This window comes from Melospiza georgiana, chromosome 16 (genome assembly GCF_028018845.1).
Source record: "Melospiza georgiana isolate bMelGeo1 chromosome 16, bMelGeo1.pri, whole genome shotgun sequence".
Lineage (NCBI taxonomy): Eukaryota > Metazoa > Chordata > Aves > Passeriformes > Passerellidae > Melospiza > Melospiza georgiana.
In genome coordinates this window covers 6802871-6924766 of record NC_080445.1, presented here as the reverse complement: position 1 = coordinate 6924766, position 121896 = coordinate 6802871, and the positions used below count along the sequence as shown (strand labels likewise).

General features: G+C 41.8%; 5 protein-coding genes across 5 annotated transcripts; 3 read left to right on the top strand and 2 right to left on the bottom strand.

Annotated features, from left to right (window-relative positions):
• The first annotated feature begins 634 nt into the window (after nucleotides 1-634).
• LMTK2 (lemur tyrosine kinase 2) lies at nucleotides 635-42100 on the top strand. The gene is made up of 14 exons (XM_058035815.1): nucleotides 635-788; nucleotides 14931-15055; nucleotides 15864-16008; nucleotides 17758-17831; nucleotides 18331-18449; nucleotides 19154-19241; nucleotides 25765-25898; nucleotides 29003-29087; nucleotides 29736-29857; nucleotides 31344-31493; nucleotides 31742-34649; nucleotides 36206-36341; nucleotides 36755-37003; nucleotides 38129-42100. The coding sequence occupies exons 1-14, from the start codon at nucleotides 635-637 to the stop codon at nucleotides 38155-38157; spliced, it is 4518 nt and encodes a 1505-aa protein (XP_057891798.1). The 3' UTR covers nucleotides 38158-42100.
• Nucleotides 42101-45180: 3080 nt separating this feature from the next.
• Nucleotides 45181-46073, top strand: BHLHA15 (basic helix-loop-helix family member a15). The gene has a single exon (XM_058035763.1). The coding sequence runs from the start codon at nucleotides 45486-45488 to the stop codon at nucleotides 45984-45986; it is 501 nt and encodes a 166-aa protein (XP_057891746.1). The 5' UTR covers nucleotides 45181-45485; the 3' UTR covers nucleotides 45987-46073.
• A 2794-nt stretch (nucleotides 46074-48867) lies between these two features.
• Nucleotides 48868-73020, bottom strand: TECPR1 (tectonin beta-propeller repeat containing 1). Its single transcript, XM_058035630.1, has 25 exons — nucleotides 72953-73020; nucleotides 69793-70025; nucleotides 67933-68115; nucleotides 67316-67438; nucleotides 66521-66646; nucleotides 64849-65023; nucleotides 64655-64755; nucleotides 63201-63302; nucleotides 62623-62768; nucleotides 61292-61800; nucleotides 60389-60534; nucleotides 59311-59466; nucleotides 58662-58811; nucleotides 57873-58030; nucleotides 57095-57222; nucleotides 56908-57010; nucleotides 56130-56226; nucleotides 55671-55750; nucleotides 55312-55368; nucleotides 53701-53875; nucleotides 52681-52816; nucleotides 52282-52374; nucleotides 51547-51653; nucleotides 50965-51084; nucleotides 48868-50295 (listed from the first exon to the last, which is right to left on the bottom strand). Exons 2-25 carry the CDS (start codon nucleotides 70021-70023, stop codon nucleotides 50098-50100), a joined length of 3600 nt encoding a protein of 1199 aa, XP_057891613.1. The 5' UTR covers nucleotides 70024-70025; nucleotides 72953-73020; the 3' UTR covers nucleotides 48868-50097.
• Nucleotides 73021-75436: 2416 nt separating this feature from the next.
• BRI3 (brain protein I3) lies at nucleotides 75437-84945 on the top strand. Its single transcript, XM_058035771.1, has 3 exons — nucleotides 75437-75654; nucleotides 77151-77265; nucleotides 84557-84945. Exons 1-3 carry the CDS (start codon nucleotides 75486-75488, stop codon nucleotides 84687-84689), a joined length of 417 nt encoding a protein of 138 aa, XP_057891754.1. The 5' UTR covers nucleotides 75437-75485; the 3' UTR covers nucleotides 84690-84945.
• Nucleotides 84946-86036: 1091 nt separating this feature from the next.
• BAIAP2L1 (BAR/IMD domain containing adaptor protein 2 like 1) lies at nucleotides 86037-118867 on the bottom strand. Its single transcript, XM_058035599.1, has 14 exons — nucleotides 118742-118867; nucleotides 110562-110637; nucleotides 107795-107881; nucleotides 95436-95497; nucleotides 95269-95340; nucleotides 94804-94941; nucleotides 93583-93735; nucleotides 92992-93159; nucleotides 92168-92315; nucleotides 90909-91116; nucleotides 90544-90621; nucleotides 90036-90201; nucleotides 87158-87198; nucleotides 86037-86627 (listed from the first exon to the last, which is right to left on the bottom strand). The coding sequence occupies exons 1-14, from the start codon at nucleotides 118790-118792 to the stop codon at nucleotides 86552-86554; spliced, it is 1524 nt and encodes a 507-aa protein (XP_057891582.1). The 5' UTR covers nucleotides 118793-118867; the 3' UTR covers nucleotides 86037-86551.
• Nucleotides 118868-121896: the final 3029 nt, after the last annotated feature.

The window sequence follows — 121896 nt, the reverse complement described above, 5'->3', positions numbered from 1 at the left end:
CGCAGGGCTGATCCCAAGGGCTGCCCGGGCTCTCTGCTCCCGCAGGGCCGGTCCCGGGGCAGTTCTGAGGGGCTCCACGCCCTCCCCGGCCCTGAGGGGACACTCAGCCGCCAGGGGGAGCCGCTCCCGCCGCGCCCTCGAGTCCTGCGCGCGGGCTCGGCCAAGCCCCTCCTTCCCCGCCCCGCCCCGCCAGCGGGTTGGCGGAGGGAGACGTCAATCCGAGAGACGCCCCGCCCTCCTCCAACTGTTCCGAGCGCGGCTTGATTGGCAACCGCGCGCCGCTGCTCTCGCGCCGCAGCCTTCCCCCGCCCTAGCTCGTCCTGTGCAGATCGATTGGCTGATGTGGTTGTCAATCACGGATTAGCCCGTTCCCAACCAGTGGAGCCGCCTCCTGAGAGCGAAGCGCGGTTTGATTGGTGCTTCGGGCTGTCAATCAGCGGCGCGCCCCGCCCCGTCGCGGTCAGGTAGCCCGGAAGATGGCGGCGGCGGCGGCCGGTGGGGCTCTGTGAGAGGAGCGGCGGCGGGGCCGATGCCGCGGAGTCGGGGGGCGGCGGCTGCCGCGGGGGCTCCCCGGAGTCGCTGAGAACCTCGAGCCCCTCGTTCGGCGCCGGGCCTCGGTCCGGGAGCGGACGGCATGCGGCAGCGCGGGGGGCTCGGCGGGAGCGCCGGGCGGCGGGGGGGCGGTGGCCCGCGGCTCCTCGGCCCGCGACACCTGCTCGGGCTCGTCCTTCTGCTGTGGCCGCTCGCGGGGAGCGGCGAGGCGGCTCCGCTGCCGCCAGCAGGTGCAGGTGAGCGCGGGGGAGCGGGGCCGGGGGCGCGGCTCCGCGGCGGGGCCCGGGAGCGGCGGCACTGCGGGTTTCCGAGCCCCCGTCCCTCCCCCGTGCTGCGGGCACGGCTCCGCCGAAGCGTCGGGAAGGGCACGGCGGGCGGATGGGGCTCCCCGGCTGTAGGTCACGGCTGTGCCGCTGGCAGCGGGCGAAATCCCGCTGTGGATCGCTCCGAGCCTGACACTGAGCTGCGGGATTGTTCTGTCTGTGTTTACCGCAGACCTTCTGCCCGTAGTGCTGCTGCTTTCACCTGCTCTGAGCTCGGCGGGGTTTTTCTGTTTTCTGCTTCTGCCCGTGAATCACCGGGACTCCCGTTCCTGGGTGGAGGCTCCTCGGGGCAGACGGCACTTCCCTGTTTTCCGGTCAGATTAGTCGGATTCCCCCCCGGCCCCCCCGGGCCCGGCTCTCTAAATAGTCCCGTAGTTCACATTTATTTCTCTCGTATGTCAGGTAACGCTGAGTTCCTTCGATTTCCCTGCCTATTTTCCTGTTTGTCTTAAAGGCACAAACTAAACAGTATGTCCTCGCAGTCGTAGGGACTGACTGATCAGAGGTTTATTAGGATTCACAGGTACCAACTATGTGTTTGATTAATTTTTATTGTTGGTGTTTCATTGGGGCTTGGAAACGTAACATTGTATTGAGACTGAATTTTGTTAGGGCTGGGTTGGTTGCAGTGTGTGCTGAGATTCCCTTCTAGCCGTGAGGAGTTGTACAGCTTAACTAGACAAGATGTTGAGGGAGGAGCAGGAGCAGTGGGAGGGAGAGATACGAAGCACAAAGATTAGGTAATTTGGCTGCTCTTCCACACCAAGTATCAGAACTGGGAGTGGAACCCATACTTCCTTTATTTTTGGACCTGTGTCTCTTTCCCAGTTTTTCCTTCCCAGAACATTTATGAATTGTTCATAAGTAATTCCCTCCATCAGCTGGCTTTGAGCTCTTTCATGCTTTGTGTAGAAGTGAATTTCTGAAAAAGAGAAAACTGTCAGTCAAATCTTTATTTCCTTTGATCATACATGATAATTTTTTTATTTATAAAATACTTGAGATTTATCCAAATAATATTAATTTAGAAATAATATTAATAAGGGAAGACAGCAGAATCAGTTCTGTATGAAGGTTTTTATAATGTCTTTCCTAGGTCTTACTTTCTTTGAAATGCAGTTAATTTTCCTATTTAAAGGGAAATGTCAAATGTCAATTTTTTTTAATACAATTTTCTCTTTTCTATGAGGACTATGCATGTACCTTACAAAGATGGGAGAACAAAGCATAATTTCCACGGCAGTGGTAAAAAGCTTTATTCTCAAAATGAAAAGCTAATTGGACAAATTGCAGGACATAGTATTAAAGTGTTGTTGTTGTTTTTTTTTAATTCTATAATTTAAAAGGTGTGCTAACTGCAGGACTGCTAAGAGAAATATTTCTGATGCTGTGATATTGGGCTCATACAACATGAATGAGACCCTGTAATTTTATCCCTAGGTTTTGGTTATATTTAGGCCACAGCATGTATACATGGGATGTTAGCTCAGGTTCAGCCAGCTGTCCAGATGCTGTCATGGGAAACCCAGCGAGCTCCAGGAAATGAAGCTGCTGCTTTCTCCTGTGTCTTTGCCATGTAAGAGACAATGTATTTGGGTTATTTTATTGATGGATATTTAGGATTGAAACTTTAGGGCCTCGTTAGGTGCCTTTTCCAGTTTCACTGGCATCACTTCTGCTGGGAGGACTTCCTCCTGCCTGAGACAATGTGTGCCTGGTGGGTTTGAGTGCAACAGGTTCTTAGGCTGCAGCATGTCCTGTGTCATCACCTGTGTGAGCAGCAGGAGCTGGGGGAAAGCTACAACAAAAGCTTTTGTTTTTCTTCCTTCCTGTGAATATCTGCCCAGTGGATGACAATGAGACTGGTTCAGCTTGAACCTTCTCTGTCTGTCATTCTGGGCAGGTTTGAAACCTGTCTGAAGACAAACCTGTGACGTTATTTTGCAGGGTTAGGAGTCATGGGTTGTGTTTAGAAACAATTCAGCCACATTGTGAATGTCTCCCTTGTGTGCCATGACAGGCTGCTTTGATTTCCTCTGCTGGGGCTGGCAGGGGGTGGTGGGCTCCATTCTGGACCTTGGCAGTTCTTGCAGTTGACTGTAACACTTGGTCTGATACACAGGGATTGGAAACTTGAGAGGAAATTCATGGGCTTTTCATAGAATGATTGCTAACTGGTTTCAAAATTACTTTAGAGTCCCACAGTTCTTCACCTAGCAAGAATGGTTGCTTTTTTGGCAATGGAGAAACATTTTTATGTGTGTTGCTTGTGATAGGAAAGATGGGATCCACAGAAAAGGGAGGAAAGTGCCTGTAGTTATTGTAAGGAATTTTATAGAATCTTTCATGAAGTATACGTGTAATAAATTCTCCTTTGGGGAGGAAGCTGGAATGCTGGAAGTGATGATGGGCAGGTTCTAGCAAGACTAGATTGGATTCCTTGAGCAAAACTGCTCCAATTTGTGGGCATGCAGTGGAAGTTTGCCAGCCTGGGTGGCTGGGGAGCTGTCAGGTGCCAGGGCCCTGATGGAGAGGAATGATGCTGCTCTTCTCAAGTGTGGCTTCAAATTGCTTCCATTGACAAGGTGTTCTGTAATTTTTTTTTAATCCAACAATAAGGAGAGGAGGTAAAGGAAATCAAGCTTGGACTGTTTCCTTGGTAAGGTTCATAGCAATTGTTATAGGAAATGTGAAAAACAAGCTGTTGAAGATGCTACTGCCTAAAAATACTTTACCCAACTTAGATTTAATTTATTCTGTGAGTGGAAAAAAAGGATACTGATAGGTACTGTGTTAGTTCTGAACTTAGGGTTTGACCTTATACTGGAGGTAAGAGCTGGGGCAGTTGTGCTGGAAAGGAGTTTCAAGGCTGAGGTGTTGAAGTTGTCTTTCACCTGCAGAGTATTGGGGATTTTCCCCAAGTGCCTCAGCCTAACATGACTCCCAGTCCCAGCTGTGTGGCTGGAGGAAGGACATTTGGGCACTGCTTTCCTGCAGCAAAGTTTAGCAGCCAAACTGCATCACAAACTGCCATGGCTGCTTTACTGTGCTAAAGCTGCACATGTACATTCAGGCTCCCAGTTGTGACTTGGATTTCCATACTTGACCTTAATTCCACTGAGCATCTGAATCAAGTGTGTGTGTAATGTCAGACAAAGTGTTTTCATCATCTCTGTGCTCTATGAAGTCTTTGCAAATACAAAGAAGAGGGACTCAAAAATACTTTTATTATCCTGTAAAACTTGAATAGGTGGTAGCATTTTTAACAGGTGTGCTCAGTTTCACACTTGTGATGACTGCACAGACTGATCAGTTGAGTGAGGAGCTGGAATTGATGCCTCCATCATTGCTTTTTGAGAGCCTTGGCACTGAGTGGCCCAGCTGGGTGTCAGTGGCAGGGACCCTCTGCTGATGGACTTGGTCATGTAGGATCCAGGAGGAGATTATTAGAATTTGGTGTGTAATATCCAGAGATGTTCATCTGGAGTATCTAAATATTCATGCACCTGTACGAATCTGAAGTATCCAAATATTCAGTCAGCTGGCCTCGGGTGACAAGTTAAAACTTTGAGATGAAGTCACTTTTTTTTTGTTTTTGCATGAAGATGAGCTCTGTAGTACATACATACTCCTGGGAAAATTGTTGCTTTTGGGTTGCTTTGGCTTGATGTTTTACTTGGAGTTCTGTCAGACTGGGGCCAAGTTGCAGTTGTGGCCTGTGGTTTGGTACCATGTAAAATGTCTGTGACTTGCACATAATGAGAAAAGCCATTTTCTAAGTGTATGCAAGTTAGCAACTCGAATCACTGGAAGTTAAGAAAAATCTTGCTTTTACAGTGGGGATTTTAATTGTGGTCTGTGCCTTTCATGGGAATGGTCTATCCTTCCTCCCCTTTCAAGCTGAACTTGTTTACTTGGCCCTGTATTTCATTTTATAGTTTCTGTCCCAGGAACTAAATAATCATAAAACTAAACAAATTGAACTGGAAATTTTTCTTTTCTCTTTCATTTGTATCTGTGAGTTTGAGGTAAGAAGCCAGCCCTGACTCTGGCCTGCAGGGATGTTCCACGCAGAGCTTTGTTCACAGCCTTGCTTTGCTTTCTCTGCCTGTGGCTGTAAAGTGTCTGGACTTTGCTACAACTAAAGGAGTCCTCATAGCACGAGGTCACTTTCTGAAGCAATTTCTCATGTCTTGAACTCTTGGGTGTATTTAATAATTCCCCAGGTATCATTGCAGCATATTAAGATAGCACTGATCAGAGAGTGTTTGAAGGTTTGTTGGCACAGCATCAGGTGCTGGGCATTGGTTTGCAAGGACCCATTGCTGGGTGCTGCTTGTGCCCCTGCATGAAAATAAAAAGATTTTGTGAGACCCAACATTCTCATAGGTAAATATGAGGTAGGATAGGTAAATATGATTGGGAGTAATTTTCTGGGTGCTTGCTGTAGTCTGGTTTCACTGTTCACACACATTTTATCTGCGTGGGATAAAGGGACCTCAGGCTGTGTAATGCCAGAGCTGCAAAAATCCCAGTTCTGTCTCAGCACTAACACTGCAGCTCTGCAGCAGAAGGACAGCACATGGAGTACTGGAGTCCTCCTTAGGTTTTATTTTGGGGCTGCCTTCCTGTTTGGTCTGGGCACTTAATGTCTGGAGCTTGATACAGTTCTGGATACAATTTACAAAAGCTTCAATGCTTTTGTTGCTCTGTATGAGCTCTTTGTTTTCATTGTACTGCTGTTATGAAAGGTCTTGAGCAACGTCTAGATACAAGAAACATTTTGTCAGCTTTTATAAGCAGAAATGTACAAAATGTGTCAGGATAGTCCTTTCAGTCTGCATGTGTGCCTTAAGTGCAGTCTGTAGCAAGGTGTTGTGCCATATACAGCTTAGGCAAGGTAGTGGTAGGGAGCACATTGTCAGGAAATTGTCTTCTGAGTGATTTTCAGTATGAAATGCTGTGCCAAGTAACACCTTGTCCAACACTGCTGCACTTACAAAAGTTTCCTTCCTGATAAGAAAACATCTCTGTAGTGACTTAACAGTGACATGACTCTTCTGGGACTACCACTGCAGCGTGGTATGAAAGATGTGTAGAAAATAGTAACAGGAGATTTTTTTTAGTGCTGACTTTTAAGCTTTCAGCCTGTAGAGCAGATCCAGTTCTCTCCAAAATCAATCACTTTTCTCCATGGCCTGGGATCCTTTAGCAATGAATAGGGATGAGAAATAGATCTAATAAGCTCTTTTTACAAAATGCTGCTGTTTCCTTTCTCTCCTGCATTTCTTAACTCAGCTGTACTTGGAGTTGCAAAGGCATCAGCTATAAAATCAAGATTCTGGAAAATCCCATCACATGAAAGTTGCATTTATGGATTTCTTTCCCATGGACTGAAATTAGTCTCTTCAAAGGCATTGTATCTTAATGGCTTGTGTTGCTGTCACATGGTAGGAGAAAGAGATACTGTCCTTTTGGTTTCCATGCTGCAGATAATGCTTTTCTGGTGCTTGGAGGAACCATGATGTGTGATCATCTCATGCTACTTTGAATTATTATGGTCTATCCTGTGTTAAAAAAACCCCAAACTGCAACTCCTGTGCCTCATTGTATAGCAGATGAAAAAAAAAAAGTACTTGAGAAGGAATTGTCAAAACCAACATCTAGCAGTACAGAATAAAGTGTGCTCAGCAGAATTTTGTGAGTGTATGTACATGTATGCACATACATGCAATTAAGAGTCAGTGATACATTTGCAAGAGGATAATGCTACCCAGATTTTCCAGAAACACTGCCATGAAGGCATAAGGCACATAATTATTTTAACATGGATATTTTTTGCCTTGTCTTAAGATGCCTTTGTGCAAACATGAGATTCTAGCACTGAAACTTCAAACAGATCTCACTCTGTAAACACTTGAAGTAGCAGCCTATATTTAGTGCTTATTAAAATTGAGCAGTGTGCTGTTATGTGAGTAATTCTCTGACATTACTGGGAAGACTTGTAGGATAATAGAATAAGGTCAGTAATGTAAAACTAATCCCAGCTCAGAGTTGTGCTGGTTACTGACTGTTCAGCCAATATGCAGGCCAGGACAAGTGCTCAGGAGCAGGAGGAGCAGAGCAGGGCTGTTCTGGGATGCTGTGCTCCAGGAGAGTCCAGCATTGCCCTGGATATTCTTGCCTTAGGATATGGAGCATGTGCCACCCTAACACACTGAGTAGATTTAAGCACATGCATAAGAAACTCATCTGAACCACATTGTAAAAGCATTTAGGGGAACATGGGATAAAGTAGTTTGAAAAAAATATTGGCTTATACTGCAGGATATACTCCTGTTCTTTTTAAGGACAAAAGGACAGAAATAATTTGCCAAGAATTCTTGACGTAGAATTACACATCCAATTGTGATATGAAGTAGCTAAGATTTCTTCTTGAAAATATTGTAACTTATTGCATAGGACAGTGATATTTCAGGGTCATGTGTCCACAAAACACATTTAACTGTGCAACTGTCTTTTGGCACTATAGAAATATATCCAGAACTCAGGATAGGTTGGAGGAGTGTCAGAGGCGTTTTTATTGTTTCATGGGGAACACTCTGTAAGGAATGGCCTTGTTGCTGTCTTTGTTACTCTTTTTTCTGATGGTTAATTGTTGTAAAGAAGAAAAGCTGCTGGCTGTTCAGGAGAATTGTCTCTGCATGTGTCTTGGCCTTTCATCCCACCCACCTGCCCCATGAGGGTCCTAGTGGAGTTCCAGGGTAAGGGAGGGATTGTAATGGACAAATTGAGTGGAGGGATGAAATGTCTCCATTTCTGTCTAGAGGAATATGGGAACAGACTTGTATTTGACTTGATTTTTTCCCCACACTACTGCTGAAGTCTTGTCATTGTACTTGTCTCTTTCCAAGTGCCAGACTTTGATTTGGGCCATGTGGCACAATTCAGGTTTAGCCAGGAAATTGTTTTATTGACAAGCTGTTGGTTACGGCTTCTTGTTTTCAGAGAGGAAGTACAATTGTGCACAAGTAACTTGGATAGCTGTAGCTATAAGTGCCTAAGAGTTTTTTTTTTCCCCTTCAGACTATATCTAGAAGTAGAATTTTTCATAGAAGAATAAAATCAGGTGATAAAGTGCTTTTGCAAAAGGGTACATAATAGTGAGGGTTATTCTTATTAGTAATGCATTAGACATTTGCATTATCCAGTGTAAGGGTGGCAAAAATGTCATGGGAAGACAGACTTCTGAAACAACTCTTCAGTTAATAATATTTTCAACAGTTTATTCTAGGTTATTGTTGTAAGATAGTAAACATTTGTGCTTTAGGTGAGTGTCTTAAGTACTGAGAATCTGAATGCTGAAAATTCCAGGTGTAGACTGAGAAATGTTAAAGGTCCTTTAGCAGTGTTGTGTGTCTGTTCTTAGAGATTTGCTCAATGAAGGAACATTTCCAGTCTCTTCCTGAAATACTCTGGGCATTTGGAACCATTTCAGATTTCACTAAGGTGCTGCCATGGTGTTGAGGACAGTGAAGATCTCTGAGATCTTGGGAATGTTTCTTCCTGTAATACTGGTACTGTACTGGTAATGGCCATTCAAAGCAAAGGGCTGATTGGAATTTGGAGTGTCTTTCTCACACTAAAATTCTCTTCATTTTATTTTCAAAAGAATGTCTGAAATGCAAATACCACTCCTTCAAAACTTCTGTTTGCTTGTGTTGTATCTCAGCTGAAGGTTGGTGATTTAAATGCCCTTCTAATATGTTTTAAAGCCCATTGTCCTACAGCATTGCACAACTGAATAATGGTACTGCACCCATTTCTTCTGAAACTTAATCTTGAAAATGATTTTTTTTTTGGCTCAGTTGTTAAATGGAGCATAGCAGGAAAAAATTGAGATTACAGGAATGTGGTAAGGAATGGAATGTGCTTGAGTTTGGTTGGGGTGTTTTTTTGTTGTGAAATGGAGGAGTTGCAGTGTCTGTTGTGCTTTACCTTGTCATACAAATCAGGCATTACACAATAGATGTGTCTAAAATAATTTTGAATAGAGGTTTGGCTTAGTATTCTGCCTGTTACCTGCAGGCCATCTGAATTTATAAGCCTGGTTCTGTCTGTATGGTTTTGTGCTTATTAGTAGCAAACCTCTGAAGACTTCAGGGTGTAAATAAATGCAGGAGAAACTCTTTATGAGGGAAAGATAATGATCTGCATCTGACTTGTGGAGAGCTGGGTAGGAGTTGATAGCACTTTCCCACTTAATTGCTGGCGTAGAACAGAATGACAGCATTATTTAGCAAAGTTGGGATAGCTTTTAAAATCACATTTGTCAAAACCACTATAAATTAGGGTGATATTACACTTTTAAATGTGGTTACTTTAATATTTGTTAAAAGCAGAGTAAGTAAACTGACAAAGTTTATGAAAGATGCCCTGGGTTCAGCTAGGGAACAGAATTAGATTTGGTCATTCATTAGTATTTTAAAGACTGTGCTGTTCTGACTTGGTGTCATAAAGCAGCATCTTAGTTCATGATCATATAATTTGAGTGTGTCCAAGAGACAGTTTAAGTGACTGCTGTCATGCTGGATTTGTGCTGGAAATAGTTCTAGCTATTAGTGCCAGTTATATAGCTGCTCTTGAAAGGAAATGGGCTCTTGCTTATGCAGTGGGACTGTTGTTGCATAGCAACTACTGTGCTGAAAGCTTAAAATCAGATGCTCCCTTGAAGTTCACAGTGCCCCAATAATGCTTAATTTATCTGTGCCTGACGCTGCCTTTGTGGCAGTGGGGAACGCCTTTGTGAGGGCACTGCTCATGTCTGCCATGTGCATTTACTGCTCTTTCTCCCTGTGCTTACAACTCTGGAATCATGCATTTTTTAGCCCAGTTTTCTGAAGGTGGAGACCTTAATAATGTGATTACTCACATTGAACCAAAATCAAGAGTTCAGGCATCCTGGCCTTTCCTACTCTGTAGAAGAAAGGCAAGCCCAGCATCCCTCATGCATGGGCAGCTCCCCCTGGCCCTGTGTTGTCCTGAGTGGAGGCTGTTGCTTGACAAGTAACAATAGATGGAATATTTGGCTAGTTGGCACACTCATTACTTGTAATTAATGATACCAAAGGATGCCACAGGTGGATGACATGAGGGTATTGAGTATTGGAGGCAGACTGGGAAATGGGATAGAGAAGGAAAACAATCATGAAAAAAGAACCTGGTTTTGCTTATGTGTTGCATTTGGTGGTTGGAGATCTGTCTTGTGAAGAATGGAGATGTAAAAGAAAGTCAGGAAGGTATAGGGAATCCTGACCTTTGTATGAAAATAACATTTTCTAGCCCTTGAAATGTTGTAATAAACACTGCTGGGTGTGTTCTCAGGTCTGTACTTGATCCTGAGAATGCCTGCACAGTTCATCATCTCTGTTTCCTCAGTGAGCCTCTTGGTGTGCTTGCCTGTGTGCTGCCTTTGACTTCTCATGTGCAGTGCTCAAATTCAGGCTTTAGTGAAGAGCTTGCTTAGGAAATGGCATCTTCAGAGGTGCTGAGGATTGAGCTTCAGTAGCTGCTAATTAAATATCTGCCTCAGCCAGGGCTTTCACTCATTTATGATACTGTGTACTTCTAAAAAGTGGGTAACTAACATAAATACATTTATTTAATCCTGTATAGCTTTGAAAGAACACCTGATTTTCTGTGCTGATGATTCAGGACCATCCAGGTGCCATTTTGGGATGGAACACGTGCTGGCACAGCTTTGTGAAGCATTCTGGTGTGCTCACCTTGCAGTAACACAGTGACGCAGCTGCATCATCTCCTGCTTATTTTAATACAGGGCTGATATAATCCAGGCCTCTTCCTCTGCCTTAAGTGGTTTGGATATAGCAAAGCAAACCAGTCTAGACTGTTTGTATTAGCTGACTGGAAGCCTTTTACTGTTGGCATGTTAGAGAGAGTATTTTTTAATCTGTTTTGTGGTTCCTTTCCTAAAGAACAGATTCTCACTTCTGGGTGGATATTAAGATGCCTTAAGTTGTTACTGCATAGGGTTACAGTAAATATGGCAGGGTTTTAAACTACTGTGCTAAGTAAATCTATTAACTTCTCCAGAATATGTGATATTAAGAGTCTTAACTTCTGCAATAATTATGAAATTAAGTGTTTATTGGAGTTTATCCAGGTTTATATTAAAGTTATTTCAATTTACAATGTTTTTTAACAGGTTTTTTAATTTAGGAAAATTCCTGTGTGATGACTTTATAAAATGGTCCCCTGCATTCATTAGAATGGATTTCTTGCTGGTTGCTTTTTTTCAGTCAGGACCATAAAATAAATTTCATTGCTTCATACTTCCACAATTTACAAACAAAAGGGTGTATTAAACATCTTCTAGTTCCAAGTCATTTTACTAAACTCCAGTGAATTAATCATTGGATGGAAATAGTTGAAAAATGCAAATGAGGTTATACTGCAGCAGATTTTCAGCACTTTGTCACAAAGACCAGTTCCAATACTTAATCAGTAACTTCTGTCACTGAATATGTATTCATGCAAGCTATTAAAATAGCTTCACTTAAAATAAATTTTAGCCCAATTACAGGTTGCTATAATTTAATACTTAACTTTACATTAATTTAAAAAAAACCCCTGCAAATTAAAAATATTACTTATTAATTACTATGTAAGAAACTTCAAAGTTTATCCAAACAGAGATGGGTTCTGTAATTCCTAGTAAATGGCTTTTACTTGTGTGAGTCATCAGGAATGCTGTTCTGTAATTGTTGCAGAAACTTGCCCAGGATAATTGGCATTTTTCTTGTATTAAAGCTTCTGTTCATAATTTTCTATGTGAAAATTGCCTTGTGCTTTTGGAAGTTTAGATGACTTCCATCTTAACAGACCATTAATGAATTAATGATTAGCTCCCTTTTCAAAGGTGATCTTTGCTTTAAAAAAAAAATAAAATCATTACTTTCTCCAGTTAATTGCTGCTCCTTCACACAGTTTCATTTCTAGGGAATTATGAAAGGTTAGGAGGTAGCATAATGAATATTTTTCTTTTCTGTATTCTTTCCAGGACACTTAAAAGAGATGGTTACATGATGGGGAACAGTGTAACTTGCATGAAAGGCTTGGACTTTAGACTTGATAAATGTGTAGTTTCCTTCACAGAAGGAATTCCAGCAAAAAAATCTTTATCTTTTTCATATACAGTGTCTGAATACATGTGCAGTGTATCTAACATGTGCAATAAATGCAGCTTGTGATTGATAGTGCTCATTATGTCTCACTTGGAGTTAAATAAATGTCTCACTTTATTGTACATAGGATCATCAGGAGCTTGAATCCTGCTAGCTGGATTTGCTGTGATAACTTGTAACTGCTGGGGGTCAGAAGTGGGGATCCATGGGACTGAGCATGGCAATATTTATGTTAATTCCATCTGTGGTTGTGCTGCTGTAGCTGGGATAGAGCAGGGCTGAGGGTTTGTGGGTGGAGGGACCATCATGAGCAGCTGATGAACTTCTGGGAACACAAACCCCTGGCCAGATCTTGAACACAAACAGTAGAATTGAGGGAAAGAAAGCAGCTTGAAGGGCTGCTTCAGGTTTTGGTAGGGGCTGCTCAGAAAGGCCACCTGGAAGGTGACATGGTGTTTGGAGCAGAAGGTTCTGCTGAGAAGGGAAATGTCCCCTCAGTTTGTGTGGGGAGCAGGAAGTCACTGTAAAATTCATGTTATCCAAAAGAGTGACTGGAACCCCAAAATAAAGTTGGATAGCATTTTTTAGTGTTTTATACACTTGGCAGTTGAGGTGCTTTACACCTGCTCTCAAGGAGCTGCTCTGAGGGCCTCAAACAGCAGGAATGCTTTGTGTGAGTAGTGACAGAGCTTGTGAGCCTGAGTTCAGTGTGCAGGGACTGCCTGGGCCAATCTGCCAGTGCATGAAACATTTGAGGGGCTTCAGGAGTCTTGATCTTTACTGGGAGGAGTATATTGGGATTGTGGTGATGTTAGGGGAAATCTGCATCTGTTCATTAGGTAGTCTGAGGTGAACTGACTTCTCGTTTCAGTGAAATTGCTGGTGAGGAAAGGTGAGGAAGTTGTTTGGAAATAAAGTGTGATGGGTTTGGAAAAATGTCTGAAAAATTAATTCTAATTTGTAATAGCTGGTAATGTAATTTTTGTTGGTGGTGTTTTTTGGTCTTTTTTGTAGTAAAGCTACCTTTTGTTATTTGGTTTCAATTAGGAGTTTAAAAGAATTCCTTAAATTTTATCTGCAGCTATATTACCCGTGTCTGTTTGTTACAGTAATTTAGGTAATTAATGACTTCACAGAATGTTTATATTTGCAGTTCAGGTAATTTTTAGTCTCCTAATTAAGGCTACTGAACACCTGGAGGAAGTAAACACATGTCAGTTGTTATCTCCCCTTTTTTCTTGTTGATGCTTAGAAATGGGAAAATATCCATTGTGTTACATAGAAGACTTGATTTAAATGGATATAAATTGTTCAATTGAGAGCCCTCTTCTGAGATACTCTGTTCTGTTCAGAATTGTGACTAAAAGCTGGTGAGTGGCCTCACATTGTTGTTGATCTGTGTTTGAACAATGCTCAATATCTGCAGTGAAGTATTCCCAGTCCCTAATGGGGTTAGAATGCCAAAACTATTGTGGGAACTAGAAACAGAAACACTTGTTTGAAAACCTCCCATTTTTGCTAACTTTTATTTGTTGTATAGGTAATAGTCCTAATTGTACAGAAAATGTGATCTTCTGAAAGTGTGCTGACACACTTTAAAGCAGGATTTTCATTATGTCAGTTCAGTTTTTGCATGTAATTAAAATAAGTAAAAATCCTGTAAGTGTTCAGTGAAACATGATGAAAAGCTTTTTCTACAAATCTCTCATTTTTTTGAGTTTTTTAAAGGTTTAAGAGGTAGGTGACCAAGTTTGTGTCCCTTGACAAGTGATCAATTTCTGCTTTTCTTATTTTTGAGGCTTCATTTACACCCTGTCCTGTTGCCAGACGTTCCCAGTGATACTCAAATGCTCTCCTGAAATCCAGTCAGTCCAGGTCACCTGACATTGTTACACTCTGGCAGTGATGTAATAGCTAAATGCATTTTAATCAGATGTGGTCCAACTGCTCCTCTGATCCTTGTGGCAGTACCTGTTTGATAAGAAACAGCAACAGCAAAAACAACTCCTCCAGATGTGTGCTCTGGTCTCCTAGGGAACCACATGTCTTTGTTCTCTACTGAAGATGAAAACAGGGATCAAAATAGGTTTAATACCCCTGGCAATAACTTAAGATTTTCCTAAAATGCCATTTGAGGCTTTTGATCCTGTGAGTAATAACCTGGCTTAATATCAGGAAATGTGTTGTAGAATGTTTATATATAAAATTTTGGGAAATTATTTGAAGTGTTTGTAAAACAGCTGGAAATCTAAAGTTCCTGAAATGAAGACAATCACCTGGTGAATGACAAAGAACAGAAGTGGTGTGGAGCTGATTCCATCCATTGCACTTGTGACAGCAGCTTGTGTGTTTGGCAGGCTGTCACAAATGCATTTATTGAAAGAGAGAATACTGTCCTGTAGTGATATATGTTACATTTTGTGCAGTTTAAGTGAGGATTTCTTCTAGCTGCCTGTTCTTCTAGGTCATGTGTTTTAGCTCTTGGGAAATATCTTCCAAAAGACCAGATTTCTACTGTGTGTGTTTGGATATTTGTATTAATTTATTGACGTAAACATAATCCCCAGGCTTGGTGCTATCACTGTTCATCATAAACTCCAGTAAATCACTTTGGCTGAGGCCTCTTAGCTGGGAACAATTAAGCCCAGAATGGTGCAGGAGGTGGTGAAGCACAAATCTATTTTGCCAGTTTGTCCTCTCTGTTCAGTTTTTTCTTAGCTTTGATCATATCCATATGATTAAATGTCCAGACTCCCATTTTTAAATAAATGCAGGTGGATAATATGTTTTGAAGGAACTTGTTGGGGTGCTAAACATATTTATATAATACTGTATGCATGTTTATTTCTAGGAGAAGGAGCTACAGCAGAAGTTCCTTCATCTTTTGTGATTCTGTCTCTGTGCACTCTGGTAGTCCTGGTCATTCTGCTGGCAAACTGTGTCTCCTGCTGTAAAGACCCTGAGATAGATTTCAAGGTAAGACCTGAAGTGATCAGTGTGTGTACAGGTGATGTTCTCAGCTGCATCCTGCTACCCAGAACACTTGGTGAGTGCTCTCTCACTCTGCAGTGTCCCTGTGCATCCTCTCTCCTGGAACAGCCAGTGTCTGTGTCCCTACAGCCTGTGGGTCCTGGAGCAGCTGTTTATTTTAACTAACTGCTCCCTGCTGCAGTAAGGATCTTTAATGCCTTTTCAAAATAATAACTAGCTATCAGAATTAGTAATAAAAGTTACACCTTTGAGACAATCTGCTGTAAATAACCTTTTTGTTGTCTTTCTGTTTTGTTTTTTCTTAGTCTGCAGATGGGGTCTGTCAAATAAGAATATTGAAATGCATATCCACTGTAGCAAAACTCTTGAGAAATTGTCATCAGAGAATTGTTACTTTTGGAACATCTGTAATCAGTGTTCCTAAAACTGAGTTTTGCTCTCATTACTAAATGGAGAATATTTGGCCTCAGCAGTTCATGGTAATTCATCCAAAGCCAGGGCTAGCATTTAAAGTGAAAACAAAACAAAGCAAAAAAACCAACACCAACAAAACCCAAACCACCAAACCCACAAAAACCCAACTAAACAAAAACCCCTTGATTATTAAAAACATTGCTTTAATCTTTTTAAGACAGCAATTAATGGAAAGTAAGGAATAGAACACTAAATATCTGTCACTATTCTTGGAAAAAAGCTAAACTTCCTTAGCAGTGCTCCTTCAAACTGAAAGAAATGTATTAGTGCTTATTTAAAGGCAAAGATCAGCTTGTTTACTTAAACTTCTTTTGTTTAGGAATTTGAAGATAACTTTGATGATGAAATAGATTTTACACCTCCAGCAGAAGATACTCCATCTGTGCAGTCTCCAGCAGAAGTGTTTACTCTTTCAGTTCCCAATATTGCTTTACCAACTCCCTCCCAGTTTCCATCTCGTACAGGTAAAATTCTGGTTTGCAGTGAAAAAACAAAAGTAGGCATTTCAGTGTCTAAAATGGGGTGTGGCTGTTTGACTTCACTGTAATAAATAACTTGTTACAAATTTCCATAAACTGAGCCAATATATTTGTAGGGTAAATGATATAAGGGACATATTAGTTGTAAGATCTTAACCTGTGGCAGGGTAAGAGAGCTTAAGAGAACAGAACTGCCTTAAAAGCCTCTCTCTAGATTGCTGTCATTTTATCTCTATGTACCTAAGGGGTTTGAGGTACCTTGGGACATTAGTGACTTCTCTTTAGTGGTTTTCTTCATGGCTAAGTTGTCATTGGATTTTAACCACCACCCTTAAATAGAAATAAGAGTGAATCCTTTACTTGACAGCAGTGCTGCTGCTCAGCTGCATCCCTTCCTGGATATCACTGTAGGCTATTTGTGCAGTAAATGTGATCTGGGTAAGACAGAGCATTAGGTTTCATCCCCTGTGTGGAAGGGGTTTTGGAATGTATTCTTTAAAATACAATTTTTGTAAAAGGAAACTTAAGCATCTTATCATATTATAAGCAGAGTTTAGCCTAAAGTACTTACTCTCATTTTGTGCTATTTCACATCATTTTACATACTGCTTGGGTTGCTTGATCATTACATGTCCAGGGAAGCTTCCAGTAAAATTCCTGTACAAATTTCAAGAAACGGTGTGCCTTTAATACAAATGACACAGTTGTACAAATGACTCAGTATTCAAAGAGCTGGGGAAAATTGAGTGAAAAATTTTGTCAGCTCTTCTGTATAGCCATAATTGTTACAATGAAGCTGTCACAATAAGTGTTTTGCCAGAAGGAAGGCAATGTGCCTGAGTACTTGGATAAAATGTGGTTGCACTGCTGGGGCCTTCACCATGCTTAGGAGCACATTTCCAGTGATTTATACAGCTCTGCTCTCCCAGTACCACAATTCTGCTCTAAATGGAGTTTATGGAAATAAATTGTGGGCTAGAGTTCTCAGACAAGAAAAGGTTTTTTTAAAATCAATTAGTGCTCCTCACCAATTGCCAGCAGAGGGATCAACACTGCTGAATCTTTTCTGGTGAATGAGCTCTGCCATTGTTACTGCCCATCCTCTGCCAAGATCTGGTTTTCTTTTCTGTCCTCCTCTCTGGGCTCTTATGTGAAGTATTTTTAGTTGAAAAATGTCCTCCTTCCAGATGGCAGCTACAAATAGGGCAGTTGGGCTGAAGAATAAAGCAGGCAAACCATTTCTCTTGAAATGGAACTCTATATAACTGTAATTGTTAAGGTGTACAAACTATGAGTTTTGTCTTGATTTTCTATTTTATTTACATAGGAGACTTTTGTAGTAGGTTATTTTCTCTACCCAGATACAGGCAATAATACACTTTTATATTGGAAGCAAAACTTGGCCTTTTACTTTCTTGCTGAGTATGTTAAAAACCTAAATTCATGTTAAAAACATGTAAGTTGACATTTCATCAGGACAGTTGCTGTGCTTTTGTTGGGGGTGTGCTCTGGTGGAGTTTAGAAGCTGGACCTGAGAAAAGTTTCACTTGGGTGCTGTTGTCACAACATTACCTTCCTATTTTATGTACATCTGAGTAGGGTTTGGTGCTTGTGCTGAATGTGTGCTCCCAGCTGGGTATAAATCCTGCAGAAGCTTGCACTGTTTCCTCAGCAGTTGCCAACTTTGCCCATCTGAGTGTTTGACAGTGTTACCTTTGTTTCCTTGTGTGACAGATGGAACAAAGTCTCAAGTTGCACGTCAGAGTCTAAACTACATCCAGGAAATTGGAAATGGCTGGTTTGGAAAGGTGAGGAGTTATCTCTTCATATTGCACAGATTGAGCCTTATTCTCAGGTGACTAGGCCTCTGTATTTACTTTAAAATGCTACTCAAGAAGGAATAAAACATAAAAAATTTTAGTTGAAATTTAGATATTTCCTTGCATGCATTTTTTAGCTGTAATCACAGCACTAATCTGTGCTTTTTAAATTTACCTGTAGATTCTTACTAGACAGTAGTTAGACATTTCACTTCCATGGATTTGATTTAATACACTCCTGTTTTTACCAATTCTTTTTAGGAAAAAAAAAGTAAATAAGTGGTCTTTACTAGAAAATGTTTTCTGAAAGCTGACTTGTAGATTAGCTGTCAAGATTAAAGTCTGTGTATTTAATTATCAAAGCTGTGTTTGTGTTTATAAAAAAGCCAGGAAATCTTTCCTGCAACATGTTTTTAGCTCTTGTTTTTCTTTGCAGGAAGAGCACAAATGTTTTTTTCCCTCTGATTTAAGATAAAATCTCTTTCAGGTTCTCCTTGGAGAGATCTACACAGGCACTAGTGTAGCAAGGGTGATAGTGAAGGAGTTAAAGGCAAGTGCAGGTCCCAAGGAGCAAGAACAATTCTTAAGAAATGGAGAACCATATTAGTAAGTAATGTTTCACAGCTTTTTTCTGCTGCAGATAAATTATGGATATTGCTTTTGTTAGTGTTATTGTCTCTCCTTGCCCTCCCATATAACTGTAATGTTTTTATTTAAAATGTGAAATGCACTCAACCCAAGGTGATCAAAAGTTGTGTTCATGTAACTCTGTGTGCTTTACCTTGCCTGGGTGTGCTGTAAAGGCTTGGTCAGTGAGGAGCTTTCTCTTCTTGGTGCTTTCTAACATCCTGGCTGTATTTGCATTTAGACTTAGGCTGTTGGCATTTGTCAGGAGAAACTTCATGCCTTCTGCTGCATTGGCACAAGGGGTTTTGGAGCAATTTTGGAAAAGTTACTGATCTGGCTGGGAACTAAGCTGGCTAAAAGGTTTATCTTGTAGCCAGCTCTGTACCTTGGTAGTTCATGAGTTGCATGCTTTTATTTTTGGTATGAGGGGTTGTGGGAGGATGAGTGTGACTCTCATGTGGCAATCCTGGCTTTTGTGGGATTGAGATCCTGTGAGTTTTGGCTGCTGTCAGTGATACACTTCAGCAATACCAAGGTACAAATGGGATCTGTGCCTTTGGTACTTGCACCTTCTGTTCCTGCCACCCCCCTCCAATGTAATGTGTTGAAACTTCTGGTAGAGATTTCAGTGTGTTGCATTCTGCTGTGATCTTCCTGGCTTTAACTGTATTTTTTCCCTCCAGCATTCTTCAGCATCCAAATGTTCTCCAGTGTATTGGGCAGTGTGTGGAAGCCATTCCTTATCTCCTAGTTTTTGAGTTCTGTGACTTGGTAAGTGCACTTCCATGAGATGCTGCAGTTGTTTTTCCACTGGTGTAAACTGTGTGTGGTATATTTACTGCCCTTTGCTCATGAAATTATTCTTTTGCTTTCTTGTTTTTTGATTAACCAGAATTTTAAAAGTCTTTTGTTTATTTTTTTAGAGGAACCACAATTACAATTTTTTGTTTGTACTCTTTTCAGTTCATCATGTATGTTCTAAGTGCTTGTGGAGGCAAATAGCTGTTCTTTGATAATGGAGTTACCAGTGTCTGTCTGCCTTCAGCAAGGAGCTTGGAGGGCAGAGGGGTCATAGCAGGGAGCTTTTTATCACAGTCCAGTATCACATGCACATCCAAAATATTTGCTGTCTGCAGTCTTAATGTGCTTTTATTACCATTTCTGTGAAAATGTTAATTTAGGAAAATGGAAGGATTTCTTCCCTTCTGCCTTCTCCCCCATCTCCAGAGTGCCCAAATTTTACCCATGCTCTGCTGCTTTGTGCTAAAATGCAGTGGAGGGCTCACTTCTGATATCAGTCATGGATTCTAATAGCTGGAATTTTCAGTTTCAGTCTTCATTCTCTTCCTGATCTTTTCTCTTATAATACTCTATTTTCCCTACATTCTTATCCTTTTATTTCCTTTCTCATGCCCTTTTTACCCCCCAAGCAGCTGCCTTGTGCCTCCAGGGCACCAAAAGAAAAGCCAGGAGCACACTGAGGGGTGGTGCCACTGCTGTCAGTGCCACATGGTCCCTGCAGTGGGAGGGACAGCTCAAAGCCTTGCTCAGCCACTGCAGTCCTTGGAATGTTCCTGAATGTTGGGAGGAAGGAGGAGCATGTACAGAGCCTTTGAACTGTGCCCAGAGTGCAGAGCCATGAGAGATGAAAATTTGGATCCATGGGCTGGAAAGACTTGAATTGTTTTCTTGTGGCATAACATATCACTAAAACCAAACAAACCCCAGAGCCCAAGTGGCTGTCTAAACATTGGCTCAGTGGCTGCTTTTAAGGTTTGGTGTGTAGATGTCACCCAAAACAGAGTTCCTTGGGAAATGTCAAGACAGAAATGATGTCAGAAGTGCACAGGTGTTAGCAAGGAATGAGTCTTTCAGAAATGAGACAGTTTGCATTTATAAATTTCAGCAAGATCTTTTTTAGCAGTTTCCCTACTGCAGAATTTCCCTTTAAACTCAGGTGCAAAAATCTGTTTCTAGTTGCCTCAGGCAATTTAAATTACTTAGCATGAACTTGAGTTTTTGGAGAAATATCAATTAATCTGTTACCTTAAATAACTATATTTTTCCATGCTGCTCTTTTGCTAAATGTATTAGCTGTGGTAAATTAATGAGGCAGAAGTGCTGATAAAATCCTTCTTTTCCAAGTGGAAGAAATGTCTGAACTTTTTAAGGGTCTGATCAAAGTGAAATATTCTGGGTTTGCTAACAATTAAAAACTCTCTGCCTAAGGTTAACAGATTTTCATAGTTTTTCAATGTAGGAATAGAATACTACTTGCTGGTTTTTAAACTTGCTATTCAAATTGGAATTTCTTTAAAAGGATCCTGGAAAGTAAGTTGCATTTTATACGGTCTATCAGATATACATCCAAATCAGATTTCATTGCTGCCATGTTTTCAAATAGTTATGTGATTTAATCCAACTTTAAATTTGAAGATGGAGTAGCTTTTAAAGATTGCCCTACTTTAGGTGTACAGGAAAAAATAATATCCTTGTTTGATTCTTCATTTTTTATGCCAGAAGTTGTCATGATCCTGCAGAGTAATCTGGAAAAGATTTTATTTAAGGGGATAAAATAGATTTTCACTTTAACTGGGGGCAGTAAGCTTGACAGTTAAAGTGGTAGTTTTACAAATTTGAGTGTAGTTAGGTAATTTCTGTGGAATGGAAAATAAATGTCCATGTTCATTATTCTATTCCAAGTGAACTAAAACTTGGTTTTAGAAAATTATATATTACAGTCAGTTAAACATAACTTTGATATTAAAGTCTGGCTCACTTAAATAATTCTTACTTGGTAGAGCTGAGTATCTCCTAGACATGATGGAGTTTCTTTGTGCACACAAATGCTCAGGGGCTGGGCAGACAGGACAATGCTCCCTTTGCAGCTTGGTGCAGAGCCTGGGCCCAGTAAGCAGCTCAGTACCCCTGTCCATCTCTAATTCTTGGTGTGGGCCAGGGCTGGGAGGGGGCAATGTTGGAGTAAGTGCAGAGAAGAGACAGGAAGGAAGGGATGTAAGGGAAGCATGATGGAATAGATGTGGCTAAATAGGAGTTTTTAGTAAAAAGGTTTTTAGGGGAGTGTCAGGAAGCTTTTTATCACTGCAGTTGGAATGGCAATTATTTTGGTTTTTTGAACTTCTAGAAATTGATCTCAAAGCTCTGTTTGTATTTTTTCCCCTGAAATTGGGTCAGTTGGGGTGCATGGAGGTACTTCCAAAACACACAGGAGTGGTTCTTCAGCAGAAAAAGCATAAGGGCAGGTGGAACTGAAGGGGTGGACTAAAGGTTCCAGTGGCTGTGGTGACTGTTGTTCAGGTGGGGAGGATGAGAACCATGGTCCTGTTCAGCTGCCAGTGGTTTAATGCTCAGCTAAAGCTCTTTCCTGTATGTTTGGGTGGTGTCTATGTAGATCCAGCAAAGTCAGCTTGTTTTAATCCCCTGTGTATTTAAGAATTCAGTAGTTCTGAAAAAACATGGCAAGAAGATGAGCTGTGTTGGATAGGGAGTTTCAATATCTTCAGGTGTAAGTTCTTGTGAGGCTCACGTGGCAGTGTTGACCTTGTTTAGCAAATTTGGCATACTAAGTAACAAAAATGTGGCTGTTCTGCTGACCAACTCAGTCTGGAGGGTACAGAGGTTGTTTTATTCACACTCCTTCAAACTCATAGCTTATCACAGTGTCCTCCTATTGCTGCTTCTCTTGCTTGGATTTGTAGCCTTTTTAGGGCCAGCTGACCTTGTCTGGCTGCTCAGGCAGCCCTGTTGGATTATCAGTTCCCAGACTCCTTGGCATTGGAAGGTTTTGATCAGAGGCACTGGAAACTGTAGTGCAGAGACACCACAGCTGTCAGGGTGGCAATGCTGAATGTCAGGCAGGCTGGCTGGCTTGTTTTCTTGGCCACAGAAACTCCTGATCCATTTCTGTTACACAAGATTGCTGGTTGCATGTGCAAGAACTGTTTTGGCTACCATTAAGTCTATTTTATAATGTAACCCAAGTTGCTCTGTATCCCTTGCTTTGCAGAGCTGGGAAGGAAACAAGAGAAGTCAGTTGCACATAAGTGATTTAAGCTGTTAAATTCTATGCTTTGCCTGTGTTAAAATTATTTAGAAAATAGTAAATATAAAAAGAAATGCTCAAAAAGGTCTAACAGCCCCTTTGCCCATATTAGTTGTGTTGTATATTGGTGCAGCCTGCTATGAATAGTTAACTGTTCACTGTTAAACATTGCAGAATGATGCCAGGTTAAAAATAGTGATTGCTGTCTTATTAACTTTAATATATTACTCAGCCCTGAGTGTGGCCAGCATTTTGTCAGCACAGCAAATCCTCTAATGGATTGACATAATTTATGAGTAAAAGGAAAGTTATTCAAATGTGGAAGTTGCATGTATGTTGTGAGGCTGATTTGCCTATCAAATTCTTACAGAAATTCTTCAAGACTTGCAATTCCCTGGGCAGATGAGATCAGCAGGATGCAGTATTTGCCTGGAATGCTCTGTAGCTTACTTTAGGGATGTTGCTGTTAGGGGAAGGTGTCTGTTTGCAGTGATTGGTTTTGTTTTTTTTTAATTACTGCCCCTTGAAAGCATGTTCTAATCAAAAAAGAATCTTTGCAATGAAAACATCATAATCAGAGAGTTCAGGGAATCTATTTAATGATCATGGCCAATATGGCTATGAGCCAAAGAGCAGATTTATCAGTGGTGTGTGGTTTAACAATAAAGGGGGGATGTGTCAGTTTATGACAATATGGTAGAATGTGTTCAGTAGATGTAGTTTGGTAACTGCTTCACATTTTTAAAACCATCAGTTTTAAAACTGTCAGTGCCTTCTGGTTAGAAAGTCATGTCAGCCATTTGAGGGTTCACATGAACCCAGTATGGAATTTGCACAAACAAAAAGCTGCCAGAAAGCACTGACTGTAAGTGTGCCCCAGCTGTTACAGAGAAAAAGTGTATTAAATTTACAAAAATGGCTGAACAGAGAAGGATGGGAAGAAAGGCAAAATTTAGTTCTTCATGGAATCCCAGGAAAGGAGGGGAAAGGCAGAGTGGCAGAGGAGGTTGGAGAGAAAGTAGAGCCTTCCTCAAGCATGATTATTGAGTTTTTTATATTTAGACATCTCTGCAGTGAATTTTGCAGAACTGCATTTATTCAGATATATATAACCTTTGATATTTACTGTGTTAAAAAGTCTGTCAATAAAGGGCCATTTTGTGGCTCTCAAAATAGTGCAGGGATAATGTTGCTGTTTTGCTACTGTCTGCTTTTAGCAGGGAAGCATCATAGGATAATTCAGGCTAGCAAGGAGCTCAGGAGGTCTCCAGCCTCCTCCTCAAAGCAATATCATCCTGAGGTCAGACTGGATTTCTCTGACTTTGTCCAGCTGAATCCTGGAAATATCCAGGGATGGAAACTGCGTGTTCTTTCTGGGCAGCCTGCACTTCTGTTCATGTCCTTATGTGAAAAATTCTTTTCTTTACACTCAGTCTGAGCTGTCCATGTTTCAGCTCATGGCTGTTCTCTCATCCTCCATCCAGGGAGGAGCCTGGCTTAGACTTTAATAACTTCTACTGGGCAGTCATTGTGCTGAAGTCTTTCTCCATGAGTGAGCCTGGTTCCCTCAGCCTCTCCTGATGGGGAAATGCTCTGATCCCTGACTGTCCTGGTGGCTCTTTCTGAACCTGCTCCTGTTTGTCTGTTTTGGGGCAGCCAGCTCTGAGCACAGGCTGTGTGTGATCTGAGGAGGTGCTGAGAGCTGCCCTGGGCCTGGCCCTGCCTGTGCAGCCCAGGAGCTGCTCCCAGGGCACTCAGGGCTCTTTGGAGCTCCCAGGTCCCTTCCTGCAGAGCTGCTGCCCATCTGTCACTGCTCACTGTGGCAGTTCAGCCCCTGAGTGTGAGCATTGGTTCACCCCAGTTTGGTACAAGCAATGCTCTTTTAGAGCAATACCAAAAGTTCCTATTTTATATTTTTAACCTTGATTGTAGCCTTAATTAGACCAGAATGGGAACAAAGAACCAGTATGTTTCAAGGTGCTGGATTTAATAAAAGTCCATTTTCCTACAAAAATATGTGCCTACATGAATAATTTACTAAATAAGGGATGTCACACAGCACTGCTGTTGCTAATGTATTTAAAAATTAAAAAGTAATTCCTGGGTGCATTTCAGGCATCCTAGGAACTTAATCCACCTGGGACAAGCCCTAAGCAAGCAGTTGCTGTTTTAATGAATGACAATTTCAGAGTCTGACTTTCTTCAGGCTCTTGCTGCCACCTACAGTCAGCTCAGCAGGGAGTTCAGGGCTTGTGTTCCTTGGGTCTGTCATTTGGAACCCGTGTGTGTTACAAACACTGTTCCTCTCCTGATTGTTTGGAACCCTGCTCTGGCAAGAGCTTCCTGGCCCAGGATTTGGGAAAACAATGGGCATGGACAAAACTCAGGATGTTATGCTGGTGAAACAAGCTGTGATATACACTGTGCAGTCTCAATACAGAAATGTCTTTAAAATAATTTGCTAACCTTTCAGAAAGTCTATATTTTAAATAACAAAAATACAGGACTGGTGGATTGGAGATCAAACTGTGAGAAAATGAACAACATTGGCATCAGAAATTTGTTTTTTCCCTTGCTTGGATTCTCTTACTACATAAGTCTTCCATTTCCTGAATGTTTGGACAGTATTCAATTATTTTCCTCTATTTCAAAGCTTTTTTTTTTTTTTAGTAATTTATGGAGTGCTTCTGTGGGCTCATTAATTACATATCTATTGCTCAGCATTGCCTGGCTTCAGTAGAAGTGCTGCCATCATCAGAATTCTCTGACTGGAATGGGCTCTATTACCATGCTTTTTATACAGAAAGCTGGTGAGCTGGCAATGTCTGAAACTCTCTTCTCTAGTCTCTCCCTTCCAGCCCCTTACAAATTTCCAGACAGACAGCTTTGCTGATTTGGAGCACTTGAAAACTCATCTCATTTAAAAGCAGAGGCTCATCAAACTCTGTTTTTTTTAATGGAAGTTATTAATGCATGACAGGTTTTATGTGGCAGTCTGATTTAGGGTGTTAATTACTAAATGATTAGATTAAAAACCCTTCAGGACAATACCAAATGCCTTAGATGACTTTTGTAAGATCCTTTATGGAGACTGGAAACTTGAGGAGCTTTATTTTATTGAGCATAAATGTGGTAAATAAGTAAGGTGGTCAGTTGGATCTTTATTAAAAATAATTTTTTTGGATTCAACCAATATATAAGGCTAATAAATATCTTCAACTTCTTTTACAGGGTGACCTGAAAACTTACATCTGCAATGAGCAGGAGCACATTAGGGGAGAGTCTCAGATAATGCTGCTGCAGAGGATGGCGTGTGAGATTGCTGCTGGCCTTGCTGTAATGCACAAACACAACTTCGTGCACAGGTGGGCTCAGAGAAATTCCAGTCTGTCCAATGCACTCTGAAACTCACCTGGCTGTTTTCTTTAAATCCTGGGGTGCTGAAGGCTGTGTTTGCACAAACGTGTGAAATAGCCTGAGGCACGAGGTGTGATGCTAATGAAGGTGCTAACTGAGCTGCAGGGCGGTGGTGTTCAGCTCCACCTGCCTGAAAGCTGATCAGCTGCTCTTTGGGTTTGCAGCCCATGAACACAACCTGGTGCCAAGCCAGTCCTCATGGAGTTGTTTGATTAATTCTTGGCCAAGTCAAATTAATTTCGTTTATTGTGAAAGGAGGGATGTTAAAATTCAGTTACAGTGAATCGTATGGGCTGTGAATTTTTATTAGATTGTAGAAATTTAGAACTTCTTTGGTAATGTTACCTGTATGACTAAAAATGGAAAAAAACCCCTTTCTAACGCAGTAAGGAGGAAGTTGAGTTCAGAAGGAAAATCTGACTGAAAGGGGAATTCTCTCACTGATGTTGTTCATGTAACATTTAAAGCTTCACTAAAGGAAGTAGGCACATTTCAAAGTAATCATGCTAGGAGAAAAATCTTGTTCCCATCAGGGGAAATGCTAGATTTATTTTTAATTAATATAATTATTTTTAATTAAAGTTAATGTAGTGAATACTGAAAGAATGGTAGCAGTTGCAAAAGGCTGGGAAAATTCACTCATGGAACAAGTTGCCCAAAAAAATACAAAATTTTTTTTTTTGCTTTAAATGTAAAGGTATTAAGGAACTGGAAGTTATTAACCTCTGAGATGACTAAAATATCAAAGAATATTTGTTCTCCAAATGTGGTTTTATGGTGAAACCTTGGATGCCACAAGACAGTTACCTTGTCAGTCTGTTCTCTGCTGTGAACCAGCACTTGCATCATCCTTTCAGCAAGGCAGGAGCTTGTGTTGGAGCTTATTAATGAGCCTCTTGCTGCTTAGGGAAGGCAGAGGTCTTGTGTTCAGGGAGAAATGAACTCTCAAACCTAAGTCCTAAAAGGTGCAGGTTTAAAACAGCAGCAAAACCCTGAAAAAGCCCCAAAGCCTGGACTCAGCTGGTGGCTGATGAACAGAACTCTTCTTTTAACCTATTTAACAATTTCAAATGACTTGAAGGTAATACCAGTTGTACCTGTCTAACAGAGGGATCAGTTTCTTGTCTTGCAGCACCATGGCTCTGTAGGTATTCAATTTAACAGTACATTCTTAGTGAAATACAGATAAACTTGGTAAATAATTAATCTGTGGATCTGCAAGATTCTCATTGTAATGTTTACTTCTAGCAACACTATCCTGATGCTGTCAGAGTAAGTGGTAAAGCTCCAGCATCAGTGATTTTGTTGTTAGTGGTAAATTCAAGCAGCCAACAATTTTTCTCTTCCAGGATATTTGTTTAAATAGTATAAAACAATTTGGCAAGCTCTGGGACATACTTGAAGGTTATAGATGTGTTTCTGACCTGTGTAGTTCAATGACTCTGGAAAGGAAAACATCATCATCTGTCTTTGTAGCAGACAGGCTGTGGTTTTCAGACCATTTGTACCTCAGAGACTTTTTTTAAGCCAACAGAAGGAAAGGTAGAGTTCTTCCAGGGAACTTAATTGCCTAGTCCCCTCTGTGAAACTGAAAAGTGAAATATTTGAGCAATTAGTCTGCTGAGCTCTTTGCTGTTGCAGCCACAGTTCCAGCTTCATTAAACTTGCATAAATTTCTGAGTTTGCATGATGGGTTTCCTAAAACTGTCTCTTTGTATTATTACAGCAGCAGTGCTGGTTCATGAGTTTTTGTGATCTGGTTTATGGTAGAAGCTGGAAGCAAATTCTGTGTCTATTCAAGAGCTTTGTTTATTGGAGGACTTCTATGAAATATATTATTTTTTCTGTTGGTCTTTTTCAAAGACTGACTGTAGTTCTGGCTCACATGTAATGTATGGGTTTGTTACTTGAGGAACTTAACTGCAGATGTAAGATATTACTGGTTGCTCAGTATGATACTGTAATTATTATTTCATCTGGGTTGCTGATAGATTTTGCTTATGGCAGTTAAAATGCAAGCCATGCAGTGCTAGGGGGTGACATCACTGGAGCATGTGAACAGCCCACGTAATCTCCAGGAGAGGATTGTGAGCAGAATGCAATAACTGCATGGAAATGCTCTGTGTAGTTTGAATGCTTAAGAGTCTACACCACTGCTCTAGAGAAGTGACTGCAGCTTGAACTTTTTTATACAGGACAGCACAACAGTCCAGGGTTTTTGTATGAAAGCTTTAAATGGGATTGCCTTGTCACTGTGTTTAGCTTTCTTTGGGTTCCAGAATGCAGAGTGGCTCTGTGGCTCTAAACTGATTCTGCTTTGAAGCAGTGGGAGTGCCCAAGGGAAATCACAGCCTTCTGACCAGAAAAGAAATCTTGTCCAATACATCCTCTCTAAGGAGAAACCCTATCAGTGTTTGTTTTTTCTGGAGGTGATGAGTGTTTGTATAGGACTGTAGTGACCACAGTATTCCAGTGAGATAGGGAATCAATTGTTGGCATGTGTAGGTTCTAAAACTTAATAAAAATGTAAGCAACAAAAAAACTGTCTTGATGTTTGGTTTAGATCACAGTTGTACTTTAGAAATTCCTTTCCCCAGTTCCTGTGCTTGGGTTTGCACTGCATGTGAGTTGGTTTTTCAGAGTGCAGGGACTGGTTTCATTTGCTCAGAAGAGGATCAGGGAGCTGCAGGAGCTCCAGGAGCACACCTTGCTTGCACCCAGCTTGCCTCAGCCTCCAGCAGGGTTTGGGTCTATGGGATCAGCCTGTAGCTCATGCACAGAGATTGCTGAACTGTATCTAGAGTGGATGCTGAGTGCTCAGCACTGTCTGTGTTACTGATCTGCTCCTGCTACTTGCAGCTCTAACCTGTAACTCTGCATAAGTCCTTGACTTTTAGAATCTAAGTCTCTAAAAAATAATTTTTGTGGTTTTTCATTTGATACTTCAAACTGTGACCTGACTGTTCTAAGAATTGAAACTTGTGTTAACCCATTTGAATTTGCATTGGAGACCTCCTGGTTTGTCTCACTGGTTGTTTGTTTGCATTTGCAGTGACTTGGCCCTACGGAATTGCTTCCTCACATCCGACTTAAATGTCAAAGTAGGAGATTATGGTATAGGATTCAGTAGGTATAAGGTGAGTTAATCTTGTCATGGACCACTTTTTTAAAGGATTCAGGGGCCAAGGTTACAGCAAGTGTGCTTGAAAGTTGTGGACTGATACCAGATTGTCCTTTATTTGAATAATGAACTTTCACAATATTACTGTCAAATAACTGTAGTGAGTTCATGTATCAGAATAGGTAACTTTATAGAGATGAGTAGAGTTTTTGCTTCTGGAATCTTCTGCTAAATCTACCCTTTTTTGGTCCTATTTCCAGTGGTCCTACAATAGGAACAAACTAATTTTAATGTGTTTTAAGGACACATTTGAAAGAAAAGTTAATGTTAAAGTTAATGTTTCTTAATGAAAATATTCAAAATATTAAAGTATATCAATAAAGTGAAAAATTAAGGACATTATGTAAAACATTTTGTAAGTACCAAACCTTAAACAATAAATTGGCATTCAGTGTTCTGCTATGCAGTGACCAGTGAATGGCTTTCCTCCATAGCATTATTCTCTGCTACATGGGGAAAACAGGATTATTTTTTTTAATTATAATTTTTTACATAGGCATCACTGAAAAACGTATTAAGGAAAGGACTAACACTGTCTGGAAGTTGATCCAATATATGTTCAGCCTTTTTATGTTTTTTTTCTTCATTTTCATCCATAATTTAGGAAGATTATATTGAGACAGATGAGAAGAAACTTGTTCCTCTACGATGGACTGCACCTGAGTTAGTAACAAGTTTTCAAGACAGACTGTTATCAGCAGAGCAAAATAAATACAGTAACATATGGTATGTAGAAGGCTTTAAGAAATTTCAATGAGACATCTGTGAACAGGTTTTCAAATGCTACAGGAAGGAGTAAATAATATTTGAATTAGCCTGATGCATCAGATGTACAGTAGGTTAATCACTGTAAACCTGCAACTATATCCTGCTTTGGAAAGATGCTTAGAAATCTGTTGAGAGAAAGTTGGAGCAAGCAAAAATGTTTAGCAGAATAATAGGTGTTTATAGTAATAAACAAAAGCATTTTGTATTAATTAAAAAACATAACTTGTAATTATATTAATTAATTGTTATTAATTAATAAACATTTTCTATTAATGAAAAATAACTTCAGATATTTATAAAGAAATGGTAACTTATTTTTCCAAGAATAAGTAGCTCTGAGTGACATAAAAAGATAATCCCTACTAGAGCCTGATGAAGTTCAATTGGTAGAACAGTGGCATTTTAATTAAAATGCTGTGTTCTTGCTGGAGCATTTGAGAGCAGCAATTAACTGATGGCTTCTGCTGCCAAAGAGCTGACAGACAATGGCTGGTGAACTCTTGAGGATGAACATTTTTGCAATAGCCAAGTTCCACTTCAGTTCTCAAGCCCCAAGAAATTTGGATAGTGGAAATTGTGGATTAGGCTAACCTTTCTGAAAGCATTGTAGTTAATTCCTGCTTTATATTTGAAGGATGTTAAATAGTAAACTTGGGTTTGTTTGGTGTTTTAAAAGTAGAGTTGCAGAAAGCAAGTGGGGTATATAGAAATGATATAAAAACTTCCTCTGCTCATACTGTTCATCTGGACTGCAAGCAGCCAGGGCCTTTAGGTTTCCAGTTTGTATTTCAGTGCCTCTTATGCAGAGCTGCTTTGAGCAGGTTTGAACTCTGATTCCAGACCCCCCTTCCAATCTAAGTTATTCTATGTGCAGAGTCAGTTACTTTGCATTTTGAGCCCAGAAGGATTCCCCAAAGATTAGCATTGACTGTACTCAGTGAAAATGTGATTAGTGTTGGATACAGTATACAGAGGCAGCTTTTGACCACTGCAGCTTGACAATAAAGAATTCCATGAACTCTGGAAGAAAGATGAGTTTTCTAGCAGTTTGACTTATAACTGCAATTTCTCATGAAAGCTTTTTCTCTTCTATTGGACTAATTGTAAGGTTTTTAATCTCATTTCTATACACTATAGTAAAAAAAAATATATATTTTTTATTTTTAAATTGTTGAAAAGGTAATGTTTTATTATATGTAGGCATTTTCCATGATCAAATAATTTGAGACCTTCTACATCTTGTCTTCATTGTTGTTGCTTTCAAGCAACTTTATTCTTCAGGGTTTTAGCATTCTGTCAAAATGAAATAAGTTCTGAAGTTATTCTAGAGACAATGGGGAGTAGTATTTTTTTCTCCTTGCCAGTTATGCTTTGCATATCCTTTCTGAGAAAAGCCACTCTACAGTAGTTCTGAGAGTGCCCATCCTGTGCTGCTCTTTTGCAGGTCCCTGGGCGTGACGCTGTGGGAGCTGTTTGAGAACGGTGCTTGGCCTTACTCAGACTTCTCTGACAGGGAGGTCCTGACCCATGTCATCAAGGAGAAGCAGGTTAAACCCTTCAAGCCACGGCTGGAGCAGCCATACTCTGATAGATGGTAAACTTTGAGTGTTTCTATTTATTCTTAAAGCTGCTGAAGAAGTTTCTGAAATGGCTCAGTTCTCTTAAACATTGAAATGGCTACATGGAAACTCAGCAAACAAACCCTAGGTAAAGGGAGTAAGGGGATGTGCTGGAGATGGAAGTTCTTCCAGTGATACTGGTACTCTGAGGCATGTTAGGTATCTGAATTCTAGAAATTCCTTTTCAGTGGGAAACCTATTGAAAATGTTTTTATTTGTGTAGGTATGAAGTTCTGCAGTTCTGTTGGCTGCCCCCAGAAAAGAGACCGACGGCAGAAGAAGTGCACAGACTCTTAACTTACCTCCGCATGCAGAGCCAGAGGGACTCAGAGATTGATTTTGAGCAGCAATGGAATGCTCTGAAACCAAACACCTCAAACAGAGAAGCAAGTAATTCTGCATTCCCAATCTTGGATCACTTCACAGGTGATAGACTTGGCCACGAGCTGGAGGAGGTTCTGACAGTAACTGAAACAAGCCATGGGCTGAGCTTTGAGTACATCTGGGAGGCAGCTAAACATGATCACTTTGATGAATGTGGTCATGTGAATCCTGATGAAGCCATGAACTACACAAGTATTTTCTATCCAGTGGAGGTTTTTGAGAGGTCACTTTCAGAGCAAGGACCAGGAGCACAGGATGGAAGTGGTCAAGAGGCATCACTTGCTGTCCCTGGGGTGTTACCTGTGTTTGATGCACACAAACTTTCTGTTGGAAATGACTACTATATCCAGTTAGAGGAGAAAGGAAGTGGCTGCAGCATGAATTTTGATAACCAATCAGTTGTATTAACCACAGAAGTTGATCATCAAGAAGCTGTACAAGAAAAAAGTTCTCATTTCACGGTTCTCAGGGATCTTGATGTTGAAGAATCTAGTACTGATGGGGACTTCTTCCACTACAATACAGATCCTAAAGAGGAATTTTTGACTGCTGCCAATAGTCCAGAAAGTCCTTTCCAGAGTATATTTAATGATATTGATAGAGCAGAAGAATTGACAAATAGAAAAATACTTGGGTTTGCTGAAACAAGTGATTCTCCTAAAGACTTTAAACCAGCTGTTTTGAACTCTAACGCAGATGCTAGAAAGGCAGTAGGCTCTTCTGAGAAGGAGCATTCTAATCATACTTCTGAAAATGAAACTGTTTCCTTATGTGAAAATATCTCTAACCAGTCAGAGCTGGTAACTTTAGAAGAACTGTCTGATAACTTCTTATTTCTTCAAGAGAAAAACTTATTAACAGGGTTATTGCCTAAAAAAGACAGCAGTGACTTTGGGCAGTACTCAGAAGATGTTCTAAGAAATATATTAGAAACCTCAAAAAGAAACTCTGTAGAGCCTGACCCTGTGCTGGCTGAAAATGCACAGGTCTTTTCTTTAATACACGAAAGTCTTAGAACAGTGAAAGATGAAAATTTTAACCCAGTGACAATGAGTAAAGATCCCAGTTCCCAGTCTCAGACTCCTGTAAAAATGCAGGCATCCTCTAGTCCACCCACAGCACATAATTCATCTGATAGCTGTGCAAATCTTCCTATTTTGAAGGATGAGGAGACATTTCTAAATGTAGAAGTGAATGAAGTCATGTCCTGTAACACCGATGTTCTCTGTCAGGAAGAGCTGTCTTATAATGCCAAAAATAATAATGTTGGAAACAGTCCATACAGTGTTGCTATTGAAACAGATGAGTGTGATGCACAGATGAAACAGGCAATGCTTTTCAAGTCTGATGAAACAACATATAACAAAGAAAAATGTAGTGATCAGGAAGATAGGAAAAGAAATGTGCAAGATAGTTCTCCCATAATTAAAAAAAATGAATGTTTATTGGAGGAAATACAAGAAACATCAAATCATTTTGAGAACTGTAAGGATGTTCCAGAAGAGGTGACCTCAATTTCTGTTGCTGCTTCAGATTGTACCAGTCAGGATAGTCTTTTGGAGGACAGCCCATCTCCTATACAAACTGTAGAACAAGCCTTAGAGACTCCTGATTCTTTGGATTCTTTAGATGTAAATGAGGTTTTAGAATCTTTACAGGCTCAAAGTCCTCAGAAACTTTTGCCACCAGATAAACCTGCTGACAGTGGCTATGAAACAGAAAACCTGGAATCTCCAGAATGGACTTCCCATGTTCCTGTTGAGGACACTTCCAATGTGGAAACTGCTCTGTGTGCGAATGAGAGCAGTGTCAGTGCTTTGCCTTCTAATCCAGTCATCATTGTGTCAGAAGCAGCAGCTTGTTTGGATGCAGTGAACAGCAATTTAGAAATAACCCCAGTGGGTTTTCTGAGTGGAAATCAAAACTCTTATAGAGACTCAGCCTATTTCTCTGATAATGATTCTGAGCCAGATAAAAAGCCAGAGGAGTCTGTAAATCTGTCCAGAGAGACTGTGTGTGTTATTTCCTCCAACAGAGGAGACAATCACACTGAAGAGGTTTCTGGTTTTGAAGAGAGACAGCAAGCGTGTGATGTGAGGAATTACCAGGGTGATGATAATCAAAACTCAAAACTGGAACTAAACCACAATTTAGAGATCCAAGAGATGGATGAAAGGATGCAGGGGTGCCCTGATGAGTGGGCTGAGGCAGCTCTGACTTCCCTGGAAATAGTGATGGAAGGTAACCTGAGGGATGAAATAAAACTATCTGAGACTTCCCATAAAAGTGTCTCTTGTGTTGGCACGAACACTTCAGAGCTCCTTTCACACAGAGACTTAAAGCCTGTGCACAACATGGCTTTAGATCTGAGTAACAGTGAGAAGTCCTTCTATCACATGGAAGGACAAAAGCTGAAAGAGCCAGATATTGAAGGAAAATACCTCGGCAAACTCAGCGTGGCTGGGATGCTGGATTTAGAAGATGGTGATGATGCAGATGAGGAAGATGAAAACAGTGATTCTGAGGATGACATGAGGACTTTTCATATGCATAGTCTGAGTTCTGACAGTGAAGATGAAACTGTTCATCAAGTACCTGAGATAGTTACTGAAAAAGATGATGGAAAACATTTGAGAAGCTTGTTGAAACTTCCAAAACCTCTTAATGAAAGGCAGCCTGAACTTTGGAAAGATGAGAAAAAGGCTGTAACATTCTTTGATGATGTGACAGTCTATTTGTTTGATCAGGTACCTTTCTTTTTAATTACTAAGTAAAATTTTTGTTGTCTTGCCTTTTTTTTTTTTTTTTTGTTTAAACAAGGAGGAATTGAATAAATTGCTTAATATTTGGAAAACCTTGTTACAAAAGCACCTTTCTTGTTCTTGTTTTGGCAGGGTTACAGCTTGTTCATGATGTAGGTTATTTTTTCTTAATATATAAAGGCTTTGTAAGAATTTATGTATGTAAAAGAATGATATTTATATATAAAGAAAAGAGAACTTTGTGACTTGGCTAGGTACAGTTTAGTGCTGCTAAACTGTAGAATAGCTGCACTAATCTGAATTGAAGCTGGATTTAGCTTTGGTTTCCAAATCATGAGTCTCCTTTGCTGTTGGACCCTTGACTGCATGTGCTGAATGAAACAAATTTTAGTGATGTTTTTCTGCTGTTTATAACATGTATTTAATTTGAATATGCAAGACAGCATTGCTATGGACAATATTTAATTATCTTATTTTGACAGAATATTGTTGCAGCTTTATAAAAACAGCTTATCTGTTTAATGAGTTTGAAGTCTTTAAGATGCTTTATAGAAGAAAGGAAGAAAGAAAAAAGTCAATAATTAAATTTAAAAAAACAACCCCAAAACTCAAACTGAAACCTAACTCTGAATCTTGTTAGTTAGCACTAAGGTAAATTTATCTAAGATCATGATCAAAGATAAGAACAGTATTTAGATGGTAATGCTAATTTTTATTAATCCTGTGGAGTTCATGTTCAGTGACACAGTGATCTGCTTATAAAATTCAAGGTTACTTTTGTTTCCCTATCAGCTTTATCAATTTTTAACTTCTGTAACTGGATACAGAGGGGATTGCATTTTAGCATTATGGCAACTGAACTAGTCCAGTGAGTTTAAAAGAAAAGTCACATTGTCAAGCTTGGGAAATGTTGCTTATGATGACGCACTTTAATATTATAGTTAACTGTGTTTTGGAATAGAAAACATAGGTGATTTATTTGTGTTTAGGCAGCCTGTGGAATAGTAATCCTTTTGTCAGAGGGGAAGGAAAAATCAGCTGTGTTTAAACTGTTCTTGATTGTTGAACTCTTTACTTTTTATTACAATAACTGATAAAATGTTGGCTGCTTCCAATACCGGCTGTACAAAGTCTGGCTCTTTATCCTGAACATGATTAGGGGATTAAAAAAAAATTAAATGTTGGGATAAGGCTTTATTAAAGAGTGAAAAAAACCCCTACCCACATTAAGCTGATATGGGAACTGTTTTCAGCTGGAAGGTATTTGTTCCTACAAATATGAAACCATTTTATATAGTAAATAATATTTAAATAGTAGTTTCCTGTGTGCATTTTAGCATAGATTTGATGCAGCTTTCTTTAGAAGTACTTGCATGTGCTAATCTGGAACTCAAAGTCTTGTTGAGTTGTTGTAGCAGTTTACAGACCTTTTAATTCCATTTGATGGCAGGATGGGGAAGTGTATTTGTGGGTGCTGGCATCTGAAGGCATGGAGACATTGTGTGTAAAAAGAGTTCAAAAAATGGCTTTGTTTGCCTTAGGAAACACCAACGAAAGAGCTGGGAAGCCATGGGATAGACGTGAACGGGGAAGGTGCTGGCAGCTCTCCTGTTCCATCTTCCAGCCCTGGTTACTTAAACAGATTTGCAAATTCAGAAAGCTCAACAGATGAAGAAGGTACATGAATATATTTATACACAGCAGGGGCTGAGACTGTTTGATGCAGAGCCTTTTATGAGAAGTCATTAAACTGTGTGATCTGTAAATTCACTGGACCATGTTGGCTTCAATCTTGCATCCTAAGCACACATTGCAGCTGGCTCAGTCCCTTGGTCCTGAGGAGCAAAGCTGGGATGTGATACTGGTTCTTTATGTATTGATGTGTCCAGGGTTGCCTGAGAGGCAGCCAAACTGGGTGACAAATCTTTGTGATTCCCTGGGCTAGAGCCCTGCCCAGGGACACAGGTTTTGTTTGGGGTTAATGCAATCTTCCAGTCTCCTTGTACAACTCTGGGTGACCTTACATGACATTACTGTAATGCTGCTTTTTTTCTTCTTTCTTACTTTTTTTTTTTCTTCCCCTCCTCAAGGTGGAGGTTTTGAGTGGGATGATGACTTCTCTTCTCCAGAGCCATCCTTTATCTCCAAGGCAGCTAACAGTCTCATTGGTTCTAAAGCACCCCTGCAGCCATCAAAGTACTTCTCTCCACCTCCACCATCCCGGACTCTCGATCAGAACTGGTCACATTCATCCCCTTATTCCAGATTCTCCATCTCTCCTGCAAACATGGCAAGCTTTTCTCTTACACATCTTACAGATTCAGATATAGAGCAAGGAGGTAAGTGATTTAGTCATAATAATTACTTTAAAGATAGAAATTAAAATCGGTATGTAAAGATAAAGGAATAGATACAACAAGTTTTGTTCTATTTAAATACCAAATGTAGAAGTACATTTTTAACACTACGAAAGTTCATGTCTGGTCTTGTGTTTCAGTTAAGACCTAGTTTTCTATGGAGATTGAGATTATTTGTGTCCAAGTTGGTATAAAATTGTGGTAGAACATTTACAGAACAAGCTCTCAGTTTTTGTGTTAAAAACCCAAGAGCTGTATTTGGATGAATGAACCCTCTGCAGTCCTGCAGCACTGCTGTTGCACCTGCCACACTATGGTAGTTATTAATTCTGGTTATTGCACTGTCTTAAGTCACAATTGTGTTTTCATTGCACAGGATGAGGATGCCAGGAACATAATGTTTCTGCTATTATTGTGTAAGCTTATTTTACAGTTTAGTTTTCTTTTCATATTGCTTTTTAGAGATTGCATTCTTGATATTTTCTCAAGAACTGCAGCATGTTTTCTAGAGCCGTGAATAGGATAGCTTTTGTTAGGAGACCCAAACAATCCATTCAGAGCAATATTGAGTACTAGCAGTGTTTATTAACAAGCCTTCTTGTCAATAACCAAAAACTTTTTTAACCTTTGATATGTTTTTGAGGGTTAAGAGAAGCAAAAATAACCACACTTGAATTGGTCTGGCATATTATTAATCTTGATAACACATTGCATTATTAAAAATAAATATTACTGATAGCAGAGCCTTGCTTATGGTCAATGTCTATAAATATGTAATCAGTGTTATATAGAGTTGTATTGTTCTTGTATTGTGCTTATTGATTAGATAATATTTGCTGCTTAGTAACTTACAGATAAGAGAGAGTATTTTGGAGATCCTACGTTGCCTTATGTGTCCTAAGAAGTGACATTGAACTGTGTGATTGAGGCAGATGTCTATGAATAAATGAACCAAATGTTTACAGTAGTTGAAAGTGTAGGGAAAAATTAACCAAAACTTGGAAGGGCAAAACAGCAGAATGCCAAGTTCTAGCAAGAGTCTTACAAAGAAGTGAGGGTTGTGCAGAAGAATCTCACTGTATCTTATGACCTCTCTTTTACTAATAGGAAGCAGTGAAGATGGAGAAAAAGATTAAATCCATTTAAATGTGCTTGGACTCCATACATAAAACACATAGACTTTGTGTTTGAGACTTGTTTATCTAAACTCTGGATCCTCCTGGAGTAACACAGGTAATCAAGAAGTACTGAGAAATGGAAGTAAACACTGAAAGCAATGTTAAATCAGGACATTAATTTGAATGTGTATTTAACTTTGTAATGTATTTTTAAATCAGTGCAATTTTGCTTTTCATTGAAAGATGATTCTGCCGCTGTTTTCAAGTACTTGAAGTATTTTTCAGATAACTTAAACAAGTAAAGCAATTACACTACAGTCTGGTTTATGTATGAGATTGTATAATATTCTTTTTATATTTTTCCATGTAGTTCATTATCTATTTGAACATACACCTGTTGTAGAATTGTGTATACCTGTCCTGTGCAACAGGTGGCTGTGTTGATGGAACTGTTTGAATGATAGTTGATCAGTAGTGAGCCATATTTATTCAAAAAGATATCACTACATATTACTTTGCTTATTACAATTGCACTATGGATTATTCTTCCTTTATTTCCTGATGATGTACAGAATCAAAATCTTAAATCTTTCAAGGAAAACAAGACAAGTTGAATTGGCCCAGTTATCCAGTTTAATTTGTCCTTTTTGTAGCCTTTTGCTATGCACGGTACTCGTAAAACGTACATAACTTCTGAGTATTATGTTAGACTTGCTGAAATCTCATATTCAGTACCATTTCTAAAATGATAATGGTTATAGAATGGTTGTTAGTGTTCATGTTTTATAGGAAACTGGAAAAGAATATATGATATACTCTGGAATTTTTAGATGAAAGAGATAATGTCTCTTAATTCCTACATATGATCCTACTGACTGCTTAAACTGTAATAGCATCTGACTATATCAAAGTTAAGGGCCTTCCAGTTTTTACTACAATTTCTGCCTCGGAGAAAGAAGAGGGAAAATTGGTTGTACAAAACTCTGGGATTTATCAGTCTTACATAAAGACTAATTTCAATAGACTGGATTTGGGTACACTTGGCCCTTTAGTTGTACATTCTGTGAATTTTGAAGCTCATTCTTCTGCTGACTGCAGATCTGGGCTCCATTCAGAGGCCTGTGGTAAATCTACCTCTTGGTGATGTTATGACAATTTTGATTAATGGTTAATGCCCAGTTCTGCACCCGTTATCGGGCCAGATCCATTTTAAGATGTCCAGAGCAGAGCTCCATGGTACATCTTGAAATGCATTCTGAACAAAGGCTGCAGTACAGTAGGTTTGCTCTGAAGCCTGTAGGGAAGGGAAGACAGTGGGGGGCTTAACCTTCCTGCTGTACCATGCATTTAGATGATTTAATCCTCTAAACTGCTTGGAAAAAGATATCCTTGATTATTACTCCAAAGTGAGTTCAGTTGAGAAACAAATCCGTGACTTCTTGGAATGCCTTATGCAGTTCAGATCTGTAGGAAGCACTGATAGAAGCAGTTTACCTGGCTTTGTATTTGTTTACTTGTACTAAAATACAAATGCACTGAAATCTGAAGTACTTTGTATTTTAGTGGCTGTTTTGGCAGGGCTTGAGATTATGGTGGTCCAAGTGTTCTGTGTCCAGATCCAGTCACCAGAGAATTTTCATCATATGGAGATGGGAGGACTAGATATTTTCAGATGTTTTCTTTTTTTGTATACCTCTGTGTTAATTTTGATTTTTAAGTATGTTTAAAAATGACAAGAATATGTTAACTAGTTTTTTTCCAGTGCTATTTAGCCTTTAAACCAGAATGGCTTCCATACTGATTAAAAGGGAATGATTTAGTTAATAATGTTGTTTGAAGTTGCCAATGAATTGAGATATCTTTTTCTGATGAGGCACTCAGGCTCAGAGTTAGTCAGAACTGTTCTTCAGTATGAAGTGAGGAACTGAATTTTCCTATGGACCTTTCCCAAAACATTATTTAGAAGGCAAAGTCAAGTAGTTCTTAATACAGGCTTACAGTATATACTGTAGAGGGTTTAAGGAAGCTGTGCGCTACTGGAAATATTTTAAAATGTTGGTAACAGACCTTGTGCACAAACTATTGCTTAGGAACTCCATAATTCCAGCATTACACTCCTTGATACGGCTAGATTTAGGGTACCTTATCTGTCTTTAAATTTTCACCATAGTAAGAATGAAACTCCATAATGGTCTGCAGGGGACACGTGGGCTTGTCTGCCTTACGTGGTGAAAAACTTGTCAGACCTGGAGTTCAGCCTTAATTTTGAATCATTTTATTTAAAAAATAATTCTGGGTTAAATAAAAGCTTATGCGCCAGAATGTTGTCATTTGGTTGTGCATTTTGTTCCTTGTAATTCTGGAAAATCAGATGTTTATCTTGCACATCAGGAATTTCCTTTGCTTGATGGAAATCTAAGATTTTTATTCTTTACCCGGGTTTAAAGAAAAGCTTACACAGGAAGTAAAAGTTTACTCCTTTGTCCAAATGGACTCATTGCTAATGAATTGCCAAAGGAGCATTTTTTCCAAAACAAGATGTGTATGATATTAAGCAAGGTAATGTCCTTTTTAGCTGTATAATGAAGAGAAAGAAGTATTTAAACTTAACTCAGATCACTTAAAAATAAATTTTAATTTCAGTAATCCAGTAGGCTGGATTGCAATAATATAAACTATCTTTTGGGGTAAAAAAATAACACTTAAAGATCTGATCAACTACTAGCAATACTTAAATATCTGCCTGGCAGTTAAGTGGCACAATGAAGATGAATCAGTAATTCCAACATGTTACATTATAATGAGGGGATTTGTTCCAAATCATTCATTACATTCTATGTAATTTCTTGCACTAGCTACTTAAGCCTGGTCTCCATTGTAGAAGTACATGTATCTATTTTCAATGGTTTATTATGAGGACTGGTTACAGCTTAATTCCTTCTCTAGTAGAATACCTGGATTGTTTGAATAATGAAGGCATTGTCTCAATTTGGCTACTAAAGGTATTTAAAAGATCTGGTTTTTCCCACCTAAAGAGATTTATTTGAACATCAGGATCTGTAGTGAGAAGCCAAGAGAGCAACAAGTGTGTTCAGTTTCAGTGGGAACACCTGTACTCTCCCAAATGCCCCAGCTGCAGATACACTGTGTATAACTGCATTTATGGAAATGAACAGATTTAAATGTTTTTTCATATCCTTGTTGATGCACTACTGAAAGCCATTTAAGCCTCATTCTTTTTATCAGTATTTTTAGCAGATTTTTATGTAATGCTCAATCTTTCATGAGGAGGCTGGTTGGTAGAAAGAGGTTTTTTTCACAATTAAGCACTATCCTAAAATGTCAGCATTGTCAGGTGTCAGTGACTTGGCTATTTGTGTTGGAGTTGGTGAAAGGTGGAATTCAAGTATATTAGCCTTATAAGAAATAGCCTTAAATAAGAATGGAGTTACTTCAAAAAAATTATTTCAGCTTTAAGTCATACATGTTAATGGTTTTGGTACAAAATGGGAAGAAATCTAGAGGAGAGTCAAACATCATATAAACTTATTGAAAATAAGTATTTGTAATACCAGCAGCCTGTTTTTCAGAAACTTGAATATGACTTACAGTTAGTTTTGTTTATGAAATTGTTTGAACTTGCACAGATGTAGGTGTAACTTAAATGATAAATGGTACTGATGTGTGTGTATATATAATGTTCAATTCTATTTGTAAATGAGAAACTATGTAACAAAATCATAGGTATGAGGTTTTCCTATTGTAATTTAATACAGGTATGAGGTTTATGGCAATATATCATAGTTAATGAAATTTCAGGTCAAAATGTCTTTAAATTGTGTACATTTTTAAATTGTAATTTCTACTGTATATTGATTATCATGCATAGTGTGATTCAAGAAACTGCTTGTAATTTAAAAATATTTAATATTAAAAATAAAATACAGTTATATATTTATAATCTCTTTGTCTGTTTGTTCATTTTTAAACAGATGCCAGCAGTGTAGTTCTACTGTAAGATATATTTATTAGTCTCCTGAGGTTGAGAAAGTTCCAAAAGTTCAAAGCCACAGTCCCAGCAGATGATCCCGTGCTAAATAGCGTAGTCACCTTTAAAGTCTTCCAGTATCATCACCCTTGTGAGAATTTCAGGTAAAGTGTGTACACAGTCAGTAGAGAAGCAATAATTAAAACAGAAACAGTGTCATTCTGAATACTGAATTTTGCTTTCAATCATGGAATTAGAAATCTGTAGAAAGAATGGGAATTTTTGAAATTTATAACTTCAGAAAACAGGTTAATGATGTTTTCTCAGTGTTCACTGAATTTCTTCCTAGAAGAGTTGCTTGGTTTTTCTATCTAAGTGCATGTGCCGAATGGACCAAAAATCACCAGGTAAATAAATGAAGTGCTGGTGTTCCCTGGGAGCTGCTTGGGCTGTTCTGGGCTGGACAGGGGAGTGCTGGTGTTCCCTGCTCTCGGGGAGGAGGGGGCAGCCCTGGCAGTGTGGATGGAGGCTCTTGTGGAAGCCCCCACCTCTCACGGCAGCTGTTGAGTGCTGGCACCTGTTGTGACCTGGGAATGAGAAACTGATATCAAGATGACTTAACTTCATTAGGTAAAATATAACTACTGGGCTGAAATTTGACCAAGGCAGTGGCCATTAATGAGAACAGATGCAAAAGATCCCATGGCACTAAATTGGTCACCTTATATAGAACTTATTATCAAAGAATTTGAGAACTTGCAATCTTTGTGAGCAGCGAGTTCTCAAAGAGATGGCAGTGCTGTGTCTGTGGGGCTGTGTCACACGGGTGCTGTGACAGCATGCAGAACAGAGCTGGGACAGACCTTGTCCTGCGGCCGGGGACACCCCACCTGCTGAGGAGGCGCTGGGCCGGCGCTCCCGCGGTGACAGCGCTGTGCCTGCCCCAGTGTGGGTGACACCCCCGCCGCCTCCTCATGCCGTGTGTCCCCCGTCCCTGTGTGCCCCGTGTCACCGCCGGCGCTGTCGCACCCCGAGCACGGGCTGGAGCCGTGAGCGGGGCGCTGCGGCCGTGCCCGGCCCCTCGGCGCGGTGTGCGGGTCCCTGCCCGCCGAGGCACCGGAGCTCCCGCCCGCCGGGCCCGCCCCCGCCGCTAAAGCGACGTGTCCGGGACAGCGCCGGCCGAGCTGCGGCTGCCTCCGCCTGCGGGGCTCGGGCAGCGCTGCCCGGGGCTCCTCGGGCCGGGGCCGGGCTGGGCCCCTCGCACGCTGCTGCTGACAGAGCCTGCCTCGCTCAGAGCGCACGCCGCGTTCCCTCCCTGCTGTCCCCGCAGCCCTTGCTGCTGTTCCTGGCTTCCCCTGGGTCTCTGCCGCGTTGCCCTTTGGGCCCCAGGCACCTTCTCAGCAGCGGGTGGAGTGGTAAGTCACAGAAGAGGGATGCCAGCCTTGTGGATGGCTGCACAGGGTGTTAAATGTGTTGTTATTTGGCTGCTCTCTTTGGTTTGGTTTCTCTTGACCACTCCAGTCTGTTGCTCCTGATCCCCTCACAATCTCTTTGCTCCTTGCACACTCTGATAACACCTTCCTGGGACTCCCAGCAGCTGAGCTGGGGCTCTTTAAGGTTACTTCTCCAGATTACAGCAGTCTAAGAACAAGCCTATCAGCTAGGTACCTTGTTATCCCATTATTCCCCATTTGCTTTTGCCCAGCCTGTAGTTTTCAAGACTACTTTACTCTCGCAGTTTGCTGAAGCTTCCCTTCTCTTGGATCTTCTTCCAGTTTTCTCTCCTGGCTGTGTCCATGAGCCCCCTCTTCACCAAGTCCTGTGGGCTGTTTTCTTCCAAACAGCAGCACTCCCCAGCAGTGCTTCTTGTACTTGGGCAGGGAAGCTCCCACTCCTCTGTGCTCTTCTGTAGCTACACAGAGGGTGCAGAACAAACCTAGTGCTTGCCTTTGGACCTGTTTCCTCTCTGAAGATACCTGTGTGTCTCCAGTGTTTTTTAGGCTCCGACAACACAAGCTGCTTGGTGCTATCTTAGAGCTGTCATCACCTGGGTGCTACCCTAACCCAGCTGCTTTGTGAATTCCTGTCCTGTTTGGTAAAGTTGCCTCTTTGGTAGTAAGGAACCTGGGGATGGCCAGGATGTCCTCCCAGGCAGAGAACTGAGTCAGTGTGCAAGGCCAGCAGGTGAACATGGCTTTCAAGAAATGAGAAACGAGACAGGAGGGGGTGTTTACCACAGCACAGCCAGGACCTGCCGACACAGCACCACCTGCTCCAGCTAAGGTTGAGGTTGTACTGGGACAGTCTCACATCTGGGGCTAGCGTTTTTGTTCCTCTTTTTCCTTCATTTTTTATTGGCTCACCAACTCTCAAACTGCTCCTACACAATAGTATCGGCATAAAAATGTATTTTGTTTACAGCAAACCTTTGACTACATGAACTGGAAGGCTGTGGAAAGAAAATATTTTGGGAATGTCTCTTAGTAACACTGACCATTGGTGTTAGAGGCAGGGTTGCTGCGGTGCTGTTTTATTCAGATGTAAAAAAATGTGGGCGCAGAAGGGAGGTAAAATATCAGTGCTGTCACCTAAATGCAGAGGAAGGAACATTGCTGTGTCTTTTTGGGTAACTTGGAAAATTGCCTGCTCTGCTGCTGTTGATCTGGGGCAGTAACTGCAGTTAAGCCTTGACATTACTGGATTTTTGTTGGAAGAGGAAGTGCTTTTTTGTGTGTGTGTGTTGAGGACGAGCCCACAACACAGAAATGCTGCAGCTGAAAACACGTGGCTGGCTCGGAGCTTCTCCCTGAGAGTGTGCCATGTTTCCCTCTAGTGGACTCCTCTCACAGTGGAAACCTGTGCCTACAAAAACCAATTACCAGGAGTTCAAGGAGAAATTACTTTGAGTAAGAGCCTGAGGGTCTGTCTAATACTTCCCTAAGCCAGCACATGTACATGGAAGTGGTGCATGGCTTTGTTATAACATGGGGGAGTGAGGAGTTGGGAGACAACAGCAGCATAAGAGATCAAACAGAGGTGATGTGTAACCAAACCTCACTGACTGTTGTACTCTGCCTGGTTTTTGAGTTGTGGTTCACTTTTCTACAGAAAGACTCAATCGACTTGGAGACCACTTTCTCTTTTGTCCAGTGATAAAGGAAAAACCTCTCTGCTTTGAGGCCTGTTTCTAAGAAAGCAGAGGCATCTGTTTTTCACCAGTAGGTGATTTACTGCATCTTTGTTTCACTGGTTCCATTCACTTGCCCTCTGTTCCCTCTGCAAGCTCTCCTCCCAGCTGAATATTGGTGTTATGTTTTTACAGCACATTGACCATTAATACCAGTCCATCCAACAAAACATGAAGACTAAAACCAAAGGAAAGAAACAAAGGCAAACCACCGACAAAGAAGCGTTTTCCGAAGAGCCAGCAATGAGAAAAAAGGAACTGGTGAAATGTCTGCGACGCAAAGAAAGGAGGAATGGGGGGAACAAGGAGAGCAGCAAGAGCCCCCCAGGCAGAGGCAGGCGTGCTTGGAGCAGCAAGGACAGGCTGCTGAGGAGGCTGGAGAGCAACGAGCGCGAGAGGCAGAGGATGCACAAGCTCAACAACGCCTTCCAGGCCCTGCGCGAGGTCATCCCTCACGTGAGGGCCGAGAACAAACTGTCCAAAATAGAGACTCTCACTCTGGCCAAAAACTACATTAAATCCTTGACCTCCATTATACTCAATATGTCCAACGGACACTTCCCAGCAGTAGAAGGGATGGGGGGAGCCTGGGGATCCAAATTGTACCAGCATTATCAACAGCAGCATGGGGAGGATGACCATGAGGAAAATCTACAGAAATATTCCACATAGATTCCTAACTTCAGCCAAAACACCAACTGCCAGCTGCTACTGTCATTGTTTTTCCTTCTTACATCATAATACATGTCATTACCTAGAGGTTTAAAAAGATTATTTTTGCCTCCAGTCTCTCCTTTTTTCTTAAAAAGACAAACAGGTAACACTCGTGACTATAGTTTATATGGCACATTAAAAAATTATCTTAAACCCTCAGAATTTTTCAGAGCATAATGAATGTGTGTGTGCCAGGGTCTGGAAACCTATCCTGTAACACTGGAGTTGACTTGAAAATGTGATTTAGTAACTTCTGAAAATTATCCCACCTGGAGTAGAGTGAGTTGAACCTTTAAGGTCTGTGTCATCTGAGTTCCTTGGAGTTGAGAATCTTGGCTGTAATTCTGTTCACCAGCCTTTCAGTGACTCATCTGCTGTGCTAAAGAGAAGATTAAAATTGATGACAGCATCTGACTTGGTGACTGAAGTGGCACATAGGGGAAATTGGTCACCAAATCTGAATATTCATCTTGATCTTTAGCTTTGGTGGATCTGCCCTGGTAATCTCGAACATTGCAAGGCATAAAAGCATCTGTTGATGCAAACATCTGCAAAGCTTTCTTAGATTGTAAGCTCTCTAGAGTAAGGACAGTTCTGATCTGTGTTTCCAGAGCATCTGGCCTCACAGAGATTTTCTCTAGTGGGTGTCTGGGTGCCATTCTAATACAAATAATGAATAAGGGACAAATTACTTACTTTGCCAAGACAATGATAAAAATGCTTTCATGTAGTCTTAAGTTAGACAATGCTCTGGCCAGTTTAAATTACTTCCTGATGAAACCTGTGATGTGATCAGGTTCTTTCTGGGTTAGTGTTAGATTCTGATACTGTAAAGCAATAAATGAAGCAGAAATTGTTCAAAAGGAAAATAAGCTCTTTTTTTCCCCCCTCTCTCTATCCCCTTCTGTGGTAAAAAGTTTTATGTCACTGAGGAACTCTCATTTCCTCTTGTATTCTCTTACCTGGGGCACCTGAGGCTGGAGTGGCCTCAGTTGGAAGAGTGGTGCCCACAGAGCCCCCGTGTCCCTGATCCCCCTCCCCACATGCCCCATGAACAGGAGCTGCTGCTCTGTGCTCTGAGGGCACAGGAAACATTTGGCACCTCGTCCATCACTAGGATTGATAATGGTTTGTGGCCTGGTCCTTTTCCAGCAGAGAAGGGTGTCCAAGGAGGAGTGGGGGCTGAGGAAGGGTTTATCAGATCCATCACAAAAAGATCATGCTGCTCGGTGCAGTTTGGAATGTGTTTGTAGTTTGCTGCAGCACAGCTGAGGGGATGACAATGTAATTGAGAGTGAAAGGTGAGGATTCCCACACAGGCTGGTAAGGGATGTGAAATGTGAATTCTCTTTCTCCACCACAGCAATCCATAGCTATGATGTAGAACAAAACAACAGTTTATACATGTGGTTGCCTTACTGGATCCTGCCTCAACTGGAATTTTCTTAGTTGCTGAACTTTTTTCACATTAAAATAAATGTGATTTAGCCCTTCTCATACTCAAGTGCTAATGAAAGAATTGCAGAGTCTCTTAGAGATTTAACTTGTCATTACAGTGCTGGATCTTATTCCATTCACCAGCAGCTCTGTGTGGGTAAATGAATCCTCACTGTGTTTGTGCACTGATCACAATGGGTCAGTCAGTAACACCAAGGCCTTTTCTTCCAGTTATTCCACTCAGCACCTCCTCAGGTAAGAGATGTTTATGTTATTTGGTTATTTCTCACCCTAGGTCACTGCAAACTGTGGCTCTGTGTATCACACAGTGAGCTATGACCAAGCACTTGTAGATTATGGTAATTTTTTTGGTAGGATTCTTTAAAGGTCATTATCTGAGAGTTTCCAGCTAGTAAACATCCCTGGAATGCTTTTGTGGGATAGTTATGTTTGAATTGCTGTTTGGCTGCATTGGTGGAAAGAGGGAACCAGCAAGTTTAAAATCTAGTATTTTAACAGTGCTCTTGATGAAGAATTGCACTTTAAGAACCAAGTATGCTGCTATTGCTCCTAAATATACACAGTTTAATGCTTGGGCTGTGTATTTTTGACTTTCTGCAACCAGAGGCATTTCAAATATTAAGCCCAGAATGGCACATCATATCTGGCTATAAATACAGCAGCCAAGGAGGCAGGTGAGAGTCACCCCTTCCCTGAACACTCCATCCCCAAGGGACAGTCAGGCTCTGGAAACAGGCATTTTTATGGAATTACAGCTGCTGGTTCCACAGTGTAGCAAAGTACAAAGTGCTCTGTTCTTGGACATGTCAGAAGAGATTAAGAAGCATGTTTTTCTGATAAATTACTTTTATTTTTCAAAATTGCTTCAGTTTAAAGTCACTTTTCCATACATTAACTAGCCACAACAATGACATTATATTTTTTAATTAAATAATTTTCTAAATAATATTTTAGAAGGCAAATACTTAGTACTCAAACATAAACAACTTATAACTTTTTTTTCACTTTAACCCAGTTTTTTACAGTAAAGTAAGTGAAACTTGGCAATGTAGGGAAAAATGCAAAGGTACATTATAAAGCTTATTGTATGCAATCAGGTTGATTGTTGGAGATGTAAACACTGACTATTAAAAGGAAAAATCTTGATACAATGCAGAGAAAAATACAATCCTAATAATTCTCTAAAAATACATGTAATAAAGTTATTTATTTGGACAAGATACTGTGCAAGTTATGCAAAACCTATTATGGTAATTAATGCAACACATGATTTATGCTTCTCCCACAATGAATGTATAAACCAGAAATCTCTAATCACATACTGGAAAGATCAACAGGTTCTTTTTTTTTAACAGTAAAGCATCTTCAGTCTTCATTCACATTTGGACTTAGAAACAGTGCTTTCCTTGGCATTAAATACCAAATATATTCCTTAAATACGTGCAAACATAAGTTTTACTTCTACAAATACAGTACTGAGACACACCAAACTGTTCATCATATAAAAATAACTTCATGTAGAGTCACACACACAGAGGAGAAATGAATGTAAACTGTCCAATCATGATACATAAGTCAGGAAAAAAAGCTTTTTCTTGAGAATAGAAAGTGATTTCATGTTGGAAAAAGGGATGGATAAATCACTTACTCAAAATGAAGAGCAGAGCTTCATTCTGAACTGCTATCAGTGTACACTGGCAAACTCCACTGCTGTCAGTAAAGTTTTGCATTCTTACTACTGTTAAGTCAGTTTAAGACCTTCCTTTAACCTCTACAGTATGAAAGCATAATTTGCAGTGATCTGGAACAGCCTCCAGAGTCCTGTCCCTTCCAGCCTCCTTAGGAAGGCATCTGTGTCCCTCACCTGTCCCAGTTCTAGTTCAGCTGAAGACAGAACATGATCTCCCAGTGCTTGCAGTTACAGTTCAGAGCTGAGCCCCACTGAGCAGGCCTGGGCTCTCCAGTGGCTCCCTGAAACCAGGGGTTCTGCTGCCTTATTAACACACTGTGAGAAAAGACAGCAAAAACTGGCCCTTCCTGCTAACTGCAGCCTAAGCAGAGTTGTGCAGAATTTGATTTTGCTGATGGGAGCAAGAACAGCCTGAGCCAAGTCTGTCTGTAGACATGGAGCCCTCCCATGAGCAGAGCTCTGTGCCTGTGTAAGGGCCTCTACAAACAGGGCCAGCTGTGCTTGCCTGCATTCATTCAAATTGAAACAACATTTTCATCTGTGCTCAAAGATGAATCTCAAGGACAGCGTGCAAGATGTGCGAATATGAGAGAAATGTAGGGAGCATAAAAAATAGAAGTAAATGCAGTGATCATGGGTGCAGATATTCACATTTGCATGGTGTGTAGCAGCTATGGTAAAGGGTCAGAAATACATTGTGGTTAAAAACTTTGCCTGCTTTGACAAAACTATGGACTCTATCAAGTCACATTTTACACAAGATGCATTAGAAGGATTCAGTACTTAAAATACCCCATTGCAAAGTCCAGTTCAGTCAAACATATTAGTAGCACAAAAATGTTTTTCTCTCCAAGCAGTAGACATCTATTTTTTTCCCAACTATTTCCTACTGCTTGTTAGGAACATGTAGATGGCAACAATTTAACAGTTAACAGAATTTCTGTCCAATTCTTGACTTTCACTGACCATCAGAGGGGTCTTAGAGTGTTCTGTTTTCCCTTTACTCTCCTCATCTTCTCCCTCCTTCAATGCTGCTGGGTTTTCCTCTGCAGTGTCAGGCACAGCACCCCGAGATGCCTCTGTTGCATTTCCTCTGACTGTAATGTGCTCCCACCCACCCTGAAAAAGGGACACAGAAACTCAAAAGGAGAAACATCACCCTGTCAGTGCTGGATGTGATGTGATGCTTTATGTGCACTGCTAGTTTGTTCTGTTTGTTCATGAGGAAAGTAATCCTGCTCTGAATCAGAAAAAAGGCTCCTTGTAAAATGAAACAAAACACAGCAAACCTCCCTGACAGGGAGTTACAGTGGAAAACTTGAGGATTGTTTTTTATCACATTGAGAACTGAGATTAGTAGGGTCAGGCATTCATAACAGAGCCACTGCAGATGTTCCCCTAATTTGAAAGGTGGCAAAACATTGAAATAGCCTTTTTCAAAACATTGAGAATATACTGGATACAACAATGAGGAGTATTCATGTGCAGACTAGGAAGGAATCCACTTTCTTTTAAATGGCTCTTACTCCACTAGTTTTTTCATTGTAACTTTTAAATTACCTATTTAAAATGAATACTTATCAAATGCAAATAACTTCCCAGCTATGACTGCACAGCCCATTATAATAACTTCATTATAATGAACCTGGAGGAAAATATCAGTTTCCTACAGGTATATCCAAGCTTTCCAATGCTGCCCAGCTGGGCAGGATGGCATTTCCCTTTCTCTGTGAGCCCAGAGACATTGGGATGTACAACTTCAGGCAGTTGTGTGCCCCCAGCACTTACCCCAATACCATAATCCCAGGAGAGGCCTTTGGGTTCCAGGGGCTGGACACCAGTCCGGTGGCAGACGGTCCCACAGCTCAGGCTGTGGCTGCCCTGCACTTTGTCAGCTATCACCCACACCTCAAGGAAGCAGAGAGAGGCAGTAAAATGTGCTGCTCTTCCCAGATGTCAAATCTCTGTCTGACCCCTTTCAAAAATCAGGCTTGTTCTTCAGTAGGCTGAAAATGCTCTCATTTAGGCAGAGAGACACCCAGACAAACTATAGAGCAGTGTTATAATTAAAACATTGACAGATAAGACTTGGCAGGAAATAGATTAAATATATAAAAAGCCTTTTTAAAATATATAGCCTTATTTAAAAAATGGGAAAAAAAAGTAATGAGGCTTTTTGCAGCAGAGGGCTTGGCTGTATCACTATTCCATTGGTATGATGTTTTCTCTTGCTATCAGATTCCAACATTTAGACCAACATTTTGTGCAATGAAGTTAAACAAAACTAAGACTGAAGAGCATTGAATTATTAAAGAATATTCTACATAATTTTTAATGAACTCATGAGATACAAGGAAGCTTAATACACACCTGGTCCAGGGGCCCCACAGACATTTTACGGATATTGTTGGAAACGTGATCCCAGGTGGATCCTTGAGGGTAGCTGGGAGTGATTCCCTGCCTGTACCAGAGATTGCCTGGGAAACAGAGAGTGCTGGTTACAGCCCAGCATGGCTGCTTGTCTGAAGTGCTGCCAACAACATCAATCAGCAATTCTTTCTGTGTTCCAGGGAAATGCAGTTTTGGCTAAGGTGTTACAGAGATGGACAAAATGAAGCTCCCACTTTGGAATTCGTATTTCTGTAGTTATTGCTTATAAAAACTAGCAAATACTCTGTTGTAAAACTTCTTAGGGAAGAATGTTCATATAAGGAACTAGGTACTAGAAAACAAAATGAGATTAAGATCCCTGAATCTGTTGTTAAAGGCTTGTTTCTTGTACAAAAGATGCTTCATGATTTATCTGTTTTGGAGTCCAGACAAAACCCAGCCATGCAATTCTCTGACATTTATTTGTGTCTTCCCCCCACTAGAGCACAGGTGCTGGATTGTTGTTACCCAGGGCACTGTCAGATACAACAGCCAAGCCTTCAGAAGCAGAACTTAATGCACTGCTACTCCAGAACCTTCAGTATGAAATATTGCTCCCTTTGGAGCACCAGTATTCATCTGTCCAGTTCTAACTTAACCTCTTCTTTTTAAATCACTCTGGTACAGACTGCTGTACTTTTTGTAGCACTGACTAATAGTTTTTTAAATCCTTACCATTTTTATCCAAGACAAACACAGATGTTCGTCCCACTGAGACTTGCTTTAACTTCTGTTTTTGAGGTGAAGGGATATGGTACCAACAGTCACCTAAAGGTCACAAATCTTGAGTTAAGCATTGCAAAAATAGAATTAGGTATGGAAATGTCTGCAGCTGAAATCCATTGCTGTGCAGGAAAGCTGTGAATGACATCACACTTCATATATTTTTAACAGATTGTTTTTTACAAATTGAACACTTCCAATTACACGAGTGAATAGCAATGAACCGCTATAATTATTGCATTATTTGTATGCACAGTTTTGCACAGCCATGGGAAAGGCCTCTGTGAAACAGATTGGACTTTTTCAAACATGGCAGTAGAGCAGAGCAAAAGGCAAAGTCCAAGTTCTTACCTGCAGGTTTGTTTGGAGACACTGAACCCCGATAGAAGGCAGAACCATCTCTGGCAATAGCCCACACTTGGTAAAATGCTCCAATGGAGATGGAAATGAAGGGCTGATCTGTTCCCACGTGCAGCCAGGATGTTCCCTAACAAATCATGGGAAATTAATTGTGGAGCAGTGCTTAAAACCTCCATGACAAAATATTGTTGATTATTACCAAATGAGAAAAAACCGACACAGTGAAAAATGTTCTGGAGAATAAATCTTACATAACTTTATGACTGAACAGAAATGATCCTCAAAGATATTTGGATATACAGCTCTTTGAAAATAACTAAGTTGGACTATGGCCTTTCATATTAAAATCACTGCATTTTAGGCATCTACATGTCTCTGAACAGCTGGACTAGAGTCTTCTTTTTTTTTCTTTAATTCCTCACAAAAATCAGCTGATACAGGATTTCACATTCCAGACACAGTATTCCAGTTCGCACTGCTGCACAGCCTTACAGATCAGGAAGGAAAAAAAGAATTAATTATTTTTCAATTTCTTGTAGTTTTTCTCCAAATTCTACTAAAGCATTTTCTTTGATGTTTTTCCTGGTTTTTATCCTACTGGTATTGAGGTCCTAGAGTGGGACCATGCTTCACAGAGTCCATTCCTCAGCAATTCCTTTCAGTGGGATACACCTGTTATCAACCATTTCAAAAAACAAACAAAAAAAGAAGATCTAAGCTGCCAGTGCAGAAAGTGGAAATAAAATGCTTCATGAGGAGATGGCCAGGAGCTGAGAGAGGCTCCTGCAGGTGGTGTGGCACAAGCTCAGGTGGATTATGCAAGAGAAGCACTATTAAAAGGAACGTGGGCAGCAAAGTGTGCTACAGCTGATGGACAGGGATGTGAAAATCTGGGACACAAAGGGATGAAAAATAACAAGGTGCTTTGAGAGAGGGCTCTGTGTGACTGTATGTACTTGCATATCACATTAAATACATCAATAAGCAGTAAAAACAAACAGGGAGCCTTACAGCTGGATTTTGCTGTGTCACTCCAAGCCTGCAGAGCACGTCTCCTTTGTCACTGATTGCCCACAGTGCTACTGATTCTTCATCATCTGCATCTGAACTGGGAATTATGGAGATGTCCCACAGGGTAACAGGAGGCACTTCCAGCCATGGCCCGTTGGTGACTATCTTACATTTTCTGAAGCAGAAAAAGCCCAAACCTGTCAGAAGTATGTACTTTCTATAACTGGTTTCCCAGTTTATTGTTGACTTCCAGTCCTAAAGTTTTATTCATTAGGTAGTGCTTTTCATTAAATATTAGTATTTTTAATTTGAAAGAGGTTTTTAACAATTAATTAGGTTTTTAAATTTGAGTTAATTTTGATTTCTCAAAGCTTCTGTTGTTTGTTTGGGGTTTTTTTTAAGTTACTTTATAAAACCAGGACCACTCAAGAAGTCTGCAACTGGTGCTACACTGCTCCATAGCTCTCTTAGACTCACTGGGCAGCAGCAGGATTGTAAGTTCCAGAGAGAGCTCCACACCCAGCTCATTCCTTCCTCTGTCTTGGTTAAAAGAATAACTTTACAATTCTTTTTTGGTTGGTCTGTTAAAAAGGTTATGTAGCATCTTGAGGTAGGCAGAGGTAAAGCAGCTCTAAATGACAGACTTGGTAAGTCATGCTGGGACTTTGTGTACTTCTTCTGTGGAAACTGCACCAAAGTAGTGCTGTCAATTATTATGTTAGACTCTATCCTCACCACAACAATTTCATGTATGAATAATGTTCAAAAAACATCAGGACATTCCTCTGCTTTCTAGTTCTGAAAAACCACATCCAACCCTGAGCCAATTTGTTTTCAATTTTCAATTGGTAGTTAAAACAAGAGGAAGTATTTAGACTAGAGAGTATTTCTAAGTTGCTTATTTTATTTCAAGTCACCATTTTGATTTACTGGGTTTGTTTTGCTGCATATCCTGAAATAACACTTTTGATGCTTCAGAATCTCACTCACTTCAGAGCTTTTTGTACAGGGGGCAAAATACTTTGTAGCACCAATACTAAACCCAGCAGTGTATGAGCTCACAGCAATTAATTAGTACAGCTATTAGATGCTCTAGTATAGAAAGCACAGAAAAGTTGGAAAAACAGGGAATGCACAGACTTCCTCAGCTTACAGAATACAGTGGCAGTTTGCTGTTTTCTGGGTTCCACCTGGACATTTCCTCTGACTGAAATGGGGTTGGAGTATCTGTGGCCCAGCATTCAGTATGTGGAATTCATAAATTGAAACTATTAATATAGAAGCCTATTAGCAGCAGTTACAAGTGATGTAATATACCCAGTGCCTACTATTCCTCAATCATTTACCATAAGGAAAATCAGATATAGAGAAGAACTGTCTGACTTTTATCTACAGATCCCACAAAATCCAATAGGGTAACTACTCATAGAGACTTACAATTAGATACATAATGTTAAAGGTCATCAGTTTCTCTGCTGGGTTATTTATTTCAGGTTTCTTTACTTTTTCTTTTGTTGATTGGGTTTTGTTGACTCTTGACCTCCTAACAAAAGTAGACTTAGTGAGCAATTAGATTAAACTTCAAATCTTATTTATATTGAGGCTCCTCACCTGGCCCAGCGCCTCCGTCGGACAAAGTCTTTCATTGTCTTGTGCCCGTGGTAGGACCTACCAAAACAGATTTAAACAATGTTCATGAGGATGTCAGAGCATCTCCAGTGTCAGTGCCAGCCTGAGAGCACTGCCTCCATCTGCCCACCAGGCACAACTGCTGATTTTAAAATTCTTCAAGTCACAGTTTGCCAAGTTCACCTTGCTGCCCTCCCTCCCTGCAAGTATCAGCATGGCCACAAAAAGGGGGGAAATGAGGCAGTGTTGTGTCCCTGGCAGAGGGCAGTTAATGTGCAAACCAGAAACAAGAAGGAGTGAGGACTGGAGCCTGGGATTTGGCAGAAGAGGAGTTTCCTTACGCTGGGAAGTCAGCTGCATACTGCCAGCCCTCCCGGTCCGTGCCGCCCGCCGGGCTGAAGTCGATGTACCAGTCTGAGACCTGTGGGCACAAAGGGGACACTGGCAGGAACAATCAACACCTAATGCATCATAAACACCCCTTCTTCTATTTACCTCCACCTTTTGGAGAGCAATGACTTGCTAGAAACCTTCTAACACTTGAAATGCTTTTTAATTTTTTTACCCAAATCTTTTAATTCAGAGGAGGAGAAAATTATCTAAGTCACATTAAACAAAACACCTCACTCAATGCTTAACATTCTTTTAACTATGGAAGATTATTGCTAGCTATTAATGGGGAAAACAAGGTTAAATGTTACAACAAATAACAGAAGAAAATCTGGGCCCCTTGAACTCAAGTCTTATATCCTACTTCCTAAGCCTGGACTTTGTAAAAAAATCTGTAAGCCAAAACTTACCCAAGACCACTGTGGAGAAGGAGGCTTGGTGTTGGTCTTTGTACATTCCTGCAGGCCAGAGGCATCACTCCACATGTATCTGTCTGTGGGCAGACCTCTGTGGTGGTGGAACAGTGCACAAGGAATGCAAGGTCATTTACAACAGGGAGTTCAAAAGGCAAGGGAAGAAAAGCCTTTTTGTAGCACTTCCTGCTTTCACACACAAAACACTGCCATCATTAATCTCTATTTAGAAATATCATGTGAGTGATGAGCACAGTGGGAAAGAATCTGTGCAATTGCTTCCAGTTATAGCAAACTTGAGGACCTTGTAAATGTTTTCTCTGTAGAGTGATATTCCTCACTACCATATAGAACTGAAACGTGAATGCCATATAATTGGATATATATTTTTCTATACTTTTGGTCAAATATCCTATTCAAGGACACAGTGTATTTAGCACAATATGTACAGGAATATACAGATCCTAATAACTTTTCTGTCTGGTCTTAATAGTGAAAGACACTGCAAGTAGGCACACTTTGTGCAATCACAAAGCACAAATCTGTAACACTTTGCCATAATGGCATTTTGACATTTTTGATAATTACAAATTAGAAAATTGAGAAATGCTGCTCCTGCTATCACAGGTTAACTATGAATGTTGGAACAGACAGAAGACAGAGTAAGTGTAATACAGTATTACACAGTAAGTGTAATAATTCTTCCAAGCTAGAACAAAGCCCTTGTTTCATTTGACAGTAGAAGTGTTAAAATAAATAAATGCAATAAAATAACCTGCTGCTGTATCCAGTGACAGGGTTCCACCGTTGGTTCTCATAGATGTAAACACATTTCACATCTGACTGTGTGTAAATGTTATCAGCACTGCTGGCCAGTCCTGTGAGGAACAAACAATGTGGATGAGAATAAAGCTAAAGCTCGAAGACATTACCTTTTAAATTCCATCACTGCCAAGCTGTACCTTGGATGAAGCCTCCTCCATATCCACCGGTGTAAGCCCAGGCTGTGTGGTCGTAGCCGATGCCCCACACCACGCCCCGGCTGTTGCTCTCCACCAGCCGCAGGTGCCCTCCCACCTGCCGCCAGAACCTGCCAGGGAAGGACACTGCACTCAGCACCACATCCTGCAGGGATGGGGCTTTCCCACCAACAACCCCATGATCTTCAGCACAGGCAACTGCTCTGCTCACTTGTCCAACCACTGAGCAAACTCCAAGTGAAAGCAGCTGCCAGCTGAAAGCATTTCCCTCTGAACAGCTCCCAAAAAGCAGATGGCATTGTTCTGCTTGAGGAGTTTGCAGTTCCATATTGCCACAGTTGTCATAAAAACTGTCAAGAAACTGCTCCTGGACTGTAGTGTCTATGGAAGACTGAGAATTTCAGATTTCTTGACTCAGATAAAACTGAAAGCTCAAATTATATTCTAATTACAGCGATTAAATTTACTTTCAGTTTAGGCTATCTCTTGTGACATTAAAGATACAATTTTAAAAAATGGGATCTCAGTGAGAAAGGCTTTTGAAATCACAAGGATATCTCCAGCATCCAAGAATTAAAATATGTTTTGGTGAATTTCTTCACATGCAATCATGAGTAGAAAGGCAGCCATTAACCCTGTCAGTGAGAGACATCTGCAGTGTACTACACACTCCAAGAGCCCACCAAAGCCACTGAACTGACAGGACATTCTTTGCTGGATGGCATCCCATGCAGAAAGAACAGCTTCAGAAGCCTCTTACATTTGGTCACATGGCATCAACTGGGGTCCGGCCTCCAGCTCAGGACTTGGCTCACTAACAAAGATGTCTCCTTTACAAGTGACTGACCAAATGGCATGGTGAGAAGGAGGGCCTTGAATCCGTCTGCTTTCACAGCAAGACATGTTCAGCAAAGATAGCTATAAAACAAGAAGCAAAAAAAGCTTCCATTTACAGTGAGAACAAAAATTCCCATAGAGATGGTCAGTATTGTAAAACAGAATTTTACCTCTGTACATTCTTGCCAATCATCAAAGTGAATTTGCAGGTTTTTCTCAAAAGGCACTAGAATTCAGTGGTTCAGAAATTATTATACAACCACTGGGACTGCTGAGGTTTGCAGGAGCTGATCAGGATGAAGCATCTCTCATGTTTGCCCCTACTCCAGTGTATCTATGCCTGTCTGCCTGTACAAAAGACTGCAGCAATGAAACCAGAGAATGGTTCTTCTACCAATGCAGAAGAACACAATAACTTCATTCAACTCCTATTTCATTCCTACCCTAATCTATGTCCAGAGATAGGAAGAGAATGTAAAGCAATATTGGTGTTGCTGTGGATAACTGCAGCACGAGAAAGCAAACAGGCTTCAGAGGAGATAACAAGCCTCAGGTGCCTTTAAATAAGTTTGATCAGATGGTTTAAATACCTACACTTAAAAACCAGATGAGTAGCCCCAAGAGTTTAAATGTAATGCTGACATTTCAGAGACTGGATTCTATGTTTAATTGCAGATACTGCCAGCTTGAAATGAGAGATGCCCAGATTTACCCAGTCATGCATTTCTTGCTCTGTTGCGGCTGCCAGGCGGATTGGCCATCGCTGCTTCGTCCTCTCAGGTGTGTACAGGGCAAAGGAATGCTTGGCTTCATTTAGCACTTCAACTATTATGGTCACTTCATTCAGGAACACATGGATGTACTAAGACAAGAGAAAAAACACCTGTGACTAAGGCAAACCTTCCACAGAGCCAGCATTTTGCACTTCTGGTCTACAAACAAGGCATTCCTGCCAAGGACAGCAAAGAATCAATTCTTGGCACAAAGGGAATGAGACTCCACTTCCAGCCTCCCCCTACCTATGATTCCTATTGCCTGCAGGCATTAACCCTACTTGGGAAGACCCTGTCCAGCCAAGCTGGGTTCTTCACAACCAAGAACTTTGAATTTCCAGAAGAATTCCTAATTAGTGCAGAACTGATGGTTTAAGCAGTGTGAGTGGTTTGTGACTGGGTTTTTCTGACACAGCACTGACACAGCCCAGAAAAACTTGGGGTTTGCTGGTACCTGGAGTTACCTGTGAATTGCCAAACCTCAGAACAGCAGGCACTGTAATTTGCCTCCTTTAAAGAAACTGTTTCCCTTTCAGAGGCTTCCCTTTGCCAAAAGCAGCTCTCCCAGGGGCCTGCAGCTGAACACACCTTTTTCTCCTCGTGGTACATGTAATAGATGAACAGGATGCTGTCACGCATCCCATCACTCCCCGTGAACTGCTCCAGTGCTACTCGAACATCCATCCACTTATGAGGCTTCCAGTTCCTCCACCACTGCAAGGCTCCAGTTTTAACCCAAACTGACTGCAAGGCAAACACAAAAGGAATAAAGAAACTGCATGACTCTCTTTCTTTCTCCCAAATGCTGGGTTTGTGCCCACAAGTTGTGTCTGCTGCAGGTTAGTCTGTATCACACCTCATCATACCTTCATACACCTGTATCACACATTCCCATATGGAAACTCATAAAAGTGGATAAAAAGATACTGAGTAGCACGTGTACAACAGTAGTAACATTTTTACCCTGCAAGAATGAAGTAGCACACAGGTAATAACTGACTCAAGTTTGCTCTTGTTATAACACAACCTCTCTTTGGAATTTAAAGGCTTTTGACATAATTTTTTAAAACTTGATTAAACCCTTGGACTCCAAATGTTTTTAATCAAATAATTCTAGATGTCATTTGGCAATTAGCAAAGAAGGGACCAACAATATGAATGAATCTGAAAAAAGCCACGGAGTCATAACAAAGGGAACATCAAACAAAACTGCTGCTATTTATGTGCTGCCATTGACGTTTGCACCATTGATTTACGCAAGTTGAATTAGTCCTAATGGCCACAGAGAGGGAAGCTCACCTCCTTGAGTCACTGCTTCAATTAAGGTGCCTCATCTTGTGGTGGAATAATTCATACAATGTTCTGCTGTTGCAACCATTTCTCTGAGGATTTGAGGTCTCACAGTACCCAAATAATGCTGACCAATGCTTTGTTTCTTCCTAAACAAAACTATCTGATAATGCTTTTAGATGAATACTGCTGCACCATCTTTGACTGTTAATTTCCCACAGGGAGCTCAGACATTAATAATCCAGGAAAGTTGTCACAGACAGAAATAAGGGCAAGAATATAAAGCTGACAGTAAGCTCAAATCAGTATGTCAGAAATGTATTATTGATTGCCAGATGTGTTTAGAAGATAAGAGATAAATGTCCTCACTGCTTACCTGCTCAATAGCCTGCTCATAGTGCCTGAAATTCTCCAGTTCCCGCTTTGTCCTTTCACTGAGCTGCTGAAAAATCTGCTTCCTCCAGGCTGCTGTCTGTGCAGGAGTGATGGACAGGGACAGAGACTGCACAGATGATGACAAACCTGGGACAGAACCAAACCAAATAAACTCCAGTGAGCTTTGAGCACAGTTCTGTGAAAGGTAAAACACAGTGCTCCTTAGAACACTAGACTGGAGCAACCCAGTCGAACACCATTTTAATAATAATTTGGAATCAATGTATTACAGCCAAACTCTGTAAATGATTCATAAAGAAAGGATCACTAGATAGATTATATAGAAGCTTTTAAAGCCATAACCTTGTAAAAATGAGAGATTTGTCACTAAACTGTAAGATAATTAGATAATATACTGCAAGATAATTAGATAATATACTGCATCATGAGTTAGACTGTTAAATACTGGGATGCCACAGTTCATGGTTCATTTTACCCATTTCAGTAGGAATGGCAGAGTGAGGCAGTTATTGCCAGCATCTGCACCTCCCAAGAGAGCCCTTTTCACTCCTTCCTGTTACTGCTCAGTGATATTATGTGTTTTGCCCCAAGCTGCAGTTTCAGTACAATTAAAAATGAGATGGAGATCCAGCACAGATTACTTTATGAAATTGCTACAGGAACTCAAGAGAAAATATCAATTTTACATTTATTTATCTCAAGCCCAAAATGCTCTACAGCTAAATACTGCAGCACTATGCTCAGACATGAACCCATTAACAAACTGCAGTAAGAGAAAGTGGGTTAGCACAAGTGGCTTTGCTCAGAAAAAAACAACATTTTTCTTAAAGAGCATATTGAGCTGTGAGTGGAACTGGGGTGTGCTGTGGTGACTGGCCAGTACCTGATGGAGCAGTGAACCACTTCAGTGGGCTGTGCAGATCTACCAGACAGCCTCCCCCAGACACCCAGGCCCACAGCGGGTGCTCATCGGCTCCGTACTGGTCCTCAGCTCCCACCGAGAAGGCGCCCAGGGAGGAGAGGCTGGATGTGTCTGCAAAGCTGCTCACAGACAGCACTGGATGCTTCTGAGCCTCCTTCAAGTCAATGTTTATCCACTGCAGTTCTGCAGAAGGATTTGGGTTTGCAGGAGATTTATTCATTTTGAGGTTATCTTTGCCATTACTAGCTGAGGCAGCAGTGGCTTCTCCTTGCTCAGAGTGCAGAGGATCCACAGGCAGCCGTGCAGATGTTTCAGCCTGGCTGGCTGGGCCACTCCCAGCAGCTGCAGCTCCCAGCAGGGCAGGGCTGGCAGGGCTCGTGGGCAGCTCTGTATCAGAGGAAGGATCTGCATCACCCTGAATGACCGCGCTTGTTTGGTTCTGAATATCATCAGTAAAGAAACAGCCAGCACTGAAGGACAAATAGATAATTAATTATCATCCAAAGCATTGTAAATCAGCACAGGCCTTAGATTGTACACACAGAAACTGACTTAGTGTTTCACTGCAGGAGAGAAACAGCAGACTTCTCTTTTAAATGTCAAATTGTATCATCAGAGGAACAAGTCCAACACAAACCTGGCAAACTGGTCTAGTAAATCTGAAACATAGGAAGGAATTTTACTGATCTTTTCAAACAATTGGTGGTGTTGGCTGCCTACAACTCTCAGGAAAACACATCTCATTTTCTGAATACAAAATAACAAATGGAATTTTTTAAAGCCCATTATTAATTTTATGATTTGTCTTTGCCAAAAGGAACATCTCAGCACACACTCTGGCTCAAACAAGTCAGATCCATTGGTACGTGTGGTACAGCCCAGAGGCCAGCAGGCAGGGGGAGTAACTGATAGAACCTCCCTAGGAAAAGAAACATACAGTGACACTCAGGATAATTCCTAAGTGGAGTTGACACTCCTTCATGGTATTTCATAAACAACATCTTCTCTTACTAGAGACTACTTCCAGATAGAGCTCGTAAAGCCAGAGGAACATGCTTTACTGCAAGCATGCAGTGAATTCCAATGTGGGAGCTTCAGATTCTTCTCTGAGTGCAACAACTGCTGCTTATTATTAATTTTAATGGCAAAAATGCAATTGCCTTTTGGCATACATAATTTTTAGAGATGTCTTCCCCACTCCTCCTTGTCTGTACCCCTTGAATCTAAAGAAATATCTCCTAGCATTGAAACCCTTGCTGTACAAAGTCTTGAGCAGGTATTTCATGAAGTACCTGAGGAGACTTGTTGAGCTCCCAGTCTGAGATCTGTCACTCTCCCTGCCAGACACAATTGCCTTCCACGTCTTCCCACTGAGCTCACTTGGTGTGACACCTTGACGGAAATAAATCGCTCTGTCATCGCAGCCGATTCCCCAGACCTAGGGAGGAAAGGGCTTGGTGAGGGAAGTGGCTTGGCATGCAGAAGGTATCAGATACAAAGAAGGTGCAGTGGAGCAGAATTGAGCACAGAAAACTGCTGGACACAGCATTTTCCTTTTGTGTTCTTCCTTAATGCTGACACTGTAGATACAGAACAAAATTCTGTACCAAAACCAGTCTGCACCTCCCTGTGCCATACAAGACACGTGCTGGCTGTCACCTTCAGGTCACAATTGCAGAATTCACCCTCTTTCCCTCCCAGCAGTTTAAGCCCAGGGTCCCTTTGTCCAGCCAGCCCTGCTGGCACTGCTGAGAGCCCTCCCCACGTGTGAACAGCTCTGCACTAGAAGGAACATACCCTTAGAGGTAACATTCCTTTAGAGGGGAATGTAAATATAAATACTCTCTCAGCTGCTCCCCTGCTCTCTTACCTGGTTGTTTAAGCCTACAGTTACCATCATCATTTCTCCAACCATTTCAATCCAACTTGTCCCACAAGGATTATGTGAATTCACTCCTCTTCTAAACCACACCTACAACAACAACAGAAAGTAAATTTTTCTCCTTCTGCTCTAGCAGGAATTTAGTTTCTTTAGTGGATTAGTCTTAACCTCTAAGACTGACTTGCCACATTGTCTTAAGAAATCAATTACTTCCTTGATTCTTTATCAGATAAAGATAAAACAGTTCACCCAATAGTACCCACATTGTGTGTCCACCTGCAGCCAGAAAAGCCAAAAAACGTGACATTTTGTAGGACTTCCTGTGACAGAGTTAGCTTTTATGCTCTTGGAAAAATACTTTCCATTACAATCACCACATAGGCTGGTTTTGATCACTCTGAATGGGCTCCTAAATAGTGTTCTTACATTCAAACCCTAGAAGCAGAGCTGCCAGAGGGAACTGTCAGGGGGATGTCTTTAGCAGTACAGCTCTTTAAATTGTCTCCCCTTAGATCTGACTTTACCAATCTGAAAGTCTCTGGGCTGGGCACCTGGAAGAAGTTCCCTCTGTATGTAGCTTACATCCATACAGTCACAGCAGCAAGCAGCTCCCTTAGAAGCTGTTGGCTGAATCCCATAACATCAGGATGCTTGACTGCCCTGTGGCAGATCTGAAGGAAAATGCACCAGCCTATCTCCATTTATTACAGTGGATTTATGTGGCAGATGGAGCAGGCTGGGCACAGCCTGTTACCATGGCTCAGCTGGCAAGTATTGGCTCACTAAAGCAGAGAAACTCAACAAAACTGCTGCACAAGCACAGAGCTCAGGCCTGGCTTTGAATTCAGTGTGAAGGAGCAGGGAGTGGGACTCCATCATCTTTATGGGTCCCTTCCAACTTACGACATTCCATCATTCTAAGTTAAAACTCTAGTAAGAAAGTAATCACACATCCACATAAGAGATATCTCACCTAATTAAATACCAAAACCCCCACATTAAAAGACTGATGAAGAGGGAACTGTTGCAGTAGGAAGATAAAATAGCATCATGCAGGAAAGTGTAGATGAGAATACTCCCCCTGCTGCTTTTGATGTAAAATTCAGTCTTTGTGGAAACAGGAGTCACTTCAATTTTGATGCTCAATATCCCTTAGCAGAGGCTCCTCATCCAATCCCCACCCACATCTCCATCCACCTGCCAAATCTGTCTGACTTGGGTATAGAAATTTCCTTCCAAAAAAAAGCAAAAGGTCTTAAAATTCAACTCAACCATCACAAACCACAGAGCATTCCCATAACAGCAAGGGGAGCCAGAATTCCCCAAACCATGGGGGCAGAGTTCAAATCACCAATGCCTCCTGTGCAAGTTACACTCCTGTTTGAGAGCAGCAGACAGGGAAAGGGAAGGAAAAAGCAAAAGCAGAACATGAGCCCTCTTACTTTTCTGTCCTTTGTGACACACCACACCACATCAACACCCACAGAGACGTGCATGATCCCATTTTCAGAGCTTGGAGACTCCACAGTGCTCCAGGAAACTCCTGCAAAGACAGAACCCAGAAGGCACTGTAGGTTAGTTTCTTATTCAACACTACAAATCAAAGGGATTTCCAGCCAGATTTAAGAAACTTTACCTTGAGGGTTATTCCTGTCAATTCCTTCTCTCACAATAGCTTGCCCTTCCCAGAGAGTTGCCCAGAGGAGGTCATAGGGTCCACAGCTGATCTGCACAACTTCTCCAGGAGTGGTGACTAAGGACCATGTGGAACCTTCTGGATTGTGATGGCAGACATTTTCTCTGTACCATACCTAGACAAGTTTAAAAAAACAAAACCAATTAAAATAAGGAAAAAATATCACTACAACAATGAAACCATTGAGACAAGAGTAAAGACAAACTGGAAAGAACAGCTCTCCTTTAACAAGAGGATTGTTTTATGTAGTGTATGGCACTCTGACCTTTAAAGGTATGTTTTCTTAAATGTTGATTATGCAGTTGAAGCTATTTCCTTATGTACTAAGGGAGGAGGCTGTTCTACAGAGCAGCTTTTGTCATGGAACTACATCTGGATTGGGTGCAGTAACCTATTGCTACAAGTTCTGTGTATATTTCAACATTTAAACCACTTCAGTGTATTTCAGGGCATGTTATATAAACCTAGAGTGAACAAATACATAACACAAAAATGTTACTGTTAGCTGAGAGCCTGGCCTCACTTTCACTGAACACAGCTTGTCACAATATGGGGGAAAAAATCCATTCTCTGTGCAGCCTTTGGTGACATTCAGCCATTTGTTAGTCTTGGACTGCAATTTTATGTAGATCACAGTCAAAATAGAAAGGTCAAACATAGAAAGTATCCTGTGGCAGTCATATAAATGCTCCACAGCATGACTGCTGAGTGCTGAATCTTCATTGTTAGGAATACTTTATTTCCCTGGGGACTTCCACTTGGGAAATAAAAGCATTTTACAGTGGCAGTCAAGTAAGATTTTAGACTGGGATGCTTGTCATATATTACTAGAAAGTATGAGGAATAGGGAGTTTTATTTTAAACAATGTAAGCAGGATTGCTTGCCTCTCCAGGCTGTGCCATATGTGACTGAAAGCTATGGTTAAAAAGTATTACATTCTGAGACCACAAGTTAGAAAGTGTCTAGACACAAAGGAATATTAGATACATGCTGTATGAAGGAAGAATGAAGGAAGAAAAGTAAGAGTCAAATCTTCACAGGATTGAGCAAAAGAGGAGACCCCATGGAGGCTTAAAACCAACAACCACAGAGAAAGATATATAGTTTTCAATAGAAAATAAAATGAAAACATGTCAGAGCTGGATGCCACATTGCTAGGTCAGGAGGTGATCACTTTCCAATCAGTAAGTCTTTGCAAACCATTCTGTAAACTCTTGAATCATCCCTGTCTCTCCACCCCAAAGGCACAGCACAATGCTTTACCAGAACCTCTGTTAGGCTCCTTCTCCTGGTTCCCAGCACCACAGTCAGCATTCTGGGCATTTTTCAAGACATAATACACTACTACTCAGCCCCAGTTTTTAAGGTTCACCTGTTTATAGAGGTTAAAGGCTTCCATAAAACAACAACCCTAGAAGTACTAAGCCTTTCCATTTACAACACAAGTTGTTACATAATGCAACCCCAAAGCTGCTTTTCATCCTCTGCCAGATGCACAAGCAGTGCATTTCCTTACCAGTGTAAGACACTAACAACCCTGCCTTGCTATACAAGTATTTAACTCCTTTTAACTAGTAATTTTATTAGAAAACTTAGGGAACACACACATACCCTTCCTTGCAAAGAAACTGCCCACACTGAGAGGCGGCCGAGAGGCTCATCCGTGATCTCCCAGCCTCCGATGGAGATGTCATTGAAAGGGTCTGGCAGCTGGTCTGGTTCATCATGGGACACAATCTGCAGCAAAGGGAAGGAAGGTTGAGGAGAGGAGACACTGCAAACAGCTGGCTTGGTTGGTGGCATAACTTGTGTCCTGCAGATTGGTTCTGTATCACCCCTAGATTGGCTGAGCAGGGAGATTCTCCCTCTCACTCAAGGCCTCCATATGTAGAGAGGGGAAATGCTGCCAAGGCAGCATGGAGAAATCTGTGTTTTGCACTTTAACTAAAGGAAGTTTTTACTCACAGAACAGTGCATACAGAATTGGAAAGCTGAAAGATCACAAATTACAAATTTTGAATGTTCTTAGAATGGAACAACAATTATTAAAGAACACTTATTCATACAGATAAAGCACATAGGTTGTGAATGATGCAAGGCAGGTACCACCTTGAATGAGAGTGCCTTGTCACAAAACCAAAGGAAGTTAAAAAGTTGATCTGAAATTTGCAAAGGAGCTGAGCATCCATCTCTAATTGCATCACATAAGATTTGGCACCTTATTACCACAGGTTTCCATGAAAAATCCCAGCTTTCCATTTATGCTTACAAGAATTGCAAGTTGGAAGTGAAAGAATCCAAGTCTAGCTATGACTTCCAGAGAAGTCATAAAAAAATAACTTCCCTGCACTTCTAATTGATTATTTCAGAAATCAGTTTATTTAGTATGTAAAAGAGATCCAGAACCTTTGCCCAAATGTCCCGTGATTTGTATCTCCTGTATCTGATCCATCTCCTGCGTCTGACACAAGAATTCCATCTCTTATCCTTTGTGTAGGTGCTGGGGAAGTCTATGGCATAAGTCCAGCCCTGCAAACAGAGGTTTCCTTGTATGAATAACAGGATCAAGGGAAAGCTTGAAGTCATAACTCAGAGCAATTCTGCACAAGAGTCACAGCACAAGTCACTCTGTGTGTCTCTAGAGCCCTGATTAACAGATCAGCTAATTCCATGAATGATTTATGAATCATGCCCAAATTCCTCTGGGTGATATACACACAACAAACAAGACACAATAAACATTTTACTTTCTTCATATAAAGATCTTAAATAACAGTGGCATTCAGTTGCCAGGATTTTAGGGCTTGATCAAAAGAAAAAAGCTTCTACAGAAGCTCCTATACACTTCAAAATTCTTCAAACAAGATCCTTCTTTCTGTTGTATTAGAGTTGAGCTACTTCCCAGAAAGAATTATCTATGGCAAGTTTTACTTTTACAGACTTTTTTACACTTCTATAAGTTCTTTCCATTTTACAGAGTAAGGATTCCCAGAACAGATCTCTTTTTGTTATTGTTCACCTACCCCTTTCTCTGTTGGTTCCCCTCCAATATTTTCATCCACATACCAGTCAGACTCCCACTCCCAGTGTGGTGAAGGCAGTGTGAAACTATCGAGCTGCTGGTGTTTTAGCCCGCTCACATCACTCCACTGCCAGCGGTCACTGGGCAGTAATTTCTCACAAAAGCCACCAACTGGATTCCAGCGCTGCCAGAAATAATAAATAAAGGATTTTCTTGGAGATCACATTATCTCATTGCACATCTACAGGGAGTCATGACATGTTTCTTATTTTCTGCAGTAGAAGAGGAATAAATTCCTGGGGTGAATGAGAAAGTGCTCACTCCATGATGCCCTCCCTGACACAGCTTTGGAGGAAGCTTTTTTAAATATCAGAAAAGGGCTGACTGCAGAGCTTGTCCCAACCAAGTCATTTCCAGCTACATAAATAGGACCATCTGATGCTATATTTCACCAGGCACTGGGCTTTTTTCTTTGGTGATGTATGGCACCATGACACTGCAGCATTAGGGTAATGCTGCATGGATGGCCTTGGTATCTCTAATCTACTCCCAGAGAAAGATGATTCATATCTTGTCTGCACTAGAAAAACAGCACTGCCTCTGCCAGGAACAGTGGTGAGAGAACTGTATCAGCAAATCTCCCCTGGATCTTATATTTTTTCCCTAATCTGCCTTGAATCAGTTACAAAAGTGATAACACAAGGATTTTCACCAATACTGTCATTTTTTTCCCTCCCACACTCCTACATACTATAGAAATACTGTCAAAATCTGTCTTGTAATACTGTCTTACATTTTAGGGCACGTGGAAAATGAGTGGTGCAAAATCTGTCTATAATCTTTACACAAAATATTATTTGCTGTTACTAGAAATCTGGCTGAATTGCCTTGCACATTATCTGCAAACTACTTCAGTTTAATTTCTTCATTGCTAGCTCTTGTAGAGTATTTCTTTTTGTGGTTTCAATACCTAGAACAAACAAAATTAGAATTTTAAAGTAACAAATAAAATTTTAAATTTTGCATTTTTAAAGAACATGTTTACACAATAAAAGGAACAAACTTAAATGACTGAAAAGCTGTATCAATATTAAATAATGTATAAAATTAATTTGTTGTACTTTTGCCCATGCAGGTAAGTTAATATCTCTTCCCTATTTATATTCATTCTATTGCCCATTAGAAATCAGAGAAATGTGCTCAAGAGAATTCATCAAATTTCTCTCTGAATTAACTTTTGGTTAATTTACAACCCAATTTGGTAAATTTCCTTTAAAACACTGTTTTAAAGACATTATTTTGAAGTGCATCAGATAGAAAGGATGACCTAAACACTTCTATGCAAAATTTGGAAATGTTGTACTTTAATGGAAAGTTATGCCTGTATTAGAGAAGTCTTTGGAACACTAAGTAGCATTGTTTAAATAATAATATATTTTTGATAATATATTATCAGAATATATGATCATATATAATGTATTTCTAATCTTTGTTGCATGGAAGTTACATGGGACATTTTCTTAAGGGGATTGTGTATTTGTCACTAAGGAAAGGAGAAATGGAAACCACTCAGTGAAAAGGGTGAATGCTGAGTCTGAAATGGCTCACACAGAACAGGCTGGAGTTCACACTGGCATTGTTTTTGCTAGGAACAGGGAAGTGTAACTCCTTTGGGAATTTAAATACTCCAAGAATAACCTGGTATTTGGCACATATATGTACTCTTCAGAAACTTCTGATAAAAAATGAAAACAAATAAAACTGATCAATCCTCCTGTGACAAAAACACATGAGACAGCTGATGTAGGAGGTGCTGTCGGCCCAAGCAGTGGCTGTGTGAGAGGTGCTGTACCTGTCATACCTGGTTCTCATAGGTTTCCTCCTGGTATCTGATGGGAACATCTCCTGAGAACACGTAGGTGTACACCTGGTGGTCACAGGCTATTCCCCAGCAGCACTGTTTGACAGCAGAGACCCTCTTGAATTCCAGCTGGGTGTCCTTGCACAGCTCCCAGTACTGGCCAACAGTGGAGAGAGTGTAAACCCTCCCAAAAATGTCAACAGCCCACAAGAGGGAACTGGGCATGGCCATATCTGAAAGGCAAAAACAAAGTTATTGCTGGAAATGATGGGTACAAAAATGGATCTTGAATCTACTGCAGATCAGTCACGCTCTGAGCCATCATCAGTCAAATTAAATAAAGATGTAAGGGATGACTTTTTAAAATGAGCCTCAGATGTCCCTGAAAAGCCATAAGAAAGACCTTTCTACCAGAGCTTTCTACTGTGCATGCTACAAGAGCTCAGAAATAAACAGGACAGCTCTGGCAGGCTGGGGACAGACATCAGTTGTGAACTGGGATGAAGCAGCACAGACCATCCCACAGCAGGCAGCTCCACTCTCAGGGTCTGCTAATGCTGCTCATCTCAGCTCCACAAAGCCCTGACATCCCCTGATCCTCCTTCTCAGCCTCCTCTCTGGAACAACACACCTACACTGGCACAAAGGCAAGGATGTGAAAGGGAGCTTCTCCAAAAGCACACATCTGGATTTAAACCATGGACATCCTGCCTGCCTCTGCCAGGAAAGCTCTTTCAAAGCATTCTGGAGCAGATCCAGCTTCAGGATCTTTACACGTAGGTGTGATGAGTTTAAGGACACACAGAGCATGGTTTGGCAGCAGAGACCTGGTTGAGTTCCATTCTGGTTCTGTCACATAATAACCTGTCATTTTCTGAGCACTGCAGCCCTGCCCTTCTCAGAGGGGTGAGGCAGGTGCACATCAGTCCTTTCAGAAGCCAAGAAAGGCCAGGGTATTTCTGTCACTTGACCTTCTGGGTGCCATCAAAACAGACAAATTTTGGTAGTTCTCTATGTTTCACAGTCAGAATTGCTAATGAATATTTTGAAATTTGCCTTCAGCTCCTTTAATTATGGAGTAGGGAATTGGGAGAGCAAAGGAGGAAAGGGGACTCAGATCCAACACAATAGAAGAGGAATTCTTGCTTGCAGTGGGTGTGGAACACTGCTGCTTTGCTGTCAAATGGCAACTCTGCTTTTAATACAAGACCCTAAGGAGAGCTGCCTGCCTGCTTTCTGATAAAAGAGGTGGCACACAGGGACTGACTTGCACTCTGTATGTGAATGGCAGTGGAGAAACTGTGGAGAATCTCACACAGCTGGGTCAGCGCCAAAGAACAGCACAGGAGATTCCTCTGGGATCCCAGGGAGAATATATCAGGAGTCTTTGCTTCATAGAATTGCTGCTGCTAAGTACCTAAAAACCTGGATCCAACAGGTGAAGAACAGGTTACAGTGATAAGAAAACACATAGTAGCAGAGAATCAGTGATACCAGGGGAAGATCATGAGCAAAATTCTCCTATTGGCTGTAGCATAACTAAGATGAATCCTCTGGTTTTCAACATTTCCCCTCTTTGTTGCTGGGACTTTGAAGGCATGAATCTCTGTCTGCTCTTGGATCAGCCATTTATCTTTTGTATATCCTCCTATAATGGAGTACAGAAGGACATAACATGGAATAATGGAACAAAAAGAAGAGGAGGTGAAAATTAGTGTGGGTATCACTGGGAAAATAAAGGCTGTGAAAATAACCCTTCAGTATTGGCTCTTAAATTTTTCCAAAGCCATGTTTATAACAGAAGAAAATATTATACACTTCATCTTAAATAACCAGAATACCAGAGAGTCTGGAGTGAAGGAAGCATTACAGATAATGCAACAATGACAGCTACCTAGCCAGGTAACAAAGAAAAGTGATGCTTGGGTCTCTTAAAGATGGACAAAGGTATAAATGAAGGCCTATACCTGGAATGACAGTCCAGGCAGGCAGGAAGGTATCTGGAAAGGTTCTGGAAAAGGTGATGAAAATTCCAAAGATTACGAAGTTAAGAAAAACATAGATGGGACAAATAAAATAATGCAAGTGGTTTAAAATACTTAAGGCAGCCAAGACAAGTGAGAGTTTCTACATATTCCTTCATCTGAACTTTTGAGACAGTGTCTGGGGAATCATGGGAAAATCCCAAATGCATTTGGGATTATAAACTTTAAAGACTTCACTTTAGGCCCCTGTGCACTGGCTGTGCTGCAGAAGATGAAGACAGATAGTGCCCAGTTTTGAAGGATTCTCAGTGCTGCTGATTTATGTGCTTTTCAGTGAAGGCAGAAGTTGTCAAGTAATCTCAGGGGCCTGGAAAAAAACCTCATCTGCTGAATTATTCCTCATCCCACAGCTCAGCCAGGTAATTTCAGAAATGCTTAAATGAAGAAAACATATTGGTAATTAAAATTTCTAGTGGCCTGGCGCATCACTGATTGCTACAGAATTAATGAAAAACATCCCAACTCCTTGCACATAATAAAAGCAATGACGTTCCCCGGGAGAGCAGGGCCCTGTCCCCGAGTTCAGGCCGTGGCGGTGGCAGGATGTGAACCACCCCAAGACTGGACGTGTTCCGAGGCACACCGCGCACACATTTCTGCTCGGTGTCACACGAACCGAGCGGGGACTCCTCCGGTACCTCCGTCCGGCCACGGCCGCGCCGCTCGGAGCCCGCGGGGATCCCGGAGCGCTCCACGGACGCGGCAAAGCGCGCACCGCGCCCGGCAGCGCCGCTCGGGGCCCGGGCATTAAGGCCGGATCGGCTTAGGAGCCGTGCGGGGCTGCGGCGCCACCGGCCGCGGGCGGCCCCGGGCCAGACACAGCCCCGTTCCTCTGGGTCGGCCCCGGGCCGGGCACAGCCCCGCTCCTCTGGGTCGGCCCCGGGCCGGGCACAGCCCCGCTCCCCGCGGGCTGCGGCGGGAGGCGGGCGCGGGGCTCCGCCGAAACGCCCCGGGCGCCCCCCACGCCCTCCCCGCGGGGGCTGCGCGGAGGTGCCGGCACCTCCCCACGGCTCCGCCACTGCTCCCGACAGCGCAGGAGCCACCGGGAAGGGCGGCAGGGGCCCGACCTCCACCCACCCTGCCCTGCCCGGCCCGGCCCCGGGCTCGCCCCTCACCTGCCTCCCGCCGCCCGGCGCCGCTCCCGGCGGAAGGCGCCGCCGCGCCCCGGCAGGGCGGCCCCGAGAAGCCGCGGCCGGCGGGGAGCGCCGCGCCCACACCGGCTCCGAGCGCCGCCGCCATTGGCGCGGGCCGGGCGCGTCACGGCCGGGGCGGCGGGGCAGGGACCGCGGGGCTCCGCCGGGGCCCGGCTTGGGGAGCGCCGGGGCGGCTGCTGCGGGAGCTCCAGGGAGGGCGACGGAGCCGAGCAAGGGACTGGAGCGGATCTTGTGAGGGAAGGCTGAGGGAGCTGGGCCTGTTCGGCCTCGAAAAGAGACGACTGAGAGGGGACCTCACCCATGGGCAGAAATATCGAAAGAGCTGTCAGGAGGAGGCTCTGCTTGGTGGTGCCGGGCAATAGAACGAGAACCAGCGGGCAGAAACCGATACAGGACGTTCCACCTGAACATGAAGAAGAGCAACTTTCCCGTTCAATGACCAAGCACTGTCACTGTTTGCCCAGAGAGATGTGGAGTTTCCTGCACTGAAGATACTCAAGGACTTGTCTGGATACCATCCTGTGCCATGCACTCTAGAACAACCCTGCTTCAGCCAGAAGGTTGAACCATGAGCCACTGTGGTCCCTTCCAGCCTGACCCATTCCGTGATGCTGTGACCCTGAGGAAGGGGCTCGTGCAGGCAGAGCCCGTCCATCTGTCCGGCTGCTCCGAGTGAGCCGTGCCTGCAGCCGGAGCGAGGGAATCCAGCCTTTGCCTGGAGATGCCCTGCCCGAGGTGTAAGGAAGGAGGAGGCCTTTCCTGTCATGATCTATGGCAGTGCAGCAGGAGCACAGTAACAATCCTCCCTCTCTGGGCATCACCAAAGGTGCTGCTTAACATTTATTGCAGGATATCACCCACTTGCCCTGCTACAAGCAATAACCTCCCTTTCAAACTGCTTGTTTGTACATCCCAGCTTTTGCCATCAGATGCTATTTCATTTTGAAGTGAGGCAGAAAATCTAACAAGATAGGCAAGGACTTTCCAGGCCTGTCCATCCAAATATCTGAACCAAAACTATCCCAGACCTTCATATGTCTTGCAGGCCGGTACAGGAGCTGAAAAAGCATTGCAGACCTCTCTCAAAGGGAGCTGGCTGATCTCTTGTGAGTCTTGCCTGAGGAGTTTCTAGTTGCTGGTTAAGGAGAATATGTCTGCCTTGCTCTAGTCCTGTGGGCTGTGGGTTCAGATGGTTTTGGTGTGCAGAGAGTTGTGGTTTGGAGGGTTGATGCACCCATGAAATTCTCTAGAATGATTCCTGTGTGAAGCAAAGCCATCCAGTCTGGGTTGTTTCCTGCTGAGCTCCCAAGACATTTGACTCACTGCGGTGGTTTGGTCCTTTGCACAAACTGGGGCCTACCTCAACGCAAAATTTTTGCTCTCTAGTAGTGTTTTGATCGTTGTAGCAAAACATATTTATCAGACTAAATACAGTTTAGATCTTAAAAAATTTGCTTTGCAAGATTTTCAGTGGTTGTGACTGATACAATTGATGTGTACTCCATCCTGTGGCCACTATTAGCAGAAACAAGATTTTAGTTGTTTTCCATGGGAACTAGATGGCAGAAGAATTTATGGAGCATTTCCTGGTGCTGGAAATGCTTCCACATTAGGACCGTGGGTTTCAGAAAGCAGATGAATCTGGTGAAAGTGTTGTTGAATTCATTCCTGTAGTTTGCACTACAGGAGGCTGCAGCATCCTTTGCTTTCCTCTTCCTTCCTGTAGTGTTTGTTTCTTAACTTTAGTGTTTCTTTGAACCATGAGAGTTTTCTCCATCCCGGAGCTCTTCTCCCGTTCACGCTCATGTGCGGCTCTTCGCAGTGGCGATGTGAGAGTTTGCAGAAGTCACTGCGATAACCAACCCCATCCTCCCCGTCCCCAGCCCAGGGACGGCGTTTCACAGAACGGCTCGGGTTGGAGGGGCCCTGTGGCTGATCCGGGCCAGGGTCACCCGGGGCACAGGGCTGGGGATCGGGGGCTGGGAGAGCGCACGGGCGGGAGCGGTGCTGAGCGGGGGCTGAGCGGAGCCTCGGGCACTGCCGGCTGCTCTCGGTGTCCGAGCGCAGGGAACCCGGTACCCCCAGCTAGGGCAGCGTGCTCATGGCCCCGCTGCCCGGGGCACAGTGCTGCGGGTCAGTCGGTGCCGGTGCGGGTCAGTCGGTGCCGGTGCCGGTCCCGGCGGGGCGCGGCCCCTTTAAGGCCTTTAAGGTTCCCTGCGCCGCCCGCCGGAGCCGCCGCGCGCCGCTCGGGGAGCGGCGTCACGTGGGGCGCGGCGGCCTCGTGACCGGCCGCGAGCGCAGCACCGGGGCCGCCGCTCCGCGCGCGCCGCTGGGGAGGGGCCGCCGCCGTCCCCTCCCCCCGCCGCGGGCCCCTCACGCCGCCGCCGCCGCCCCCGAGCTCCGGCGCCCTCGGGCGGGGCGGGGCGGCCGGCGCGCGCCGGGCCCGGCGCCGCTTCCTGGTCGGCCCCGCGGGACGAGGCAGCGCCGGCCCAGCATGGACAGCAAACCGCTGCTGCAGGAGCGGCCCCCCGCCTACAGCCCCGCCGCGCCGGGCGCGCCGGGCTACGACTACGGGCACGGCAACTACGGCGCCATCCCCGCCCCGCAGCCCGGCTTCCAGCCGCCCCCGCCGTACTCCTACCCGGGCGCCGCGGCCGCCCCAGGTGGGTCACGGGCGGCGCCGACTCCGGGGGGCTGCGGGCGGGGGGTCCCCGGTGTGCGGAGCGGGCGCCCGAGCGCCCCGCTGCCCCCTGGCTGGGGCGGGGGGCGGCTGTGGAGAGCCCTCAGCTCCCGGGACCGGGCGGGGGTGCCCCGGGGCCGCGGGCTCGGGAGCCGGGCTGGGCCGGCCCGCGGGAGCGGGGAGCTGCGGGCCGCCCCGCGTGCGGCTCCCCCGGCACCGGCAGGCGCTGGGCTGCCGCGGCTCCCCCGCCCGGAGGGGGCGGGTGCGCTGGGATCCTGGTGTTCTAAAGCGCCGTCTCCCTTTGCCCTCCTTCCCTCGGGGCCCCTGAGGTGTTTGTGTTGTGCTCTCCCCAAAATCCCGGCTGGGATCGCGGGCATTCCTCACACGCGCGGCTTTTCTGCCTCGGTGTAAAGGCAGAGCCACAGCTGTGCTTGGCACTGAAACAGACCCCAAACTTGTTCTTTGCCTGCTCTCCGCTGTACTCTGGTTAATGTTTGGTTTTTCTGATACACTTCAGTAGTCTGGGAGAGACTTAGGCCTGTGAGTAGATGCAGTACTTTCATTAACAGTTAATACTAACATCTGCCTGAGAAAGAAGTAGCCTCTCAGGAAAGAGAAGTGCTTCAAAAGTAATAGAAGTTACACAGCAGACACAGACCCCAGTCTTTGAGCCGAGCCCTGAGGCTATAGATTGATTTTCCTGTTGATAACGTAAAGCTTGTTTTCCTGTAATAAGGTATTAGTGGTTATTTTCAGTTTGAACAGTGGGGTTGCCAGACTTCATACATCGATAACTTGATTGAAGAAAGTCTGAGAACTTGGGAAATGAGCTCAAAATGGATTATAACTGGGCAAATTGTGCCTTTGTTACACTGCGTGCATCTAACCATCCATTTCAAAAGCTTTTTAAAGATATAATTTAAAGTTTTTAATAAAGCATTTAAAGCCTTCTGTCTTCTATCTACAGCCATGAACATTACTGATTCTTTTGCTAACAACATGGACTTTCTGAAAATTGGGTTTTTTCCTATGCTCTCTTTCTACTTGCCTGCTATCACTCCTACCTTGCTTTCCAGATAGAAACTTAGTATATGGAATTAAAGCTTGAAACTAGAGGAACATTTATTCTGTTTCAAATCGTTTGTCTGCTGGAGTGGGACTTTCTTGATATATAACATCCAAAGGGAAAGCCATGGTCATTGTTTAAACAGTTTTTCCTGGGTGCTCAGCAGCACTGAAACAAAATCTTGAAGTTAATTATTAGCTCAGTGTCCTTTTGGGATGGTTAAATTGATACTTGGGTTTATGAAGTGGCTTTGTTATTAGATGTGCCAGGTGTTCCAGTTCTGATTTTTTCTAAAGTGCTTAATCAAGACTGCATTCCTGTTTATTGTTTTCCATGTTTTGTTGTCATACTTGTAAATTATCATTGTTCTGTGTGCCTTCTGTGTGGTGATTGAGGGTTTTTTCTTATTTTAGGGTATGCTGTTCCTCCACCGACATCACAGCCAAACTACTCGAGCACGTACACCATCATCCAACAGCCTGCCACCACCACCTCTGTGGTAGTCGTTGGTGGCTGTCCTGCCTGCAGGTAAAATGGCTCTTGAGGAATTAAAATCAGTCTTGGGTTTTGTTATTCAAGATAGAGGTATCCATATGGTTCCTTGGTTTTCAATAGCCTTTCTTTGTGTGTATTACAATTAACTGAAAAGGCACTGAGATCCAGGAGTGGAATGCTTTGGTTTGTGTGGTGTGAGCTTGTCCTGGTGGGCTGTGACATGGGCTATAAATAATGCAAGACACTTCAAACATGAGTTTGTTCTTTAAGATGGAGGAAGATCTGTAAGTGATACTTTTAACAAAATGGCACTTCAGTAACAGATGTAACAGGTCAGTTCTTGGGGGAAAGCGTGACAGGAAGTCCTTTCTGATGTGTTTATGCCTGGTGATGGTGAGTAGTATGATTTTATTGTGAAACTTTGTAATCTTTGATCATAGTCACTTCTGGTTTTCTGGCAGTACTGTGGAAGAACTTCTGCTGTTGTGGTGTGTGTTCCATTCCCAGTCCAAACTTCGCAAAACCAGGCAGAGTGATTGTCAGTATTGGCTGAAAACATTGGTGGCTTAAAGCTTTAAAAGGTCTCTAAAAGTCCTTTAACTGCAGAAGAGCAGAGAAATTGATAGACCAGACCAAAAATGTCAGTCTGCTGCAGTGGTGAAAACCAGAAAAAAGTGGTCAGCTGTTACATGGAGTTGCAGCAAGAGAACAACTTCCCCCTTGGAGATCACAGCCATAAAAAAGGAAGGAGGCACTCAGTTTGCTCACTAGTGCTCTAAGTCAGCTGTAGTCCCTTTCACTTCCCAGTTCTTCTCTTCCTGGGATATTGGCCATGGCTGAGGGCAGAGGGATTGCTGCTGGTGCAGCTCAGGCACAGCTGTGACTCAAATGCAGGCTCATCCCCTCTGGTAAAGTGTACAGGAGTTACCCTTGCAAGGAGGCACTTGATCCTCTGCAGGTCTGAGCCCTTCCTTGCCTTTCAGAAGGTGCAGGGAACCTGCCTGAGTAGCTGAAGGGATTCCAGTTTGGTGTGTGAGGAGTGTGACAGAGGAGGTCATATGGCAGAGGCTGTAACCCAAGTGGTAAAGTTGCTGTTTGTCTGAGAGTCAGTACCTGCCTTCAAAGGTGGATTCAAATAAGAAGCATCCTGTGGTGTTATGTAAAAACAGGTGCCTGTTGAAATGGCACTAGTTAAGGCTGAAAAACCTGTACCAGCTAGAGCTATTGATCTAGGAGGTGTGTGTTTTACACTGGGGGAAAGCAAGTGCTGAGCTGTTCAGAGGATGTGGTAGATCCTGCCACCTGAGTGATTGCATCAACATGCTGATGCTGTAGCTCAGCCAGGAGACCGGCAGATGTGCATGGCTTGGAGAGAGGCAGGCAGGGTATTTATACACACAGGTTTCCTGGCCCTGACCCTATGATAGCTCAAAGCATTTCACTGGGGAACTGCTCTTGGAAATAGCTTAAAATGGGTAGGCTCTTGTTACTATAATTTTTTCTTTTTCTGGAAGTCCATAGAATATGCTGAGTTGGGAGGGACCCATCAGGATCATCTAGTTCAACTGCTGGCCCTGCACAGGACACTCCAGGAATCCCACTGTGAGCCTGAGAGTTGTCCAAACACTTGCTGAACTCAGACAAGCTTGAGGCTCCTGGGATGGTCCAGGAAAGACTTTTTAAACAATCATTTGCACATATATTATATAACTTTGGCTGAATTTTTGAAAATGAGCAGTCTGTTGTTGTTTTTAACTGATCTCACTTGAGTAGCTTTCTTAAGTCATCAGCTGTGCTCAGCTGGAAGTACCCATTGTGGACTCTTTTCTAAAGCAAAAAACTCTCTACAAAATCCTAGTTTACTGTTGGATCCTTAGTTTCTGTTTTAGGCTTTGAAAAAAATAAATTGTGAGGAGGACTGTGAAATATTCTGGATCAGGGAATCCCAAGGATGAGTAACTGTATCTAGTCATGGTGTGTCAGTCTCCTTTGCCCTATTACAATGTTAGTTCCTAATTGTCCTGATTGAGAAAAATCTCAGTCCTCTTTGACTTCTCAAGACCTTAAACACAGTTCTAGTTTACTTTCATGTCCTGGAAACCTATTTTATGATGAATGCAATGTGCAGCTACACTCTGAATACTGCCCTGAACAGAAAAGATGTTGAAGGGGCATTGAGAAATAGTAAAAGCTATTAATGGTACATAAAAAACTTTGTTAACAAACTGCCAGGTTGTAGGGGGGTAGTATATAAGAAAACAAAGATAGTGTACAAAGCAATCTTACCCCTAAGGAGTTGCAGCTGGGCCAGTTATCAAAGATTAGGAGCAGGCCTGACTTTAACAGGACACAGCTGTAAGCAATGAGAAGCAGAGTGCTATAAAAGAGTGGGGTGGCTGGGTGAGAAGGGAACTGGAGTCAGTGGCTGCTGTGTGGAGAAGAAAGAGTCAGTGCTCTGAGGAGATGACCACAAGAAACACCAGAAGGTGTGGAACTTTTGTGATAGGGAGACAGCAGTATGGAATCCCTGCAATGAGATGACAGCACCAGGTCAGTTGTCCTGTTACTTTCCTGATTTGATGGTGCATGGATGTTAGAGATGTCCATGTGCTTTAGATCACCAAGAGGAGCCTTGTGTGTGGCTGTGGGATGATGTAATTCATGGAGGAACCTAAAGGCCATAGAAAGGATTTCTGCCATCAGGAATACAAAGCAGTCTGTTGCCCTATGGCATGTGTTTGTGGTGCTGATTGAAATCAAAACTATTTCCAGCTTAAAATATGTGGTCTTGAGGAGAAATATGCAGTACTGGTTTCTTATTTGAATTGGTGTCTGTTTTACTGCAGTCACGAGTGCTCTTGCAGTTAATAAGCTGGCTCCAGTACAGTCCATCTTTAGGCTTTTTTATGGTATTTAGTCATAAAAAGTACAAAGTTTCTCCAGCAGTAGCTCTCTGAAGTTGGTAATATGCCTGTGGTGACTGGTAATTGCATTCCTGCCCTTCTCCCTCTGAAGCACTGCTGCCATCTGAGGGATGACTCTCTGGGCTCTTGCTTAGAGCTGTTCCTCACGTTGAGCTCATTCATCACTGGTCAGTGTTGCTTTTTAGTTACAGACCCCAGGTTTAATGTGCTCCATCCTTCCCTGCACTCTCAGAATGGCTTTGGTGGTTGTATTCTGTTTTCTCAATGTGTGTTCTCCTCCCAGCCCTGATGTACAGGGAATTAAACTGAGTTGCTCAATCTTGTCAGCTTTATGGCTTCTAGTTGACATTTAAGGTTTGGCCAAGTCCTGCTTTTAAACTATTTTATGTTCCTGAGTATGTTGAGTCATTCCAGGCACTGCCTTTAGATATCCTGCTGTGGAATTATCCTTTTAGCTTGGAGAATGCAGCCTGGCTGCTTTACTTGTGGCCACTTTCATTTTCTTTTTCTCTGTCTTTTGTTGTTGGCAATAACTAACTGTTGAGGAATGTTTGCTTTCCTGTTATTTAACAGAAGAAAGCTCCTTTTAAAAACTGCAAAAACATTTGCTTGATCTGATGACTGCAAAAGCCAGTTCCCTCAAAACCTGGGGGAGAGCCTGTTGTGGGCCCTGTTGGGTTTTTATTATTGTTTTTTTGTTCAGCTGGGAGAAAGAGCAAGGGAAGGGACCTCACACTGCTGCAGCTTTCACTTGTGACAGCTACAGTGCATCTGCTGGACCAGCAGTGTAGTGGGTCTCAGATTATGCCAACACTGAAGCTTCTTCCTGAACTGGGAGATGAAACAAGTTTAATTAAAATTGTATTTATTCTGAGATGTCTTCCAGCATTCTCCCTGCCACAGGTGCTGTTTTGTTGTTGTGGTGGGGTTTTTTTTTTTAATTTATTGGGTTTTTTTTTTACTTGATAAAGCTGTAACTTCTCAGGTTTCAGTTGAAATTTTGTTTTTGTCAATTACACGCATCTCCTGAGGAAATAGACTCTAGAAAAATTGCACTTAGATGATCAAGTCCTTCCAAATGTCAGCCTTCTGGACTTCCCTTATTTCACCCACTAATGATGTGTTGGCTTTGATAAAAGGCTGTTCAGGATACAGACTTTCTATAGTTGTTTCTTTAAACTTCATGTAAATATTCTTTAGATTTAGAGTGTAGCTGCTATAGTCCATGCTTGTCCCTGGTCTGATGTTCCCATTCAAATCTAAACTTTGAAACTCAACCAGCCTCTGTGGCAGAAAATGGGATATGATTTGAGAGCTCCAGATGGTTGGTCAGTGATCTTTGTGCAGGATAGCTAGCAGTTTTCTTCAGTCCAGTTTCTTTTCATGTCTTGCAGAGCTTGTGGTACAATCAGCCTGTCTCTGATTACCTGGGGTGACCCTTTGAATGTATCTGTAAGGTCTAAAAAATGCTGATAAGCCCACATTTGAATACTGTGATGTAGTGATAAGTCTAAAATTGCATGTGTTTAATCAGACCACTGCTGTGTTCACAGATCTCATTATCAGCCCTCTCATCCTGAGCATTTGACTTAAGATCTTAATGTGAGAGTTACTTTGAAAAAAGGGGTTATCTGAAAAACAACTTGGTTTCAAGTACTTGTCAGTGGGCATAATTGACCTTACTGTATGGAGTTGGCAGCTGCAGTCATAGCTTAAATGCAAGATGCTGCTTGCAGTATAAATAAACCTTTCCACTTTATTTTTAGAGTGGGAGTGGTGCAGTTATAATCAGCTTTTATGTGGTTTATGCTGTAGAAGAAAATTTATGTTTGGTTATGTTGGTGAATCCACAGTTTGAATATGGAATCTCTAATTGCTCCTCATCTCGGGTGAGATATACAAGCAAAAAATATCCATAATCTCCCTTATAAAAAGTATTTTTTTTCTTTTTAAATTTAGTAACTGGCTAAGCAGTGGTTGGGTAAGTGTTCATCTAAAATTAGGTGCTGACATAAATCAGCAGAAGCCAAGAAGTGTTTGTGTGGCTAATGCTGTAATCACACTGTTAGACATGATAGGAGCTCAGAAACATCAGGTGTGGTGTGGGGTCAGGCAGGCACAGCTCTGCTGGGTGTCCCTGCAGCTGCCTTGCTCTGCTGCTGGCCTGGTGTTGAATATGAATGGCAATTTTTAAATTTTTAGTTGTAGTTTGCACTACCACTGAACACTTGTGAGTAACTCTGTTTAGGAGGAAGGGAGTTTAAAAGAAATTCTATTTAAAGTGTCAAGGACCTGTGCTGACCAGTGGACTTGGGCCCTGCAAGCTGATTTAGAGGAGGTTGATTGGAAGGGGTTGGGCTGTGCCCATCACTGCTGGGGCTGACCAGCAGTACCCCATTGATCCCTCTGTGTTTGATTGGTGTGTTTATTCTTTAAGGTCACATCAATAGACTGCTTATACTCTTAACTGAGCACACTGGCTTACTTGTCACAAATGGAGGTGTCAGGGCAGGAACTGAATATGGAATTATTAGGAGACAAGGAGAGGATTTCAAAACAGCAATGAAGCAGGAGTTGGGTGCCTGCAGGAGGGAACTGCTCAGTGTGTGTGAAAGGAAAAGAAGGCATTAGTGTAACAGCAGGGCAGGAAATACAACAGCTGTAATGTGCTGTGTGCAGTTTCCAAATAATGTTATTTGTGATGTCATTGAAATGCCTGGAAAAGGGGCTTTGCCTGTCTTGGGTAGATCTGCAGTGTGAAAACTGAATCTTGAATTACTCAGAAAGCTCAAGAGTGTGTCTGAGCCTCTCCATACATCCAGTGTGTTACTGGGTTAACCTGGGGAGAAGCAGAGGCCTCACCCCCTGAGCTTGTGCTGCTGGTTTCTGTTTGGTCTGAGGCTGGTCAGCATTTCCTGCACGTCCCAAGTGCAAATTGCCAAATTCAGCTGCTTCATCCAGACCTGATGGTTCTGGCTGGACACTGCAGTGTCCTTTTTGCTCCTGTTTCTGTTACTGGTGTGTTCCCAACAGTCCTGAATTTCTTTGCATTCCAGCTCCAATAGCAGTGTTCCAGGAGATGGCTCTTCCTGAGTCCAGTTCTCAGGGCAGGCACTTTGTTTTGCCACAACAATGCAAGATTACTTGAATATTGAAATGGATATCTCTGTGCCCAGAGAGATTAGAACAGTGAGAGAGGAGCTCTGCAGAAGTGTTCTGCTTCAAGATACACTCCTCAGGACTTCAGATGTGGCCCTTTTTGCCAGAGCTGAGCCACATTTTGTTCAGTGAGTTTCAGTAGTGCAGGTACTGCTGTTCTCTCTCCAAGGCTCCACGGCCCTTCAGGAGAGCCTCCTGTTCTCTCCCCATGGCTCATGTTATGCTGAGTTTGTGAAAATAGCCACAATGTCCAGCACAGGCTGCCCAGCTCTGAGCTGTGGGACACTTTGTGCTGAGACTCACATCTATGTGGTGATATGAACTTGGTCTGTGTTTTTTAGTTGCCTTAAAAGGATGTTATCTGAGGACATGAAATGATAGAGCTACTGCTGGGATCAATGGTAACCTGACAGTTCCTTTATTTTATACCACACACAGAGTTAACTTCTATCTCTGCAAACAGAAATAAAGTGCATTAAAGTGAGGGAAAGCTTAAGGGGAATATGAACTTGTGTAAGCGGCAGAATATCGAGAACTCTTGGAAAAGCCTCTGGCTGCTGATGGTGGCTGAGGGGAGGGGAAGGGTTCCCAGGGTTAATCAGGTTGCAGAGGTTCAGGCAGTTGCTGTAAGGAAATGGTCTCTTGAGCCTGTGCCTTCCTTCCTTCGCTCTATTTACACATCCCAGAGCTTGTCCCCGACTGCTCCCAGGGAACAGCAGCTTGTTGGCCTTGGCACCCTGCTCACAGCCTGCACTTCAGGGTCACTCAGCTCTGTTTGCCTTGACTTGCACTGTACCAGGAGGATACATCTTGTTCCAGTGTTTTGCTAAACTCCAGATTGTGACTATTTATGTAACTGCACAAATTTCTAAAGTCTGAATTCTCTGGTTTACTGTCTGTCTTCATTTTGGGGGATGCTCAGATACAGCACTTCAGAAAGGAGTCAGGGATTGAAATGGAGGTAAATTTCTGCTGTCATAGGACTGTGCTGAAACCAAATTTCTGTGTGGTCATGGAGCTGGGAGTCAGCTGGAGACATGTGACATCAATAATTAGTTCCTCTGCAGTTGTAAAGAGAGATCAGTTTTGAGAAGTAAAAACCAGGAACAAACTCCAAACCTTGTACTTTATCTTGCTCTATAAAATGGTGTGGTTTCTCGTGACTGCCAAAGCACTGAGTGGTGGTTTGAAGGCAAACTTGTTGAGTGTCCTTTGACTGAGTCTGTTTTCCCTTTTTGCAGGGTTGGCGTGTTGGAGGACACCTTCACCTGTCTTGGTGTTTTGTGTGCCATTGTATTCTTTCCAATTGGGATTCTGTTCTGCCTTGCACTGAGGCAGAGAAGATGCCCCAACTGTGGGGCAGCTTTTGGCTGAGGGGCTGAATGTGGACGTGCTTACTGAAGCTACAACTGTTAGCATACTCTTTCTAATGTAAATGTCATGTACAATCATTTTATTTGCTTCAGACCTGTTTTGTAAAGTGTGAAGGAATTTAGTCTCTTGCATGTAATTTAAACCTAATCTTTTATGAGCATGTGCATTGCAAAACATGAAAACCTGACTTGTTTTCCATGTTTAGTGGCACCTGTTGAAAACTAAATAAAACTGCTTTTCCTTTTGCAATCCTCAACTTGTGGCTGGATTATTAAATATGTTACTGACAGTTTGGTGTAGTCTGAAAGCAGAGTAGTAATCCTAGCTACAACAAAGGGTATTTGCCAGAATCCTTGTGCTGATGATAAATGATGTTTGAGAGTGTACATGTTTAGGCCATCAGGTATTTGAGGGAAGTGTTGTAAGTGCTGTGCATGTTACCTCTATGGCAACTGCTCCTCTCCCCCACTGCAGGCACAAGTATTAAAACACAATCAGAGTCCTGTTTTAATTAGTGAGGGTTGTGCTTCATGCAGGGGCTGGAGTTGGTTCACAGACAGCAGCAGGAAGAGCCTGGGACACTGCCAACCGTGAGCTGCCCTGAGTAAAGGCTTTTGCATCTTAGATTGTTGAATTCTGGTGCTGAATTATTGCAAGCTCAGACAGGCTGGGCTGAGTTGCCTGTGCTGTGCTGTAGAAGATGGGCTCAGGTGGGGGTACCCCTCTGGAAAGCTGCTGATTCAGAGGGGATGGGGGTGGTTATGCAGGGTGCTCTGGCAAACTGTCCTCGGCCTTGAACTTGAAAGGCAGGGTCAGAGCAGCCAGCACATGCTCATATACTATTTTTTGATATTAAGCAACTGAAAGGCATTTCACATGACTTGAATTCCCTGTTTATAGTAGTAGGAGTAGGCACCACCAAAGGAATGAGCCAGGGGATGCTGCAGGAAATGTGCATGTGTAAAATGGAATGGTTTAGAGTAAGGATTCTGCTCTGGCTGAAGTTTAAAAGCTCAGTTTCACTTAACTCAGCTGCTGCACTGTGCCAGCACTGAGGCCTTTGCTCAGCTCCTTAACTAAAAATTTTCAACTTTAAGCTGTTTTTTTTTTTTTTTTTGGGTAGGCTACAGTAACGGAGGAACTTCAAAGGCAGATTTTTATATTGGCATTTGAGAGGAAAACATGGCACTGCTTTATTATGACCTTTTATCAGACTAAGTTTGACAAGTTTTTAAAGACAAAATTATCACTGAATAATGTGTTGACAGTGTAACATTAGACTGCAGATGAGTTTCTGTTGACTTGAATTTTGTGTAATGAACATTAAGCAAAGCATTACAAGTTGTCTATTCTTAAGGGGATAAATATTTATTTATAACCTAAGGTATCTTTCTTACACAAAATAACACATAATCATTTATACAGGCAATTCTCTATTCTGGAATAAGGCAGTTATTACATTCTTCTGCTTGAAAAAAAAATCACTGTTATCTTCTGTAGGTGGCATATGCAGGTTTATATTCTAGAACTTACCATTGCAGCTTCCAAGTAATGAATGCCAAAGATTGTGAGCTATTACTTATTCTGATTCACTAGAGTATCCAAACTATCTCCAGTATTTTCACAATTCCTACTACAAAAAAGGCATACTGTAAAATCAAGCCCAAGTGCTCAAACACTAGCCCAAAGCAATTACCTCATTAGAAACTACAGGTTTAAAAAACATCAGAGCTCCATTCCAGTATGTGTCTATTGTACAGTAATTACATTTAAATAAATTTTTAGGACAAGTTGAGATAGTAATTGTCATTGCTGAGACTGGGTGTAGATGAGGAGGAAGCAGATGTGTCTGACCCCTGTGTTCATCGGATAATCGGCGCCGATCTGTCATTTGTTACTGTGGGTCTGAGTTTCACTGTTGCAAAGGGGTTTTCTCCACTGCAAAGAAATGCATCAAGTTACTTGAAGGCTTTCTGCAATCCAACCCCAAATTTATTCATCAGGTCCTTCACTGTCAAACAGTAAGTTATGGTTCTGAGACTCAGGGATTCTGTGCAACCCCTTAGTTTAACTTGAATTTTTAAAATGAGGTTACATATGAAGAATCACTTTTCAGTGAGCCAGAAATATGAGAAGTTAATGCCCAGTTACATCTGGACTTTTTAAATAGCTCCCAGTCTTCAAAGATTTTTGCTTTTAACCCTCAAAATTAGTTAAAGAAGGGTTTTAAGTCCTGCTCCCTGTCAAGCTACTGGAGAAACATGTTTTTCTGAGAAGGGCCTGTGTATTGTGCTGCACTTGATGCCACCCTTGAGGAAAGTGCAATTAATTTTTGCCATATTGTTCTAGCAGTGACTGGGAAAGGTCACAGAGAAATTAATGATAAACATTCTTATTTCCCCTTATAATCAATAAACTAAAATAAGCCAATGTAAAAACAGTACAAAATCAGTGTAAAACTATTTTACCTTAGAAAAGGTGGTTTTATAATGCCATTCATGTCAGGTTTCTGTAAAAAAAAAAAATATATATATATATTCACATGAATTTGTAGAAATATGCTACAGGTGATCTTGCTGTCCTGCTAAGGGAAACAGACCCTGTAATAATCTGTATGGCCAGTTGGATTTTAATTCTTAAAATTTCAGTGCTGAAGCAAAGCCTGCCAGGCTTTCCATTCCAGACATGCTGTGTTTCAGGACCTCATTCAGCAGGTTCTTAACTCATGCTTGGCTTGTGACTCCAATGAAATTGCTCAAGTGTATCAGCTGTAAATAGACTTAGACCTTAGAACTAGGCCTAATTAACCCTTAAAATTAAGAAAAATGAACATGCCTGAATTAAATCTTACTGAACACCAACCCTCCTCAAAGCTATATCAACTATAGTCTTGTTTTATAGTTGATACTGTTGTGCATATTACTGCCTTGTGTAGCACAGCAGGAACAGTTTAACTGTCAAGGACCATTCCTCATCTCTCCTTGAAATCCTGAGTATTTTTTTTCTGTGTATTCTGAAACAAAAATAAGATGCCTTGAATCATTTCCTGCTTCTGCATAGGAGGCCCAGTGAGCAGTTTTACATGTGACTGTTTTACATGTCTGTAAATCCTGTAGGAATGTCCAAGGCAGCCCAGGATAATGTTGGGCTCATTTCCAAAGCCTATGGAGATGTGGGGCTTGGGGACTTGCACGGAAGCAGGAAAGACAAGGAAGTTCTGCAAGAATGAAAATAAACAGTGACTTTGGAACAAAACACTTGCAAGTGCAGCAGCTCTCCTCTAGAGCTGTCCTAAGATGGGGTCACAGCAGCTGCTCTGAGTTGGGAGGTGCCTCAACAAAAGTGGTCATTGTTCTATACTCCAGAAGTTCTAGTTTATTTTAGTTTTTCTTTCCCTGTAGGAATTTAGATTATCAAAAAAAGATGTATTTGTTTTCCACTCCTAGGAGCTACTAGTTTCCATTCTGGCTTCCAAAGAGATTGTACAGCTCTAATTAAAGCTCTGCCAACTGGCTGATCTGCCATTCCTCTTGAGTTTCTGGTTCAACAGGAATGTTAGTCCACAAGCCTTAAATTTATTCCTAAACCCCCTGACCTAATGCCACAAACCAAAACAGCCTTAAGGTGTCTGTTCCTGAGAATGGAGTGCCCCCAGCAGAACAGTGCAGGGATCCTGAGACCATTTCACACATTCTGTAATTCTTTAAGCTCTTTAGTCAGTCACCTGCTCCCAGGCACAGAACTCTCCCTGCTGGACTGGCACCTCCCAAGGGCTTTGGACATAATCCCATTTGAAGGCCATGTGGATCCTGCAGGCTTCTACAGCAGCACAGGCTGAGGGAGCCACCAGAAATTCTGACATTACACCATTGCTAATGCCCATGGCTTCCTCATTCAAAAATGAAAACCACAAATTTGTCAAAATACAGATGCTGGTTTTCAGAATCATTTTAGAAGTTCCCAGATATTTGTTTTGAAAGTAACTGAACACTGAGATTTAGCTAATATTTCTTGATAGTCATTTTATGGAGCAGCAAAGCTTCATTCCTCACAGAAAACACTGTCCCAGAAACATCACTGCACAAACTACACACTTCCTACCCCACAATGTTCATTACTGAGAAATAAACCCACTTACTTGAATGTGGATTCAAATATATATGCTAATATTAAACTGTTCTGACTCCCCCAAAAAGTGCAAATCTTTTCTGTAGGAAAATTTATATTGGGAAAATAAAGGGTATCCCAAAACATGACTCATAGTGAAATGGAGTAAGATTTCCAACTGAGAGGAGCTTCACAAATCTCCAACAACAACTTTCATACTTTCTTTCACACTTTTTATATTTGTAGAGTGAGGTAACCTGTTCTTTTAAGAACTAGACACAAGTCTGTGATTTGATTACAAAAGTGATTGTAAAGGCCACTTCAATATCTACTCTAAGATTCACCAGATTACTTAGAAAGCAAAAACATCTGTCAGCAGGTCAACCCAAAATTTGTTTGGATCTTAGATTGAGAGACAAAAAATTTTAGTCAATAAATAATGCAATTTTTTAGCTACTGGCAGCCAATTGTATTATTCTTTGACTCCTGAAGTTTCCCATGGCACTGACTAATGGAACTTTGCATCTTACTTTGGTACAGTGTCTCATATTTTAGCAATGCTAACCTTATTTTATTTAATTTGGGTTTTTTTGCCTTCAAAATGTGATCTCTGCTTCAAGAGGCTTTTTGGAGAAAGTCTCAAAACATCACCCTTATATACACATCAGCAAAATACTTAAACAAGCAGCAAGAAAAAAGCTTGTAATTGCCTAATTTGATTAGTCTTCATTTTGAATCAGTTTGAATGCTGCTTAAACAGCAGAAATAATAGCATTGTTATACATTATCAGGTCATAAAAAAAATGTATTTTCACTTAGCTGCAGCTTTGCTGAAAACAGCCAGGAGTGAGTACAGCTCTCCCCTGGCAATGGCTGCAAACACAGAGTTTACACAGAGTTTATTCTGCTGTAAGTCCCCTGTGTCCCACAGCCCTAACATCACTGGAGGTGATGGATGTGTGCTGCTTTCTGTGAGAATTTCTTTTCATGTTGAACAAATTCCATGGCTGAGAAGTTTTGCTGTGCAGGGTAAATCTCCTGCTCCTGTCAGTGATATCCCTGATCAATTCTTCTCCCTTCCTGTTAGGATGGATGGACTGAAATGCCAAAACCCCTGATATTCTGCAGACAGATGTGTCAGAGGGCTGAGGTCCAGCACAGGTAGGTGAGGTGGGAGCTGCCAGGGCTCATTTCAGAGCAGGGTGAAATGTTTGTGCTCCTTTGGGTTCCCTGACTCACCGGGCCCGCCTGCTCCGCTCTGTCCGTCGGGGTTTTCACGGCAGCACCTTTGGCAGGCTCCATCCGTCTGTCTGTCTGTGCAGCCCCCAGGTAGTCTGGTGGTGGGAGGACAACCTCCCCCTTCTCCACAAGGTTCACAGAGCTGACACTTCGGATTGGTGCAGGGCTGCAAGAGAGAACCCAGCAAATTCTCAGGTGCCAGAATCCACCTCGCACTGCCTTGCAGCACCGGGAGAGCTCAGACGTGCACGAGCTGGAAGGGAATAATGGTGCAGTGTCCTGGAGCCAGGGGGAATCTGAGTTAGGGCTGTCCCAAAGCTACTCCTTGGCTCTGTGTCTAACCATTAAAACACATTCTTAGCATAATTAAGGCATTGTACTACAGGCTATTGGAGAGTATTTACTGTACATGTTACTGAACTTTAAAAACCGTGAGCACAAAAATAACATTTTAAATAAATGTTAGTGAAGATCTGGGCATTTCTGCAAGTGCCACCCAAAATGTTACCTTGGCACTGGGGCAAAGGCTTTTTCTTCTGCTGATTCATCCAGTGGTCTGGTGTATGATGATGGAAACCATCCTTTTCTGTAAAGGGAAAGGTGTTTTATATTATATAAATTTGGAAAGATCTTTCACACACAACAGTGGAGTCAGCAAACAGATTTGACTTTTGAAGACGCCACTTTCCAATTAGGCCAAATTAATGTGTAAAACCAAATAATGTGCAGAGATTCTTCCTTAGAGGGAAACCCCAAGTCCCTCATCAGTGACAGCCAGTAAAAAAGGTGGAAAACCATTTACTAATATCTGCTAACATAATCTGGTGAGACACACTTTTACTTCATGTTCAAGGTGGGTAATGATTATCTTACAGTCTGGTTGTGTCGTGCTCCCCATAGAGCCAGCCATCCTTTTCCTCAGCCACCAGCAGGGTGATGACATCCCCCTGGGCAAAGCTGAGCAATGTCTTGTTGCTTCCAGCAGTGTGAGGGAAGATTGTCTTCACTTTTTGCCTTTTCATTATATTCAGTCCCGTGGCAACAGAAGTTGAACGTGATAAACTGGCATCATCTGAATTTTCTGTCAAAAAAAGAAAAAAAAATGTTAGACACACAGAAATAAATGCAATTAGTAATCTGAGAGGAAAAAAAATAAAGGAAAACTCAAGTGAAAATGGAGACTTTGTACTTAGACCCTCTCACTGCCAATGTTTCTTATCACCATGAAGTTCTTAACTGCATATGCCTTTATATGCACACACCCAGCATAATAAAGTGGAACCAACAGGCAGAAAAAGTTCTGTGAGCTTTAACTGGCTATTTCTTTCCTCTTTTGCCATGAAAAATACTATACAATCACACCTGTAATAGACCTTTGAAAATTTTCCCTTCTGAAAAATGGAACCATGTATAAAATCCAACTGATGCTTTCAAATGTGCCTCAGCATTCAGCTTCAGCATTGAGAAGACTTGAAGATACTCAGCACTTTCTGGACACCAGATGTTTATCAGAAAAAATATAAAAGAGGCCTTAAAACTGTATGTTATTTGACTATTTTTAAGGAAGAAATGCTGGAATTTCTACTACACATTGAAGAGTTCTGTATTTCTTATCCTGTGGTCTAGGCCTAGTTGTTTTGCATATCACAGAAAGTATAAAAATTAATATATTAGACACTTGGGGAGATCTTATTAGGATTTTAAATTTCAAGCAAAGAACTACAAGACTGTGTGCATCTTGTTCCACGTGCATTTCTCCCTTACTGCTCCATGCCCTTAAAGTAAGGCAGAGTGAGACTGTCACTGTTTGTTTGTGCACTGAAACACTCAGATGTATCCTGTTCAAAATCATGGAGTGCCTTCTGCTGATAGCATTTCAAGCCATGAGAGCAATTAAGTTGGGTTAATCAGTGACACACAGAAAGTAATTAAAATAGAAATGACTTGTCCTGACCTGCATTTAACATATCTCTCTCTCCTGTTAGGTAAATGATATAAATCCTTTGTAAAGGCCATTTCCTACTCTTCTATACATCCTGAAATTCACATCATCGTGGTAGCAGAGCAGCCCTGAGGTAATTTTGAACACTGCAGGCTGTCATTCACACTTACCCAGTTTGCAGGACACTCACCTGCTGAGTGATTCAGTTTTTCAGAAGGAGCTTTGGGAGCTGTTGCAGGATTGTTGAACATATCCACGAGTGGGCTCGTGTACGCCCTGCCTGTGGGGGCTGGGGGCACTTTGGATGCATTTTCTTGAGGATAAAAATCATTTCCAATCTGGAGTCACAAAAACAATAGTATCACAATACTGAGGGAACAGCAATAACTTTTTTGCAAGATTAAATTCTAGAGAGCAATGCTTAAACATTCCTAAAGGATACACATTTAAACATGACATAAAGCCCACCTGTTCCTATGGAATTGCTGATTGAAGGTTTGTAAGTGTTTGATAAACACTTGCTACTGGGAAGGCTACAATAACTTTTTATCTGAAAATAGCATGATGATCTCCAGATTTTTCTTGCTTAGAAGTTAACTCTAATCTTTTAGAAATTCAACAATTAATGATGACATAGCTAACCAGCAGAAATGAGAATTTCACCTGCATACCTATAAGCTAATAATCATGAAGAAAAAAAGAAAATAGAAAATAACATTTTTCTTAAGTTTACATTGAACTACTGAGTATGTAATGCTATTACTTAGAGACAAGAATGTAGGAAATGGAATGGCTGGAACAAAAGTGCTTCAGGAGAAACCCTGGGTGCCCAGCTGAGAACTGAGCCTTGCTTGGACACGTGCTCCTCCCTTCTCTGCTGGGTATTTTCCCCAGAGCTTCAGCTTAGTGATCGTGGCTCCATCCCCAAGCCCAGCATATTCCAGCTGAGATCCACCATGCTGAGGTCCAGCAGAACCCCCTGAAGCCTCTCCACCCCCATGAGGAGCAGCTTACCAGGGTGTTTCTCTTCACCATGGGCGAGGGCTGCGGCGTCCCCGAGACCGGCGTGGAGCCAGGGGTCCTGATTTCATCTATCATCATTCTCACTTTTTCAGGCACTTTGGTGGCATCGCTACAGATTTCCTCCCACCCAGGCAGCTTGGATTTTAGGAAGTCTGCACACTGCATCCAAATTAAAAGGTACTTGTCAAAGATAGGCTTTATCATAAAATTGCACAAATCTACTGGATAACTTTCATTATACCAAAATGGAAATACTTTCTAGGATTCTTCTAAGGAATACCTCTTTGAAACAAATAAGATGTTGTAAAAACATCTCTTTTGCAGGGTCAGATATTGGAAGTACCTGATCAGTCCCACGTGTTTTTTTCTTAATACATGATTAAAAAAAATTCACAGTAACCCTTGGTTTTTGCTACAGTACATTTCATAGAATAGTGTATTGTAAACATCTTCTGTGAACTGGGCACACTTGTCTGGCACTTCATTTTTTCTCAGCTATTTCTGACAGTCTGGTGTACATGCTGCAGGAAACATTCAATACTCCTGTGTGCCTGGATTTCTGTTTATGCTCACAGCACTGACCTGAACGTGGTAGAAGTGCATGTGCTGGGTAAAGCTGCAGTGCTTGTCAACCAGAAAACAGAATCTTCTTTTCTCTTCAAGGAGAGCTTCTCTGCAGCCTTCTGCAATAAATCTCTGAATATCACTTTGTCGAGAGGTCACGGTTTCCAAATACTGAGGGAAAAAAGGAAAAAAAATCAGAGAGAGCCTCTGAGTTTTATTTAATGCTATATCCAATTAGTTAAGTAAACTCTAAAAGCCTTAGAAAAGCTTTTGGAAAGGCAGGGTGGGATAGGCTGACTCTACTTCCTTCCGAGTCCCTCTCTTTCCCTGCACAGATCTGACTTGCCTGATCTCATCAGGTGAATGTGCATTGTCCCTACAGGCAATTAGCAGCCTATTTAGGGTTGTGAGGGGGGTGTGTTGAAATTAGACTAATGACCTTTGTCTGCACCACCACAGCTCCATTTATTCACACAAAGCTGGGATGAATCTGTGTTTCATTTAGGAGGGGGGGTATGAGTTACTAAAAAGACTGAACTATATTTATCTGAGATTATGAGGATTAATTAAATGCTAATCCTTGAACTCAGACCCAGAACCTTCAAAAAACCCTCAACTCTTATGAAAAGCAGGTTAAAAGACAGGCAGCAAGAAATAGGAGCTACTGTTACCTACACTTACTGTACTGTGTTATACACATAGATGTCTTTGAAAATTAAAATAGATATGGAAAAAAAATACATGTAAGCTAGGAGGAAGTACAAGTGTCATGCAAATAAAAATATCTATGAGAAGTGTTTTCAGAGAGAGACAACGACAATGAGAATCTGATTTACTAATTTTACAACAGTTTCCCTTCCGTGTCTTGCCATTTCAGATTTCACCTCAAGGTGGCAATGCTGCATTAAGGGCAGTAGGAAAGGCACTAACACCAGTTGGCACTGCCTGCTTAGGGAAATGACTCTATAGCAAATTACTACTGAATTTGCATAGTTTAGCTGACTCCCTGTGTAGAGCTCTGCTTAAAGGTGCAGTTACAGATCAATTATTGGTCAAGGGATGAAATCTAGGAACCAGAGGTCTCTGAATATGTACACTGGAGCAGTGAGAGCTCAATTGCAGCTGCAGTACAAACTCCAGGAGTGCCTTCAGCACACACCAGCTCTGAGGAACTATTAAGTTTTTCTGTTGACCAGTTCTCATACAGAGGAAGAAACAAATAAGAGACAATGCACTGACCTCCATTTCTTTGTGCTCATACTTTGTTACATTTCGTGCTCCTTGGCTTTTCCTTCTGATTTTTTTCAGCTCAGCTTGAGACTTCTCTAAAGAATCCAGTTTGCTTCTGTGTTCAGTTTGGTACCTTTTTAAAGTTGCCTGCAATCAAAGCATTTACATCATCTCATAAAGCACTCAGCCCTGTATCTGGGTAAGGGACTGAAAAGCATGACTGTGATCTCAGATATTGCTCACACACCCCAAATGACTTCAGCAACTGCTGTGGTTCTGTAAGGAGCTATGAAGTCATACAGAGGTTCCCTTTTTAACTTATATAAGCATGAAAATTTTGGCCATCTTTATATATATAAAGTGCATTTCTATTAAAGTTGTATCAATTAATTAAATCTTGGGAAACAACATCAAAAAATTCTTTGACTAGCAACAGACAAATAAAATAGGAGTTTTAGAATTCAATGTACTTACAGTCATATATTTTACATCCAGGTCTGTTTTCTTCTCCAGTTCAGATATAATTTCTTTATGAAATTTTTTGAACTTTAAAAACAAATGAATTAAGGGTTATTAAAAATTAGCAAAAGTAGTTTATAATTTCACAAGCAAAATTAATTAGAAGAAATCATTTAACTTACACTCTCCTCTAGACTGTCATTAAGTTTCTTGTGTGTTCTTGAGATTTCTACCAGAACTTGGCCTGTTGATAAACACACAACTATATTGGTTTCTTTCTTAGGCTTCTGAAGTTAGTTAACAAAGAGGAGTAATAAAATACATTTAACTCAATACTCATTAATGGTTATATTAAGAGGGGTAGGAAATTTCTTGCTGTTGCTCATCACAGCAGCTGAAATGAATAATTAACTCTGGCCACAGACAAACCAAGCAGTTCATAAGTGATAGAAGAATAACTAATCATGCATTGTTATGCAAAAGGGCCCTGGAGTGCCAGGAAATGCTTCCTTCTCTCTCTTCCTTCTCTCCAGAGCAGCTCCTGTTCTTTTAGTTAACAGCCTCTTTTTGTGCCAAGTCAGAGAATAGCACACAAGTTGTTACTACCCAAATAGCTGCTATCCATTTCATAGTCTGAAAACTAAACTTCAATATTTATTAAGTTACTGCACCTTCAGAGTCAACAAAGCAACCTTTCAGTTCCCTCACTGCACACCTGCTAAAACAGACCTGCTCCACACAGGAATTCCCACCTGTGCTGCATTAACCAGCAGCCAAGGCAAAGCAGATTCCTCAGCATCCTCACAACAGACCCTGAATATCCCACTCAGCTCTGCATAGACTTAACACAAATTCACACAGCCCAGTCAGGACTACGAGCAGCTGAAAGCTGAACTGTTCCATTTTGCTTCAGGAGGATACAGAGGAAACATCTCTCCATCTTTGGGTGTGGCTGTACGTGCAAAGCAGTGAGAGCCACGGGCTGGTGCTGCCCTGCCTGTGCCAGCCACACCACCCTGCCTGTGGCAGCCACACCACCCTGCCTGTGCCAGCCACACCACCCTGCCTGCAGTAGCCACATCATCCTGCCTGCAGTAGCCACATCATCCTGCCTGTGCCAGCCACATCACCCTGCCTGCAGTAGCCACATCATCCTGCCTGCAGTAGCCACATCACCCTGCCTGTGCCAGCCCCTGCAGCAGCCACATCATCCTGCCTGCTGCTCACAGCCACGTCAGCCCCACGCCCTTCCCTGCCCTGGCAGGGGCACACAGACAGTGCCAGCCCTGTCTGGGAGGTGGCAGCACTGTGAGGAGAGCAGCTGAAGGGCCCAGATCAGAGCAGCTGCTCCCAGCTCCTGACCAGGGGCTGCTGCCAGAGCTGGAACTGCTGGGACCCTGATCAGATCCACAAACTGGGCTGCCTGTGGAGGCCTTGACTAGGGATGTGTTTTCCTGGCACTCCATTTGCATGGCAGGACTGGCAGGTTCAGTTTGACAGCTGGCTCCCTGGCACACCTCCTGCAGTGATCCTTGTATCCCTCAATAACCCTTGCAGCTGTCCCAGCTGGATTTGCCACAGGCACCTGCAGTTGTGCTGTCCTCGTGCACAGGCAGGGCTGCAGTGACCACAGTTCTGTAATTCCTGCACATCACTGCCAGTCACTGCATCTGGCTGTGTGTCCCTCCTATTTGCCATCTTGTGCAATTCTAGTTTCCTTTTTTTGAGTTAAAATAGAAAGGATGCATTAGGTGCTCAACATGCTCAAAATATTAATTTTGTTTTCTACCATCTATATCCTTTGAGAATCCTTGAGCAAAAACTTATCATCCCATAATGCTTCAGATCATTCAGCTGTTCAGAAAAGCTCCCAAAAGATGCCAATAATTAAAAAAAATGGCTCAATAAATGATTGACAGAACTCTTTATCAGAACTTTCTTATTTTCTTTCTCATCTGCACAGACACCCAAGCCTGTCTCCCAGAGAGCAGGTTGGTGACTTGGTAACCTTCTCAGGCAGAAGCATCCCCCTGTCCATGGATGTGTTATCACCTTTCTCCCTTCTAATTTATCATTCTCCAGTTACATCATCTCAAAATCTTCACTTCTTTAAAATGAGGACCACATCTCTTGTGAAACAGCATGACACAGCAGATTATAACTAAATCTTACAAAATGTGGGTCTGCATTGTTGTTCATGGGGAAACATCAGGTGGTAGAGGAGGAAACACACGTGTCTGTCCTGGCTTTTCAGGAATCCCTCTTCCTGCTCCAGTGCCCACTCCTACCTCTCTCTGCACAACACACTGCAGGACACTTAGAGGAAAGAATTGGAATGCAGTGAGGACAGACAGCCCCTTGACTAGCAGGAAAAGGAATTCACAGTCACAGAGGAGTGCTTTTATTTTTTTCTTTTTCTTTCTTCTTTTTGAAATATTTATAGTTTTTCTGAGTTCTGTACAGCCCACAGAGTGCTGTGGGTTTTTTGTTTATATTTAAAGTTGCTGGTGACTATAGCAATATAAATACTCTGAGAAGTGAGAGGTGCCATAGTAATTAGTTGCTCACATGCAATAGAAAAGTAAATACAATTAGTTACACAAACACTTGAAGTAACGGAGGTAAGCAGTGTTATTTTAAGGCTCCAGAGGTGAATGCACTTTGTTTCTGTTTCACAACTCAACTCAAAAGATACATTTTAGACTGTAATGGACTTTTAAAATTAGAAGAGTTTTGTGAATACTTATCTACAACTTAAAAAGGGAGATGTTGATAAAAGAAAGCAGGAAAAAATATCAAGAAATACAAATAAAATGATAATGTTTGTTTGGTTTTATATCACAGATTAGAGAACTGTTTAGGAATCTGTTTTGTTGCATCTGTATTTTCTATTGAGAAACTAATACAGACAAGAATTTCATTAATGATGATGGGTTTGTTGCAAAAACCCCCAAAACAACCATGAGTCCAAAAGGTGCAACAGTCATTTCTCCATAGGCAACATCCCCTGAGCAAGAAAAATCCCTGAAAGGCTGTCTTGCCCAGGAGATGAAAGCCAAGGAAAGCAATTTCCCTCAGAAATACTCATTGTAAGGCCAGGACTTCTGCAGAAGTTACACTTCAACCTCACTGTTTGCACTGGCTGATTGTTCAGGTTATTTACCTTTTCACCTTGTGTTGACTGTTCTTGTGAAGTCTAAAAGAATTTGTTCAAGTTAGAAACAAAAATGGAACTCAATCAATAGAGTTCTGTCATTGAAACAAGGATCAACAGCTACCTACAAAATCACTTAAACTTTTAAATACCAAATAGCTACATTAGAATCAATAAAGGTATTAATTACATCAGCTTACTTGAAATTCAATTTTGTTTTATCTAGAGGAGGTTGCTCTTGAAAAAATTCAAGTCTCTTAATAGTGAGACTTTTGTAGATGTCTGGGAACAGGCAAAATGCTTAATTATATCACTCATTTACCTCCTGTTGTCCTGTTTTGTATTCAGGGCAAGTGGATTAACTTTGTGACTTAGAGATGAAGCCACATAATTATTTCTATTAAACAAGAGAATGAAAGGCTGAGTCAAAGATGCACATGGGGACAGCACAGTCCAAGTGTGCTATTAGCTGCTATTGCTGGCAAGATGGTCTTTCCTCCAGGTCACCCTCTGCCCAGAAAAAAGGCATTTATGACATGGGAAAGTTAGAAACAAAGTCTTTGAAAACAGCAGCCCCCAGGAGGTAGTAAAATAGGAAATTTCAAAGGAATACAGTGTAACAAATAAATAAATATGATGGAACAAAACATCTGCCAAGCTTCAAACATGTGAAATTTATCATTCTGTGATAGGAAGGATTTAACTGTGCAAGAGATGCTTTAATGAAACCAAAAGGTTTAATGGAACTTCACATATGAGGCAAGAAAACCATAAAGAAGGATAAAATAATGCAAAACTTGCCCAGCTCTAAGTGCACTTTTCTTCTGGTACAATTTGTCCAGAATGCTTTAACACACTCTGTAGAATTAACAGTAATATGCACATAAATCACTAGGACTAGGTCAAGTCTGCCTTTCCTCACTGCATGAGCAAACATGGAACAGGAATTCAGGAGTGAATCTCTCTGTAATTCATTTTACAAAATGGCATTGACACATTGACACCATCCAGTGCCATTTTGTGAAGGTGACTGCAGAAGGTGAAGGAGAGGAGAAAAACAATAAAGAATAATCAAGAAAAGGGGAAGAGATTTTAAAGTATAGTAAAGTATTTTAAGTCCACTCTACATGCTAGCTATAATACCCTGAGGCAGCTAAAGCCATACATAAATAAAATAAAAATAGAAGCAAGGAGAACTTCACATTCTAAATGGCATTCTGAGATTAATTTTAAAATATGCAGAGTTCTCATTAAGGCTGTGAACAACACAAATGTTTCTGTGATATAACAAGAACAAGCAAACAAGTGAGTTAATTTAAAACAGATTAAGGGTTAAGGGAAATAAGTAATTACTTCCCAGTCTCATTGATACAGAAGAGATAAACAGTCCTGCAGGATGCCTAAGTCTAAGCAGTCTGAGTATCTTGCCTCCACGGCCAGACAGGGTAGTAAGCAGCAAGCAATAAATAGGATTTATTGCTGGACACTGTTGCTAATTCTGTGGGCTGGGCACTGGTGGTGCTTGAACTGATGAACTCCCAGTGCTCCACCTGCTCCTCCCCACAGGACTTCACTGCTGAGCTCCTGAGAGATGTATTCTAGCCCTGGCTGACTTCTTAAATGTCTTTGACCACAATCAAATTTTCATCTGATTCCAGTGAAAAAAATCCAAATGACCCAACCCAAAACAGCCTAAAACTTCAGCCTCTGTTTTTATCCAGTTCAATTAATTCTTTCCAGTACTATCACAGCAAACACACTTGGCCAGGACTCCACAGCTGCTTTACCCAGCACACAGAACTTTCTAGGCACAAGATGCATCTGTAGGACCAAAGGGGAATTTTAGCATTTTACTTTTACAGCAAATGCTGTACACTAAGTTCTGTCCTTCCCAAATATGAGCTTTATTTTGCAATGTACACGTTTGCCTGCACATCTAGAACCTCCCCATACAAGTGCCTGTCTGTTTCTCACTGACACACACTTGGCAATGCTCTCTTGAGCACTTCCCTGTCATTAGGTTACACATTGCTCTCAGCATGGCACATAGCACCAAAGAATCCTCTTATTCAAAGATCCTTTTCCCATTTCATAATTAAGCAAACAATGAAGGGATAGAGCACAGTTCACTTCTATTCTAGTAGCCTAGCACCTCTTATGATATCATTTCCTTTTGTGGCCCAGGATCAGAACTATATATAGTCACCCTTTCTTGTCCTAAACCTTCATTGATCATCATGTGAAATAGTTTAAGACTTTCCTAGTACAGAGGACAGAATTTTAATCACTTGAATTAAAATTATTATTTTTCTTTAAAACGTTGGGATATTTAAATATTAAAAGAGACAGAATACTGCTCAGCTCTTTATACCTTAGAAAGTCAATGCCTGTTTATAAGCTATATTCAGTTAAACCTGAAGATCAACTTGCTTTTGACTAAAATTAATGCCAAATTCTTTCAGCTGGACACAGGTGACTTTAGAAAGAACTACACAGTTCATACCATGCTATAAAGTGGGCAGTGAACTGCTAATCCTTGACTTATTCCCACATACATAAGGCTAGACAAGAGTGAAAATTAATGAGATTAACAAGACCATTTTAATTTCCAGTTACTCAGAGTTTGTTCTTGGGGTGATGCTCCTATTTTCCTGTTTGAAATGGAACAAAAACATTAACTCACATTGTATTCTAAAGAGGAATGTGACTTTACTGCTGATTCAGCAAAGTTCAGTCTGCAGTCTAGTTTCCCCATTTCTCACAAGATGTTTTGATCTCTTAGTCAAAAAAATTTCAGAGATTAGAATTTTTTAAAACATATTATATCATTGAACAGATGATAATCAACATGAAATATTCAGCTTGTCTCAGATGATCGGTAAGCATAGAAACTAAATTTTAATGTTATAAAAAAGGAAAAGTATATGCCATGTAAATAATGCATGAAAAATTACAAACTTGTTTTTCCACCTGTTACTCCATTACTAATATATATGAAGTCTGCTGCAGGCATTTTTGTTATTTTTTTTTTTTTTTAACCCAAACATATAAACCAATTAAAGTGTGTATGTCAGGGACTCATGTTTCATAGGGCCTTGGAGGCTCTGTGCCCCTCAGCTTTTCATACCTGAGCTGCAGTGGTGTGCAGGGACTGGTAATCTTCACACAAGGCAGGTGAAAAGAAAATAAGTTACAATAGAGCCACAAGCCTGAACTTGCCTGGATGAAACCCTGCTGGTTTGAGGCAGATTAGTTAAGGAAGATCATACAAGAGAGATAATCCCTGTTTTACAGCAGGGATGGAACAAACAAATCATGCTAACCAGCAAAAACTGAAGTTTTTATGTGTTTCCAGTACCAGAGAGGGTAAATATTTAAGTCATCATTATAAATGTTACATGAAATGCAATGAACCACAAGGAATGACTGCAACTTTCGTTACAGCATCTTGGAACTGCCACTGAGTTTCACAATCTTAGCAGTGACCAAAAAAAAAAAAAAACAAACAAAAAACCCCATATCTAAATTGAGTCAAAAGTTTTGATAAAATTCTCTTACTCAGAAGTCCAAGACAATTGGTTTGGTTCCCTGCCCTGCCCCGTGGGACTGTTAGTGACATCTACAATGGATACTGGATTATTTTTTTTGTTGAGAAATAATTCAGCAGGAAGAGCTGACTGTACAGACTAAATATATCCTTTCACTACAGGATTTACAAGCTAGCTACCAATATGACGTTATTTTCCTCATTTTCTTTCCATTTTTCCTCTCACTGAGAGCACTGAAGTACATTTTTCTCAACACAGGCTTATTTCACCTGGGGCTGGTGGTGAGGAAAGGCAGGGAGTGCTCAGCACTCTGAGCTTAGAGATGTGAGAGAGAACAACCTGCTGCCCCAAAGGAGCCCCTGGTGATGGAGCTGGGTTTGGGGGTTCAGGCTGGGGGAGAACACACCTGGAGTCACTCTGGGCCAGCCACACCTGGCCACAGCCCAGCCAACACAGCATGGACACACAGGTGAGCTCCAGGGCATCCTGCCCAGGGCTGCACTGCAGCTTGAGAGATGTGAGTGAGGCTCACCTGGAATTTACCCGTCCCAGCACAGTGAGAAAACATTCTTTAAAGAGTCCCTTCACTACTTCCTCAGGCCTTTGAGGCACAGCAGGAAGATACCAAGCCTCACTCATTGCAGGTATTTTGAATATGGATTTTCCCTGAGGGTGTGTGCTCATGAGCACCATCAGGGGTTTCTGAGCTGAAGCCCAGTCAGGGCACACGGGCAGGTGCTCTCCCAGCTGCAGCTGCCCACACACCAGTCCTGGTGCCAGCACCACCACACAGCCCCACACAGCCACCTGACAGGGCAGGGCTGCAGGGCTGTTACACCCCAGATTATCACTCACTAAAACCAGGAAAAGCACCTTTGGTTTGTAGGGTGCAGTAAGGCTGGGGCAGGTGGGGAATAAAATATTAAAACTGACTGAAAAATGTAACCTATTATCTAACTTAACATGAAAAAATAGCTGGGGAGAGATCACTGAAATCCTAGGAATATCTGTCTTCTTTCTTTTCTCTGGGGCTACTGCAATCTTTACCAAAGGCCTTGTGTATTTTCATATTCTGCCTCCTCCCATCACCCATTTCTAGAACCTGAAAATGTGTATCTGGAAGTCTTCATAACAAAATTTACAATGTAATTGTATACAGAACAAACTTTTTTTAGGTAGTTCTGTGAGAACAAACTGCAGTATCTGTTTCTAGACACATTCTTTATATTCCGTAACAAACCCACCTCTCATTCACTGTGCTTCTTGAATGCCTCATTTCTGGTTTATATTCCAGCAGGGAATTATTACAGAACTTACATCCAAGACTGGCTCATCTCCTTTCTTTTAGCAGACTGGAGGCTTGTATTGCACAAGCCTGGAATGTTACTGCATAACTGGAAGATACAAAACTCTATTCCTGTCAAACCCCACAAATACTTAGTATTTCCCTTTCAAGACAGCTCTCTGTGTAGTTTCCTTTTATAGCACAGGAATGGAGTGGCTTCTTCATATGAAATTCCCTTATAAATATAGCAGAATACTCTTTTATTAATGCTCCATAGGAAAAGCTGGCCTGATTCTAACTACTTAAACTGCAGCCTCTCAGCTGGTTTCCCAGAAGTTTCCACCAGATGAGGTGCTAAAGGTTCTGCAGCTGCTGGCACACTTCCCTCTCCTTTCTGCCCAGCACTATCCATCCCAGAGGCAGCACGCTGGGATGCAGGGATGCCAAGGATGCACTGAGGTGGGCAGGATGGCAGGGATGGCAGATCTCTCCTCCAGCTGAAATGAGCCGGAGAAGGGAAGAGTGCCCAGTGTCATCTTTCCAAGTGAAATAGGATTCCAGCTGACAGGGTCAATGTATATGTGTTAAAGTAAGCCAGCAACTCTCCTCCCTCCCCTTTTTATTTTAATGGAAGCTGAGCTAGCATCATTCATCCTAAACCATGGGACTTTCTATTTTCTGCTTGATTTTCTCACTAGTGAGAGTGACACAAGCTTGACAGTTGTGGACAAAGTTATGGAGAGTTAAAATTACACCAGTTGACAGGCAAAAGTGTTTTATGAATGTGTTCAAATCCTATCTTTTAACCTGAAGAACAGTCTGTTCTTTTGTGCTTGAGAGGAACATCAAGTTCAGGGCTCATCTTCTCTCAGGAAAGAATTCCATTTCCTCTGTGCACCATGAGCAGTTTTGGGGTTTTCTCCCCTCCTCTCTCTATCTTGTGACTGCTACAACAAAGAGCAATCTTTGACTTCAATACTTGCTTCTCTAGATCATTTGTAGTGGTTTTTAACCAAAAGAATTCTTCTGAAGGGAACCAAAAATTTTTCCCAAATTCTTACATTTTAGACGGCTGATGAGCATAAGCTCCTGCATATCTGTTTCCAATTAAGTTTTAACACAATGCAACTATAAAAACAAGCCTATAAACCAGAGTAATCGTTAAATAAATTATCAGTCTCGGTTGGATTAGGAGAGACTTTTGTCTCCTCTGATTGTTCTATTAACATACTGATCTTCTGCTATTTAGTTCCATTGATCAAAACCATGCAATGCAATATTTTTCTTTCTTCTTCTATTTGGACAAGCAATTAATAGTTTACACTCCTTAATTCTTGAGCAACAAGCTCTGGGTGCAGATCCATAATGCAATTGTGGGTGACTGCTGTAGATACCGTTGCTACACAACAAACTGAGTGGGACTTTACACCCGCACTATAAAATGAGATGTAGCTACAATGACTGTCAGGTGCTGGAGGAGATAGTTGGGAAGATAGGAGAAGCAGAATTCCACAGGCAAGCAGGAAATAACCTCCCAATTCCTTGTGCAAGTGAAGCCTACAGGGACAGCCCGTGTTACTAGAGGAGATTTTATTTACATTATAAGCACTAAAAATTGACATGACAAAGCCTGACAAGTCTTTGTGTTTTGGGCAAGACAAAAACAATCAGCAACATGTGAAAGTTACTATTTTAATAACATGGTGAAGTGTCTGTGTGAAATTGGTTTATTTATTTTATTGCATTATTGAAACACAGCATTTTGTGCTGGTGTGGTATGCTGAAATTTGAATAGTATGAAATGTTAACATTTTTAAACATGCAATTTCTTGTTTTCTATCTTTTGTTCCTAGAGGGATTTCCAAAAGGTGCCTAGGAAAAGAGGTATGCAAATTCCACATTGCAGAATAGCTTGAAGCACATAAATTCAGATTCTGTTCTTTTAATGCTCATTGCCAAGTCTGAGGGACTACAAGCTCAGAAATTTAGGGAAATACAAAATTAGAAAAAATGTTGACTCAATCAACTCATCCCTTATTCATAAGGATTGTGTTATGACTGCAGCACATTCTTCGACTTCCTCAATTTGCTTAAATTATTCTGTATTAAAATAATGCAGAGAGCTTCAACCAGACTTGAAAGACAGAGATACTTAGTACAAAAGCTCTGAATCAGCTGGAATATCCAGATTTCCTTTTTGATCTCATTTCCCTCTTCTGCTCCAATCTCATTCAACAGAAGAAAGGATTTCTAGCATTTTTACTTGATTTTTTTCCCCATGACTTCTCCAGCCTCTCTGCTTTCCACCCTCTACTTCAAAAAAATCTCCTTTATTTCAATTCCATTTCTGCTTGTCCCCTGCTGTGGGGCTGGTGTCCCTTTTACTGTCTCATGTCAGAAGCCCATGATCTGTGTTTCCTTGTGGGGAGGAAGGATTGGCTGTGGCTTGATACCAATCTTTACATCACATTGGCAGTGAATGCACTCTAGGTCACCCAGCAGGTTTGGGTTTGAACTGTGAAACCACCTCTAATTTGGCAGAGATAACAGAAGTATTATGCATGACAGAGCTGCTAGTGGTCAACCACTTGTGTTTTGGCAGGTCCAAAGGAATTCCTGGATGAGATTTGCACCGGGGGCTGCAGCAGCTCCCCTGGAGTTAGAATGGGCAAAGTTTGATCTGTCCTTACACACCCCATACTGCTCAGCAAGCACTGCAATGATGTTTTAATAATTAAAACACCAAAGTGTACGGTAAATACTTTTCTTCTCAAGCAGATACTTTTAGAGACACCTGGGTGTATCATATTTCTTTGGTAAATAGTCCAATATTGTAACCCAGCTTCAGAACTTGTAAGACTTTTTCTTGAAAATGCAAATGATCTGTCACAGACTTCTAACCACATTATCCTGCCTTTTCCAGCATTCATTGACTTTCCTTATCTCTATATTAAGTATTCCATCAGAAAGTGTGTTGGAAGAAATCCAGGGTTGCTGTTTGCCTTCAGAAGAATAGATTTTTCTGTAGTAACAGTTAAAGCAGCAGGTGAACAGGAAGGAGGGAAGAACGCCATGTTTTCTCAATATGGTATTACAAATTTTGAAAAAGATTTGTAATTGCAGGATGGAATCTATAGCTAAACAAAAATACATTCTCAATCATAATTCTGTGTTGTCCCAAATAATAGGGCAAACCAGCTATTTTCAGAAGTCAGCAGAAGATTACCCAATGATAATATTTCCAAATAAGCAGACAATGTCCCACAGTGACAAATTATAGATCAGTCACTTCCATGCATCTGACCAACTGCTTGATTGCAAAAACTGTAATTGTGCCTCTTCTGCTATTTCATAAGACTCTGCACAGCCATTTCTTTTAACTGTTCCATAGTGTGACAGCAGCAGCTCTGCTTTCTGTAAACAGCCTGCAGAGCAAACAGAGGAGCTGCTGTCGGGACTGTTTGCTCTGCCCTGTTTGCTGTTCCACCACTCCCAGCCCTCAGCACTCACCCACCAGTGCTGTCAGAGCAAACCACGAAAATGCAGCAGCCACACAGAAACCAGGGCCCGCTCTTCAGCAGGGGTTTGCCCCCTCAATTCTACTTCTCCAGAGATATGAAAAAAAATTAACCCATCCATGGTAATCAGGTGAATTAACAAATTACGGTGAGTTACAGGAGGAGATGCAAGTTACATCCTACATTGCCCAAAATCAAAATTCAGAGGCAAGACACATCATCAATTTATTTTTGTCAAACAACAAATGAAGGCATTAAACAAATGCTTATTCTTTGCAGTACAGGTCCCTGTTCTTCGCTTTGCAGTGACATGAGAACCTTTTGTCAGAAATATCACAAATACTTTGTACTCTCTTGCCCAGTGTGGCAATTATGCTGCTCAGCCTACAGAAGTGAAGTTGTCAAGGTCAAGTGCTGCTGCTGATCTTTCAAATATTCAGAAATTATTTTCAGAGAGTATAGAACTTAAAGTGGATTTATATTAATGTAAAATGAATCTGTCTTTGAGTCTACAGTTTCTCTTTAAAAAGCTCAAGTAGAAAATAAATATAAATGCACCTGAGAACTTCTAGTGATACACTTGATCAAAAGTAGTGAAGTAAAACTGAACCCTTCACAATGACACTCAACCAGAAAATTGTTTTAGTGTAGAACTGCTGTTGTACATGAGGACTTCTCACACCAATATTCCGTTGCAAAAGTATTTCAACATTCACCTCTGCACTAAAAATCAAGATATATGTTTTTTGGTACTTACTTTAGAATTATATGAGCATAAAAATACATGATTTTGAATGCATATGAAGATATATTCACCAAAGGAGGGAAAAAAGAGCTGAATTTGTCAAAACATTGTAAGAGTCTTGAGAAATAATATGCCTTAAAGGCATCTAATCCCTTCCACCCATGTTACATAAAAGTAGAACATACTTTAACTGATCCTTATCTACTTCACATTTGTTCTGTGAGCTGCCAGCAGGAAAGCAAAACTAAAGGTTATACTTTGGAGTAATGTAAAAAAGGAGTTTTCACTTACCTAATTCTTTAGAAACTGGAGAATCTGCTGATATGTCCCCAATCTTTGCAAGGCTATCATAATATGCTCTTCCAGCCACTACCATACCTGGGGGTGAGTGAAAAAAACCTAACTGTTAAAAAAAAAATCAAAATATCTTCGATTTTTATTAATGTATGAGCCTATGAAATTGTGTCATCCAGAGCACAGAGTAAGAGAGGGGTACATGGCTACAAGGAACTCCTTCTGTCAGAGAAGGTTACCAAAGCTCCCTGCTGATGTGTGACACCAGGAAACAAAGACAGAACTCCAGAATACATTAATGAAATTTCAGCCTGTTGTTTAGCTCCAGCCTCCCTGCATACCCACAGGCATCCAGCCTTAGCCATAAGCCACTGGTCAGGACACAACAAAGTTCCTTGGTACAGAGAAAACTCTTGGAAAAACCCAAACTGCAATCCCAAACTTCTATAAGTGCTGAGCCAGAGCAGGGGAATGGCAACTGGCCACAACACCAGGGACCTGCAGCTGTCCCAGGAGCCCCTCAGAAACAAATCTTCCTGTCCCTCTAAAGCAGGAACCAATAGTATACACCATGAGGTTTCAGTGATTCCCAGTTAATCATTTCCTGGTCAGGGCTGATTTAAACAGCACAGCCAGTTTCACTGGAATGAACACAGAAATGTGGGGATTGGAGCTGCAGGGAGGCCAGTGGGAGAAACATCTCACACAGGGAACAGAGCCACAGTGGCTGCTGTGCCTCTTCAGTGCCTAGAACTGATCTGCACACCACAAAGAAAATAAGGAACAAGGACAAACTGGCAAGCTTTAATGTGAAAAATAACCTATTGAAGTTATTTGTCACATTTTTCTTGTAGTAGTACATTCTTGACCTAAAGTGAAAGTCAAGCAGAGCCTCGCTGTTGACTTCTGAATGCTTTTTTTCCTGAGAGGAATATGATTGCCAATTACAGGTCTGTATTTTATAGCTTTTACTAGCAAGGTGACATCTTTGGTTGCATAACAGTATATTCACCGAGAAGCCTGAAAATTTTCCAAATCAAACACAGATTCTCTTTGAGGCTGTTGCATTAGAAAGGGTGATTTCTGTCTAAGCTCTGTCTCACAGGTGCTCTGTGTTCAAACTTTCTGAGCAGAAGAATTATCCTGGTGCTGCTGGTGGAGCAGTGTGCCACCTGCTCAAGAGGATTTGATGCCAGTCCAACTCTTCCTATCTGTGTTTTTTCAAGACAGCCCCAAGTCACTCTTTTCTCCTAATACAAGCCTTTACAAAGGAAGGAAATGTGTGATGTTCCCTGTGCTACCCAAGCTAAATCAAGAGCCCTGCTTGCTAGTCCCTTCACCACTATGGAATATAAATTATTTCTACAGAAAGGAAAGGTTTTCTGACCTTTTGTCCTCAAAGTGTAGAAAAATACATTATAAACATATCTGGAGTTCTTGTAAGTTTTATGTACTTAGTCAGCATACTCCAACTTTTTTGGTAAGCTGCAAAGTGTTTGATTAGCAACAGAGTATTTGCTCCTTGTTACAGATCTATTTACACCACTCAGAGCTGATGGTGAAAAGATTACCAATTTATAGGAGTCCAAAGATGACTTTGCAACAGTTGTTGCAACACTGTAAATATTCATTTGAAATTAAGCATTCATGGTAGATATGCCTTATCAGCTAGGCTTGAAGGCAGATGTAACAAGAGCCCAAATGTAACATATCAACAGCAAGGTGTGTGAAAAGCAGAAACTGGTATAGAGATATTTCAAATGAATATGAAAACATTTGTTATTCCTTCTGGTACTACCTGTAATTCCTAAGGTCAGGTACTAGGTAACCACATGTTAATCCATCACGTTAAGCACTGCCACAATTAAGTCAACATTTCCCTATTTTCATCTCCAGCAGGCTTTGGTTTTATCTTTTTCTCAAGCCAGGTCTAAAATTTGCATGAAGAGAGATTTCAATGTCTGGCTAAGCACTACTTCTGCAGGATCCCATTTCTCAGAGGACTGATGTGCCACAGGCTTGAGTGAGGCAAAATTAGAGAGATTTTACATGGTTTTAATATGGTATCAAGCAGTTTGACAGGTCTGCATGGGGAAATGGAGCAGGCTCTGACAGGTCCCACAGTGCAGGCTCTGGCAGTCTGGAGCTCAGTCCTGGAAAGTCCTACTTGGATTGTTTCTGTGAAGTCAATTATATTCTAAAATGTTGGAGAGACTGGTCCTTAGATTCAAATTCAAATTCATTCTGATTTTGACTCAATGAAAAAGATAGCATCAGGATCAGTATGGACAACAACAACAAATCAATCCACTCCTGCAACTTGAACTAATTCCCATTGTTCTGTTCTCAGGGTTACTTAAGTAGTGATGTGTGTAGGTCAGCAGGAACAGATCTAAGAATGTGAAATATCTCTGGAAGGTATTTTCAGAGAAAAAAAAATAACACCTAATTTACATAACTTTGGTTTTTTAAAATGATTATTCCAATGTGAGTTACTCAAACCCACTTTCAGTTTATTTTGCAGGAGCTCTGTGCTTAAGTGTTTGTGATGCAACTTCTCCAGGACAGTGGAAAAACCCCAAAAGGCTGGAGAGAAGGTGCATATATTTGTTTATTTGTGCTTGTTGGGGTTTTTTCCCTCTTAATTAAACACATCCAAAGTTCACCTTAGGAATTAAGCCTACATACACAACCCTCATATCCAATATGTACATTTCAATGGGAATTAAACATTCTTTCTAAATGCAGCACCTGGAAAACTTACCATTAACAGCTTTTTCATAATTCTTCCCCAGATTTATTAAATTCCTCAGCCCGGGATTGAACTGTTCCATAACATTCTAGTGAAAGAAAACAAAATTTGTGTTATAACCAAGGCAATTCCACAGTGGGTGACAGTATTAACCTCAGTGTCACTCAGGGCTAGTTCACAACTGTGAAGGCCATGGATGGATGAAAATTGGAGGATTTGAGAGACACAGGTAAACAAAGGATGGAAGGGAGAAAAAACTCAGCATTTAATATCAACAAATGGGAGGAAAAAAAAGATAAACTAATGCAACAGGGGGTAACAAGGAGTCTGGCTCTTTATAATAGAAAAGGATATCAAGTGTGTGATCAAAGCTTGTGCAAGGTCATCTTTCATGGTAGGTAATGTTGGAATGAGAGAAAAACCTTTATCCACTAATTGTTTTATAAATTCAGACAACTTTCTGAAAGTGGTTCAAGATTTGAGTTCTAAACTTTAAAAGATGCTAGAAAAGAAAAGAAGAAAAATTTCACCAGATTTCTGGTTCATATTCTTTGTGGTTTCTGTGTTACAGATGCATTTAGGGAAATTGGCCATTTTGGGATTTTTTGCTGTGTTTTTTGTTTGTTTGAAATTTGTGCAAAGCCATGGGTTTTTTTTCAGAAAGAAAATGAAAATGATGACCTTATTTAAATAGAAGGGGGGAAAAAAAATCCACTGCAGCTGCTTTCACTGTCAAATACAATTACTGGCTGAAACAACCAGAATCTGAAATCCAGCAGCTCCAGGCAGGACTGCTCTCATTCCCAGCAAATTCTACAACCTGCAGATTCTGGACCTCCTTTCCCCAGAATCTTCCTAACAAATCTATGGCTCTGACATTACTCTATGAAATTATAGTGCCATGAAAAGAAGATAATGAGATTCCTGTAGACACCATTCAGTTATTCTTACTATTTTTATGGCAATACTTTTATGACACCACTCACTGCTGTTCACACAGCAGAACTGTCAGGTTCAAGGAATTCAAAACAGATGCTTTCTGTTTACAGGAAATACAAGACTCGAGACAAGTGAAATACTATCAAGCTTTTGTCTGTTGTACTACTAACAGAATGAAAATATTTATGTTTTAGTACACAGGTGGACCCAAAGAGAACAGCAATACTGTCACATTTGTCTGTTTTCAGGCAAGGCCATGCAGACAGAATTCTATTATTTTCCAAAGACAGCACTATACCTGGATTCTGCTGAACATAAAAAGTGAAGGAATAAGTCTAATAACACTTTAACAGTCATATAGAGTGAAAATACAGATATTTAAAAATATATATTAAACTATTAGATTCCAATACTAGTATAGCATAAATTACATCAAAAGCAGCCACAGAACAATACCTGGCCTCACTGCCTTTGTGTACAAATTAAATGCAACTGGGATTGTTTTCTGGTCTGTCCCATTAAACTCTCACCCACCCAAATGCAATCACTGCAAACAAACCAGCTATTGTCCCCAGGCCCTTGATTTGTGTTAACTCACAAACCACATCCAGAAATCATTTGGGAAAGCTGTTTCAGGTGGAGCCAACAATGCCAAGGGCTATTCTAACAACCGAACAGGATGGATATTCAGGCTCTGGTGTCTGGGAACATCCCTCCTCCTGCCCCAGCTCTGGAATTTGCTGTCAGTGTTGCTGCTGTGGCTGCTGCTCTCCTCCTTGCTGAGGCACTCTGACTGTGAGACACTTGTTCCAAGGAGAAAGTTGTTTCTTCCTATTCCAACTTTTTGCTATTTCTTCCCAGCTGTGTACTAAAGACGGTGTCTGTTGACTTACATGGAGTCAGTGAATCACAAGGAAAAAAATTTAAAAAGATGAATTAGGGGATTGTTTCAGGATAAAGAGTCCTGTATGTTCAAGGATATTGGGAAAAAAAGACGTATCATGATGGGGTGTGTCCATGGCAAGTAAGAATCTCAATGCCACCTTGAATTGCCACTCTATACTGAAAATAATCTTGAAAGATTCTGCCTATACTAACCCTATTCCTCAAAACAAAACATTACAGAGTAAAACACCTTATTGCCACTTCCCCAAAATTCTAAGAATAACGTGATAATTATTGGCCTTGAAGTACTGATTTTTGGAATGACTGTCTTAAGCATTCAGGGGTAAAGATTCCAGTTTCCCTGACATCTTCTAATTCAGATTTCAAACCAGTGATTGCACTTGTGTCAGTTGTTTTCATTCAGGAGGAAGTGAACAAACCCCAATAAAATTACCCTTAACAGCTCCTCTCTGTGCAGCAGCTCTTGTTTGTCACTGGACCTGTTGCCCCAGAGCAGGTGTTTGTGTACAGCACACACAGACCATACTACAGACACAGCAGGTCCAGTGGAACACAGAGGGAGAGCTCCAGGACATCACACCTGCTCAAGGTGCACAAAAAACCACTGGGAAAGGTGAGGAAACAGCTCACAGGCAGTGCCTGCAGCTGCTGGAAGGAGCACAGCTCGTGGATCTCTCCTCCTGCAGCCCAGGCAGGCTCTGGAAGGGTTTCAGGCCACGGAGGTTGATTGTCAGCAGAGCCAGCCCCTGGATGTGAACGCCCCAGAACCGGCAAAAACCTCGGCATGGAAATTCCCCTTTGGAGTCTTGGTTTCCCAGTTTGGTTTATGGGGATCAGCTGATCCTCCCAGCACTGGGCAAGGCTCATCTCAATCAAGGGTTTGTGTTTAATAGAAAAACTGAACTCTCCCTGACCCCCCTGCCACGTCTCCAAGATGACCTGATGAAATAATTCTCAGATTATTTCCCTTTCATGCATTAGGAAAAAAGCATAATGTGTGATCTTTTTCCTTTCTACTGAAGACTAGATTCCCAAGGCAAACAAAAAACCTGGCCATGCTTCTAGTGGTCCTTCAATACAGTTAGCCACAGGTAACCACTGGCTGTCTTTGAAGTCCAGGAGAAGTATCCACAGCACTTTACCAAAACTGTCACAGGCAACTCCCTCTTCAGAATGAGGCATAGATTTGATATTACCAAGACATTTCAGATAAATTAAAATTACTGTAGTATTTTATTCAACTTCAGAAGTCATAGGGGACAAGTGCAACTCCAATCAATTTGTACAGCTACTTTTTGTTACCTTGTCTTACAGTTTTATAGCTTCTCTTTTAGTCCAAAGAAAAGGTCACAAAAATGAGTGGGACTGAACATCAGTGCAAAATTTCAAGTCACACAATAAAGTCAGATCTCAAAACTTCTCAAAAAGGAGGACAGAGGAACGGAGAAAAATTTCTCATCAGGAGAACAATGAACTTAAAATTGTCAAAAGTCTCAGAAAATAACAGTATTTTTATCTGCCTTGGTGTACAAGGACATGCAAATAAAACCTTTGTCTTAATCCAAATAAACATCACAAAGTGAGAGAGAGCTTGAGAGGGATAAAGTGGTTCACAACACATCATTTGCCCATAGAGTGAGGCACAAACAGGGCCTCCTAATTGTCAATCGTGTGTCCTATATTCCAGTGACACACTACCTCTCATGAACAGAATAATTAACGAGAAGAGGAGGCACATGATCAGATCCTACAGCTTTCTATTATTTAGGATGAATGGAAATAAAGGGAAACATTTACAAAACAGGCAACTGGAAACATCTTTTATGCAGAGACCTTCAGAGCTGGCACAAGCGACCTTCCAAGGGAAAAAAGCATAAGAGAAACCTATTCTGGTGGTTTGAGTCATTAAATCCTCAGAGAATCTGTTGTAAGAGTTGCTGTGTTCCTTCCACCACATAAAACCAGTGTGAGTTATCCAGCCTGGTAGCAGGGAGCTGGCTGAAGAGGAAGAAGCCCTGAATTTCCACTTGTTGTGTGTGGGTATTAAACCTTCCGCAGTTCCTGATCGTCACATAAACAAGGCTAATCTTCAAACCAAATGACAGCCATTGTAAAAGTGCCTTCCTGTAAATGCTCAGCTTTGCTTTTTACTTAAAGACACACCTCACTCAACAATAGCTCAGCAGGTATGAACACAACTAAACAATGCATAGGCTCCCTGCAGTTGCAAGTTTACATCCTGCAGGCACTCTTGCAAGAGTGAATTACAAAGTATTTGGGTAGAATTCTGAAATTAGAAAAGTACCAGAGAAAAGTAGATCTTGATGTCTACCCTCGCTCCTATTACCATCACTATAGCTATTCATAGCTAAGCTCTGTATAGCTACTGGTGATTTGGTTTAAATTGTTATTTCTCAAATTGAAAAAGAGTTAATTTTTTAAGAAGTCCCTAGTGTTGCCACACTATGTCTGAGACCCCTCCCCTCCTTGAGAAGATTCAAAAGGTGTACAAAAGGGAAATAACACTGTGCTCTACTGCACTTGAAGCATTTATACATTTCATCTCCTCCTTTAGCTCCTGAAATTCATAATGCAGTTTTCAGAAGGGCACAGTTGAGCCCTTGGCACATCTCATGCTAAGATATCCCATATGTATGTTAGTTTAATATTTTAGAACAGGTTTAACAGAATGGAAAAGACTAAATCAAGATGCCAGTGTTTATTCAAAAAGACTAATTCTTATGACTAAGTATTAGTCGTCTTGGTGGAACATTTCTTGTTTAAGAGAAACATTAATACATCATCCATCAGGGTGTTTCAAATACAAACCTTTCCAGGTTATGAACACATGCCCAAGGATAGACCTCAAGTAGGCATAACTCTAAATAAGGGCAGAAGAGATCATTTATACTGAGGAAGAACTGGATTTTATACAAACTCCCAAAGGCTCCTCTTCCCCCAAGTCAGATTTATAATGCAGGGATGCAAAGCAACAGCCTGACTGCAGCTTGTGCTGGGACCATTGGTGAACTTGAAGTTTGATACATAAATCCAGTAGTTTAATATAACTGTGAGTCTTTTTAAAATACAGAAACATGGAATTTAGGACTTTAAACTGAATTTATCAGATCTATTTCTGTGATAAAACAATATAGCCTACCAAAATCTCAACGCCTCTGGGGAGCACAAAGTGGTTTTTTTGGGCGAAGGAGGTGTTTTGGGTTTTTTTAAATTGTGCTTTGGTTGATAATCAAACTTTCTGGGTACGATTCACTTGAATACGGAGAGATATATCTTAGATCCAAGATAAGCAGCAAAAATAATGCCATTATCAAGATCTCTGGAAACCTCACCCACCCCACAGGACCACCGTGAGCTGCCTGCCCAGCCCTTGGCCCATCCAGGCAGAAGGACAGGTCTGCACCTCTGCACTTTCCTGCCCTGTCCCCTTTCCCCTGCACTCTGTGTGTCACAGCCGGATGCCAAACAGCTTTCCCCACCTCCAGCACAAAACCTGTGCAGGCTGCGGGGACACAGCCACACACAGCCACATTGTTGGGGTGAGCATCTGAGTGTCAGGGGCTCCCACAGTGTCCCCCATCCCCACAGGGAGCTGCCAGGGCAGGGCAGTGTCATACCAGGGAAGCTCTCAGCGGCTCCTTGGCAGGAGGAGGCTCTGGCCCTCTTTAGTCATAGGCTCCCACACCCTTGGGCTTCATTGTGCACGTGCCATTCCTATCATGCATTAGAGTGATTCTCCAGATCTTACATAAAGGGTAAATGTCAGCCCTGGTTTTGGTGTGTGCACACACATTTGTGAATTATGCTGTTTATTTAGTCAGGTTAGCTGGAAAACATTGAGGTATTCACTTTGTGGTGTTGTTGCCAGAAGAAAGGAAGAACAAGATAAAAATAAAACGGCATTACTCAGCCACCTGATGACTTCTGTAAATATATTTTGAAGCTTTGTATAACACAGGTTACTAGGTATTTAATAAATCCAGTGGATTAGCACGGTAAGAAAGAAGGAAAAAATATCACACAACGCTCCCCCACCCCCCTGAAAATAGCAGGCCAGCAAGGTATTAAATTTAATTTTCTATTATTTTTCCAGGTCACCCAAAACTTGATTTTTTTTTTTGAGAAGTCTAAAGCCTGTATTTGGTCCTGCAGCACAGATGGCATCGCTGCACTGCACTGAAGTGGTTTTTCCCCAGACCAAGCCTTTCTTACAGGTAGGAGAAGCCCAAGCAGGGCTCTGGGTTTTACCATCCCAGCACGGTGTTTCAGGCAGGGCCCTGCTGGGATGGCACAGGCAGGGGCAGAAGTGCTGAACAAAGGAGAGCACACTCTCCACTCAGGCTGGAGCACAGCACAAAGAGGTGTTCATTTGTTTTACATGGGGGAGCTGTGATTACAGTCCCAGCCAGTGCTGAATACACAGGCTCTGCTCCCTGCCCCTAAAGGGTGACCAACTGTTTTCAAGATTTCAACTTCGATGGAGAAATAAGTGCTTTAAAGTGGACCCTGAATCCATCCTCTATCTGAAGCAGCCTTTATACCTTATCTGGATAAAGTTTCAATTTTTAATGAGGGCAGGGCAGGAGGGTTTCCAGGCCTGTGAGTACGAGCTATGTGATGCAACATGCCAGACCTCTCAAAATACCTACAGAGGAGACATTTCATCACAATGTCAACATTAACTTTGTATTCCTTTGTGGTTTTCCTGGTTATTTCGATCTTAAAGACCCCTTTGAATTAGTTGAGAAAACAAAACTAAATAGCAAACTTTCCCAGGAAATAAGTACTGAATAACAGGGAAGGTTTTGCTATTTAGAGGTCTCTCATTCCTTTAAAGACTATTTTAAATTATATCCATTAAAACACACAGGAGATCTTCTCCCCTCTCCTCTGTAAAACTGTTTTGACTGCATTCTGGAAGTCAATAGACAGAGTAGAGCATTCCTTTGTTGGCACAGCCCTGAACAGTCAACTTCCCAGGTTTCTCCTCTGTGAGCCAGTATTTACAGGGTGCTCTTCTGAGAGGGGAATTTATGTTTGCTTACGGCCTTGCCACAAACGTAACTGATACCAAAAAGCACCAGACTATTTAGATTATCTGCTCTGGTTCTAGAGGACAGAATTTATACCCAGACAACCTCATTTTTTTCAGTAGTTTTGCATGAATTTGATATCGAAGTCCAAAGAAAGTAAACAGCAAATACAACATGACCCCAATATAACTGGACTACTTAAAGGGAGGGGCATAGTTGACTTAAATGTGTGTTGAAGAACAACAAAAGTAAAATTTTCTCCTAGTAAATGTTTTTTGAAACCTTTAAATACTGATGACAACATCTTCAGAAATAGGAAAACATTTGATAATAAACCAGGAAAATTTAGTAAATAATGAAATAGAACAATCCAGCAGAAAGCTTTCCTTAGGGCTCAAAGCTACAAGTGCAGTGCAGCTGTAAGTTAAATTTGCAAATGCATTCAATCATGCAAATTTGAGTGCTTTCTCTGGTACAACACACTGTACAGAATGAGGACTACAGATGCAACTATGGGTTACTTCACTACCCAACCAAAAGTATGATTCTCAAGGGAGTTTGTCCCAATTATAATTGCTGCGTTTTGGAAAGAGTGTGTTTATAAGGAGAAAGAATTCAGAACAAATGTCTGGTGCCCATAAACAAAATATTTTTAACTGTACAAATAACAAGGCATTTTGGAAAATTTAAAACTTCCCAACATGAACTGAACTCCCCACAGCAGTCGGCACTTTGAGGCAGTGCTAGGGCGCACCATCATAAATCTGATTATCAGCTCGGGACGCTGGCAAGCAACTTAATTCAGCGTTAAGCCATTTTTGGCGCTGGCCCGTATGAAGACACGGTTCAAGCAGAGGACCACAACCACCAGGATCGCCAAACCACCTTGTCCCCAAAACACACGGAGGGATTTAGGGCTGGCTGCTGAACCGAGCCTGCTGGAGAGGCAGGAACCGGTCTGGAAGCCGCCTTGTCCCGGGGGTGCCGCGGCCGTGCCCGCCCGGGGGCTGCGGGCAGGGGGAGCGGCCGGACGGGATAACCCGGGAGCGGGGAAAAGAAGGAGAAAGGCGGGGGGGGGAAAAAACCAGACAAGAAAAGAAGAAAAAAAGTAAAGAGAAGAAGAAAAAAAAAAAAAAAAAAAAAAGAGAGAGAGAGGGAGAAAGGAAAGAAAGTAAAGAGGAAAAAAAGATAAAAGTTCGCTGCGTTTCCGCGTGAGGAGCCGCGGCTGCCCCGCGCCTCCCGCGGCCCCCGGGGCAAAGGTGGCCGGGCAGCCCGTCCCCGGCCCGCACTCACTTTGTACGTGTTCTCCGTCAGCCTGTTCACCTCCTCGGGGTCCCGGGACATGGTGCCGGCGGGAGAGCTCAGTCCTGCGGAGCGCCCCGGCCCCAGCGCAGCGCAGCCTCGCGTTCCGGGCACCAAGTGTCAGAAACTTGCGGAACCAGCCGGGCAGCGCCGCCGGGGCGGGCCCTGCGCCGCCGCTCCCGACGCGGCAGGACTGGCTCGGCGGGCGGGGAGGGCCGGGCCGGGCTCGCATCGCCGCACTCGGCTCGGCGGGCACGGCTCGGCTCGGCTCGGCTCGGCTCGGCCGGGCGGGGCGGAGCGCTCGGACCGCCCCTACCTGAGCCGCCACCGCCCGCGCCGAGCGCCGCCTCCATCCTCATCCCCATCCTCATCCTCCTCCCCTCCTGGGAGCCCCTGCTCCGCTGCCAAAGCCCGGCCCGGGCCGTGTGGAAGGAAACCCTCTGAGGAGGCAGCTCTGCTCCAAGTGCCCCGAGAAGCCGGAGGTAAACTTTTCCTCCCAGCAATTCAGTGAGGGTTCTGTAGGAATTAATTAGTCAGGATGAATTAGCGTAGCCCCGGTGATGGTAGTGCGGTGAGGGGTGATCCCCCTACTTCCTTCCACAGCAGCCCTCTTGAGGGAGAGCAGAGAGGGGAGACCCCCATTCCTCAGGAATGGACACAAATATTTTTTCCCCAAGTCCTGGTCTAGTGCACTGCCCGAGCTTCCTGCTTCACGCTGAAGTTTTCTATTTGTTTTAAATACACACCAAATAACACACTGCCCTCAGTCATGTCTCCCCTGTCAACTGAATTACAAGTCCTTCATGGAGAGGTGAGGAAGGCTGTGGGAAGCTGTAAATATTTGTGGACCATAAATTGTCCAGATTGTGAGATTAAGGTATGCCAGTTGGAATATCTTTCTGATAAAATAATACAGGCACTATCTTGAAGGGCGTTGTGGGAATTTCATAACCTTTGTAAGTAGGTTATGGTGCTGGGTATCGAGTGTGTGAGGTGTAATTGCCCTCCTCACACGCTGGCTGCCCTTCTCTTGGTCGCTGTCTTTACCTCTCTTTCCCTCACTTTATCACAGCAATAAAAAACTGGACTTGGATCAGAATCCTAGATATTGGACTCTGGTGAGAAAGGAAGCTGTTATGGAGTTTTGAGAGCTGCAAAAATGTTTTTGAGCAAGTGGAGGTGCCTTTAGAATTACAATTTACTATCTGAGGTGGTAAGGTGTTCTCTAGAATGTAGCCAAAATGCTGGGCAGAAAGGGAGTTTCAGGAGACTTCATACTCCCAGCTGAGGTCTTTACAGACTTCTGGTATGTATGGTGTTAATTGCTTTTCAGTTTAATTTATAATGTTATCCTATGGCCATAATGGATTGGTTTGGGCCCAAGTCTACAACTCATGTTCCCTCTAAGCCCTGTTTGCTTGTACAAACAGCCCTGTCAAATGTGATGTGGCTGCTTGCCTGAGCATGGCAGGAAGAGTCACACTGTTTATGCCCATGTCTTTTGTCTGCAGAGTTTGTTACAACTCTGGAAACAGACTGGGTGCTACCAACTTTTGTGTTAACCATATGCCAGTGCCTGAAAAGCATATTGCTCCCTAATAGGCTGGTGTTCAAATTTCAGGGAGCAGGTACCCAAAGGGAGATGCAGAAATGGACTTTTCCTTCCCTGATTCCTGCTAAAGGAGCTGGGAGTGTTTTATTCCTGTTAGGGGCACAGCGTTTCTCTTTCCTCTGAGTGCTGTGCAGCTTTGGGAGCTCACCCAGGATTCAGGGTGTTTGTTTCCAGCTGGCTTGCTCACTTCAGTCACAGTAGATTACAGTGTGAGTGTAAATGGAGTATGCATATCAGACAGAAACAATATGGATAATTTATTTAGGTAGAAGTTTCTAAGTTGTTACACTTAACTCGTTGTGGGAATTCTCAGCATTTCAAAATATACATTTGTAAAGGTCTTTCTTTTTACCTTGTAAGCAGATGTAAATATTTTAAAGTTCTACTGAATTTCCTACTTCTGTGTATGACCTTTGGTCTTTGGTATGCTCTTTGGTATTTGTTTGTGTAGTCTTTCTGTGCATACATTTTTTAAGGGTTTTTAGGTAATCTTTTTTTGTGTGTTTTTAGAGCTGTTCATTATTTTAAAAAAAGGAAAATAGAGATGAAAATAAATAATATGGTATTATACCACTTGTAAAGCTATGGAGAAAAGAAACTTAGAAAAAACAGTCTTCAAGGAATACCTAAGTGGGAAATGAAGCTAGCAGGTCAGAATCCTTAATTTGGGGTAATGATTACATCTATTATTTCATCTATCTCCAGATTAAAATAAAAATAACCATAAATAGTTCAGATATTTAACTTTACTCTCTGACTGCAAAACTTGAAACTTGACAGCCAAACCCAGTTCTTTGAGTATCCAGGCCTTTTCTATTTATCATAAATTTTCAAATTCACTAGGAAAAGATTCTGCTGGAGCTTGTAATTCAAATGCAAAGGCTTTGTTCTCTTAATAGGGGATTTTTATCTTACATTGTGTAAAGATTAGTGTTAGCTGGAGTCAACCCTGATGTGTGCAAACAAGAGGAATTTGGAATGGTTGAATGAGGTTTCATTTTTACAAGTTGCTTAAGGATGCTCTTACATTTAAACATGAGTGCAGCAGTCTGCTAGTAACACTGTGGTGTGATCAGGACAGAATGTTTAATAGCTTGCAGAGCTGAAACTTTAATGAATACTTCTTCATGCTCCATTGCCTACATACTCCTGTAGGCATTTGCAATAAACATACTATTGTGAGATGTATTGTTTTATGTAGCCTTTCCTGGTTTATCTGTTCACCAGTTACACTGTTTGTGTGTTTGACTTCTCAGGTTTTGCATGTTGGTATTGTTTCTTAGGGACACTGAAGAGCAGTTGGTATCTTTGCTCTGGAGAAGGGTTCAGAGCAGGAGTCTGGTTCTGATCACCAATCACATCTACTCTCTGAACTGATTGGAATTAAAATTAATCTGATTACCTGTTTTTGATGTTTACTTTTAACAGATACGGATTTGTTGGCCAGAAGAGATGAAGAAAGAAATATTTTTTCTTTGGTGGTGAACCCATCCTGTGGTATTAATACATTTGTAATTTGTCTCAAGCAAAAATT

Bases quoted from the DNA above. Each gene is read 5' to 3' on its own strand.
- LMTK2 (XM_058035815.1), top strand. From the start codon at position 635: ATGCGGCAGCGCGGGGGGCTCGGCGGGAGCGCCGGGCGGCGGGGGGGC. The intron at 17,832-18,330 runs GTGAGGAGTTAT...AATCTCTTTCAG, and splicing joins GAAATGGCTGGTTTGGAAAG to GTTCTCCTTGGAGAGATCTA. The intron at 36,342-36,754 runs GTACATGAATAT...CCCCTCCTCAAG, and splicing joins AAGCTCAACAGATGAAGAAG to GTGGAGGTTTTGAGTGGGAT.
- BHLHA15 (XM_058035763.1), top strand. From the start codon at position 45,486: ATGAAGACTAAAACCAAAGGAAAGAAACAAAGGCAAACCACCGACAAA.
- TECPR1 (XM_058035630.1), bottom strand. From the start codon at position 70,023: ATGGCCATGCCCAGTTCCCTCTTGTGGGCTGTTGACATTTTTGGGAGG. The intron at 65,024-66,520 runs GTATGTGTGTGT...AAACTTGTCTAG, and splicing joins CAGTTTCTTTGCAAGGAAGG to GTATGGTACAGAGAAAATGT. The intron at 52,817-53,700 runs GTAAGGCTCCCT...ATGATTTGTTAG, and splicing joins TGACACAGCAAAATCCAGCT to GGAACATCCTGGCTGCACGT.
- BRI3 (XM_058035771.1), top strand. From the start codon at position 75,486: ATGGACAGCAAACCGCTGCTGCAGGAGCGGCCCCCCGCCTACAGCCCC. The intron at 75,655-77,150 runs GTGGGTCACGGG...TTCTTATTTTAG, and splicing joins GGGCGCCGCGGCCGCCCCAG to GGTATGCTGTTCCTCCACCG. The intron at 77,266-84,556 runs GTAAAATGGCTC...CCCTTTTTGCAG, and splicing joins GGTGGCTGTCCTGCCTGCAG to GGTTGGCGTGTTGGAGGACA.
- BAIAP2L1 (XM_058035599.1), bottom strand. From the start codon at position 118,792: ATGTCCCGGGACCCCGAGGAGGTGAACAGGCTGACGGAGAACACGTAC. The intron at 95,498-107,794 runs GTAAGTGAAAAC...GTTTATCAACAG, and splicing joins TCCAGTTTCTAAAGAATTAG to GCCAAGTTCTGGTAGAAATC. The intron at 90,622-90,908 runs GTAAGATAATCA...TTCCCTTTACAG, and splicing joins GAGCACGACACAACCAGACT to AAAAGGATGGTTTCCATCAT.